General features: G+C 43.6%; 2 protein-coding genes across 4 annotated transcripts in view; one reads left to right on the plus strand and one right to left on the minus strand.

Annotated features, from left to right (window-relative positions):
• Nucleotides 1-5,359, minus strand: part of LOC115474671 — a 10,384-nt gene extending 5,025 nt beyond the window's left edge. The window contains exon 1 of the mRNA XM_030210269.1: nucleotides 5,047-5,359. The gene's annotated coding sequence lies outside the window, so the exon portion shown is untranslated. The remainder of the gene's footprint in view (nucleotides 1-5,046) is intronic.
• A 15,710-nt stretch (nucleotides 5,360-21,069) lies between these two features.
• On the plus strand, nucleotides 21,070-117,265 carry LOC115474730 (complement C2-like). 3 transcript variants are annotated; one of them, XM_030210357.1, is made up of 18 exons: nucleotides 21,070-21,181; nucleotides 23,163-23,366; nucleotides 27,623-27,808; nucleotides 32,594-32,767; nucleotides 35,347-35,427; nucleotides 36,376-36,470; nucleotides 52,040-52,166; nucleotides 58,199-58,357; nucleotides 73,911-73,991; nucleotides 75,406-75,543; nucleotides 78,693-78,808; nucleotides 81,716-81,851; nucleotides 87,432-87,573; nucleotides 101,849-101,934; nucleotides 103,295-103,425; nucleotides 105,838-105,931; nucleotides 108,405-108,454; nucleotides 116,986-117,265. In XM_030210357.1, the coding sequence occupies exons 1-18, from the start codon at nucleotides 21,124-21,126 to the stop codon at nucleotides 117,106-117,108; spliced, it is 2,181 nt and encodes a 726-aa protein (XP_030066217.1). In that variant the 5' UTR covers nucleotides 21,070-21,123; the 3' UTR covers nucleotides 117,109-117,265. The 3 variants fall into 3 exon arrangements, with proteins under 3 accessions (XP_030066217.1, XP_030066218.1, XP_030066219.1); XM_030210358.1 differs by having other exon boundaries at nucleotides 78,696-78,808; XM_030210359.1 differs by lacking the exons at nucleotides 87,432-87,573; nucleotides 101,849-101,934.
• The last annotated feature ends 26,914 nt before the right edge of the window (nucleotides 117,266-144,179 follow it).

Raw genomic sequence — 144,179 nt, forward strand, 5'->3', positions numbered from 1 at the left:
GGTGAATGCTGGAGGCCTGAAGGATAGGGGTAGGACCCAAACCCGTGGTAAAATCCTGACCTGCCTAATTGTAAGGGGTGAACTTGGGAACAAAAACTACAGAGACCTTGAGTAGAGTCCTAGTAAAGAAGAGAGGGACCACTCTAGAAGATTGTGTTGCAGAGCCTGAGGAGTGACACAGTATGAGGAGGCACGGTGTCAAAGGAGCACAGGAGTGAGTTATATCCCACTGTAAGAGGACTGTATTCCTGTCAATGGAGAAATAGGAAATGGAAACTACTAGAAGTCCTTACAGTTGGAGGCACTACCTTAGAAACAGAGAGGGTTCAATACCCGTACATCTAAGAAAGGAACCAAGGAAATGCAAGGAACAGCAAAGAAAGCACACCACAGAGGAGGCCAAGGACTGTAAATATTATAAGCACATTTGATTCTGTTTGCCACTACTTTATTTTTTATGGACTCTGTTCCACCTTGTTTTCACAGTACAACTTTTGTACATTTTTGTGCATTTGGGGAGGGCCCAATAAATGGGTATGATTTGTTTCTTTCAATTATTTTCCTGTGTGGGTTCAATGTGCCTGTCCAGAGACTATATACATATGGTAATATAGTAACATAGTAACATAGTAGATGACGGCAGAAAAAGACCTGCACGGTCCATCCAGTCTGCCCAACAAGATAACTCATATGTGTTACTTTTTGTGTATACCTTACCTTGATTTGTATCTGTCTTTTTCAGGGCACAGACCATATAAGTCTGCCCAGCACTATCCCCGCCTCCCAACCACCAGCCCCTTGATTTGTATCTGTCATTTTCAGGGCACAGACTGTGCAAGTCTGCCCAGCACTATCCCTGCCTCCCAACCACCAGCCCCTTGATTTGTATCTGTCATTTTCAGGGCACAGACCGTATAAGTCTGCCCAGCACTAGCCCCGCCTCCCAACCACCAGCCCCTTGATTTGTATCTGTCTTTTTCAGGGCACAGACCGTATAAGTCTGCCCAGCACTAATCCCGCCTCCCAACCACCAGCCCCGCCTCTGCCATCCAATCTCCGCTAAGCTCCTGAGGATCCCTTCCTTCCGAACAGGATTCCTTTATGTTTATCCCACGCATGTTTGAACTCCGTTACCGTTTTCATCTCCACCACCTCCCGTGGGAGGGCATTCCAAGCATCCACCACTCTCTCCGTGAAAAAATACTTCCTGACATTTTTCTTGAATCTGCCCCCTTTCAATCTCATTTCATGTCCTCTAGTTCTACCGCCTTCCCATCTCCGGAAAAGGTTCGTTTGCGGATTAATACTATGTAGAAATAAAACATAAAGGGGCCAATATTCAGACTGTGGGAGGTAGACAGGCTGTCTCCCACAGTTGGTGCTGAGCCTTGATATTCAATGCTGGATTTTGAAGGTTCTTGTTGCTTTCTTTTGTATTTTGACCAACATTGAATATCCAAGTGTTTTTTTGGCTGGTTTCAAAACTGGCCAATTCGATATTCAGCACTGGTCAGTTAAGTTGAAGCCAATCAAAGCTAGGCCTTCTATTTCCAGTGATGTGCTACATATCGGCAGATAACTGGTTATATTGCATGATATAACTGGCTACCCGCAAAGTACTAACTGGCGATATTCAGTGGGAGATATCTGGCTTCCCAGTGATATTCAGCAGGAGATAGCTGGCTAAGTACCATTTAACCGGCCAAGAGCCATTTCAGGACAGTTAAATGGTTTTAAATATTGAGCAGAGAGAAAATAAGATAATACCTTTTTTATTGGACTAACAATACATTTTCTGATTAGCTTAAAGAAGAATGGGTTATCTTCAAAAGCTAATAAAAAATATAAATTGTTTGTCCAATATAAAAATTCTCATCTTATTATTTTTATGTTTTGTTTTATTTCTATATATTACCTTTGAAAGCGGACTAACACGGCTACCACACCATTTTACTCTAGATTACATACAAAACCAGCAGAGGACCATTATTATTTATTTGTGTGCCTAGGGAGAGGAATTATGAAGTGAACTTACATACATAAGTACATAAGTATTGCCATACTGGGAAAGACCGAAGGTCCATCAAGCCCAGCATCCTGTTTCCAATAGTGGCCAATCCAGATCACAAATACCTAGCAAGATCCCAAAAAAGTACAAAACATTTTATACTGCTTATCCCAAAAATAGTGGATTTCCCCAAGTCCATTTAATAATGGTCTATGGACTTTTCATTTAGGAAGCTGTCCAAACCTTTTTTAAACTCTGCTAAGCTAACCACCTTTACCACATTCTCTGGCAACGAATTCCAGAGTTTAATTACACGTTGAGTGAAGAAAACGTTTCTCTGATTCATTTTAAATTTACTACATTGTAGCTTCATCGCATGTCCCCTAGTCCTAGTATTTTTGGAAAGCGTAAACAGACGCTTCACATCTACCCGTTCAACTCCACTCATTATTTTATGGACCTCTATCATATCTCCCCTCAGCCACCCTTTCCCCAAGCTGAAGAGCCCTAGCCGCTTTAGCCTTTCCTCATAGGGAAATCATCCCATCCCCTTTATCATTTTCGTCGCCCTTCTCTGCACCTTTTCTAATTCCACTATATCGTTTTTGAGATGCGGCAACCAGAATTGAACACAATATTCGAGGTGCAGTCGCACCATTGAGCGATACAAAGGCATTATAACATCCTCCTTTTTGTTTTCCATTCCTTTCCTAATAATACCTAGTTTTCTATTTGCTTTCTTAGCCGCAGCAGCACACTGACACCTAGATCCCTTTCTTGGTCCGTGACTCCTAACGTGGAACTTTGCATGACGTAGCTATAATTCGGGTTCCTCTTTCCTACATGCATCACTTTGCACTTGCTCACATTAAACGCCATCTGCCATTTAGACGCCCAGTCTCCCAGTCTCGTAAGGTCCTCTTGTAATTTTTTCACAATCCTCCCGCGATTTAATTACTTTGAATAACTTTGTGTCATTTATAAATATGTTAAAAAGCAGCGGTCCCAGCACAGACCCCTGGGGAACCCCACTAACTACCTTTCTCCATTGAGAATAATGACCATTTAACCCTACTCTCTGTTTTCTATCTTTTAACCAGTTTTTAATCCACAATAGAACACTACCTCCTATCCTAACCCATCCGAAAAACTTGGGGTATTTTAGCCACAGACACCCTCAGTCCCAACATAATGGGAGTCCATTATATACCTTTACATTTTTATTTTGTCTTGTGATACTAACATCTTGAGAAACAGCTAATCTAGAATTGACAGTTTGAAAATGAAGGATGGGGCTGATCCAGGTCTGTAAGCATATCCAGCTTTCACCAAAACTTTCCCAACAGAAGGTACAGAGCAATAGAAACTGAAAACACTAGGAAAATCCCTCACCACAATCACACATGCAAAATGCAGACAGACCCTCACCAAATACAGATTAAAGGAACCACGGATTAGGAACACAAACATGCGAACACTAAACTGCAAACCCCCAAGAAACCAGACTTCATGCAGTGAAAGACTGCAGAAAAGAAAGTACCAGGAGCCTTCACAAGCAGGACAAACCTTTAACTGCACATCATATGTCTTGTACATAAATCTTGTACCATTGACCCAAAACGGGCCGTGTTTTGGGGCAAAGCACCTGCCCAATAAGATAACAGTTGCATGTCTTGCTCTTTTTCTTATTGTTGTTTTTTGATAACTTTCCTTTCTTCCGACTCCATCTCAACTTCTTTCATGTTTTCTTTGTGCTTTAATTTATACTTCATATTTTCACTTTTTTAGTCTTTTCTTATTCATTTTCCAATTTTCTGCATTTCCTACTTTGTGGTCATTTACCAGGCTTCTCTTCTGCCCTCCTTCTTCACAAACACTTCATTCCCCTCCTTCTCTCACATATACATTTCTCTTCTTCACATACACATTTCCCTCTAACACACATCTCTCTCTAGGTCTCATTTACCCACAGCTACCTACCCCTCTCTTGTACTTAAATGCATCCCTTCACCTTCCCCCATCTCTCTTCTCCATACTTCCCTTGTTCGCACTCTCATGTCTTTCTCATCCCTCCATTCTTCAATTTTTCCTCTTCTCCTACTCTCCCTCTATTACTATCTTCCCTGACTCCACCATCTTTCCTCCACACGTTCCTGTCTTGTCTCTCTTTTGCCTCTCCCTTCTTTTCCTCCATCCTTCTACCTCTTTGACCCTTTTCTTTTCTTTGCTGATGCTCAGCAGTAGGTGAGGCATGGGGGTCTATGACCACATGCAGCATTACCCATCCTTGGTTATGGCAGCAGTGCTGCCCACTTCCTCCCTTAATCTTGGCACTTCCTGTTCAGAGGTGGCTGTGGGGTCTCTGATCATGTGCAGCTTTACTGCGTATCTCTATGGCTCACCTATGAACAGGAAGCATTGGGATCAAGAGAAAGCAGGTCGTAGAGAGAGGCAATGCTATGCATGGTCAGGGGCAACACTGCCCAAGTTTTCCTTGCTACTCCTTAGTATCAACACCAAGTATGTAGAGTACAGTGAATCAGGACAAGAATTATGACCCCCGCCACCTGTGCACACCAGCTGGCTACACACAGTTTCAACTGGAGAGTCAGGACTAGTGGCCAATGAGAGCAAACAGCCTGGAAAAAAGTTATTCTTTTAATATGGGTCACCTGTTATGTAAGGCACAGGGCAGCTACCCATAGTTCCCATAGGTAAAAGCAGGCCTGGCATGTACTATAATATATCAGTTGGGGTTGTCAGGATGAGCACAAAAATTCCTTTGTAGAACTGGGAGTCACTTGGCATCCCTTAATAAATGCTTGAGGTATGGCAAAGAGAGGAGTGGAGCAATTCCTGTACCTTAACTGCTGAGCAAAGAGAGATATGCAGGGGAAATACAGAGCAATAAAGAAATTACAGTTACTGCTAAGAAAAGGAAGGGTAGGAAGGGAAGAAGCAGTGGCAACAAACAGTGACAAAAGAGCTAGTGGAGGGGTGGGGGGAGCGCAGGGGAGTCAGGTTGTGCTGTCTCTTACCTTTGTTGCCTATATCCAAAGGTCTGTAATGCAGCTTCAGGTACCTAATTCACACTCAGGGTCCCGCAGTAACTGGAAAGGGATGTGATCTCACTCAGAGTACAGCTCTCCTTGTATTATCTGAGTCTCTAGTATCTATGCACAGGTGGCTACCCCGCTTTCTCCAGCAGAAAATAACATCTATTTTCTCTCTCAAGTCTGCTGCAGCCAGTTCTCTCTGCCTCCCTCTCTTCCTCTCTTTTCAGCTTTGTGGCTGCACAGACAGACAGCAAAAGTTTTCAAGGCTGGCTAGAGGAAGATACACTATCAGTGCTATGGGATTTCCTGCTAAAGTCTTTGGCCAAAGTTTGACGGGAGATTCGTCTCACTTCTGTTTTCAGTTCACAAAAATCTCCTCCGCCCCACAGCTGCTGCAGAAAATATGCATTAGATCATCACTATTAACAGCACTTTTTGGAAGGCTGCCTTTTCAAAAGCTGGTTAACCCATGAATGATCAGACCTCACTTCCCCCAAATGTATCCCTTGCATTCATGGGGGCGTAGTCTGCCTCTCTCCTTGGCTACCTTCATTGTGCTGGGGCAAGAGGCGTGCACAAAGATATTTCTCACACAAAGGGAAATGAGGAAAACCCCTATTCTGCCTATCATTCTATTTTTCTGTCAAAATTTCAGAATGCACAAGCTCAATCCTTCAGGGTTGCAACCCAGGCCTCAGGACACACCACACCAGTCTGGTTTTCAAGATACTTACAAAAAATATGCATGAGATACATTTGCATGCATTGCCTCATTTGTATGCCAACCCATCTCACACATATTGTAGATATCCTGAAAATCTGGCTGGCTGGGTGTGTCCTGAGGACTGGGTTGAGAACCCCTGGGATATCAGGATATGCATGAAAGAAATTTGCATGCATAGTATCTCCATATTCATTACTGCAGGCAGGGGTAGGCAACTCCAGTCCTCAAGAGCCCCAGGCAAGTCAGATTTTCAGGATATCAACAATGAGTATACATGAGATAGATTTGCATACACTGTCTCCTCACTTATTTATTTATTAGGATTTATTTACCACTTTTTTTGAAGGCATTCACTCAAGGCGGTGTACAGTAAGAATAAATCAAACATGAGCAATAGGCAATTACAGCAGTAAAAATATTCAAATAACAATACAAAGTCTGGCATAGTATACTACTTACAAGGTCAACACAATATGTAATAGAATCATTTTAATTGAAAGTGAAGGGTATAAGCAAAGATGGAACATATAGATAGGGGAGAGAGTAAGAGGAGTTAGAAAATAAGGTGATTAATTTAAAGAACAGTGTACATGAGGTCAGAGAGATGGTTAAATATTATTCAACCTAGGGTAGGAGTGGATAAACATGTCCTGCTTCAGTATGTGCAGGCCCTGCCCCTGTCACTCCTTGTATGTGTCTGTGAGTGAGACTAATTAGTTATTTCTTCCATTAAAGGCCTGGTTGAAGAGCCAAGCTTTCACCTGCCTCCTGAAGTAGAGGTAGTCTTATGTTAAGTGGAGCTTTTCAGGCACTGCATTTCAGAATGTAGGGGTTACTCCGGAAAACGCTTGCTTGAGGGTATCACATCGTTATATTTGGACCCATGCCAACTTGGGCCATGTTTTGCCACCCTGTATCAGAGCTATAGATCCTTATGTAAGATGGGTATAACTAGGAAGATGCTGAAGTTTTATGGGGTCTTAGATAAGGACCTATAGCCCTGATGCAGCATGGCAAAACATGGCCCATGTTGACATGGGTCCAAATATAATTTCTTATAGTTAAGAATAAGAGCAAGATGGTTTTAAAGAATTTTCTATGTGAAATTGTCATCAGAAGATATTTGAATAAAAGTTTCAAGCTACGAGGCTAAGTGCTTGTTATTGAAAATTAATGTTGTTGTGAATTGGATTATCCACCCCTTATATAAGAGTTTTGAGGACTATTGCAGTGCAAGGTTGTCTTCATCATTGGATTGAATTACTGCCACTGATTTCTAAAGATTCTTTGGGACTGGGTTAATATGAAAGCAGCATTTCAAGATGAGGTCTGGATAGGTTGTGCAGGTCATAATCTCAATCTCATTCTCTCTCATGGACTCCAGCTATCAAAAATTGAAGTTGATCCTCAACAATACCACTTACAAAATTGTTAAAAAGAAGGGTGGAACAGTGCCATAAACAGACTGTGAATACAGACAGCAGATCAAACTGTGGTCAAGGTGTAGCCAAAACCACCAACAAAACGTCCAAAACTAGAAGACTCAGGCAGATTTTTTTTTTTTTTTTGAAACCTAGTCAAGAGCCAGAAAACAGCTTCTGTGATCGAAGCGGATACATACATATTGAACTTGGACAAGGAATTCTGCTCATCTCTTACTACCTACTGGCAACAGAGTCATGTGTTTGCTCAAACGGACATGTTGCCTGCCCCCTGCTTGGAATTCCTGTCACCAGCACATCATCAGAACAATCTTTTCAGTATCAGGACAAACAATCTAATGGAACTGAACTCTGGCTCTGTAGATGGTTTATCATTTTTACATAGTTTGAAATTATTTGTTTTCTCACAATCCATATTAATAAACAATATGGCTCATTTTCAAAGCAAGTAGACTTACAAAAATAGATATGTTTCTTTATATTTTGAAAATGAGCACCCATATGTTTTTCTTGCATATCTAACAAAGTTATATCTATTGTTTTGTGTTAAATTTTAACAAATTATAGGATACATTTTATGTTTTGCTTGAATTTACAAGATATTTTAAATGCAGGTTGGGTATGGAATGGAAAAGAAAATTGTGGGAATGGTGAGGGGATGGTATCAATATGATGGGGATGGTGTGGGGATGGAATAGAATTCACTGGGGACAGGTAGGGATGGGGACCAGATTATGTTCATGTGCACACATCTAACAAGAAGTCAGTTAAGGCCAGAATTTGGTGTTCTGAACCAGGTGGTTTACTTAACGTCTTTAGGCAAGATGGGACAACTCTCAACAATTATATTACTTGCAGAGGTAAAGCAAAAACAGTTTCCAACAATTACAGTCTATTATCAGGTTCTTTAGGGCTCTCTGCTTTCTGGAGGCTCCTAATAACATAGACAAACTGCATACACTCTCACACCTGGCCCACATATGGAAGACACACAAGGATTGTACAAGAGGCAGATATATGGGAATAAATGGCCACAGCTTTATTAATGCACAATTATATGACCTCCTAGAAAGAACCCAAGCCTTAAGTTCTGTGTTCTTGATAGCTTCTAGCCACCTCGCCTTTCCAGCTAGGGAGCGTGACTCACTAGTCCATACAGTAGCCCGCCATACCTCCTTCTCCAGCTTGGCCACAGTGTATGTCTGCTTTTGACCAAGCCCTAGTCTAGCAGGTCCACCTGCAGTTAGTGCCAGCTAGGTGACCAGGCTGTCTCCAGTGAGTGTACAGATTCTCGCCTCATGTGACCAAACTCTCTTCTGCTGTTCCTGCACCTTTAGCAGGTTCTAGGCTTGGGTGCCTCTGCCACAACCTGGGGCTGCAAAGCATGTCTCTGTTCCCCCCCCCCCCCCCCCCCTCCCCACATTAGATTCCCATTAGTGTCTCTCCAAGGCTTCTTGAAAATCATTGATAAGCAGGTCCTCCACAACATCTGGAAGTAGTTTCCTGGAATGAGAGGGGTAACCCAGTTGTGCCAGATCTTATCTCCGCCAAGTTTTGTGATTCACCTTTTTTATGCCTCAGAACTACAGCCTGTCAGCCGCTTGCAATCAAGGAATGATATCAGACCAGAGAGGCATGGTTCCATTTAATAGAATGAACAACTTGAAAAGGTCACATCTTGCTGCCAAGATGAGATGCCCACAGGGCGTCTTGCTGATGTCACTGCCCCCTAAGTGAATAAGCAGCACATCCAGAGGGGGTACAATAACCAGCAAGGTCTTGATGTAAGGGAGGATCTGGTGCTATCTCATACCTGGAACCCCCAGCCAAGTGATGGATGTATTTCTGATGTCCAGTCTCAGGCGGGTGCCAGGGGTTGGGCAGGTGTCTGTCTCTATCCTCTGGGTCCGAGCAGAGGATAGAGACAGACACCTTGAAACCCTGACTGCATCCTTCAAACAGAAAGGCTACAACCCCAAAATAATCTCCAAGAATATTGCCTCCTCCCTCAAAACACCCAGGGAAAATCTGCTACAGTACAAAGAAAAAAAAGCCACAGACAGAATTCCCCTTGTAGTGACATACAACCCAGAGCTGGAAAAACTGAGGAAAATCATAAGAGAACTACAGCCACTACTCCAGAAAGATGAATTACTGAAAGAGATATTCCCATCCCCACCAGTGCTGGCCTTCCGACAGCCACCAAATTTAAAACACAAGCTGATCAGAAGTAAACTTCCAACACAGACGGAAAAAGAAAAGGGCACGTTTCCGTGTAACACAGCCAGCTGCAAACTATGCCAAAACATTTTACAAGACCCCACAGTCATTCACAAAGGAAAAATATTCAACATAAAGGACTATTTTACATGCTCATCTTCCAATATGGTATACAAGTAAAAAAGGCCCGTTTCTGACACAAATGAAACGGGCGCTAGCAAGGTTTTCCTCGGAGTGTGTATGTTTGGGAGAGTGTATGTGAGAGTGACTGTTTGAGAGTCAGAGTGAAAGTGTGAGTGTGTGAGAGAGAGAGTGAGTGTGGGTGTGAGTGTGTTTGTGACAGAGTGTGTGTGTGAGAATGAGAGTGTGTGCAAGTGTGTATGTGAGACACAGTGTGAGAGAGAGTGTGTGTGTGTGGGCGAGAGAGAGAGTGTGTGTGAGACACAGATTCTCTGTGAGAGTGAGTGTATGAGACCAAGCGAGTGTGTGAGTGAGTGTGTGGCACATAGAGAGTGAATGTGATACAGTGTGAGATAGAGTGTGTGAGAGTGAGAGTCAGAAAGACATTGTATATGAGAGAGAGAGTGTGAGCCCTGCCCTCCCAATCCATGCCCATCTGTGCCCTGCCCCCTCCATTCATCCTTTTCCAGCAATTCCCCTCTCTCCCTGAGCCCTGCCCTCCCAATCCATGGCCATCCATGTTCCTCTGTCACCTGCCCCCTCCATTCATCCCTATCCAGCAATTACCATCTGTCCCTGAGGCCTGCCCTGCAATCCATATCCATCCATGCCCATCTGTCCCCTCCATTCATCCCTATCCAGCAATTCCCCTCTCCCTGAGTCCTGCCCTTCTAATCCATGCTCCTCTGTCACCTGGCCCCTCCATTCATCCCTATCCAGCAATTCCCCTCTCTGCCTGAGGCCTGCCCTGCAATCCATATGCATCCATGCCCATCTGTGCCCTCCATTCATCCCTATCCAGCAATTCCCCTCTTCCTGAGTCCTGCCCTTCCAATCCATGCTCCTTTGTCACCTGGCCCCTCCATTCATCCCTATCCAGCAATTCCCCTCTCTGCCTGAGGCCTGCCCTGCAATCCATATGCATCCATGCCCATCTGCGCCCTCCATTCATCCCTTTCCAGCAATTCCCCTCTTCCTGAGTCCTGCCCTTCCAATCCATGCCCATCCATGCTCCTCTGTCACCTGGCCCCTCCATTCATCCCTATCCAGCAATTCCCCTCTCTCCTTGAGGCCTGCCCTGCAATCCATATCCATCCATGCCCATCTGTCCCCTCCATTTATCCCTTTCCAGCAATTCCCCTCTCTCCCTGAGCCCTGCCCTCCCAATCCATGCCCATCCATGCTCCTCTGTCCCCTGCCGCCTGCATTCATCCTTTTCGAGCAAGTCCCCTCTCTCCCTTCCATGACCCCCCCTCGCATCCATGCTCCTCTCTCTGCCATGTCCCAGCCTGGCCTGCCCTCTTCTCCCCCCCCCCCCCCTTCGCATCCATGCTGTCGTTTCTCCCCTGCCCTCCCGCTCCCATTGTTGTACTTTAGTGGCCACCCTCTTCTCTCCCCCCAACATGTGTTTTTTTTTTTTTCTTGTTTTTAAATTTACCTCCGTGGCGGTTCCGGCAGCGAAGCGTCAGGGAAGGAGGCGGTGCTCCCGACGTCTAGGTTTCCCTTCGCTGTGTTCCGCCTTCTTTTGACGTCATCCTTGACGTCAGAAGAAGGTGGAACACAGCGAAGGGAAGGCTAGACGTCGAGAGCGCCGCCTCCTTCCCTGACGCTTCGCTGCCGAGCGATGCGATTGGTTGAGTGTCATTGCTCCGCCCTCAACGTCATCACGTTTGACGCGTGGGCGGGGCAGACACAATGCGATCTCACCCCCTTCACTTAGAATGTTGGCTAACAGAGGCTTCATTAGAACGTTGGAGGTGCGTTTTATATAGAGAGATATCATTCAGTGTAAAAAATGTAACGAAGGATGCTATATTGGAGAAACAGGCCAGATGCTTAAGACAAGATTCAATCTGCACAGACATCACATGAAAATAGCCGGTGCCAGTCAAGCCCCCACCCCTGTGGGCCAACACTTCACAAGACCAGAACACTGCACCAGTGATTTCACAGTAAGAATACTGAAAGGTAATTTTAAAACAATACAGGAACATAAGACCTTTGAAATAAGAATGATTGAATATTTTGACACACAACAAACAGGACTTAATAAGGATCTGGGTTTTCTAACCCATTATAAACCATAAGCTGTGTTTCTCTGTTTATTACCCTTCTCTCACCTACCAACACCCATTCTGTTAGAATATCAATGAAATGCTTTGATGTCCCCATGCATACCCCCACCCTCCCAGTCAGACTGTCAAAGTAATGCTTTGATGTTTCTCTTATATATACTATCTGCTACCACATTTGCTTATTTCCGATCTGACGAAGAAGGGCAACCTTCGAAAGCTAATCAAGAAATGTATTAAGTTATGTCCAATAAAAAAGGTACCATCTTATTTTCTTTGCCATGTTTTATTTTGTTTGATTTCTATTGATAACAAAGAGGAACAGATACCTCTGTTGTATTGCCAGCACACCACTCAAGATAGCATGTTAGGCATCCCGTGTCTAGGCCCTGGCTGCAATATTCTTTGAAAGGAGGGACGAGTGGGGGCACATCCACTCTGTGTGAAGACGTTCTGAAGCCAAAGACCTCCGTCATCCATGTCCCAGGCCATGTTCAGGTTGGATTCCATCTTTTCCTTGAAGTGTTCGTCGTATGGAAGCCAGACGTGGTCCTCGTGCTCACGATATATGCCTATGATGGTCTCCAGGTAGCAGAGCATTGAATCGAACTGATCAAGCCTTTTCCTACATATGATACTCAACATGTGTGCATATGACATCACCCAGCAAGCAAGGTTTCGGAGGATTTTCTTGCTACGATCTGCTGGTAAGTCTCTCTTTTTAGCATGTTTCTTGGCATTCTGCCTGCACCTTCCCTCTGTCAGTTTAAAGATGTCATAGTGGTTTTGTCATATTACGTACTTTTTCAGGGATTTTGGAAACTTCTTCTGCCACAAACATTCTGGTGGGAGTCGTGGGACACTGTATGAACATGTCAGAGCAGGTGTCGAGGGTTGTGCCTGTGGCTCCCAGGTGGGGGAAGGGGAGGAAGAAGAGGAAGAGTCAAAGGAAGATGTGGAACTAGCTCATTCCAAATGTTTTCACTTCTTACCCTTTTTCTTCTTTTGCACTGATCGGGTGTTGGTGGAATTGTGCACTGGGGGCCCACCAGAGGGCTGAGGTGTAGCAGTGTCAGTAGGCTGACCGATGGATGTTTTGACTGGGGTGGTAATAGCATGTCCTACAGAGTTGCTATCACCTGGCGCAAAGGTTATGTTGTCTCCAGAGGCTCCAACAAGTGCTCTATGCGTGGCTGTCCTCAGCACGGTGGCCACTTGGAGGTTCGAGTGGGGCGATTCCTGTCATATGCTCTGTAGCTCAGGCCATCCATGTTGGAGTCCAGCTCTGGTAGGGTCGTCGTCATAGTGCCATTTCTGTAGCCTACTGAAAGAGCCTGGTTTTAAGCTGCACTTAAATCTGGCTTGAAAGGTCTCAGAGATAAAGGTAGCTGTTTCCAGACTGTCAGGGCCAAGTAGGCAAACACAGGGGCCCTTTTAATAAAGCTTAATGTGTGCTATTAAGCCCTTAACATTTAGCATGCACTAAGCTTTAGTAAAAGGGCATCACAGTCTGATGTTAAATTGTACAGCGCTGCGTAACCCTAGCAGCGCTTTAGAAATGTCAAGTAGTAGTAGTAGTAGTGGTGGTGTGTTCATTCTAACAAATTGAATCGAAGGGACCAATAGGAGATGCTGTTGGGATGACTGAGGGAAACACCGTGGGCATGGGGAATGAGTAACTCAACTCAATAATTGTGCTTGAAAGGTAAGATGCTGAATTTGTAGTCTGAAAACCACTGGAAGCCAATGGGCCTTGACCATTTGCCTCCTTTCTGCCAAACTGCTAACAAGAGTATGGCGTTCAGAGATAGCTCTGTCCTGGGTGCTGGTCTAAGCACAGTCAAAGGAAAAGTAGAGGGGTGGTGCCTTTTGTCTCCTTTTTACTCTGAAGAAAAATTGAGGGGGTCTGCTGGATTCCTATGACAAGTAGTGTTTGGAGTCCATGGGGGGGAGGGGGGGGGTAGAGGACTTTTACTGCCTGTTGCTTCTGCTGTTGTTCCTCTGCTGAAGCCGCTGGTGAAGCCGAATGTGGTGACCCTGGGCACTCTGTGGATGGCCTTGGAGAGTCTTCGCCAGTTTTGCCCCTCTTTTGTTTCAATCTCTGCTACTTCTATCCCTAAACTGCAGAACTTGGAGGCTAAAGCTAACTCCTGCACTTCTAAGGTTGATAGTTGGATTAATCTGTTGGTGAATTAAACTCCTCTCAATCATTATTAGTACAACATAAGTCTTTAATGTTGAAGAAAATTGAAAACCTGAAGAACTCTCAAAGAATCTTGAATCTAAGATTTTTAAATTTTCCACAATCTAGGCTACATCTGGTGAGAGACCTTTTTCACAGTTTTTTGCAAATTGTGCTGAAATTTCCAGAAGCAGCTTTTCCACCTCTTCAAAAATTTTTTTATGTGATTTCAACAAAAAAACAGTGACTGAGTTCCCAGTGGATTTAAATATTTCTGATATTTTGGAATCTTTAGAGTATAAAATAGTAGCTCGAGCTACTTTATTGGTCTCTTTTGTTTTCGATCAAGATGGGGATTTGGTTTTGAGATTGTATTATAACAAGTAGAAGTGAATCAATTTTTTACTCTATCAAAAAGTACAAAGACTAGGGGACACTCAATGAACTTACATGGTAAATAATTGTAAAACAAATAAGAGGAAATATTTTTTCACTCAACAAATAGTTAAGCTGTGGGACTCATTGCTGGAGGATATGGTAACAGCAGTTAGTGTATCTGGGTTTAAAGAAAGGTTTGGACAAGTTCCTGGAGGAAAAACATTCATAGTCTGCTATTGAGACAGACATGGGGAAGCAACTGTTTGCCCTGGGATTGGTAGCACGGAATGTTGCTACTATTTTGGTTTCTGCCAGGTAGTTATTATCTGGATTGGCCACTGTTGGACCCAGTATGGCTATTCTTATGTTCTTATCTGCAGCAAGACCCATAGGAATAAAATGCGTCCTATGGCAGATAACATGTGCTAAAGGTCAGTAGGTCAGCATCATGTTAGCTTTGAATTTCAATCCTACTTGTCAATTTCCTCCCTGCCTCCTCACCTTCAGCTAAACCCAACAGAAAGAAAATCAGACAGCAAGGAATGGGACAAAGTTGACATATGATGGAAGACTGCTACTTTTGACATTGCTTGCAGTGTGAAACTGATTTCAATGTTCACTTCTAGAGGAAGCAAATAATCTTGAACTTCACTCTAAAGAAGGACTAAAACAAGATATTAATAAGTAAATAAAGTTCTATGAGACTCTCTTAGATAAATTAATTGTTGATGGAGCTGCAGCAGCAGTGAGCAATAAATTAACATCTAAGCACCCACAGATATTAGATTTGAAAATGATCTGCAAGAAATAGCAGTTTTAAAATATTAGCAAGTCTAACAGGTTAAGTAAGGGTAGAAAGAAATCTACATACAAGGTCTTACCAATATGACCATCAACGTTGTTTGGTTGATCTCTTGTCACTAACTTGCCTTGTCATGAAAAATGGTTGAAAAGAGGGGCATTTCTGCAGAGAGGCTCAATGATGTAAAAATGCTTCATCCCAATAAAACTTGGTTGAAGGGACCAAAAGGCTGGATTCTGCCCCCTCAAGCCTGACAAAAGATGGTCTGTTTCTTCCTAGTAGCAATAAAATCAGAGGCTGAGATTCCAGCCCCAAAGGGCTGGAAATTAAGAGAGGGAAACTCAGGGACACGGGATGTTAAAAATGTCCTCCAGATAAATAAATAAATGAGCCTGCAAAAAGGTGGGAAAATGTGGGATACAAATGCAACAAACAAACAAACAAATAAATAAATAAATAAAAAGCACTTGAAACCGGATAAAAATATACAGGCTTCTCGCTCACAAAATGCTTCAAGAAGCTCCCAGAGGCTGCTGCTCTCAGCAATACCAAACTCCTACAGAGCCTGTAGCAGTTCAAACAGAAGGAAACCTCCCACGGAACCATGACATCACAGAGGCAGTGACACATGATTTTAGATCCAAAGAAAATTCCTCTCACAGATGGTGTTTTCTTGAACAAGGTCTTTATTGAAATCAATAAGAAACAACCCGACACGAGTTGTGTTTCGGCCGTAATGGCCTGCGTCAGGGGCCTATGGGTAAATAATAAGTAAAAACACATATATATCATAAATACATATGAAAAAATGTTTTGATTTTAAAAGAATAATCATATGTAAACATTTATAAAAACAAAATATGAATATAATCAACACAATATCATTAACATGTATATAAAGGAACAAACCTATTGATTTTGGATACACAAATAATCTGACAAAACAAATGTCTCTCAATTGTTTGTCTACTATCTGAGGTATCTATGACAAACAATAATAACGAATTAAAAAACATGTTATGCAGCATATACATAAGATCATGATTAAATAAATGTTACGCATATATTTTAACATAAAATGGTATATATAAAAAAAGTAAATATGAAGTAGAAGGATATCACATTTAAAATCTGTATATACATTAAAACCATAAATAGAAACAAAGAAAACTGCTAAGACGAGGAGTACCCAAAACAGATTGCTTATGTATATATACCTCGACTGTTTATGACACTACCACACATTGGAACTAAATAGTTTTGATAGGGATTTTAAGAAAAAAACACTTTGAAATGCTAAAGATAATAAAAAAAATAATAAAAATAGAAAATAAAAAAAAATAATAAATACATAAAATAATGAATATAAAAATAAAAATGAAAAAACTATATATAGAAAAAAATATATATATGAAAAATATATATATGAACCAAATATATTAATAGAAAATATATATTAAACAAATATATTTAAAATATATAATGAAAAAAATGTAAATAAAAATGAAACTTGAAGAAATTAAACTTGAAAGAAAAATGTATATGTACATATAGAAAAAAGGTGAAAAAATAAGAGATGGCTGATATAAAAAACCAAGATGATAACAAAATAGGGATAACAAGGGGGAATGCACACTGATGTACCACAACGCGTTGACTGAATGGTCAAATACATACTAACCAAAAAAAGGTAATTAAACAATGCGGTCTCATTTGGTATAAAAGTATAAATAACTCAAATATAACCATAAAAATATAGACACTATTTCAATATATATTTCTTTAAAAGGTGGTACAGATTGGGAATAAGGTATCGCAACAATAAAACCTCATGCCTCATGCAATGTTCAGCTAAATTTAGCATTTCGGTCTAACGTGGTTAGACAAATAAATAACCGAAAAAAAGGAAAAGGAAAAAATGAGAAAAAGACACCGACGTGGTACATATAATGATGGAACTGGAAATGACGTTACATATTTTGCATCAAAAAACATATGAAAATAGGTGCTAAAATAATATGTACGATATAAGTACATCTTAAAAGTAAAAATGAAAGTAGAAATAAAAATGATCTCGGGATCCTCAAAATATAAAAGAAAAAAGGAAGTATTCACGTGAGCTAATGATGTGATTACGTACATATAAATGATAGCCAGATCAATAAGAATGGTGAGTCCATAAAAAATGTATATATCCATATGCCACTGCACAAAAACGTAGTGGTAAAACTACGGTCATAAAGAAAAAAAATACTTTTGAATGCAACTATGTATTAAGATGTATCCCAAAACAAATGCTTTCAGATCTAATCCATGTCTTCAATAATAAAATAATGCAATGTATATTGATGTATCCCAAACCATTACACTGTTTTACCCACACATCCTATATAATAATTCTCACCTCCAACGTTCTATACGTCTTGCCATCTTTGTGGGATTTATGTTTGGACTAAGTTCCTGTGATTATGCTCTTTATGGATATTTGAAGTTGTAAAAGCGTCCTTCCTGAAGCAGCTAAAGAACTGGCGAAACAAGGCGCACTTGTTGAAGGGCAAAAGGCGTCATCTTGTAAATTGTGGCCAATAAGTGGAGCCAAGGAGGACTGCTGTTCCCTATTTCATGTATACATATGTATGAGAGGAACAACCTGTTGAGAATATTCTTAAGTTGTCACGGACTCAAGTTTTCAGCTAAGTACCCGGTGGACTTCCTTGTGCTGTGGGGGACCCCGGGGGCTATTTACATTTAGGTTGGCCTATACTTTTGAAAGTAGGGAATTGTGGCAGAGTTTCAGGTATTAGTGTGTGTGTGCATTCTTCAGTTTGGAGTGTGTGTTTGTAATTGGGGGATTATCAGGTGGAAAAGGGTTTTTCATATTCATCCGGTTTTCTCATCTATGATGAGTTTTTACGGTTGATGTTTTTTTCCCTTTTCCTCCTGATTGGAACCTATGATAATAATGGACTCCATATAATATAGGGATTGATCTTAATACATAATTATTTCCCTATTTGGAGATTTGAGGTTCCAACTTGAGTAATTTAGATATACTGATTCCCGTGTTGGAATCTTTAAATATACTCCCCCAAAAAACACCCGCAAACTGATTTTGATATTTTCAAACTTCTCAGAGGGGTCTTATAATTATCTAGTAAGTTTGAATTTCCCTGAATTATATAGAAATTTCTTGATTTGTATCTGCCAATTTTCAGGGCACAGACCGTAGAAGTCTGCCCAGCACTACACTAGCCCCGCCTCCCACCACCGGTGCTGCCACCCAATCTCCGCTAAGCTTCTGAGGATCCATTCCTTTTGAACAGGATTCCTTTATGTTTATCCCACTCATTTTTGAATTCCGTTACCGTTTTCATCTTCACCACCTCCCGCGGGAGGGCATTCCAAGTATCCACCACTCTCTCCGTGAAAAAATACTTCCAGACATTTTTCTTGAGTCTGCCCCCCTTCAATCTCATTTCATGTCCTCTAGTTCTACCACCTTCCCATCTCCGGAAAAGGTTCGTTTGAGGATTAATACCTTTCAAATATTTGAACGTCTGTATCATATCACCCCTGTTTCTCCTTTCCTCCAGGGTATACATGTTCAGGTTCAGAAGACAAGAAGAGAGAAATGGAGAAAAAAGATGAAAAAGAAGATCAGTGATATACAGATGTTGAGAAAGAAAGAAAGATGAGGGGGAGAAACAATAAATGGACAGGAGATGCTGAAAAAAGAATTTAGGAGAAGTATAACACAAGGAACATGGAAGAAAGACTAGAACCAACTTGGTCAGCAAAATTAAATTGAAGTTCAAAAGAAAATAATAATAATTTTTTTTTTTTTATTTATATGCTTTTTACATTTATATCCACCAACATAAATGTATTGGAAATATCAGAAATTATAATAGCAATATAATACATTATATCAAACTGATATAATCTTGACATAAACATTATAATTTGTCCACAATAAGAAGAAATAGATCAAGATACTAAGAAATTTCTACTAAGTAATACAATAACATAGTATAAGTATTACGAACGGAAGGGAAAAAACGGATGATCACAGCCAGCTTATACAGCCTTAACTATGGGAGTTTCTACAGGTGAAACATCTTATTCTTTTAATTCAATTAACTCCAATAATTTCTTGGGTGTAAAAAACACAAAATTCACTTTTGTAAAGGAGACATAGCATTTACAAGGAAATTTTAAAATAAAAGTTCCACCTAGTTTAAGAACCCTTGATTTATACATCAAGAATTCTTTTCACCTTTTTTGTGTAGTTCGCGCCATATCAGGAAAAACCTGTATCTTTTGTCCCAAGAAAGAGTCATTAATATGGCGAAAGTAAGAGCGAAGAATATTGTTTCTATCAGGTTCAAGAACGAAGGTTACTAGTAATGTTGTTCTTTCGGTTATTAATTCAAGAGAGCTCTCCAAGAATTCTGTCAAATTTAAATCAGAATTAGGAGCAGGCTGAAGTTGTTCTTTAGGCACCTTCATTATCCCAGTTATGTACTGGGCCCTCGTTATGGGGAGATATCCCTCAACGGGTATTCCCAGTACATCAGAAAAATATTTCTTGAGCATATCCAGAGAGGAAATAAGAGGTGATTTAGGGAAATTCAGGAACCTTAAATTATTCCTGCGTCCATTATTTTCCAAATGTTCCAATTTTCTTTCTTGGATTTCTCTATCTTTAATCAAAGTCGTGGTTAAATTTTTTAGTTCTTCAATTTCTCCTGACATTTTAATAATTTTCACATTCTGTTCTTGAGTTTGTTCAGCTAAATCCTTATTAGACTTTTTTTATCTCAAGTATTTCACCTTTAACTGAGGCATTCATTAATAATAAAGTACTATTCACCCCTTGTATGGCGTCCCATAGTGTGTCTAGCGACACCACTGAAGGTCTTATAATTCCTCCGGTGCTCACTGCCACGATCTCCCAGGTTGGTGGAACAATATCCAACATAGATGTTTCTTTTCCCGGGGTCGAAGTGCCCATAGGTCCTCCTTCCACAGCCAACACCGGTTTTTCATTCTCGGGTAGCTGTGACCCCATGGTCAGCGAATCGTCTCCGGGTCGCGGAGAAGCAGTGTGGGAAGGAGGGCTCAACGACACTCCTTCTATGCTGGACTCAAGGCCCAAAATGGCCGAGTCTGCCGAAGTGGGCACCCGCTCTCCAAGGGCTCGAACACCAAAGTTCTCCATAGTCGTCTGACGAGAGGTGGGTAACGGAGGCGGAACCGCGGAGGAGGGAACCGCCGTCTTCCCCTTTCTCTTACCCATCGCAAGTCGGGTAAGTGATCCTCTCACAGAAACAATGTTGATTCTCGGGAGCTACTAAGCCTCACAACCGTTCAAGTCGCCATCTTGACCTCCAGAAAATAATTATTTTAAATTGTTGGGAACTGGAATGCAGCAGCTTTGGAAAAAGTATATTTTTCCACTTTTGTGTAGTACAGAAGGAAAGACATTTCTGTTTTTCTTTTAGTGATTCTGCAATGCTTACAGAATCTGGCTTCCTTAGAGGTTTTGACTTCAGATGTCATTTGCCTGTTTATTTCTAATTTGGGGCGCCCTATAGTAGCCTAGTGGTTAGTGCAGTGGACTTTGATCCTGGGGAACTGAGTTCAATTCCCACTACAGCTCCTTGTGATTCTGGGCAAGTCACTTAACCCTCCAGTGCCCCTGGTACAAAATAAGTGCCTAAATATATGTAAACCGCTTTGAATGTAGCTGTAAAAAACTCAGAAAGGCGGTATATCAAGTCCCATTCCGTTTCTCTTATTCTGTACTGTGTGAGAGTGTATCTGTGTTCTGAATGTGTCACTGAGGTGGAGGATTCTGTTAGTGTATAGTCAGGGCAAGTCTTAGGCATGGGTGGCAGGAGAATGAGTAACAAAGAATGTTAATAATAGGAAAAAAAGGAGAGGATTCTGGGAAAACTTATACTAAAGGAGAAAACGAAACTGTTCTACAGTTCTGAAAAGACAGCATGAAAAGCAGAAGCAAGAACAAGTATTAACAGACCTTTCTTGGAACCAAGATGAACACACTACTTCAACTACTCTGGATCTTATTCCTGTGCAGGATTAGCAAAGGCGGTATGTATGTATGTATAGAATGGCAAGCACTGCTTTGTCTAAGGACTGAAGAGCATTTGCAGTGCTGGGAGGGGCCCACTGTACTTGAATAGCAGGAGATATTGCCTGGCAGGACTGAAGAGCATTGGCAAAGTTAGGTTGGAGGAGGTAACATCTGTATTAACAGACGGAGACTTTGCCATTCTTTGTGTGAGCTAGGTCATCAAGATCTATGAAACCCCAATTAAAATTACCGCTTTTCTTAAATGGTCATCATTCTGTTTTAATTCCTTCTGAGATGTGTTGGAGTTGAATTGTCTCTGTAGCAGGAGACTTTATTATTTCAGTGAAATGTGTTTTGGGCAAAGTTCCATGGCCTTGGTGTTCAGTGCAGTGATTAATTTGCTGAGCTATGTAGGAGGGACACTGAGTGCTATCCCTGCCAGAGCTGAGAAAAAAAGACAGAAACACACAGCTCTCATCATAGGAGCTGAGAGGGGAAAAGCTTGGCTGGACTGTCCAACTGAATGGATGCCGATATAGTGTGAGATTAGGTATCCCAGAGTTACTAAGGGTATATGTGAAGGGGATACCACTCTTCTTACTTTCCAGGTCCTTGAAGGGAAGGGGGAAGAAAGACTCACCTCAAGGCCCTACATTTGCTGGAAACTCCATATGGAAGCATCTCTGTCTCTCTCCTCCCCCACCCCCTTACTTCCCTCCTCACCCATGTAAATAAGATTTGATGCAGTCCAGATCTTAGCTGTATAGTACAAGTAAAGTCTTAATTGAATGATTAAGAAAATCAGGATAGATAGATAGATAGATAGATAGATAGATAGATAGATAGATAGATAGATAGATAGATAGATAGATAGATAGATAGGAACTCTTCTTTCTTTCATCCTCAAAATGGGACTCCTATTTCTATCTTTCAGTCTAGATTGAATTTTGCTGCTCCAGATGCAAAACCTCATCTTACTCCATGCTCACAGTCATAACTCGCTCATCCAACCTGCAAGACACATTAACATACTCTTCTTTTCCCCATCTGATTTCTAATAACTAGCACATCTGGAATGCAAGACATATCTCAGAGATCTCAACTCCCAACTATTCTTTCCTCCCCCCCCCCCCTCCCCCAGGACTCCTTGAATCCAAGGGTAATAAATAGAAATAAAACAAAACAGAAAGAAAGAAAAATGATACCTTTTTTGTTGGACTAATAACACATTTATGACTGACTTTTGAAGTGGACTAATATGACAGCCACACTACTGAATTCAAGGGGAAACCCATAACAGACACTCACCCAGCCTCTCCCAGTCACATCTCTCCAGGCTCCTTGAGCTCCTAGGGGTAAATGAGAACTATTATCCTGCCTCTTCATTCTCACAAGACAATCCACTGCCAGGACCCTAAATTGGGAGGTCGTTACACTGACTCTTGAGCGTTGATGCTACCCAGACAGGTCCCCAGAAACAAAAATTCACACCTCCCACCCTGGGGATCCCTTCTGTCTGGATACTGAATAAAGGAATACCTCTCCTTCCAATCCCAGAGTGCCTTCCCTCTCACCTCTTCACCACTGATGAAGGAATACCTCTACTTTCCTTTTACTCGACAGAGATGGCATACAGGGTCTAATCCCCTTAGGCCTGGAGCACCAGCAGTAACAGGAGATACCTAAATAAAACATCACCTCCTCCTGCTGCGGGACCAGTCCTACAGCTCTTATCATGAGACTGGTCCTGCAGCAGCGGGAGATGACATTTTATTAAGGCGTCTCCTCCTGCCGCTGTAAGAGAAAGATTGCCAGCAGGATATCCCAGCTCACCAGTGTGAGTGCAGGAGAGTTGGCAGGTCTGAAATATGGTAACCCTAGGCTGCAGTCTTTTACAACAGTGCTCAGCACTGCCACTCAGGCTGTATCTGTCCTGTGGTAGGGCTGTATATGAGGGAGAATTTGAACACTGATCCTGTGTTGGGGAATTCTTTGCAGATATAAACTGCACAGAGGAGGTCACTATCACAGGGGGGAATGTGGAATACCCTAAATCCCCGACCCCTGGTGGAGTTCTGAAGTATGTCTGCCCTGAAAATACTCGTCCACACCCTGTGGCCTGGAGGGTCTGCATGAGCAATGGCATGTGGTCTCTGCTGAGGAACACTTACTTTGAAAAGGCAAGAACTGCATCCTGTGTGCGTAAGTATTATGTAGTGATCTGGGAGAGGTGCCTTCACCTTCTGAGCCTGAACTGTTGGCTTCAACTTTGAAACATATTAGGTTGCAGGAAATTCTCAGCGAAAAAATTCAAAAGTTTGCAAAAGTAAATATTTTTATTTTTCACGCATTAAATTAAATAATGTGTGGGTAGGGTGGGTAGGTGAGGGGCTAGTGGATGCAATACATTTGAGTGTATGGAGTGAGTGGGTAGGATGTGTTTGTCAGAATGTTTGAGTGGGTGGAGGCCTTTCTTCAAATTTGTAGACGGACACAGTACACTTGTCTGTCCATGGCTTAGTGGGAATGGATGGAATGTGTGAGTAGAGGATAGGTTGCAGGTGGGAACTATGAACAGGGAGTGTCTACAAATGCATAATTTGGGTCTGTATATGCAAGTGTGCATTTGTGCATGGTGTTTGCAAATGACTGAGGATGGGTGTGCCTGTGTATTTTGGTATGGATTTTGGTGTGTGTGTGTGTGTGTGTGTGTGTGTGTGTGTGTGTGTGTGTGTGTGTGTGTGTGTGTGTGTGTGTATGTGTTTGAAAAAAAGAGTACACATGGCGTTTTTCTTTATTTCTTTGCAATTACCTTCTCTCTTTCCCTCTCACCCTGCTGTCTCTCCTCTTCCGCTCAACCTTGTGTGATTGCTTCCCACCTTCTATAACTTTGTCATCCCAATACCATTCTTCCCAACCTCCTCCCATCAGCCACCCTTCTACTCCTCGTTCCCATCATGCCCCTGTTCCCTCATCAAGTGCTCCCTTTCCCCCTCAAGGAACCCTCTTCTCTCCCATCAGATTCCCTCTTTCTCTCCCTCCTTCTCTTTTCCCTATTAACCATCTCCACTCTTTCCCCCGTCCTCATCAGGCAACCCTCCCTCCCTTTCCCATTACTCTTATTCACCCATCAGGCATCACTCCTCCTCCCCCATCAGATGCTCCTTTTCTCCATCAAGATCCCTCCCCATTCTCTGCCTCCACCTTTCTCTTAAAGCATCTTCCCCCTCATCAAATCCCCCTTCCCTCCTGATGAGGCGTTCTTCCTCCTCTTCCCCCATTAAGCATACCTTTGTCCCACCTTCCCCCTTTAGGAATCCCTGACTTTTCAAATCCCTTTCCCTCTTGAGGATCCCTATTGTTCAACATGTCCTCCTCCTCTCCTTCCATCTCATGCATCTTCAGATTTCTCTATCTATTCCCCATCAGAATACCCTCAACCACCACCACCATCTCTGCATTCATCAGGCATCCTTGCAGAATATAGCAGGACACTTTTTGTGCAAGGCAAAAAAGAGAGATCACGTTACCCCTTTGTTTTTGAAATTACATTGCTCCCAGTAAAGTTTTGGATTCAGTTTAAAATTGTTATTTTGACCTTTATGGCTGTACATAATGGCACTCTTGACCTTTTAGCTGTTTTAACAATACCCTATGAGCCATCATGTCTTTTACCTTCTCTTAATGACCACAGATTAGTCCTACCAGGTCCCTCATAGGCACGGTGGGAGTCCACCCGTCATAAGTGCTTTTTTTTTTCTGGCACCAAGTATATGCAATAGTCTGCCATTTGAGATTTGACAGGAAGTATCCTATGCGCAATTTAAATCTAAATTAAAGACCCATCTTTTTTTGGTAAGCTTTTAGGGTCTTGGGAGATGAACAGCATAAACATACCCTGTTTAATGTTATTGTGCATATTGGATGAATGGTCTAAGCAATGAATGCTCTTTTCTATACATTACTGGAGTTCCTTTTCTTCTTTTATATTTATTATAATTGTAAATCCCCTATATTTGGCTGTGACCTATATTGGCGATCGATTAAATTTTAAAATAAACATAAACATCCTTCCTCCTAGCACATTTTGTGTAGGCCAGGCCCTACTGCTTTTCTTCCTGCTCCAGAGCTGTCCTCTGAGACTTCAGGTAGTCAGTCAGGACCAGTGTAACAGACTTCAAGTGCATGTCTATCCTTCCTCCACTGACCTCAGTCGGTGAGGACCTAATCATGAAGCCCAGTCCAGACTCAGCTGCTTAAGTTTTGAGTTCCCCATACTTAGCGGATCTCTGGCAGGCAAGTATACATACAACCACCACACTCACTGAGTCCTCCTCTGTCAACCTCAGTGGGAGCACACAACAGGCTAATTGGCTCTGAATGACAGCTCATCATGTCTGCTACTTTCCACTGTGTTTCATTCTAATGACACCTGTATTGATGCAACTCTTCAAGTTCTGCTGCCTGCCACAAATTATGCAGTTTTATATGATTATGTGGATGTTCATAATCATATGTGAAAGTGGAAAGGCAGTGTCTCACTAAGGAGTGCAGAGACCTCTAGTGGCTTATTAGAAAAATGGACTTTGACTTTTGCATACCCCCCAACAGTTTCTGGAATAAGGGGCTCATTCTCCTAACCAGTGATTAACAGTGGTGAGGAAGGAGACACCTCTTGGAGAGAAATTGTGCTGGTATAAATACCTAGCCTAGTGGGAGTTTCTTTGTTTTTGGCTCCTGCTTCCATGGCCACTGCACCATTACATTAAAGGGAAGAGGATTCCCAGTTAGCCCAGCCAGTGTACTTGGAAAAAGAAAGAGTAGAGACTAGTACCAGAGCCAATTAAGCACTGCACCAGCTTTAGGTGGTCTTTAGAACAGGGAACCTTCTAAGCAGCCTTCTATGTAGTAGCGTAGCTAGACCTCTCATTTTAGGTGGGCCTATAGTTAAGATGGGTGGGACTTCCAAAACTCATCTCCCCCTTGCCTGCATCTCTCTCACTCTCCTCTGTACCCTGATCTGGCATTGGCCCCCTGCCCATGGCCCGGCAACCTCCAGTGGTCTACCTCAGCATCCTTGCTGGCGCAACAGTGATGCACGTCCGCTGTCTGCACCAGCCTTGCAGGCTGCCACATACTACCAGAAAGGAAACAGGAAGTGTCATCAGCTAGGGCAGGACGTGGCAGAAGGAAGAGAAGAGGCAGCATTTGTGCATCGCTGCTCCACCAGCATAGATGCTGAGGTAGACTGGAGGAAGTTGCCGAGGGGCAAATGCCAGATTCAAGGGCAGGAGAGAGGACAGCAAAGTGGCTGCTACTGAACTTTTTTGGTGGGCCAGACAGGGTGGGCCTGTACCAAGAATGGGTGGGCCTGTGCCCACCAGCCATAGCTATGCCACTGCTTCTAAGGAGAAGAAGGAGAGAAAGTGAGAAGATTCAGCCCTAGGAACAGGAGGGAACAGAGAGAAGTTCCTGAGATCTACAGCCACAAAGACTTGTACCAGAGCTCCCAAATAAGGACACTATACTCAAGCCAAGCTTAGGAACCTCCAGAATGTAGAGAGACGATAAAGAGACTGTGAGTGATTGAAACTATCTTTTCTTGGCTCTGCCTGTACATAATTGATGTTGAGAACTTTCACATTTTTGCCTAAAGAAGCCAATGTAAGTAAATCTTTTGGTTCAGAACATAAATTCTGGCCTGCACTGAATATTGAATGAAAGATGAATCTCGTCCCAATCCATTTTTGGAGCCAGCTACTCATGTGCGTCTTCACATGTTATGGTCTATATTGGTCATCCCCTCCTCACAATTCCCTCTTATTGTTTGATCTCTTTCTCCCGATTCCTGCTCCCTCTCCATGCTTACCTGTTTGTTTCCATCCTTATTCTCCCCTCTTGCTGACCCCCACATTCTTGGTCTCTCCTGTCTCTCTCACATGATACTCTTGCCCTGTCTTCTCAATGCCTTTTCCCCTCCCCCAAGTGATTGCAGCTGTATTCAAGTCTACCTCTGCTATGGAGGTCTCCGGGTTTGTGATTTTGTTAACAACATTTTGAGCATTTGCATACACAAGCAACATAAAATTGAACATTTTGGGGGTCTTGCCAGGTATTTGTGACCTGGATTGGCCACTGTTGGAAACAGAATGCTGGGCTTGATGGACCTTTGGTCCATCCCAGTGTGGCAATACTTATGTACTTATGTAACTCTTCAAGTCGATGCTTTGCTATTCTCTCTATTTTTTGTTTTTTTCTTGTTTTTGTATTAACTATTTTATGGCTTTCTGTTGTCAACCTCTTGATCACTGTCTTCTATATAAACTAACATCCCAAAGCTCCAAGTCAAGGATTATCTAGCTGAGATAATAAAAGGCTCATATTAGTGAAATTGTTGAGAATGGCAACTGCATTTTTATTTGTTAAGCTTTTTATTTCTCACCTATGTACTATGACAGCATACATGTGTGTTGGGTCCATCAACCTGGAGAATGGTCATGTCTACCCTCGCAAGAAAATGTATCGTGTTGGTGATACAATTCAGTTTGAATGTGAGGAGGGCTATGGAATGTTTGGTTCACCCAACCGAACTTGCCTTCCCAATGGCGAGTGGAGTGGGAGTATCACTATTTGTGACAAGGGAGGTGAGTAACCTTTCAAAATTATATTTAGTGCCATATGTATCATAACCTGTTTCCTATAGTCTCTACTGGAATTTGTTGATACACAGTTGACACCCGGAAAAAATGCAAGGCATTTGGGCATGGGAGGAGCCAGCATTTATAGTGCACTGGCCCCCCTCACATGCCAGGACACCAACCGGGCACCCTAGGGGGCACTTCTAAAAAATTTAAAAAATTACACAATTAGCCTCCAGGTGCATAGCACCCTTCCCTTGGGTGCTGAGCCCCCCAAATCCACCCCAAAACCCACTGGCCACAACTCTACAGCATTACCATAGCCCTAAGGGGTGAAGGGGGGCACCTACATGTGGGTACAGTGGGTTTTGAGGGGTTTTGGAGGGCTCACATTTACCACCACAAGTGGAACAGGTAGGGGGGGATGGGCCTGGGTCCACCTGCCTGAAGTGCACTGCACCTACTACAAACTGCTCCAGGGACCTGCATACTGCTGTCAGGGTATGACATTTGAGGCTGGCATACAGGCTGACAAAAAATGTTTTAATTTTTTTTTTTCTGTGTGTGTGGGAGGGGGTTGGTGACCACTGGGGGAGTAAGGGGAGGTGATCCCTGCTTCCCTCCGGTGGTCATCTGGTTAGTTGGGGCACTTTTTTGGGACCTGCTCCTAAAAATAAATGGACTAAGTCCAGCTGGCGAAATGCTCGTTCGAGCCGGCCTTTTTTTTTCCATTATAAGGGGAAGCCAGCCATCTCGTAACCACACCCGCCCCGCCCCGCCCCTTCCCACCTTCGCTACCCTACTAATACGCCCCCTTGAAGGTTTGGCCAGCGCCGCAATGAAAAAACAATTGGGGCCGGCCAAAATCGGCGTTCGATAATACCGATTTGGCCAGGATCAAGAGATCGCCGGTGATCTCCCGATTTGTGTCGGAAGACCGCCGGCGATCCCTTTCAAAAATAAGCCTGATAGTTAACAGTCTATTCTCTCTTTTTATAGTCCCTAATATAACTTCACTCATATTTATTTATAAAACATATACCCCGCTTAAACCTAAGCAGATAACAGTTACAGTTATTTTTCTTATATCCCGCTAATTCCATGTGCATAGTTCAAAGTGGATTACAGAAAGACACTATATCACAAACAGGCTCATCTTCGAAAGAGAAGGACTCCCATCTTTCAACACCAATCGGAAGATGGACGTCCTTCTCACAGGGTCGTCCAAATCGGTATAATCGAAAGCCGATTTTGGACGTCCCCAACTGCTTTCTGTCGCAGGGACAGCCAAAGTTCCCAGGGGCGTGTCGGAGGCGTAGCGAAGGTGGGACTTGGGTGTGCCTAACACTTGGACGTCCCTGACCCATAATCGAAAAAAAAGGGCGTCCCTGACGAGCACTTGGGCGACTTTACCTGGTCGTATTTTTCTTACGACCAAGCCACAAAAAGGTGCCCGAAATGACCAGATGACCACCGGAGGGAATCAGGGATGATCTCCCCTTAGTCCCCCAGTGGTCACTAACCCCCTCCCACCCTCAAAAAAATATTTAAAAATATTTTGTGCCAGCCTCTATGCCAGCTTCAAATGTCATACTCAGGTCCATCACAGCAGTATGCAGGTCCCTGGAGCAGTTTTAGTGGGTGCAGTGCACTTCAAGCAGGCAGACCCAGGCCCATCCCTCCCCCTACCTTACACTTGTGGTGGTAAATGTGAGCCCTCCAAAACCCACCAGAAACCCACAGTACCCACATCTAGGTGCCCCCCTTCACCCATAAGGGCTATGGTAGTGGTGTACAGTTGTGGGTAGTGGGGTTTGGGGGGCTCAGCACACAAAGTAAGGGAGCTATGTAACTGGGAGCAATTTATGAAGTCCACTGCAGTGCCCCTTAGGATGCCCGGTTGGTGTCCTGGCATGTCAGGGGGACCAGTGCACTACAAATGCTGGCTTCTTCCACGACCAAAGGGCTTGCATTTGGTCATTTCTGAGATGGGCGTCCTTGGTTTCCATTATCGCCGAAAATCAGAAATGACCAAGTCTAGGGATGACCATCTCTAAGGACGACCTAAATTTTAAGATTTCAATGTCCCCGACCGTATTATCGAAATGAAAGATGGGCATCCATCTTGTTTCGATAATACGGGTTTCCCTGCCCCTCCATCAGGACGTTTTGTGAGGAAGTCCTCAGCAAAACTTGGGCGTCTCTTTCGATTATGCCCCTCAAAGTGTCTAGGATGTAACATTTTCAAAAAGTATAACAGAATCCGAACACACTATTTCCTTTCCATATATTGAGAAAACAGCAACGTCTTTAAGCCTTTCTTAAATATATCATAACATAATAAAAACTGTAGTTTTATAGGCAGAAACTTCCAAAACTTAGCAGCCTGATATGCGAACAAGCATGTAAAATATTTCTTCCCAAAGATGTCATTAGGGTTCTGAAAATCAAACAGAAGAAAATGTTGAGTATTATATAGTGTTCTTCCTAACGTATAATGTACAATAGAAATTAAATATTGTGGAGCTAATCCATGAGCAATTTTCCATAACATACATCCTAATTTAAATAATATCTGGGCCTCAACCAGGAGCCAATGCAATTTGCCATAATAAATTGTAATTCTGTCTGATTTTCTAAGAGGATAAATCAAGCGAACTGCTACGACCTGAATGGTTTGTAATTTTTTCAATAAATATTTTGGCAAATCCAAATAAATGATCTTACAGTAATACAGTCTACTAAGAATTAGTGACTGAACTACAAGTCTGAACTGATCAACTGATAAAAATTTATGAATGGCCTTTAATTTTCTCGTAATGTAAAAAGAATTCTTCACAATAGAATTTATCTGGGACTCCAAGGTCAAATTATTATCTAAATTAATACCCAGAATCTTTATAGATTGTCCGAGGGTAAATCTTTCTCCATCAATGATCAAATTAGATTTAAATTCCTGAGTTACTTTAGTTTTAATTAACAGAAACTTAGTTTTATCTTTATTTAGTTTGAAATAATGGGAAGTCATCCATTTGGAAATAAGAGAAAGGCAGTGAGATATTGCAACATAGACATCATATAAATCAGCATAATGGGAAATACCCATTTAGTAATATTGTCCGCATATATATAACTTTCATATGCTTCTTTCTCTAAAAGTCTTCCTAATGATGACATCAGAACGTTAAATACAATCGGTGACAGGGATGAACCCTGGGGTTAACCCAACAGTGAGGACCAGTTGGCAGATAAGTTACCCAGAAATTTAACACAATAAGCTCTAGCAGTCAAAAAGCCCTCAAACCATGACAAGACATTGCCCATTATTCCAAATCTACTCAAGATTCCTAACAGGACTACATGGTCTGCCAAATCAAAAGCACAAGACAGATCTAATTACATAATAAGGGCTCCTAGTTTCTTACCTTGAAGCATTCTTATGTAATCTAATAATGAAATTAAAAACGTCTCTGTACTATAATTAGTACGAAAGCCTGTTTATCATGTAATAAATCAAATTAGTCCAAATATGATACCACTTGTTTAGTCACCAGTGCTTCCATTATTTTAATGATGTATGGAATAGACGCCACTGGTCTATAATAATAATAAAAACAAACATACAAACAAAAAATACTTCATTATCCCACAGAAACCCCCAACAGTTAGCTGCTGAACTCTGACTACCTCGTCTTATAGTTCGTACTCTAGCCACTCTTCCAATAAAGCTAATATAATTTGTAGACTTACACTCTTTCTAGGGTTGCTGCTGTGACTTCTTGATTTGCACAGTTGACACTAGCTTCTCTCTATATAGTCACTGTAGTACCCTGAGGATACAAATGAATCACACAGTAGCTCCTCTTCCTAAAATAATTGTTTTGACATGTCGACTCCTGTTATGCTCTAATGCTCTTCCTGCAGTCTCTAGTGTATCTTATTGCCCTCAACAGCTGACATAGGCAAAGAGAAAGGCAGAGAGAGATGGGTCATAAGGGCCATCATGTGTTGGGCTCTTTGGTTTTACTTATGAAGCTGTCCTAGCATAAGTCCAAACAATTTAATGATAGGTCCTAGTCCTAAGCAATCAATATTTGAAAAAAAATCTTTGTACATGAAAACATTTCATGTCAATTATTTTATACTGAGTTCAATGAATTCCATATCCAGCTCCTTATAACATTACTGATGTCCCCAGATCACACATGGAAAGGAAGAGGTAACACACTGGATGAGGGGGAAAGAGTGAAGGAAGACGGTAGGGGGAGAGGAAGACACTGGGGGAATGGGGAAGGAATAGAGGAAACACTGGGAACAGGTGTAAAAAAGAGGGGAGAAATTGCAACGGGCAATTCCTCTTAATTCTTTATTGGAAGAGTAGGAGGGGAGCAGGAGATTGGGGGGGGGGGGGCGTTGTGAAGGAAGATGCTAGGTGGAAGAAGCAAAAAAAGAAAGGAAATGTTAAGGAGAGAGGGAGATGCTGAAGGAAGAAATTCAAATTTTTACCTAGTCCTATCAATGCTTTTGAAAATGTATGTGGCCCTTTACATAAAAAGTTTGAGAACCTGGTGCTTTCGGATCCTAATCTGTTTAATATACAATAGGCATACCAGATGGTCCATGCCATCTTGATCAGCTTCATAATTTGTATTTCTGTGATTCTGTAGTCTCTCATTCTTCCTAATGGTCCTGCTCTAATGTCTTCATAACTTCTCCTCCTGCTGTGCTATAACTTTTAGATTCACGTGATTGACATTCTAGTGTCTTTACAAACTTAGTCTTTCTCCACAGAGACCTTTTGCCCCAATCCTGGGATTCCCCTAGGAGGTTATCGCCAAGGAAGGTTCTTTAAGGAAGGGAAAGTGGTCCAGTACAGCTGCTTTCAGAGTCTGGTTCTGCGAGGGTCCTCTTCTCGCACTTGCAAGACAGATGGGCAGTGGTCAGGCAAAGAGCCCAGGTGTGAGGGTGAGTATCCCTCCTCCCTTCCCCTCTAAGTCTCACCCCTCCTCCCTTCCCCTCTAAGTCTCACAGGCAGCTCCTTGTGACTCTGGGCAAGTCACTTAACCCTCCATTGCCCCATGTAAGCCGCATTGAGCCTGCCATGAGTGGGAAAGCGCGGGGTACAAATGTAACAACAACAACCCCAAACCAAACCAAAACATCTTCATGAGGAGATTTATTACTGAAATGTAAAGATGCATCTTTATATTGATTTAGAGGAGAAATGAAAAATGTTTGGGAAGCAGTCTTCCATAGCATTTATACGGTTAAGTAATGATTGAAACACACAAATTGATGGTCTGAAAACTGCCCTCTTTCAGGATAGCTAGAAGAATAAGTACATAAGTAATGCCACACTGGGAAAAGACCAAGGGTCCATCGAGCCCAGGATCCTGTCCACGACAGCGGCCAGTTCAGGCCAAGGGCACCTCGCAAGCTTCCCAAACGTACAAACATTCTATACATGTTATTCCTGGAATTGTGGATTTTTCCCAAGTCCATTTAGTAGTGGTTTATGGAGGGTGTTCCTCAAGATATATACTTTAAGATGCATTTACTGGAAGTGTTCCTAGGGATGTGCTTTGGGCATGTAAACTGTTTTTTTTCTATAAGTCTGCACCTTGGAGTGGGCAATGGGGAAGCCCAGGATGCTGAAGACGATTTCTACACATACAAGGGGGAATTCTATAATGGCACCCAAATTAGGTGCCGGGAAGATCCATGCTAAACCAGTATTCTGCAGAGGGCGATCTGCGCGGAGCACCCTTTACAGAATACTAGCTTAGCACAGATCTCGTGCCTAATTTTGGATGCAACACGCCTGCTGAAATATGGTGTAGATGCTGATATGCAAATGACCCTATTCTATAACATTGTGCCTAATTTCTGTGAATGCCCCTGACTCACCCATGCTTCTCTTATGGTCACGTCCCCTTTTGAGTTGCATGTTATTAACATGTAGGCGTCCGTTTTATAGACTAGGATGCAGGACACATTCATGTGTAAACCTCAATGAGTGCCAAGTAACACCAATTACTGATTATTAAAGGCTCATAAAGGCTCGTTTGTGCACGAATCTGGGATCCATGCCTAAATATGGGCAATCTATATACAATCTGGCGGACAATGTGTGCCATGCAAACTCGGCTCCACTGATCCCTTAAGCACAAGCACTGCTATTAATGAATTTGACCATTTCACATCATCTTGCACTGTTTAAAAAAAAACCAAAAACCTAGTTTAAACCAGGTGTTGAGTGGATACTGCTTCAAGCAGCACATTTGGGATTACTCCTTTACAGCCAAGCATTGATAGACCAAGCAGGGTGGTGGCTTTGCTATCTTGTTTGATAAAAATCTTCCTTTAAAGGAAGTTCATGCTACTGATCTCAGATACCCCAGATGGACCTGAATGGCTATATTTTTTTTTCTTTACTTTCCTCTTCTTTAATGGCTGACTCTTGGAACAAAAGGGGTCAATATTCAAAGCAATGTAAATGGCCAAAAACAGCTTCTGACCATTTAAATTGCTTGTCCTGTGCTAATCTGACATATTCACAGAGATGCCAAGTTACTCAGTTCCAGATTGGAGATTTGGCGCCAGTCCTGGTTTGGAACTTACATTCAAAAGCAGTGTGGGATTTGTAGTGCCTGATCCTGGTCATTGAAATCAGTGCTGCAAGTTCCATAACCAAGCAGGATGGGGTGGTTAGAATAGGGTTACCATATTTTGTCCCCCAAAAAGGAGGACACATGACCCGCCCCACCACACACCCCGCCCTGCCCCATTTCACACCCACCCCGCCCCCTGTCACACCCTCACTCCACCCCCTGTCATACCCTCGCTCCGCCCCTGTCACATTTTCCCCTCCCCCCTGTCACATACCCCGTCGCCCCCCTCCCCTTACCTTACTGCTGCCCTGGTGGTCTAGTGACCTCTTCGGGGCAGGAAAGAGCCCCCTCTTTCCTGCCCGGAGCGCTGCCCTGCATGCATCCTTCCTGTTGCTGATCCTCGGCACCAAGTCAAAATGGCCGCCGAGAGTTGAAGTTTCACGAGGTCACTTCAACTCTCGGTGGCCATTTTGAATTGGCTCCGAGGATCAGCAACAGGAAGAATACATGCAGCAGCACTCTGGGCAGGAAAGAGGGGGCTCTTTCCTGCCCCGAAGGCGGAAGAGGTCACTAGACCACCAGGGCACTAGTAAGTAAGGGGAGGGAAGGCTAGCAATCTGCCCATTTGTCCGGATTTCTGGACAAATGGGCAGGACAGCCCGCCCACCAGCCTGCCTGTTTGTCCAGAAATCCGGACAAACGGGCAGATTGGCAAAACCCGTCCGGTTGCCCGGACATGCCCTCAAAAAAAGGACATGTCGGGGTAAATCCGGACATATGGTAACCCTAGGTTAGAAATCCAGGACTGGCCCAAAATCTTCAGCCTGGAACTGGATAACATGGCATCTCTGTATTCAGCGGCATTTAGCCGGATAGTGTAAGGCATCTTTTCATTTGCTATATACATGTCAGTGGTTTATACTACTCTTTCAGGGCGACATTCATATGATGACCCAAAATTCGTTGCTGAGCAGCTGGTCTTGTACGAGGAGCTGATGGCACATGCTGGCACAAGTAAGACTTTATTTATCATATTTCTTAATTGTCTCCCTTAACAAAATTTGAAGTGCTATTTAATCGGTCCCCACCTGCCACTCAATCTCAATCAACTGACCATCTTTACTATTCATGTACTTCTTTGATACTTCTGCAGATGGATCTTTGGTAGAGACAGAAATCGTGCTGATACATTTGAATTTCCTTTTCATCCTGCCTGATACAATCTTAACCTCTCATTGTGTACTTCTTCAAACTGACAAAATTGTATGACCAAATACTACCTTAGATTCAGTGTTGCCAGTTACCCAAACCCGCCCAAAAAGTTCACCCCCCCACCCCCGCTGTCATCAGCCCCGCCCCCACTGTCATCAACCCCACCTCTGCCGACATCAACCCCGCTTCTGCCGTCATCAACCCCGCCTCTGCCGTCATCAGCTCAACCCCTGTCGTCATCAACCCCACCTCCGCTGTCATCAACCCCGCCTCCTCCGTCATCAGCCCCACCCAAAATGTCATCAACCCCGCCCAAAATGTCAACAAACCCCGCCCAAAACATCATTAGCCCCGCCCCGCAGCCCGAAAAACCGCACAAAAAACAGCGGAAAAACCCAAAAAATAGCCCAAAAAACTGCGACCCGCAGCAGACAAAAATTTCCCGCAGCGGGTCGCAGAAAACCGCCCACCTGGCAACCGTGCTTAGATTCTCCTCTCTGGCTCTGCTACTGATTATTTGACCTTTTGGTCTCCCTGTGCTTCATTATACCCCACCTCAATTGATAGCAACTACATGGCTCCTCCTCCCTTTCTCCACCTGGGAAATTTTGATAGATTTGCAAAATGTTCTATTAGGCCATGTCCTCTTGAAATGGCTGTGCGTTTGTTTCTGAGAATTCTGATTGCACCACTGGGATCAATAGAAAAAGGCTGGTTACTGATTTTGTATTTTAACTGTGAATCCAACAGACATCCATATCTATTTTCTTCTCTGTACCTCAAGAAGTGTTGGGACCGAGAACTTCCAAAAAGCGAAAGAATTTGTAAAAGGATTTATTGACAAGGTAAAAAAGACTCCTCTCCTTTCTTGCAGTGTACCTTGGTAGAGCCCTTCAGCCCTACCCGCCTCCCCTTGCTATTCCACCACTGACACCCACACATACAGCTCAATCCTGCGTTATATCAACTAATTAATGATCATGTATAGATAGATACACACATCAATACAGACATAAAAAGAAATACAACATTGTACACAAAGATACCTGTTTTCCCTTCTAGGATTATTATTTCTGCAGTTTCTTACATGTCTCTCATCACTGGGGGAGGGGCACTTTTCAAAGCAATTTGTGCAGGTAAAACTCATCTTATCTGCCTTATCAGCTGTCTGAAAACTGCCCTCTATCACTGTGGATAAATGTCAGTGTGTTAATTCTTCAATGTGCAGAACTTTAGCTGCACTGAGATGCATTTGGGGCAGGGGGAGGGGCATAATTAGGGAAGGAAAGATCACGCTTCCAAATCCTCATGTGTATGTTTTCCATTCAAAAAATACCCACTAACAGAGATGCCAAGTTACCCAGGTCCAGGCTAGAGATTTGGGGACAGTCCTGGTTTTCATCTTACATCCCAAAGCAGGATGAGGTGGTCAGAAATTCCATGACTGTCCCCAAATCTCCAGCCTGGAACTGCGCTTAAAATGCAGTTATAAATGTCACTGAGTTGGTTCCCACGGCAACTGTTTGTAGCACTTAGGGGCCCGTTTACTAAGCCACGTAAGCGTCTATGCGCGCCCAACACGTGCCAGTATGGAGTTACCACACAGCTACCGCGTGGCCCTTGCAGTAATTTCATTTTAAGCATGTGTCTACTACGCGCCCAAAAAATATTTTTTATTTTCTGGCGCGCGTCAGCTACGTGTGCCAAGTGGCATTTGGCGCACATGGAGGGGCATAATCGAACGCGAACGCCTATCTCCATGGCGTCTATGTCCAAAAACGGATACGTGAAGAGGTGGGACAGACCGTATTTTCGAAAAAATGGATGTTTTTCAGCTAGGCGTTTGTTTTTTTTAGCGATAATGGAAACTAAAAACGCCCAGCTCAAAAACATCCTAATCCGAGCCATTTGGTCATGGGAGGGGCCACGATTCATAGTACACTCACCCCCCTGACATGCCAGGACACCAACTGGGCACCCTAGAGGTCAGTGCGGTGGACTTCAGACAACGCTCCCACATGCATAGCTCCCTTACCACGGGTGCTGAGCACCCAACCCCCCCTCCCCCAAAGCCTACTACCCACAAATGTACAATACTACCATAGCTCTTAGGGGTGAAGGGGGCACCTACATGTGGGTACAGTGGGTTTTGGAGGCCTCCCATTTACCAGTACAAGTGTTACAGGTAGGGGGGGATGGGCCTGGGTCCACCTGGCTGAAGTGCACTGCGGTACCCACTAAAAGTGCTCCAGGGACCTGCATACATGCAGGCCTCTAGGACTTGTTGCTGCTATATAACATTGGCACATCAGTTGACACCTGAAGACTAATCTCTCCGAAAACGTCCTTTATTGGAATAAGCACGCTTACTCACAGTTAACTGCAGATCAGAGGTTGTGCCCCACTGGCAACGAGTCTCCCTGGTACTGAGATGAGCAGTAGGTCAGAGCTGGCAGAATGCTGTACAATGCCCTCTTTCAGCCACATTCAAGGTAAGAACTAAGTTCTGTAACGTGGCTAACACGTGAAAGGGATCTAAAACTGGCTTACAAAAATGGCCACTACCTCATGGACTACCGGAAACAAAACAGGGCACACTCTGACCCAGCAGAGGGAAAAGCACCATGGGAGTAGAGCCTACCAACTACCAACATCGTGAGCATGTGGCACAAGCTAGTGGATTCACGGAGCCCAATACCCTACACCCACCACAATGCATTGCTGATGTGACTCTGCAGTGCCCTTAACAGAAAAGGTGTCACACTCACCCGAGAGCCACATCAGAACAAGGGAAAGGCTGTCAGAGGATAGAACACATTCTGCTATCATGGAGGTGGGTACGGCATTTGAGGCTGGCATACAGGCTGGAAAAAAAGTTTGTAAAGTGGGGTTTTTTTGGTGGGAGGGGGTTAGTGACCACTAGGGGAGTCCAGGGAGGTCATCCCTGATTCCCTCCAGTGGTCATCTGGTCAGTTGGGGCACTTTTTTGGGACTTGTTCGTCAAAAAAAAAGGGTCCAAAAAAGTGACCCAAAATTGCGATAAAAACGTCTTTTTTTTTTTTTTCGATTATCAGCTAAAGACACCCATCTCTCCTCAGCCGATAACCATGCCCCAGTTCCGCCTTCATCATGCCTCCGACATGCCCCGTCAACTTTACCCGTTTCTGCGACGGATTGCAGTTGGAAACGCCCAAAATCGGCTTTCGATTATACCGATTTGGGCGCCCACGGGAGAAAGACGCCCATCTCCCGATTTGGGTCGCAATATAGGCGTTTTTCTCTTTCGATTATAAGCAGGACAGGTTATTACCGCCTGGTTACCATGTGAGATTTTACTGCTGGGTCAGTGGCTGGAAGTAAGGTCTCAGACCCAAAATGGAACATAACGGTCCATCCAGTCTGCCCAACAAGATAAACTCATTTTACATGGTATGTGATACTTTATATGTATACCCGAGTTTGATGTACAAAGGAGTCGGCAGAGGACTTGGAGCAGACAAGTTACTGTTAAGCTCGGCAATTTTCATTTTGCCGCACGTCCATTTTGGCAAAAATTTTAAAAAGGCATTTTTTGCTGGTGCGCTGAAAAATGATTCTGCGCACACCCAAAAGACACGTCTACACTACTGCAGGCCATTTTTCAGCACACCTTAGTAAAAGGACCCCTGCTGTTGTAGATCCTAACCTCACTTGGTTGGTTGGTTGTTATTTATTGGTGCTCCATCAATCCACTAGGAAAGAAAAGGGCCTAAACATCTATTAAAGAGCAAGGACCGATTTTTCACTTTGTTTTTCTAGGATACCCAAGCAAAATAACATTTAAAAAAAGCACTAGGTTGACCGTGTACTTTCCTTGGGCAATTATTTAATTGGATTTAGCTCATGTTTTTTTGATTGTATCTCAAGGTGAGTTACATTCAGGTATAGTAGTTATTATAGTAGTTATTTGTCTGTCCCTGGAGGGCTCACAATCTAAAGTTGGTACCTGAAGCAGTGGAGGGCTAAGGTTTTCTTTTATAAAGCTGCGCTAGCGATTCCCACATGGCAAATGAGAGGAAGCCCATAGGAACTGATTGGGCTTTCTCTCATTTGCTGCACTGAGAACTGGTATTGCGGCTTTGTACAAGAAGCCCTAAGTGACTTGCAAAAGGTCACAAGGAGCCACAGTATGATTTCCCTGGTTCTCAGCCTGCTGCTCTAATCATTAGGCTACTCCTTTAGGTCACTGCTCGGTTAAGCAGATTTCATTGATTACCCCATAATATCTGGAAAAGGAGACTAAATAAACATTTTGAGCCTGATGTTCAACTGGCAACAATCAGCATTTTGCTGACCACTGCTGGCGTTATCCCCAGAAATTCAGTGTTAGGCCATATTCTGGCTCTCACACTGAACTTCCAGGTTTGTGGAGCCGACTAAAGTATAGCTGGTTAAGTCTGATATTCAGCACTTTGGTTACCACATCAAGATAGGACTGACTTTTATGCGGTTACCATGGCCAGTTAAGCGCTAAATATTGGCACTTAACCAGTCAAGTGCTGACTCTGCCCCTAGAATACCTTTTAAAATAGCCAGTGGCGGTAAGTGCTCCCTCTGAAATGGTTGACTACAAGTGCAAACTTACAGTGCGGTCATTTCTTTTTTGGGGCTTTTTACCCGCTGTGGTAAAAGGTAGTGTTACCATATGTCTGGATTTACCTGGACATGTCCTCTTTTTGATGGTGCTCATTTTACTGGTGGGTATGTGAATAGGTGGAACATGGGCAAAGCATGCAAAAACTCATGTAAATTATAGAATGCTAGAATGTATGTGCATTCCGGCTAACATTTAGGTGTGGGCATTTATACCAGCTATTGGGCTGCTATAAGCGATCATGCCTTAAATTTGTGCTTTCTGCCACTTGCACTAGTATTCTATAAAGAAAGGTAGGCACAGGGAATGTTCACTCCTACTGTTACATCATGGGGCTCATTTTCGAAACTGAAAAATGTTCAAAATTTGCCACAAATCGACATTTGAATGTTTTGTTTGCCAAAATGTTCAAATCGCTAGTTTTGAAACCCATTTGTTTTTTTTTACGTTTTGCTATGCAGCTCATCTGCAGTGTGTCCAAATCATAAGGGGGCATGTCGGACGTAGGATTGGGTGTTTCCAACACTTGGATGTTTTTCTGCCATAATGAGACAAAACAAAACCGTCCAGGGCTACAATTTAGATGTTCAGGTCCAGATCTTTTTTTATCACAACTAAGTCAGAAAATGGTGCCCTAAATGACCAGGTGACCACTGGAGGGATTAAAGCATGACCCCCTTAATCCCCCAGTGGTCACTGACCCCCCCCCCCCCCACCAGCCCCCAAAGATGTGAAAGAAACAGTTCATACCAGCCTCTATGTCAGCTTCAGATGTTATAGCCAGTTCGATTATAGCAGCAGGCAGGTCCCTGGAGTAGCCTGCAGTGCACTGTAGAGAGGGGAATCCAGGCCCATATCCCACTCTACCTGTAACACTTCTGGTGGAAAATGTAAGCCCTCCAGAACTCACCAAAAACCTACTATACTCAACTGTACACCACTATAATAGTCCTTATGGCTGCAGGGATCACCTATATGTGGGTACAGTAGGTTTTTGGTGGGTTTTAGAGGGCTCACCATACAGTATAAGGGGGTAACGGTGAGATGTGTACCTGGTACCTTTTCTGTGAAGTCCACTGCAGCGCCCCCTAGGGTGCCCCACTTCTCTGCTGGGATGTCTTTGTGGCCAGTCTATTAAGAATGCTGACCTTCATATATTCTAATGGCTTGATTTTCTGAGTTTTTCACTTGAACTTTTTTTTTTTTTTTTTAATGGACCAAAAAGATAGATGCACTGAGCACAAAATCTTCTAGCAAATGGCCATTTTCAAAACAAAAAGTTAGACGTTTTTCTGTTTTGAAAATTGCTATATTCGCCACTTGAATTTAGGACATTTTCAGCAAAACGCCCAAAGTCGGATTTAAATGTCATATCGAAATGCTCCTCTATCAGGCTTAATTTCGAAAGAGATGGGCGTCCTTCTCACAGGGTTGTCCAAATCGGCATAATTGAAAGACAATTTTGGGCATCCTCAACTGCTTTCCGTCGCAGGGACGACCAAAGTCCATGGGGGCATGTCGGAGGCGTAGCGAAGGCGGGACTGTGGTGTGCCTAACACATGGGCGTCCTCGACCGATAATGGATAAAAGAAGGGCGTCCCTGACGAACACTTGGACAACTTTACTGTTAAAAGAATTTTAATTAATATACTCACGAATCCCAAGACACCAAACAGGCTTAAAAGACAAACAGCTTTATTTTCTTGCAAGGAGACAAAAATCCAACATTAGTCAGGAGGTTGTCTGACTCAAACCCCCCCCCCCCCCCCCCCCCCCCCCCCGCTCTTATAAACCTTTTCCCTACACTGTCTACGTTCAGTTCCACAAGGGAGACATGGTGTCTGTGTTTCTGTCATCACAAATACATTTTCAAACATGTTACAGTTCTAGGCTGTTAGTAAGCTAGCTGGCAAAAAAGCATATCTAAGAACATTCAGTTCTACTTGTAATGCACAAGGTCAGAGCTGAACTGTTCCTCTTCTTAGAATATTTAGAAATTGTAAGAATGATTAACCCTTTATTAACAGAATATTTTCTCTACATTTACCTGGTCCTTTTTTTTCTTAGGACCAAGCCACAAAAATGTGCCCTAAATGACCAGATGACCACCGGAGGGAATCGGGGATGACCTCCCCTTACTTCCCCAGTGGTCACTAACCCTCTCCCACCCTCAAAAAATCTTTAAAAATATTTTTCCAGCCTCTATGCCAGCCTCAAATATCATACCCAGCTCCATGATAGCAGTATGCAGGTCCCTGGAGCAGTTTTAGTGGGTGCAGTGCCCTTCAGGCAGGTGGACCCAGGCCCATCCCCCCACCTGTTACACTTGTGGTGGTAAATGTGAGCCCTTCAAAACCCACCACAAACCCACTGTACCCACAGTGCCCCCCTTCACCCATAAGGGCTATGGTAGTGGTGTACAGTTGTGGGTAGTGGGGTTTTTTTTGGGGGGGGTTGGGGGGCTCAGCACCCAAGGTAAGGGAGCTAGGCACCTGGCTGGGAGCAATTTCTGAAGTCCACTGCAGTGCCCCCTAGGGTGCCCGGTTGGTGTCTTGGCATGTCAGGGGGACCAGTGCACTACGAATGCTGGCTCCTCCCATGACCAAAGGACTTGCATTTGGTCGTTTCTGAGATGGGCGTCCTCGGTTTCCATTATCGCCGAAAATCAGGGACGACCATCTCTAAGGACGACCATCTCTAAGGTCTACCTAAATTTCACGATTTGGGCGTCCCCGACCGTATTATCGAAACGAAAGATGGACACCCATCTTGTTTCAATAATACGGGTTTCCCTGCCCCTTCGCCGGGATGTCCTGTGAGGACGTCCTCAGGAAATCTTGAGTGCCCCCTTCGATTATGCTCCTCCATGTGACTTAACTTTTGGCATTTTTTAGAGGAGGAGTTTGGGCATAGCATGAATGGAATAGAGTGTATATACACATTTTATAAAATCTGCAATTAAATGAAGATGATCTCCCAAGCAGGAATAAACTTACGCAAATGCATTTACCTGCAATTGTTATGGGTTTTGTACACCTATGTTATAAAGCCGCATAGATGCCCCATATAAAAGACTTGGAAAGGCTAAGCCTCCCCTGCCCCAACTGCAAATCTCCCGCTGCCTTCCCAGGTCTGCAGCAACGGTGACAGTGGTAAAACTACAGGAAGATACACAAGATCTCGTCCCTGCACATACCCTACTAGCTTTGCCAGTCCCGTCCCCTCTTCTATTAACTTCCTGTGTTGGAGGGCAGGACCGACAGAGCTAGAGGAGCATACGCAGCAAAATGGTCCCACACATTTTCTTGTTGGTTTTTCTGCTGCTACCACTGACAGTGCTCTCAACCCAGGAGGGCAGCAAGAGGTTGAGCAAGAGGGAGGGTGAAGAAACAAAGAGAGAAAGGGGATGTTGCTGGGGGGGAACTAGAAGAGAGATAAAAAGAGAGAGACAGGGCCATGCTGTAATTTGAAGGAGGAGAGAGAAAAAGAGAGAGGGCCATTCTGGATGGGGGAGAAGAGAGAGAGAGTGATGGGGCCATGTGTGATGGAGGGGGGACAGAGAGACACATGAGTGGGGAGAGAGAGAGAGAGTTTGATGTTGAATGGGGAAAGAGAGACAAAGAGAGAGATGGGGCAATGTTGGATAGGGGAAGAGAGAGAGAGAGAGGACGGAGTGATGCTGAATGGGGGAAAGAGAGACAGAGAGAGATGAGGCAATGCAGGATGAGGGTGGAGAAAGGTACGGAAAGAGAGAGGACCATGATGGATTGGGGGAGGGAATAGACAGAAAGAAAGATGAAGCAATCCTGGATGGGAGAGGGAAGAGAAAGAAATAGGGCTATTATTGGATGGAGGAAGAGATGGTGAGCAAAAAATGGGGCAATGCTGGATGGGGGAAGAGAGATTGTAAGAGAGAAGGGGCAATGTATCGGGAGAAGAGAGGTAGAGAAATGGGGCAATGCTAGATGGGTAGAAGAGAGGAGGGTGATACTGGAAGGGAAGAGAGAGAGGGATGGGCTGGATGTGGAAAAGAGATAGAGAGAGGCAGGGCAGTGCTGGTTGGCCGGGGGAGAGAGACAGAGAGAAAGAAAGGAGTTGCTGTATGGCTAGAGGATAGAGAGAGAGAGGGAGAGAGAACATGTTGCATGGTAGGGATGACAGAAAGACAGAGGAGATGCTGGACAGCAGAGGGAAGAGTGGGAAGAGTTTAAGAAAAACTGGTGAATAAGTGAAAGAGCTTGGAGAAGAGACGGTTGAGGGGAGATATGATAGAGGTTTATAAAATAACTAGTAAAAAAGGCCCGTTTCTGACACAAATGAAACGGGCGCTAGCAAGGTTTTCCTCGGAGTGTGTATGTTTGGGAGAGTGTATGTGAGAGTGACTGTTTGACAGTCAGAGTGAAAGTGTGATTGTGTGAGAGAGAGCGTGAGTCTGGGTGTGAGTGTGTTTGTGAGAGAGTGTGTGTGTGAGAATGAGAGTGTGTGCAAGTGTGTATGTGAGACACAGTGTGAGTGAGAGTGTGTGTGTGTGGGCGAGAGAGAGAGTGTGTGTGAGACACAGATTCTCTGTTTGAGTGAGTGTATGAGACCAAGCGAGTGTGTGAGTGACTGTGTGGCACATAGAGAGTGAATGTGATACAGTGTGAGACAGAGTGTGTGAGAGTGAGAGTCAGAAAGACATTGTATATGAGAGAGAGAGTGTGAGCCGTGCCCTCCCAATCCATGGCCATCTGTCCCCTGCCCCCTCCATTCATCCTTTTCCAGCAATTCCCCTCTGTCCCTGAGCCCTGCCCTCCCAATCCATGGCCATCCATGTTTGTCTGTCACCTGCCCCCTCCATTCATCCCTATCCAGCATTTCCCCTCTCTGCCTGAGGCCTGCCCTGCAATCCATATCCATCCATGCCCATCTGTCCCCTCCATTCATCCCTATCCAGCAATTCCCCTCTCCCTGAGTCCTGCCCTTCCAATCCATGCCCATCCATGCTCCTCTGTCACCTGGCCCCTCCATTTTTCCCTATCCAGCATTTCCCCTCTCTGCCTGAGGCCTGCTCTGCAATCCATATCCATCCATGCCCATCTGTCCCCTCCATTCATCCCTATCCAGCAATTCCCCTCTCCCTGAGTCCTGCCCTTCCAATCCATGCCCATCCATGCTCATCTGTCACCTGGCCCCTCCATTTTTCCCTATCCAGCATTTCCCCTCTCTGCCTGAGGCCTGCTCTGCAATCCATATCCATCCATGCCCATCTGTCCCCTCCATTCTTCCTTATCCAGCAATTCCCCTCTCCCTGAGTCCTGCCCTTCCAATCCATGCCCATCCATGCTCCTCTGTCACCTGGCCCCTCCATTTTTCCCTATCCAGCATTTCCCCTCTCTGCCTGAGGCCTGCTCTGCAATCCATATCCATCCATGCCCATCTGTCCCCTCCATTCATCCCTATCCAGCAATTCCCCTCTCCCTGAGTCCTGCCCTTCCAATCCATGCCCATCCATGCTCATCTGTCACCTGGCCCCTCCATTTTTCCCTATCCAGCATTTCCCCTCTCTGCCTGAGGCCTGCTCTGCAATCCATATCCATCCATGCCCATCTGTCCCCTCCATTCATCCCTATCCAGCAATTCCCCTCTCCCTGAGTCCTGCCCTTCCAATCCATGCCCATCCATGCTCCTCTGTCACCTGGCCCCTCCATTTTTCCCTATCCAGCATTTCCCCTCTCTGCCTGAGGCCTGCTCTGCAATCCATATCCATCCATGCCCATCTGTCCCCTCCATTCATCCCTATCCAGCAATTCCCCTCTCCCTGAGTCCTGCCCTTCCAATCCATGCCCATCTGTCACCTGGCCCCTCCATTTTTCCCTATCCAGCATTTCCCCTCTCTGCCTGAGGCCTGCTCTGCAATCCATATCCATCCATGCCCATCTGTCCCCTCCATTCATCCCTATCCAGCAATTCCCCTCTCCCTGAGTCCTGCCCTTCCAATCCATGCCCATCCATGCTCCTCTGTCACCTGGCCCCTCCATTTTTCCCTATCCAGCATTTCCCCTCTCTGCCTGAGGCCTGCTCTGCAATCCATATCCATCCATGCCCATCTGTCCCCTCCATTCATCCCTATCCAGCAATTCCCCTCTCCCTGAGTCCTGCCCTTCCAATCCATGCCCATCCATGCTCATCTGTCACCTGGCCCCTCCATTTTTCCCTATCCAGCAATTTCCCTCTCTCCCTGAGTCCTGCCCTCCCAATCCATGCCCATCCATGCTCCTCTGTCCCCTGCCCCCTCCATTCATCCATTTCCAGTAATTCCCCTCTCTCCCTGTGCCCTGCCCTCCTAATCCATACCCATCCATGCTCCTCTGTCCCCTGCCGCCTCCATTCATCCTTTTCCAGCAAGTCCCCTCTCGCCCTTCCATGACCCCCCCCCCTCGCATCCATGCTACGCTCTCTCCCATGTCCCAGCCTGGCCCGCCCTCTTCTCCCCCCCCTTCGCATCCATGCCCCCCCTTCGCATCCATGCCTCGCATCCATGCCCCCCCCTTCGCATCCATGCCCCCCCACCCCTTCACATCCATGCATCCCTTTTTTTTTTTTTTATTCTTTTTAACTTTACCTCCGTGGCGGTTCGTGCAGCGAAGCGTCAGGGAAGGAGGCGGCGCTCCCGACGTCTAGCTTTCCCTTCGCTGTGTTCCGCCTTGTTTTGAAGGCGGAACACAGCGAAGGGAAGGCTAGACGTCGGGAGCGCCGCCTCCTTCCCTGACGTTTCGCTTCCGGATTTGTTTGTTTTGTCGCGAGGGCGGGGCAGAGACGGCTGGCTGGCTTGAAGGCTTCACACCACGAATCCACGAACCCTTCAGCCTCAGCCTGGGAGTGACGTCAGATGGCTTCAAGGCTTCACGGCTTCACGGCTTCAGGGCTTCAAGGCTTCATGGCTTCAGGGCTTCAGGCTTCAAGGCTTCATAGAACGTTGTCCTCAGAACGTTGAGGGTGCGTTTTATTATATTAGATGAGTGGAATGGAATGGGTAGACACGAATTGCTTGTTTACTCTTTCCAAAAATACTAGGACTAGGGGGCATGCAATGAAGCTACAAAGTAGTAAATTTAAAATGAATCAGAGAAAATATTTCCTCACTCAATGTGTAATTAAACTCTGGAATTTGTTGCCAGAGAATGTAGTAAAAGCAGTTAGCTTAGCTAGGTTTAAAAAAGGTTTGGATATCTTCCTAAAAGAAAAGTCCATAAGCCATTATTAACTACCACTAATCATTTTTATGATGCTACTAGACATATGCAGTGCTATACACATTATATACGGTACTTTCTCTGTCTCTAGGGGGCTCACAATCTGTTTTTTTGTATGTGGGGCAATGGAGTATTAAGTGATTTGCCTATGGTCACAAGGAGCTGCAGGGGGATTCAAACCCCGGTTGTCAGGATCAAAGCCTGCTGCACTAACCATTAGGCTACTCCTTCAATAGGCTTGGGAAAATCCACTGCTTATTTCTAGGATAAGCAGTTTAAAATGTATTGTTCTGTTTTGGTATCTTGCCAGGTACTTGTGACCTGGATTGGCCACTGTTGGAAACAGGATGCTGGGCTTGATGGACCTTCAGTCTGTCCCAGTACGGCAGTGCTTATGTACTTATGTACTAAGGGGAATGGGAGGGCCTGGGTGAGGGAAAGAGATGGAAAACTATAAGTAGACAGTAAAAAAAAGGAGATTAAATACAGAATAGTAAGAATCAGGGGCGTAGCCAGGGGTGGGCCTGGGCGGGCCTGAGCCTACCCAATTTGGGCTCAGGCCCACCCAGCAATGGAGCACCCAATGGGCCTTCTTTCCCTTCCCTCCGTCGGGCAGCGCGCGCCAGCCTAACTGTACAACAAAGCTGCACGGCACCGGGTCCGTCAGCATGCTGCCGCTAGCTCCTACCTTGTCATCTTTCGGCAGAGGTGTTAGTTCTGCTGCTAAATCTGCAGCGGATCCACGCGGTGCCAGGGCTGTCTCTCTGTACGCTGCTGCAACTGCTTCCTCTGCGCTAGCCCCGCCTCACCTCCGATACTCTTTCTGAAGAGGCGGGGCTAGCGCAGAGGAAGCAGTCGCAGCAGCGTACAGAGAGACAGCCCTGGCACCGCGTGGATCCGCTGCAGATTTAGCATCAGAACTAACACCTCTGCCGAAAGATGATAAGGTAGGAGCTAGTGGCAGCATGCTGATGGACCCGGTGCCGTGCAGCTTTGTTGTACAGTTAGGCTGGCGCTGCCCGACGGACGGAGGGAAAAGATTAAGAAGGCCCATTGGGTGCCGGAGAAACCTGCAGCGGTGGCTTGGGGGGGGGGGGGTTCGGGGCAGTGGGTAGCCAGACAGCCAAATTTGGGGAGAGGGGGGAGAGAGAAACTTTTGTGCCCACCCACTTTGTGCTCAGGCCCACCCATAATTGGCTGTCTGGCTACGCCACTGGTAAGAATGAATGAAATCTGAATGGACAGAGAGGCAGAAAAATAGAAAGCTGAAAAAAAGCCAGAGATGGATGTAGTGAATGAAGAAGACAGGACGAGAGAGAAGAATAACTCTCTTTTCAGGGTCTCCTGTCTATTTAAGAGAAGGGAAGAAAACAACAACCACAGAATGGGACCTACACAATCAGAAAAATTAAATGGCCAGACAACAAAGATAGAAAAGGAATTGTATTTTTAATTTAGGATGACACATTAGTTCACTTTAAAGGTTAATAAATAAAGGTAAAACAAAATAAGGAAAATACAGTGATAATCATTTTACTGGACTAAATGCATTTTTTGTTCAACTATTTTTTATTGACTTTTTCATTAAAAAAAAACATCAACATAAAACTAAAATTAAACTAGCTTTCAGAGGTCAAAGCCTCCTTCCTCAGGTCAGGATACTTGCAAATCATGGTCTTTGTTTCCCATTTTCTGGTTGATGGGCATATGGTTTGGTAAAACTCAAGAAACTAAATTAGTAGGTTAAGACCAGATTTTACATTTGCACATGTAAGTGGCCATTTAATGCACATAAATGACTATACTACTAACATTTATGCATATTCATGCTATCTAAATCCAGGTGACTCCTTATAGAATTACCTCCATTATGTTATTTCTTCCTTCCCCTTGCTCTTTTAATTATTTGGTTTAATTGTATTTTATTATGTTCCAATTTCACAAAACATACACAATCCTTGCTCTTCAAGCAGCTAAATCAGCACCAACTTCAATAAGGATGACTCACTGTGTAAAATCCCAACCGTTTATTGCAACAAGAAGATAGACTAACTATTGCATGCAGTCTGAAAGGGACTTGGATGATTCAAACAAACCCAGAGCTCTGGGTCAGCTGCTGCCATTGATGCTGAAATTGTGCTAGAGAGCTGGTAATTTGATGTAAAGTAGGCATGAGAGGAGGAGAGGGCAGAGCTGTAGCTGCTCACAAGACTCAAAATAGAGACATCTGCTTTCCCTTTTTTTCTGCACACGAAGAGAAGGGGAGCAGGAATTCCCAGAAGGCAGCAAAGCACAAGCCAGTGCCAATTTTCTAAAAAAGGGGCATGTGACAGGAGACTGAGGCAGACCATGGCAGATCTCTCCAGAGAGGGGGAAAGAGGTCGCATGCAAATGGATGACCAATAAAACTCAGAGATGTACCTAGCAAGGAGTAAAGCAACTGTAGTTCAGAGTACACAGGGGCTACAAATACAACAATATAATGTGCACACAGAAAGTGGGGGCAGAACATTGTGTCTGTATGGAATTTATACGCCACTTTGGTGTATCATTTGACTTATAGGGCAGTTAATGAAATCTTTTAACAAATATACTTTTAAAAACTTAAAATACTTTATCAAACTCTGTAGCTGATGCAAAAAGCCTCACGGGAGTGTCAGGGCTCTACCGCAAAATTACTGATCTTAAAATAATGTGGCATCCTCCTGTAAGCAATGAGCATTCAAATTATTGTGACAGTAATCCACAGCTCATTGATAAAGGTTGGCCTTCCTGTCAGTGCCTGAGCAGTAATTGGCTCATGCACTGACAGGAAGGGTGGCATTAAAAAAACAAAAACATTGGCACCTGTACCAGCCCCCTTCTCTCTGTCACTGAAATGAAATTTCAATCCCTAGTGGTCTAGTGACTCCCCTCCCTCCCCTCTCTGACAAACCAACCCCACCCCCCCCCCCCCCCACCCCCATCCACAGTTCAAAAACATTTTCCCTGGTAATCTAACAGCTCCCCCCCTCCCTCCTCTCACTAGACTACAATGGAAAATGTTTTGAAGTGTGGGTAAAGGGAGGGGGGGGTTAGGTCATCAGGTTGTGTCATCGGAGAAGGAGAGGAAGAGGGGCCACTAGACCACCAAGGGGCCGATGCAAAGTATCCAAGGCAGGGTGGTTGGGTTGGAAGGAGAGATAGGGTGCCAGTAGACACAAATCTTTCTACATTGCCCCAGACCTGGCGAAAACTTTTCTGCCCATCAGAAAACCATTTGTTGTTGTTTTTTATGCTGCAGAACAACAAATCTCATTTGCATTCATCAATGCAATTAAGGTTTCTGCACAAGTTAACACTTACGCTGAAACCCTTTCTGCATTGCTATCCCACAGTTTTACTGTGTTAAACCCATGGTAACCTGGCTCTTCTTGGCTTTGTGACTCAGTGCTCCTGGCCTAGTTGCTTCTTTCTCCTTCCTGGATCTACCAAGAACATGATGAAAGCCTAATCAAATCTATCTCTTCATAAACATCACCAAAATGTAAATTGTAAACCACTTTGAACTGAAACTTGTTTTTAGATAATAGTGGGATAAAGAATGCATAAATAAAAATTATATATATTCTTGTACCACTGCCTGATCTTACAGTAATGTAAACTACGCCCCCTCTCTCCAGTGCTCCAGTTCTACCAATGGACCATCACATATATACTGTTGTAAGTTTCATTTCTCCTAAACTAACTTGCGATCATATATGGATTTTCCTGTTTCCTTCCATTACACAATATAGTAATATACAAAATGGCAATTTCCTCTATTGTATCATTTTCTCCTACTTGTGTTCACATGCACACTTTGTGGCAATTGGCTAATTCCTTATCAGTAATGCGTGCTCCCAGCGTGCAAAACCATGTAGCAAACAAGTAAGAAATACCTAATGTCCTTCCTCTCTGAACACACATTTCTGTTGGAACATCATGAACTTTGCAGGGTCCTCAGTCTCTCATCACCATCAAAGTTATATCCATGTGTATCTGCCATATATGGGCTGCATAGCCTCAGTTCCTCCTATCACCTTGACATGTAACATGTACTTTCCATTTACTGAGAACATAGGAGCCAACTTTTCAAAATTACTGGGGGTGCTATACCCAGTGAAAATAACCCCTCCCTGAACACATACAAGGAATTTTCTCAATATTGGGGGTACTCAAGCACCCACAGCACCCACAGAGTCAGCTCCTATGACTGAGAAAGCACTGTAGCTTACATGTAACTGCAGGAAGAAACTAAAAATGTGCTGACGACAGCAAAGCAAGGAAAACTGAGGGCCAGCAGAGCCATATTACAGGCCTAATATAGGAAGGAATATACAGCAGCATAAAATGTTTTGTACTTTTTTGGGGATCTTGCCAGGTATTTGTGACCTGGATTGGCCACTGTTGGAAACAGGATGCTGGGCTTGATGGACCTTTGGTCTGTCCCAGTGTGGCAATACTTATGTACTTATGTACTTATATATATGACCTCATTTCTGCCATTCCCTCTGTCTACTCACAGACTACAGAAATCTCCAATGGTGTGACATATAGTGTTGTGACCTTTGATTCCTTACCACATATCCTATTCCAACAAACCCATGGGCACGATGACCTGACACAGAAGCTGTGGGACTTTGAAATCTCAGGTTAGTGGCCGAGAAGGAAAATGTGTAGTCTCAACCGAAGATGTGAAAATGTTATTTGCATTATGTTTTACGACTTTTTCTGCATGAGGTGATTTTTATATTTAGCTGGGTATGATAAAGGGCCCTAGATAGAGGGAGGTGGAGGAAACAGCAGCAAAGGGTGCAGATTTGAAAGGGGCATAGGCTGAGCCGTCAGAGATGCAAGCCTGCCAAGTGTCCCACACTGGATGGAGAATTCCCACTTCTAGACATTTTCTACACATGCACCAGCAGAAGGCAAATCCCTGCAGAGCCTTGGAGGAGGATGAGGAGCTGCATATGGTGGGATAGCCTTTGAGGACAGTATGGAGCTCTATGCTACATTATGGCTGGAGGGCAGGCAGAAAAAATGTGCCTTTGGTGCTACTGTGCTTAGAGCTGGCCTAACCATTAGGCAAGAGTAGGTGGTCGTCTAGTGTAACCTGATGGGAGGTTCCGTATCCTGGGTAACGGAGTCACTGGCAGTTGGCAGAGAGGGTCTGACAGCTGAAGCGGTTGGAGTGCTATAGTGAGTGGATTTGTGTGGCAGTGGCTCCTGAGAATCAGAGCTCTATTTAAAAGGATTCAAATCTAGTACAAAGGTTGTTGAAAGTGGAAGAGAGACTGCTGTCTGGGGCTAATGACTGGTGATTGGGAGAGAGAGGGGGTTTAAGTGGGAAATTAGTAACTGAGTCTGGTTTTAAAAGTGAATGTGTGAGGAGAGAGGAATGGAATACTGAGAGAGCAAAATTATCAAGAGAAAAGATGTTAAGTATGACAGAATGAACGTGCTACCAACCAGCTTCTGAGAGCATAGGGTGCTTAAGTAAAGATAGTGTTTGTATGGTAGGGGAATTTTGTTAAATTTATTTCAAATAGTTAGAGTGCCCCAGTGTTTGTTAAAGTCCTTGCCACAGAAAGGTGAAAGTTAACAGAGAGTGAGCAGAGAGGGTTTTGCCTTCAATTATTTTTATTAAGAGAAAGGTGTAGGGAGAAGAAGAGGAGAGAAGGAGCATCTGTACAGCGGCTGAGAGAGCGGCATTGGAGTGCACTTACAGCTGCGGAGACACTGGGCCCCCACGCAAGAAAGAGAATGTCAACCAGAAACAAAAGACTGAACTAAGTGGGTGACCCAAATAAATAAATAAAAATACTTACCTGAGATCCAGCGAGAAAGGAACATCCGTAGTTCTGCATACTGCAATCTGCAAAATAAAAATTGAACACAAAGAATCAAATTCTTTGGAAAAGAAAAGAACTGTTTTATCTTAATAGGAAAGGGGTTGTATTACCGTAATAAGTATTAAAACAGAAGAATACATATCTGATACAGGGGAGAAGTTTCTGTTGCGGGTGGATTATTCTGTCTGTAAACAAGGGAAGAAAAAGTACAAGGGTTTGCCATTGATAACAAAGTAATATCTGCAAAATAGAAACATGATTACTAAGTTTGTATCACACTTAAATGTTTTATAATTTAATGTTCTAGAAAAGGATGTAATGGAGAATGCATAGGGGTCTAATTGGAAGTATTATTGATTGTCTTAAATAAAAATTTATGTGTTAAATTTTTATTGGGGGTTTTTTGTATCCTTCCCTTTCTCTTGAGTTAGGCATTTATGGTACTCGGCCCTGACCATTTAAGAAAGGAATTTTAGAACATTAGTGAGGTTTGTGAATTTACTCAGAAGAGAGGTAGGGTGACACTAGGGCAGCAGCTTCTGGGGGGGAGGGGCAGCAAAGTGCAGCTGCAGTAAAAGCAAAACAATAGATCCTGACAGCCACATAAACTTAAAGAACCAGCAATGCATACTTTTACCTGCAAGAAGGATGGGCAATTTTCAAATACCCCATTAACTCATTTATCTGGCTCCTCCCACAGCCTATTGAATTGCAGAAGAAAGTATGACCAATGGGCTGTGTAGGGAGGAGGGAGCATGGAGATTTGATTGATAGGAGACGGCATGACATCACAAGGCTGAAGCCGTCTCCGCCCAATGGGTTTTAATTCTTCCCAATACAACTGCTGCCATCTTGGTACACTCAAAACAATTGGATTTATATGGTGGCAAGCTTCACCTACTGGCTTCAGGCCAGATAATGGACCAAGCACGCTCCCGCTGTCTCCAGTTAATCAAACCTCCTTGGTCCTGACTACTTGAGCTCTTCATTCGGATCTGGTTTCCTGATCATGGAGGAGATCTATGAAGAGGATACTGGCTGTGAGGGGCAGGAAGAGGACATAGGTTTGTGAGGGAGGGAATAGGGCTGAGAGAGGAGAACAGGCTGAGAGTTCAGCTGTGAAGAAGAAGGGGCTGTGAGAAAAGATAATGTCTGAGAGGATGGAGTGTTCAGAGAGATGCCACTGACTGTGAGAAGGAAAGGAGCTGTGAAGGGGAGATAGTCTAGCAATGGAAAAAGAGATGAGTGATATGGGGATAGTCCAGAAGAGGAGGGAAAAAAGGGCTAAGAGTAAAAGGAGGAGATGGACTGTGAGGAATAGAGGGTTTGGAAGGGAGAAGAGGTAAAAGGGACAGAGAGTGAAACAAGAAAGAATAGATGAACTGAGGAAGTTAAGGTTAAAGGAGAACAGGAGAGAAGGGGAGAAGGGCTAGTGGAATCATAGAGGATGCATGAAAGCTAAGGAGGGGGGAAAGAGGCATGAATGGATGAGGAGAGAGACAAGAGGGAGTGAGGCTAGAAAGAGGTAAGAGGAAATAAGTTATGGAGAGGCAGGCTGCAAATAGGGGCCTATTTACTAAGCTGCGGTAAAGTAGCACATTTCTGCACTATTTTAAGAACATAAGAATAGTCATACAGGGTCAGACCAGTGGTCCATCTAGCCCAGTATCTAGTTTCCAACAGTGGCCAATCCAGGTTACAAGTACCCGGTAGAAACCCAAATAGTAGCAATATTCTATGCTACCAATCCCAGGGCAAGCAGTGGCTTCCCCTATGTGCATCTCAATAACAGACTATGGACTTTTCCTCCAGGAACTTGTCCAAACCTTTTTTAAACCCAGATATGCTAATTGCTGTTACCACATCCTCTGGCAGCGAGTTCGAGAGCTTAACTATCCTTTGAGTGAAAAAATATTCCCTCCTATTTGTTTTAGTATTTCCATGTAATTGCATCGAGTGTCCCCTGGTCTTTCTACTTTTTGAAAGACTGAAAAATTGATTCACTTTTATCTGTTCTACACCACTCAGGATTTTAGAAACCTCAATCATGTCCCCCCTCAGCTGTGTCTTTTCCAAGCTGAAGAGCTCTAACCTCTTTAGCCTTTCTTCATACAGGAGGAGTTTCATCCCCTTTATCATTTCAGTCGCTCTTCTTTAAACCTTTTTTAATTCCACTATATCTTTTTTGAGATACAGAACTGAATGCAATATGAATTTTACCTTGAGAAAATTCCCACAGAATTTACTGTGCTGTCATACGTATCTGAGAACAGCAGCTTAGTAAATACCATGGTAATTTTCCTTGCATTGGCACAACCCAGAAAATTGCAGGCTCCTGAGAACAACAATTTGAAATAACAAGTCCTGATTCCTATTCAACTGTTGATAAGAGTTCCCCCTGCAACACACACATTCCCTGTGAAAATTCCTTGGTGACCCTCATGGTGCCATGTTTTCTATGCTTCCATCTATTACAAATTTTAAAATAATAACCCATGATTCAACCCTGCTGCTGTCCAGCAAACCCCACTCCATTTTTAAAGATGTCCAAAAACCGAGGTTGCCCTTTCACCCTCAACCATCCCATGAGTGATCCTCACTACTGCCCTTCCAGTGCCTTATAGTAAATTAGCACTCTTGACTGAGCCGGTACCATTTTGTGACATCCTTGAGATGAGGAAAGAGTTTGCAGGGCAGAGTAAAATTGCTTATTTATGGTTTCTATTCTTCATTTTGGATAGATGAATAGCCATGAAGGGTGGGGGGGGGGGGGGGGGGGGGTGATGTGGAACCATATGCCACTAGGAGATTTTTTTTTATAAAGGATGTACAGGAAGAACTCTTATAGGGCCAGCAGACATGGGAGCATTGACAGGCATCTTAATCTATTGATACTCCTGGACAAAATTAGCTATATGCACTATGACAGTGGTTGGCATGGTAAGGAGCTGATTTGCATGCTGTTTAGTGCATTACTTTACCTTGCACAGCATCTGAAATTTTTGGTCCTAACCTATAAACTTGCAGCATCAGCCAATAATGCAAATTAATTGGGAAATAACTTGTGTTATTGCTGACACCAAGAATTATTTACATGGTACAGCTCAGTAAACAGGTCCCAGATATGGCTGCACACCTGCAGGAAAGAGAACAGAAATATTAAAGAATGGAGGGAAAGGGGAATTATACATTTTAAAAGAGAAGTAATGAGAAGAAAAAGGAAACGAAATGTAAGCAGAGTGAGAGGACCAAGACAGACTTATTCATTAAACACAATAGCACAGAGCCTAGGGCCCACGAAAATGTTTTCATTTTTTTTAATCAATAGAAGTTATTTATTTTCATGCCTTGCCTTTTTACCTTGAAAATATACACAATAAATTGAATACAAATAAAATATACACCCAATTCAAATTAAAAGCTGAGTCATATATTAAATGCCACCGAGGGAGGGGGACCACGAAGACAAAAGTGCCTAGGGCACAAAGGTTGGAAAAGTGATGCATGTAAAATTTGGTCAGGTTTCTAGGCTGGATGGGGAGTTGGAGGAGGGAAGAACATCCCAGCACTGGAGTCCAGGGAAACAAATCTAGAGGGGGGGGGGGGGGATAGAGGTGTGCAATGCCCTGCATTTAAAAACGTCTCTTGATTCTCTTCAGCAGTAGAGAATGACATGGGGACCTGCAGTAACTGCGGGGATGGGGATGGGAACAGAGCTTGTGGGGACGGGGCGGGAACAGGTCCCACAGGGATGGGGACAGGGGACAAACTTTGTCCCTGTGTCATTTTCTACTTTGAAGCCTGTTAATGAAGTGGACTGTTATTTATGTTTGAGTGATGCAGACAATGATATTTTGATTTTTTGGAAAAACAAGCAAACATTCTGGCCACAACTAGCAAAATGTGCATGGGGGATCCTGTACATCCTGCTACCAGCACATCTTCTATTGCAGGAAGGACTGTGGAAGATGGGAGAGCTAGACTGAATCCTGAGATTGTTGATGACTTCTTACTCATCCACAGATTAAAAAATCTTAACAGTGCTTCATGGGGCATACAGAATGGATTGTATTTTGTACCCTTGGACATTTTAATAGGGTGGATTAGGATTCCTTGGGGTAGTAGAAATCAGCTGTTGTTGGGGTTGGAAGGATAGAACGTGGTGGTGAGAAGGGTTATTATAGCTGCTCACTGTTATTATTGTTTTCTATTTGTAATTTATACACAGTAGTTGCACAGCATATTGTTCCTTTTTATACTTTAATAAAAAGATTTAAATATACAATCATAATTGTTTGAGGCTTCTGCAGATGAGGACAGAGCCCTTGGGGATGGAGCGGGAAAGGGGACAGAATCTGCAGAGACAGGGTGGGGATGGAGACAGGGCCTGCGGGGATGGGGATAAACTTTGTCCCCATGTCATTCTCTATTGCAGCTCCAGAGATATATACTGTAAAGTAAAACACTGTTGTTGCCACCTACTCAGATAGGAGTGGGGTATTTTCTGCTGTTACCGCACAACCAGACTGCTGAATTCTATAGTCATCATTCTGATGTGAATCATGGGAGCCAACTTTTCAAAATTATTGGGGGTGCTAAGCCCAATGGAAATGACCCCTCCCTGGACACATACAAGGAATTTTCTCAATATTTGGGGTGCTCAAGCACCCACAGCACCCACAGAGTCAGCTCCAATTTGTGAAGTAATCCATTTCCTGATTGATACCAATGGTACCTCCACATTTTGGGCTTGCTCTGCAAGCTGCTGTAGTTCAAAGAACTTTGATACCCAGGATTTATTTTATGCAGTTATTTTCCTCTTCTTCCTGTAGATGCAACTGCAGGAAGAAATATTGGAGGAGCTCTGGAAATGGTTCTAAAGGATATCAAGAAGCAGAAAAGTGAGAAACCCCCCCAGCACAAAAGTGAGAAACCCCACAAGCAGAAAAATGAGATACCCCCCAAGCAGATCATCCTGATTGTGACTGATGGTAAGTGCACCTTTCCCCCCTAGCTTTCTCTGAGCCAACTCTGGAGACACAGAATGGCTAAAATTGTTCAGAATCTGATCTGAATGTATTAGAGAAAAGGACTTTGATAGGGCAGATAGCAGAAGACCCTAGGGGGGAAGTCATTAAACAGCTTTATGGCCATAGCACACATTAACACGCTTTTAACGCGCTTTAAGTGAATTAATGCGTGCTATATACTGAAAGCCCATTGGTATAGAATGGACTTTTAGCATTTAGCACGCACTAATTTCTTGAATACTTGTTAAGACCACACCGCTGCTTGATGAATTCCACCCTAAGGGGCCCTTTTACTAAGCAATAATAGGGCTAATGCATGTGTAGCATGCAGTAAATTGACCGTAGCGCAGGGGTAGCGCAGGCGTCCTGCGGTAGTTTCGAAGTTGGTGTGTGCTGTTTCCCTTGGTAGAAAATATTTTTCTATTTTCTACCATGGGGGGGGGGCATGCCCGGTGATAAACAGTAGTGCAGCCACATTGGCGTGATTACCGCATGAGTAGCGCATGAGCTCTTACTGCTAGGTCAATAGGTGGCGGTAAGTGTTCAGGCAGTAAATAGTCATGCGCTAATTTTAATTGTAGCGCACGGCCATTTACGGCCCCCATTTTAAAAACCAATTTTTCCCAGCAGCGGTAAAAGGTGGCCCAGCGCACGCCAATTTGACACGTCCAAACTACCACAGGCCACTTTTTACCGCTGCTTAGTAAAAAGACCCCTAAGTGGTTTCCTGTAGTTTTGATCTCTCACCACTGGAGGGAGTTACTGCACTTTCCACTGTGCCACTCTGCCCTCAACACTTCTGTAAAATAAAACTGTGCTTATCCTGCCCTGATGATGTCTCCAGCACCTCAGAGCATTATTACTTTTGTGTTGTTTTAAACCACTTCTGCACTCAAACCAAACAGGTTTTTCTGGGTGCTGGTCAGACTACTCCTGCACAAATTCTGATGGGAAGCAAGCTTCTGCTCAAACAGAAAGAACTAACAAGGGCAGGATCCAGCCATCCACAAAATATACAAACTGAATTTAAAGTAGAACGGCTGTACTTACAGGCTGCAGCTCAAATGTTTTCAAAAGTGAGGACTATTTCTAGTTGAGAATTCTAGATAACTGTGGTTTCAAACAATTCTGCAGTCAGTGTTGGGTAAAATCGTTTTGACAAAGATTTCAAATCAAAATCACTAAGTACAAAATGAATTTGAAATCAAGCTCAAACTCAGTAAGCCAGTTGTGATTTCAAATGAAAATCAGACAACAAATGATTTCAAATTGAAAATCAGCAGAGCAAGGTACTACTGTTAAATGTAATTGTCACGGAACAGGATTATAGACTAATCTATCAATATTGATTAGCAAGGACATGCAAATTACTTTTGACCTTGCTTGGCCACTGTTGGAAGCAGGATACTGGGCTAGATGGACCATTGGTCTGACCCAGTATGGCTGTTCTTATGTTCTCATGTACTACCTGCAGCGCCCACTCCCATATTAAAATGAATCCTACTTACGGAAAAATCGCTTCATATTTTATGCTATCCTCACCAAGCAAATTAATTTTTAAAATTACCACTGATATTTTCTGTATATTTTTATATTTTATTTCTTAGTTTTAAGAATTAAACATAAATTCCAGCTAACATGCATGAAATGAGCCCAGGAAGACCCATCCTACCAGCTGCTAAAGAGATGTAGTTACTGGGAAGCCTCACCTCTCTTACTCAAATTGGGTTATAGCAGGTCAGCTGCTAGTGTAGGGGGTGCAACAAGAGGTTGTATCTGGTCCTCTTGTCAATTTAAGTAGTACCTTATTGATAAGCAGAGATTTGAAAGGGCTTGGTGAAAAGACCCCTCTGACAATAACAACATTCAATAAGCCAGACTTCAGACATTCAGTGGCAGGGCTGTCCTTTAACCTTATCAGAGATGTTATCTGTTAAAGTTACATATGTATCTTTGGTGGCAGTATCCATCTAAGGCTCAGCACTGAGAATTCACATGCAACCTGTTTAAAATTTTACCTACTATTTAGGCATCTGCAATCAGCAACTGAACTTCACCGCTGACCATATAATTTTTTTTCACCACCCTCACCCCATGCTAGATCACATCCTCTTTTAAACATATAACTGGCAGTCGTGTGATTAAAATGTCCAAAATTATAGGTTTACTCCACAAATTTCTATGCAGGCAGCACCTCTGCAGACCACATAAGTGCTTATAAATGTCAGCCTGTTCATGTCTGTTTGCTTTAAACAAACCTAAAGAATTATTTTGGGTTTCTGAAAGCTTTCTTTGCCCTAAAACTATATCATCAGAACAATGATTGCAATTCTCCTGAAAAATAGAAACATGATGGCAGATAAAGGCCAAATGGACCATCCAGTCTGCCCATCCACACCATCCACTATCTCCTCCTCTCCCTCAGAGATCCCCTGTAACCAGTTTGCTCAATATTTTTCGACAAAATTTTCTCCATTAGGCAGTCTGTAGATTCTCCTAAGGCAGTCTTTAGACCAGTGTTTCTCAATGAATATGCATGAAAGAGATTTGCATATAATAGAGGCAGTGTATGCAAATTACATATTCATTGTGGATATCCTGAAAACCTGACTGGCAAGGGGTATTCCAGGACTGGACTTGGCAAACACTGCTTTAGACAATGAGACACTGTTATTACTCATGACTCTAAAGATGTGTCTCAGCCTTTGCCCTTTTGCCCTTTATTTGCAGAACTATTGTTCTTTATACAGACTTTCAATTAGACAAATTATGACTTACTCTGAAACCAACAGCTTTTCCTTCAGATTCACTATAGGTGATTAAGGCCTCTAGAGATGGCCTTACTGATGGAGAGAATATTACCCAAAGCCCTTAAGGCTGCTATGGTCTACGCTTTATTAAAGAAGAGCAATATGGATATTTCAGACTAAAATAAACTGTATAATCTCCTAAAAATATTTCCCCAAGCACAGAAATTGGTTTAAGGGTTCCCCAATAGCTAGGAGTGACTTGTGACTTTGGAGGAAGAAAGGGCAGGCCAGTCCTGGCCGGGTGGGGGGGGCCAAGCTCACTGTGTTTTTTAAAAATATTTCTTTATTAATTTTTTTAACAAACATAATATTCATTTATGATTGATAATACACAAATCATGCAAATGTATGAAAGGAAAAAGAAAAAAATTACATTAGATCAGGTCTTTACTAACGTCAACAAATCTATATAAATAAAATCCCCCCTCAGACGTTCTGAAGCTCACTCCATCTGTCCTGAACTTCTGTCCTCCTGGTAGGCTAGGCTATTCGGACTACTTACCCTCAGTCTCAGCCACGCCCATCTGGGCCGTAGGCCACGCCCCATCTGCACATAAAAAGCACCCTCAACGTTCTAAAGCACACTCTGAGGCTTCAACAGTTCGTATGTTCGAAGCTCTGTAACCATTTTTAAGCACACTATATCTCTGCCCCGCCCTGACCTATCAGAGAAGGGAGGAGTGTCACAGCTGCACCGCTCTGACCTATCAAAGGGAACTGAAAAAGGAAAAGGGAGGAGCGTCACACCAAATGACGGACCTATCAGAGGGAAGTCAAATAGAAGAAGGGAGGAGCATCAGAGGCCAAGGGGACGGCCGTATCTATGTCTCATAGGTTTCCTTGCTTTCTTTTCAGTGTATTACAGCTGCAGCCACTTAGGTAAGTCTAGCAAGCCTGTCAGCTACTGAATACAGAAAGCAAAAGATAGCATGTGGGAACTTGCTCCATTTTGTTCTCTGGAATGCAGTGATTATTATACAAATGGTCTTGCTTTCATTATTTTGGTAGGGGCTGCCTTCATGACTGTCCACAGTCCCCCCAGTCCTGACACCTGACAGGGGGGACAGGGAAGGACACTCACTGTCTCACATACGCACTCGCACACACTCATTCTCACATACACACATGCTCTCTCACAGACACACTCACACCCACTCTCTGTCACACACACACACTTGCACATTCTCACTCTCACAGACACTCTCTCAAACATACACACTCCGCGCAAAACCTTGCTAGCGCCCGTTTCATTTCAGCCAGAAACGGGCCTTTTTTACTAGTTGTATATAAAAAAAATCTTACACGTGTAAACAACAATTATATTCAGAATACAACCGTGGAAACATTAATGGCAGGAACTCATTACATTGCTAGCGCCCGTTTCATTGCGTTAAGAAACGGGCCTTTTTTACTAGTTTTAGATAAATGATCCAAGAAAAAGAAATTACTTTGCTTAATCATTAAGCATTTATACATAATCATTCAATCAAAAATAGCATCATTCCCAAGCGGTTCACTCTAATCTGCCAAACAGTGTTACATATGTGACTAAACTGTTACATTAACCTCCTCTCTACGTATTAGGAAATCTTCCAACTGTTTTGGGTCAAAAAACTGATATTGTTTAGCTTGAAATATTACTCTACAGATACAGGGAAATTTCAAAAGGAAATCAGCTCCAATTGCAACCACCCTGGGTCGCAACGACAGAAATACTTTACATCTCTTTTGTGTTTCCCTGGATAGATCTGGAAAAACTCTTATTTTTGAACCCAAAAATAAGGAATCTAAATGTCTCAAGGAAATTTTTAATACTGCATCTCTATTCATTTCCAATGCAAAGGTTACTAACAATGTAGTTCTTTGTGTTATAACCTCTAATGATGATTCCAGAAATGCTGTTAAATTCATTGCACCCTGAGTTTATAAATTATCTGGTTTCTTACCATCAATTTGCAGGTAAAAAGCTCGGGTAATTGGTGGCAATGAATTTTCTGACATTCCTAGAATTTCAACTAGATATTGCTTAACCATTTGTATTGGAGAAAGAGGGTAAAGTAATGAAACCTGCCTTAGTGACCTTAGAGTCACTTTGGGACTTAACTTCTACCACCCACTCTGCCTTACAATCTTTAATTTTTAAGAATACGGAGACAATTAAAGTTTTGTCAGAGACTGCACTGCAGCAGTTACAAATTAATGAACTCCAAGCCTCTGAGATAAAACGTCTGACTGAAAAATCAGAAAAAATTGTAGAACAAACCCTAATTAAAGAGAAGAATTTTACTTCAAGACGCCTGGAATACCTAGAAAATCAAAGAGACATAATTTACGTTTTACAAATTTTCCTAGATGGAGATCTAGGAAAATTTGTAAAACGTAAATTATGTCTCTTTGATTTTCTAGGTATTCCAGGCGTCTTGAAGTAAAATTCTTCTCTTTAATTAGGGTTTGTTCTACAATTTTTTTCTGATTTTTCAGTCAGACGTTTTATCTCAGAGGCTTGGAGTTCATTAATTTGTAACTGCTGCAGTGCAGTCTCTGACAAAACTTTAATTGTCTCCGTATTCTTAAAAATTAAAGATTGTAAGGCAGAGTGGGTGGTAGAAGTTAAGTCCCAAAGTGACTCTAAGGTCACTAAGGCAGGTTTCATTACTTTACCCTCTTAAATATCCGGGAGAGGGGTCTTTATAGCTCGTTTCAGGATACTCACAGTTTTGAGTAAAACTATGTGAGTAGATATCATCTCTGGTTCCTTTAAGCTTTCGGCGTTCGTTCCCGTTGCCAACAAGTTCCCTCCCTGAACGCACTGCTCTCCACTTTGGATTGAGGCGGCAGGACTTGTTTGGAGACTAACTCTTCCGGGTTGAGGGTGCACCGTACGTGCGACAGGGCTTAGTGAAACCCCATCTACGCTGTTGGCTAGCATCGATATGCTAGCTCCGGCAGTAGGAGTGGACACCATCTCAGGACCGGGTGCAATTCCAAACTGCTCCAGCGTTGTCTGTTGGAGCTGAGGTGTCCCGCCAGGGGTAGAGGGAACTTCCCTGACTTTGCCTCTCCTTTTTCCCATCACACTGATAGGTGGGACGCTCACTACAGATAGAGCTGCTGCAAAATCTGGAACGCATCCATCGACGCTATTCACTCCGTCGCCATCTTGGATCCCCCCACTGTGTTTTTTTGTGACTGTGGGGAGGGGGGAGGGAACCAGGGGCCACCAGATCATCAGGGCATTTTTTAATGTTTGGGGGTGGGGTTGGTTCGTTAGACCACCAGGCCATTGGGGAAGACCCATCCAGGGCAGAGTGGTTAGGTTGGGGGTAGGGAAGGAGTGCTGCCAGACACCTCTTTTCTCAACCAGCCATCTAACGCAGCACTAACCCCTTTTTATCACTGATGTTAGTTTTGAGCATCGGCTCCCAGATGCTTGGGTTTATGCTCTTCCACCAGAAGGAAGAGACTGAATTAACAATCTGTAGAATCATCACTTAAGTATCTTGCATAGCCAGTGGCCAGTCAGTATTTCTCACTCCAGCAGGTGGCAGGACGAGCTGTCATGTGCAGCCTAGGCTTGGTGTGGTAGAATTTGATTCTGTTTCTGTGAAGAACTTATTTAAACAAAAAAAAGAAGCATTATTTAATTTACCCTGCTCTAGGGTTGTGGCTGAGGGCGTTACTACTGCTGGGGTGTCCCAGCTCCCTGTCCCCTCTCCCCCTTCCTCACCCCAATAAAATAGTATTTGGGGGTTTTGGGATTGTTCTGTGCCTTGGTCATTTTAACTCACGTAGGGAAGTGTCCTTGAGAACTCGTACTAAGGAGGCTGCAACAGACAACTTAAAGTAAAAAAAAAAACAAAAACAAAAAAACAAAGACCTTCTTTGATTCAGCAGTCTGTGGTTTTTACTGGGTAGCTGGTACAGAAAACATTGCCTTAGCGGGGGTGAAGAGAGACTTAAGTTTCATTTCAGTTCCAGTCACCTTGAGCGTGTCTGTCTGCTCAGGATTTCTGCCTGTTAGTGTGATGGATAAGCAAAAGCACTGTACTGTATGTGGGGAGTGCCATTCAGTCATGGCAGTGTCTGGGTATTGTCATTCCTGTAAGGAAAGTCTTGTCAGTGCTTTTCCAATTAATTCAGTTGAAAGGACTGCTGGAGATTTGGGCCATACCACATTAAGTTTTCACTTGGCAGCAAAGCAGAGAGGTCCCATTTTGGCAGAAAATGCCACCATTTTGAATACTGCAGTGGCAGTTCTGAGTTGAGACGTGCTTCCAGGGCCGCCGAGAGGGGGGGCAGGGGGGACAAAATTCCCCGGGCCCGGACCTCCAAGGGGGGCCCGGCACCGCAGTCCCCTCCACCCACCCCCCTCTGTCCACCACCAGGCCGGGCCCCCCTGAATTCAAATCATAGCGCCTCACCTCAACCTCGCGCTGTGTGAAAGAAGTGCAGCAGCAGCAGTCTGCAGATCATCTCCCTTCGGGCCTTCCCTCCCTGTGTCCCGCCCTCGTGCAAGCTATGTCAGACGAGAGCGGTACACAGGGAGGGAAGGCCCGAAGGGAGGCGATCTGCAGACTGCCGCTGCTGCACTTCTTTCACATGGAGTGAGGTTGAGGTGAGGCGCTATGATTTGAATTCAGGGGGGCCCAGCCCGGTGGTGGACGGAGGGGGGCGGCGGCGACGACGACGACGACCTTGGGGGGGGGGGGGCGGCAGCGGCCGGGCCTGGCCCAGTCTCTCAGCAGCCCTGTGTGCTTCCTGCCTTAGCTGCCTGGTATATGGAAACTTCCATTCAGAGTACTATTCAGTACAACTCCAATTCTCTTGATGGATTTTCTCCTGAAATTGTGCTGCATTTTTACCATGTCTACTGTATGAGAAAGGGCTTCGGTTAAGGGAGCTATATGGAGGAGATCTGGGTCTAATGTGATGCTTTTAAATGCCCAAGAATTTAAGGGAAGGAATTAGAAGATGCAACTTCCTTATGTTCATGTTAAAGATTGTTTATCCCTCTTTAACTAGTGCTATGGTAGATAATCCTCTATTGATAGGAGTTAGGAAGCCCTCAGGAACATTTGTGGTACGCCAGGCCATAAAAGACTTAGGGCTTCTTTTACAAAGCCACACTAGTGATTCCCGCATGGCAAATGAGAGGAAGCCCATAGGAATTGAGGGGTCATTTTACAAAGGCACGGTAAAAAGTGTCCTGCGGTAGTTTGGGCATGTGCTTTGGATGCACTCTGGGACGTTTCTTTACTTTGTCTGGAAAAAAGGGTTTTTTTATGGTTCGGGAAATAGACAGACGGCAAAATTAAAACTAGCGTGCACCTATTTACTACTACTACTACTACTACTATTAAACATTTCTATAGCGCTACTAGACTTACGCAGCGCTGTACACATTAACATGAAAAGACAGTCGCTGCTCAACAGAGCTTACAATCTAAATTGGACAGACGAACAGACAGCTAGGGGTGGGGAAATTGCAGTGGTAGGGGTGATAAGTGAGGGTGTTGAGTAAGAGAGTCATGGTTAGGAGTCAAAAGCAGTAGCAAAGAGGTGGGCTTTAAGCCTAGACTTGAAGACAGCCAGAGACTGAGCCTGACGTACTGGCTCAGGGAGTCTATTCCAGGCATAGGGAGCAGCGAGATAGAAGGACCGGAGCCGGGAGTTAGCAGTGGGGGAGAAGGGGGACGACAGGAGACATTTACCCAGCGAACGGAGTTCACGGGGAGGAGTGTAGGGAGAGATGAGAGCGGAAAGGTACTGAGGAGCTGCGGAGTGGATGCACTTGTAGGTCAAAAGGAGAAGTTTGAACTGTATGCGGAAGCGGATAGGGAGCCAGTGAAGCAACTTGAGGAGAGGGCTAACGTGAGTATAGCGACTCTGGCGGAATATAAGACGCGCAGCAGAGTTTTGGACAGATTGAAGAGGAGATAGATGGCTGAGCGGGAGACCAGCGAGAAGCAAATTGCAGTAGTCTAGGCGAGAGGTGATAAGGGTGTGGGTAAGGGTGTTTGGTAGCGTCCTCGGAGAGGAAAGGGCGAATTTTGTTAATATTATAGAGAAAGAAACGACAGGTTTTGGCAATCTGCTGAATATGAGCAGAGAAGGAGAGAGCAGAGTCAAAGATGACTCCAAGGTTGCGTGCAGACGGGACAGGGAGGATGAGAGTGTTATCTACTGAAATAGATTTACGGCCTGAGCTCTTAATGCCTCCCATTGGCTTAGTGGTAAGGGCTCACATGCTGCCCGCACGGCAACAGTACAGTGTGTGCCAACTGCCGATTACCACTGGGAATGCTCCCCACAGTAGAAAATAGAAAATTATTTTCTGCCGCAGGATTCAGCGCACGCCAAACTCGGAGTTACCACCAGGTGCCCGCGCTAGCCCGGCGGTAGTGCCAATTTGGTGCACGCAGCACGCAACCCACGCATTAGCCCTCCCGCGCCTTTGTAAAAGGGCCCCTGAATGGGCTTCCTCTCATTTGCCGCACTGAGAATCGGTAGCGCGGCTTTGTAAAAGAGGTCCTTAATATTTTAGGTCCTAATTTGGGCTGGTACTACTGGGCAGCTCGATGAAGTCAGTTGCTGGATTGAGAGAGTGCCCAAGACCAGAGCCGTAGCGAGGGGAGCTGACACCCGGGGCGGGTCGCCGCTGCGCACCCCCCCCCCGGGTGCAGCACGGCGCACCCTCCTCCCGCTGGAGCGCACCCCCCCGGAGCGCATACCCTCCCCCCCGGAGCGCATACCTCCCCCCCCCCCCCCCCGGAGCGCATACCTGCGACGAGGGACGGGCGGGAGGGCCGATCCGCCCCAACTGCACGTTGCTCGGGTGTGTCTGCTCCGCGCTGGTTCATTGCTCTCTCTGTCCCGGAACAGGAAGTAACCTGTTCCGGGGCAGAGAGGGCAGTGCACCAGTGCGGAGCCGACACCCCCCAGAGGCGTGCACCCAGGGCGGACCGCCCCCCCTGCCCCCCCCCCCTTCCTACGCCACTGCCCAAGATGAAGCGGATGTAGATTTGGAGCAAAAGCATTTTCCTTGTTTTGCATTGAAACACTTGTTATAGCTATTGGATGTCCCTCAATATATTAGGAATGTTATTGCTAATCCTTTTATGATAAACCAGACACTCAATACAAATAATCCAAACAACTCACTGGTAGACTAACTTAAGCTCAAAACATAACCAAAGGAAGCACAAATTAAAGGAGTAATGCCCTCAGATATTTAGAAAACCTATGTGGCAGTCATCATAAACAACCGTTAAAGGGTGGAATGTCCACTTCTTTCATTGGGCAACTTACTCCAAGTAGAGAAAAGTGCAATCATATGCTACAAAACCAAAATGTGCACTCAAATATTTTAAAAGTTTTTTTTAAGTTTTTCAAATTTTCATAAACCACTTTTATCATATTTATCATATACTCAAACATGTGTATCTAAAAAGTCAGCTTTAAAATAAATCATCATCCAGCAACTTATCATGTATAAACAAATAAATAAATAAATAGTACTTATCTTATCAGGCCAGGGTCAATAACAATGATCAATGTCATGGGCACTACAACACTATAAGATGCTACATACGCAGAGTCATGACAGAGACCACGCCAGATTCCCCTGCTCTGAAATCACCCAGCACTGTGAGTTTGTTTGTTTGTTTGTTTGTTTGTTTGTTTATTTATTTATTTATTTATTTATTGCATTTGTATTCCACATTTTCCCACCAAAGGTTTAAGGTGGCTTACATATTGCTAAAAAGGTGGTTCCAAAATTTAGATTTCACTCTAATTGTTTCATCAGGGACTTGGGTGAGGGCTGGCACATTTTTGTAGCACATGATTGCACTTTTCTCTACTTGGACTTCGCCCGAAGAAGTGTAGATTCCATTTCCACCCTTTAGCGGTTGTTTACGATGACCGCCATGTGGGTGTCTAAATATCTGAGGGCAATACTCCTTTAATTTGTGCTTTCTCCTGGTTATGTTTTGAGCTTAATCCTTTTATGAACTACCTTTTGCTTCTTTGGGGCAAGTATGGAGTGTGTTCTTGGGTCTTCACATTGGCTCCTATTTGTCAAGAGCCACACTTTTGGATGGGGCGGGAGTGTGGAGTGTTGTCCTGATGGGACAACAAGGGGCTAGTCAGATTTTGGCAATTGCTGGAAGTGGGGAAAATGTGGTTCTTTGAGAATTTAAAAGGACAATATACTCTTCCTGGTAAAGATCTCCTCCCCCCTCTCAGGTTAAACATTTTCTTACGACTCAATGTTGATTGTGGGATGATCCAGAGAACAGTGAGCACCTGGAAAATTTATGGGTGGCCCTGGAAAAATGGAAGGGATCAGTTTCCATTTTATATAAATTCTTTCGAGGAAATAAGTTTATATGGTATAATTTTATGCAACAATGGGAGGTAGATCTTGGGAGGGAATTTACTCCAGGGGAATGGAAACATATATTTTGTGAGGTAAAGAAATCATTTTTTCTGTACCTTGATTAAAGAAAATGCATATAAAGTAGTAACTCATTGGTACCATATCCCAGTAAGATTAGTAGCTATGTATCCCCAGGGCACTACTGATGTTTGTTGGTGATGTTTGGAGAATAGGGGGGCATTTTTACATATTTGGTGGTCTTGTTGGAAGATCCAAGCATTTTGGACTTTAGTGGTATCTTATTTGGGACGTTGCTTAGGCGTTCGATTCTCTCTTTTTTTGTTGTTTTTTAATATTTTGCCACGTCAATACAGTTAGAACATATCTGAAAGGTGTACAAACAGCCAACTTATGTCCCTATACAGTTTCTTAAAATAGATACACCAATGAGGTATACATATAGCTTTCTCGTATTGACTTTTATATATCAAACATTAAAACTTGGTGTTCGATTCTCATTTGATCCTGCAGCTTGCTTACTGGGACTTCACAATAAAAAAGGACTCAAATGACAAGTGAGGATTAAATGTATCTGCCTGGCAAGAACTAAATGTGTGATTACTTTTAAAGGGAAACATTTTGAAGGTCTGACACTATTGGATTGGACTTTATGAGCAAAAGTGATTTGGAGCAACTGACTGATAAACGCCATGGGAATTTCAAACTATCACATGATGAATGGACTCATTTGGCCGAGTTACTTGCTTGGGGGGAGGGAGGGTAAGTTTGAGGGGTGCTTGCTGAAGAACCAACAGCAAGCACCTCAATGGACTGGAGTTCAGGTTCTTTCGGGGGGGGGGGGGGGGAGGAAGAGAGAGACTTTGTTAATTGTATGGTTGGTTATTTCTTGTGGGATGATATTGAGTTTTTGCTTATTCTTTTTCTTAAATTGATTGATACAAAAAAATAAAAAGACAATATTTACAGAGTGGGAGACACCAGATGCAGGGTTCTGACTAGAGCAGTCTATGACCAAGCTCTATCCCAGTGGCGTATCCAATCAAGGTGCATGTGTTGTGTACACATCCTGTAGGTCCCTCCCTTCTCTCTACCGCCGCATCTCTCTCTCTCTCTCTCTCTCTCTCTCTCTCTCTCTCTCTCTCTTTCTCCCTTCCCTTACCAACCTGGCCCCAACAAGATCTGTAATTCCTCCATCCCTCGTGCCTTAAAATCACTTCCAGTCTTTGCCCGGGCAGCGCCAGTGGCAGTGACACTCACCAGGGCTTTCTCTCTGAACCTTCCCTCCCCTTCTGACGCAACTTCCTGTTTTCTGAAGGGTGGGACAGTTCAAAGAGAAAGCCATAGTGCATTAGAAACATATCACTGAGATTCCGACTCTAAAAAAATTAAAGAGAGTGGAGGTTGTGATCACCTGGGATATTCTTATTCTAACTGATAGAAGCTCCATGTGAAAAAATACAAGAACAGCATTGATCATGGAGTAGCCTAATGGTTAGTACAGTGGGCTGAAAATCTGGGGAACTGAGTTCAATTCTCACTGTAGCTCCTTATGACTCTGGGCAAACTACATAACCCTCACATTAAGGCAGTACATCAAATCCATGATCCTGATCATCTTTTTCAAGTAGAGGTCACTTCAGAGATTCTAGAAGATATAGGCTAGTATGCAACATAGTTGTTTTCTATTCAGAGGTCAGTCCTTTCAAGAAGGTTGTAGAAGGAGTAAGATGCCACCCCAGGTACTTTCAGAACTTCCAAATATCTGTAGTGAAGGTTTACAGGCCCAGACTTTAGGGCTTCCTATGTGAGGTCGATTAAAGTTGTTTAACTGGAGGTGGGCCCAGATAACTAAGGATCAGTGGGGTTTTGAGATTATTCAAGACAGTTGCATTTTAGAATTTGCCTGCACTCTATTCAATGCATTTCTGTAATCCTCATGCCATTCTCTTCTAAATATGAGAGCTTTTGAAGAAACGCTAGTCACATCACTACAATTAGAAACATTAGTCTCTGTTCCTCCGGAGAGGAACAGGCAGCTACTCCATCTACTTTGTTGTTCTGAAAAAGGAAAGGACTTTTCATCTGATTTTTGATCTAAAAGAGACTATGATAAAATGAGATGAACAGTGAAAAAAAAACTTAGAGGAGCAGCTGAGAAGGTCAAAAATTTACATCAGGCGTGGATGCTGTTCAAAAATACCATCCTGGAAGCCCAGGCCAAATATATTCCGTGTATTAAAAAAGGAGGAAGGAAGACCAAACGACAGCCAGCATGGTTAAAAAGTGAGGTGAAGGAAGCTATTAAAGGTAAAAGAAAATCCTTCAGAAATTGGAAGAAGGAACTGACTGAAAATAATAAGAAACAGCATAAGGAATGGGATTAGTTCTCTTTCTATTGTATTTTCTGTTCTTTGTTGTGTCTTGTTTTGCTGTTTGGTATTTGTCTCATTGCTCTTTGGTCTTTCCTGTACTGCAGACTATTTTATCACATTATACTGTATTTGACTTGACGTATCCTCAGACAAAGGGACATGTGTCATACATAATAACTAAATTAAGGGATCCTTTTACTAAGCCATGCTAAAAAGTGGCCGGCACTGCTGTCAGCACATGGGTTTCCCATGCGCTGCGGCCACTTTTAGTGCAGCAGTAAAATGGCCACGCACTAATTTTCCCATTAGCTTGTGAAAAACCAATTTGGATAGTAATCACTTCAATGTACACATACCACACCAAAAAGAAGTGAAAGGAAATAAAGAAAAATGTTTCTTCGCCAGAGAGCAATATGAAGGAGGAGCAAAAAAATGGAGAAAAAGAAGACCTCAGCTGGCTGTGATATTCTGAAAAAAGTGTTTACTATTCACACCAACGGACATAGCATACTTCTTCACACAGCTCACAGGATCTATCATAGGCCAAAAACCTCCAAAAACACCAGCGCGGAAACTTCGGTCGTTGACAGACAATAGATTGGTAATTCCATCTCCATCCAAAACTAGATGGAAATCAACGCGAACATCTGCATTTTTCTTCTTAACCCCTACCCTTTGGAACTGCCTTCCTATAGAACTTAGGCTTGAAGACTCCTACACTCATTTCCGCAAAATTTTAAAAACGCATTTTTTCAAGACGTATTTGAAGATATTGTTTAATACAAAACTAAATATAAAATAACGGAAAGGGATAGGAGAAGAGAAGAAAGAAGAAGGGGGAGGGAGAGAATAGGAGAAAAGGAGAAAGAAAGGTTGGAAAAAAAAAGAGAATATACTTTTCTTTTCTTGTTTATATTTCTCCAGATTTTATTAAATGTTTTTATGATTATAGCTTAAGTAATTCATATGAATTGTTTTTAATTGACTGTCTGGTTTGCAGTGCTTTCCTATCATAAATGGATTTCAGAGTATGTTTTATAATATTTTAACGTTATATTTTAATGTTATATTACATTGTAAACCATTCTGACTTACTTTTGTAATAAGTGATGGTCTAGTAAATGAATAAACGATAAACGATTTTCCTTTTGAACATTCTTAACAATTTTCAAATTCAATGCTCTCTCATGCAAAAATAATGTTGATACAATCCATCCATGTATTTTAGTAATTGCGCGTCTTATACTTTTTCTTAATTTTCTTGTATATTTAACTTGCATAAAAACATCACTTAGCTTCTTCAGAAGGAGTGATCCCAATGGGGACCCATTCACCTTCAGGCTTCTTCAGGGGAACATATGCCCTGCTGATGGTTATTGCATATTGTAGCTGTGTGACTTACACCCACTATAGTGATGTAGTTTGTGGCCATTAGCACCAGGAGCCCTTACCACCATCTATTTAGGAGGTGATAAGGGCTCCCACCCTACTCCTGTGCTAATCGGGTAGTGTGCAGTAATTTGCCTGCGCTACCCTATTAGCCCAGGCGCGCCTACTGTCTGCCCCCAGACATGCCTCCCACAGCAAAAAGGCAAAAAATAAAAACTATATATTTTTTACTGTTGGAGTAGCACGTGATGATAATCAAACTACCACGGGTTGCCTCAGTGTGTCCCATGATAGTGTCCTTTTACCGTGTGTCAGGCCCGCGTTTGGCCTACCCCGCCTTAGTAAAAGGGCCCCTAAATAAATATGTTTGATATAAGACTCACCCAACATTATTCAACCCAACTATAAAAGTTAGCCAAAGACTTACAAGTGCTTCAACAGTGGACCATCATATATAGAAAAACATGGCACATCTTGTTTTTTCTTATGAAACAGAAAATGAATACAAATTAATAAAGATTCAATATTTTTTTCAATTCTAGGGAAACATACAACTGGAGCCAGCCCACATAAAATGGCAAGAAACATTGCAGATATTGTGCCAGATGCAGAGAAGAATTTAGGTTTGTAGTATTGACACCAAAACAAACAAGGAGGCAAAAGCTAACCTACCAATATTGGAAGCAACAGACAACACCAGGAAACAAAGTAATCCAAAATAGAAGTTCCAGACTAGTTTATTAACAAAAACATGACTGATGTGTGGCCATGTTTCACCTAAGAAGGCTGCATCAGGGGTCAGTAGATGTTTATAAGTCACAAGAACAGTATGGCAAAAGACTTCCAACAAAAAAATAAATTAACTAACTACTCTATGAATGTCTTTCTGTCATACAACAGGGGAGGAAATTGTCACCGCTGTAACTTTTTGTTTCCTGGTGCTAACTATTGCTTCCGGTTGGTAGCATTAATAAAAGTGACATCTGGGGGGGGGGGGGGGGGGGGGGGGGGGGATTGACTATTTGCACAGTGTTTTGGAAACTGTTTCAGAAAGAGTATTTTGGCATCCTAAACCTGTCATGTGGCTGGATGACCTCCTGAAGTTCCTTCCAACCCTAACTTTCCATGATTCTAGGCAGAGCTTGAAGGGGGGCAGCATGCACTAGTACCTTGTGTGGGCACATCTCTGTGCCCCCATTTTGTTCTAGCTAGAGCAGAAGAGGCTAGAATGAATATGGGCCAACAGAGCCCATTCTGGCAACCAATGAAAAGAATTACCAGCTGACCTGGAATCAATACTTCTGTTTCCCTCACTGGGCTGCAGCAAGCCAGCTACCAGCACAGGGATGCAATGTGAACATTCTCCTGCTCTCCTCAGCTGTTCCGAATCCTTTTCATACATTCTTCTAGTTTAGAATGGAAGTGGACACCATGGGCAAAGGAAGGGAGAGGTGACCAGGGAACAGGTGGTTTCTCTGCTGCCCAGAACAGCCAGTCTATTACTGCTGTGTGTGCTGCACCCTCTTTCCCTTCTCTCCTGGATTTGGAGAAGCTGCATCAGCCCACCACAACCCCAGAGCTGGGACAAAAACTGGAATGTGTGAATGAGTGGAGGAAATGGGAAGAACCTACAGGAGTAAGATAATGAACTGGATGAGATCTAGAAATTAGATACATAGAAGGGGCTGAAAGAGGGAAAGGATGGTCTGGAAAGGTTAAGAGAGGAAGACAGGACCTGGTTTGGGGGTATGATAAAAGGGGAAGAAATCAAGGATTGGAGAGAGAGACATAAAAGCAGATAAAAGACTGAGAAAAGGCCATAAGTAGAAAAGTAGAAAGGTGGGAAAGGTCTTCAGTATAGCAATATGTAACACTGCCACTGGGCCCACTAGTCTTGCATGGATTCTTATTGATTGTGAGTGAAGAGATTACATAAATTGCAGCTCTGTTCTCTTGTAAGCAAACTAAACCTCTATCCAATAGAACTGCCGCTATGAAATCTGTACATAGTAACTTTGTACTCTGTTTTGATGATAGATATCTTTACCCTTGGTATTGGAGATGCCCACAAGGGGGAGCTTGAGGAAATAGCCTCAAAAAAAGAGGAGCAAAGGGCTTTCTACCTTCGCAACTTTGATGACTTGAAGATGGTTACCATGGAAATGTATAATCAGGGTAAGTCTTTAATAGGCCCAGCCATTATGCTCTTGCTCTTCATTGCTCCCTCCCTCCCATCCAGTGTTCTTAATTTAATGTTCATTCTGCTTTGCTGGAAAAAACAGCTTGAGGTGGATAACAAGGGCCCAGTATTCATATTATAATTCCAGTAAAACAAATATCTCTTGTGCTGCTGTTCTACTGGTCCCCACCCAAATGCCCACTGCTGTTCTTCTACTCAACCACATCTTCTCTTGATGCTCTCCTATTGCTCCAAGCCACCATAATATGATGCTTAAAATGTATTTCTAAAAACTCACCAAATACTTCAAATACTCTCCACCTGAAATGTTCACCTACATCACCTCCTTCCAGGAAACTGTGGAAATATTAAAAGATGTGTGTGTTCCTATACCATGTTACTGTATGATGGGGAGTCAAACCAGACCTGAACTGATCCAAAACTTGTGTATATTCCTTCCTATATTACGCCTCTTGCTAAGGGCCAGGCCTACTACTGGGGCCTGTCAGTTTGGTTCTCACAAGATGGCCTAACAAGTTATCTTTGCAACATACATTGCTTTTCTCAGGAGCTGGGAGCTGAGATCATGCCTTTCATATAAGGTAACCTTGGCAGTTGCTGACAGGCTGAGGACACAGTATGAGCCTAACATGTCCAGATTGTTGCATTTGTGGAGAGAGACAGAGAGAGGACACAAGGGTATTGTTCTGACTGTGCACGTAGAACAGATAACCGGCTAGCCAATGGCTACCGACTTTGCACGTGAACTCCCATCAGGAGAGACTGATAGAATACAGGAACAATCCATATATGGTATAAGGCAACCTAATGGTGCTAGTTTATGGGAAATCACATGATTTATGAGAAATGGAATTTGCAACAATTTATATATATATATATATGATGTCTGGGAGGTGTTAGCAGAGCAGTCCTTGTCTTTCAGGATGCGCATTTGCTGACTGACAACCTGCTTCAGGGAGAGAACTATTGTTTGTATTTTTTTTGGCTCTGTGATGATAAAGGTAATTTACTGGCTGCGACTAATGGAGTCTAAGTTCTCTTCTTTATCTGTGTTTTCCCTCCCTGGGGGGGGGGGGGGGGGCGGCTAAGGGATGGAAATACACACTTGGATGGAATGTTTTAATTTTTTCCTGAATTAGAACAGAAATTGAATGATTATTTGAACATCTCTGCTGAACCTGAGCTGGAATGGGCCTGTAAATAAAGGAATTCAAGTTCAGAATAAAGATTTGACTTAAAAAGAAAAAAGAAAACATAAAAAAAACAGGATGTGATGCAGTCACTAGTTCCAGACCCAAAAAGAATTAGAATGAACACTGCTCCAAACCTAGTGTCAGCTGTGACTGTACCGTAATCCCAGAGATGCCAAGGCTCACTCATTAGGAGTATGTCATACTCATTTGAAATCTCACTCTCTCATGCTTTGAGCCCTATTTCTCACTCATCAGAGCTTCAGAACCACTGATCTTGACCACTGCTTTCATGAGAGAAGCTTAAGAGAAGTAAACGGAGTGGCCCAATCAGTAGAAAGAAATCTGAGCACACCTTCCTGCCTACTGCTTCCCCTTGTCCTGTCCCTTTTCCCTTTTCCCTTTTCTGCAAGTAAATGTGCTCTGAAACCAATATACTTTTTACTGGGTGGAAGATCATTTTTAGCTCAAAAACTTTACCCAAATTGCTTCCCACTTTGTCTGTATTCTTTCAGAGGCTTCGCCCCCAAAAAAGCCACTATAGTTTAATGCTGTTTTGATTCATTTGCAAAGCAGTACTAAAATTACATTATTCTAGATTTATACTCTGGATATACCGTCTGGAAAATCTCACTCTTTGGCCTTCAATCTCACTCTTTGGGATGGTTCACCCTTGGCATCTCTGTAATCCCCTACATCCCAGGGATTCTGAGCAGACCAAATTATAGCAAACTAGAATCGGCTTGCTGCAATGCTCACAATTTCAAATGTGTTTTTTGTGACCTACAGTTTGGAAAGCACTTAGACCAAAGGTTTGGATCTGCTCTAGCAACAAAAAATGTATGCATTCAAATGAATCTGACACTGTAGCAATAAAACCCCGTAGTTCTCTCCACTATCCACTAGATGTCAGCAGCAATATGGCAGTCAAGGAGGTTTGAGACTGAGGTTGCCAAGCTGAAGCCTGTCGACCCAAGGAGGTTTTCATTCTCCCCAATGCAGCCACCCCCACCATCTTGGTACACACAAAAACCAATGTAATTGATAAGCTCTGCCTACTGGCTTCAGGAGTGGAGGAGTGGCCTAGTGGTTAGAGTGGTGGACTTTGATCCTGGGGAACTGGGTTCGATTCCCACTGCCAGGCACAGGCAGCTCTTTGTGACTCTGGGCAAGTCACTTAACCCTCCATTACCCCAGGTACAAATAAGTACCTGTATATAATAAGTAAGCTGCATTGAGCCTGCCATGAGTGGGAAAGCGTGGGGTACAAATGAAATAAAAATAAAATAATGGGCCAAGCACACTCCTGTTAATCAAATCTCCTTGATAGTACTGGTGACAGAGCTAGAGTCCTCTCTGAGTTGCTCCCCTGCCACCTATACTGATTGGTTCATTCTCTCAGTGATAGACATCTGAATGGATTAAAGAGAGCCATTCAAACTGTGTCTCTCAGAGAGGGGGCGGGAACAGCTGTTTTCAGCACAGCCCTAGCAGACTATTTAATTGAATTTGGTGACTGATACCTGCTGCAGCTTATTTATTCTGAGTTACATGATAACTATTTAGACTCGGGTGCAAAATCTTAGAAGAGTGGTAGGGGTACCTGGGATGTACAACTTTCAATCTATGTGCATGCGTAAACCAGCTGTCTGAAAATTACTCGCCCTCCATATTACTAAAGGTACACAGGATGTTCCACAGCGCTTGCCCTTTTACTTGCATTAAGAGGTGTTCTGAGGCGTGGGATCAGACAACAACACACGTAGGCTGTACTTTCAAGAAAATGTACTTCCACAAAGTCAGGTGCAAATGTCCTTCCAAACTGAATGTATGTGCACACTTCCTCATTGAAATTTAGTGTCGAGTCTGTCTTTCTTCCACATTAGATAGTTTGAAATTTTCTCCTCTAATTTATATATTTGGCTGTGTTTCAGAAGGTGCCTCTGGCTGCGGGGGGAGAGGGATGGTCTCTAGAACTTATGCGCGAATATCCAGGGGAGAGATGGCCAAAGAGAAGCAGTGGCCATGGCAAGTTTACATCAAAATCAAGGTGAATAGTGTTGTCACGTACAGACAGAAGTACCCATACTGAGGGCATATGGCAAGGGTTGGCAACTTGTGGCATGTACTGGGGCCGATATTCAGACTGCAGAAGGTAGCCCGGCTAACTCCTGCAGTCGGCAGTGAACCAAGAAATTCAGTGCCAAGTCATATCCAGCGACTGGCATTGAAATTCTGGAGGGTTTTTATGACTGCTATGAACATACCTGGTTAAGCCAATATTCATCAGCTGACCAGCTGTTATAGCAGCCAAAGATAGATGTGCAATGTTTGTGGGTCTATCTGGACACTAAACTTAGCCAGTCAGCCGCTGAATATTGATGCTAACCAGCTATGTCGCAAGACATAGCCGGTGACCAGCCTAGCCACTAAACACTAATATGCAGCCGAGATAGCTAGCTATCCCACACTGAATATTTGCAATTAGCCTGCTTAAGACTATTTAACCAGCCAGGAGATGTTCCTGGCTGGTTAAATAGCGCTGAATATTGGGGGGGACTGTCTCTTGCATACTGATCCCAACTGCTATAGATTCAGACACTGAGGGACAGATATTCAAAAAAGTTTAAACAGACAAGAGAGACTCCGGCCCGGTTAACCTCACTGAGCTAGCCAGCCGCCGATATTCAGCAGCTCTTAACTGGTTAGTACCACTGAATATCACTGCTAACCATGCCTTAACTGGCAGGTTAAGGGCAGAATAAAGGTGTAGCATCAACTTAGCCAGTTAGCAGTGATATTCAGTCCTCTAACTGGCTAAAGGACCTGTTGCTGCGCACCAATCAGGAGCCCAGCAGTAGTTCCCACCCCCAGTGCCCCCCATTTCCGGTTCTGCAAAAATATTTTCTATTTTTGACGTGCCAGTGCTTACCTAGCGGTAATTGGGTAGCATGCAGGTTAGCATGGGAGCCCTTACCGCCACTTCAGTGGGTGGCAGTAAGTGCACCCCCTCAAAAAAAATGGCCGCATGGTAAGTGGTTCACTTACCACACAGCCATTTCTTTTCCAGAAAAAAAGACAGCCTTTTACCCGCTAAGGTAAAAAGGGGCCTCAGCGCATGCCAAAAACACGCTCTGACATTAGCGCTGGTCCCCTTTTACCGCAGCTTAATAAAAGGACCCCTAAGTAAACACATAAAGTTAAAACAACAAAACAGCAGTCCTAACTTTATGTGCCAAGTTATCTTGGCACTGGTCTGAATATCAGCTGGCGACCTGTTAACTTTCAATTTTTAAAATGTGGGTCCCAGCTGATATACAGCTGGGACCCACATAAGAGTCTTATGCAGGTTCTGGCTGAATATCACCGGGACCTGCATAAGCTTTGGTGGCCAGGCTAATTTAAAATAGCCCTGAATATTCAGTACCAGTTCCTGGACATGGTCCAACACTGAATATCTGGGGCTAATTCTGCCTCCAGGAATCAACATTTAAAGAAATACTGACTGCCGCAAAATCTACCAGTTATATTTTGATAAGACACTCAAAGGAGTTGAATGAGCCAGTCATTAAGGATTCAGCCCTCGCTAATATTTATTCACATATCCTTCACAAAAATTTATAATTCAGTCACCTTGGAAAAAAAATCCATTTAAATTGGAAAATGTATCTCAAATTTGCCATGCTGGGGTTTACTAAGCCGCTAGTGTGGCTGGCTGTGCACTAGTGCTGACACAGCCTATTCACTTTGAATGGGCTGTGTCGGAAACACAGGGAACTAACGTGGCTTAGTAAATAGACCCCCTTATCTCATACTTGATTTAAAAATGGCTGAGCATTCAAGTTACAGAATTTAAATATCACCAGGGAAGCAGGTTGATTGTTCATGGAGAGGGATAAAAAAGGGCTGATAGAGGAAGCTTTAAAAAAAAGGTATATGAGATGTTCTCCTGATGTTAAAGTCACAAAAATATAGCAAGAACCGTACATTTCCACTGATTCTCATCCTCTTCCTATATATATTTCAATGCATGTGTGATTCTTTCTAGGCTTTTAGACAATCCAGTTTTTAATAAAAGTACATTCTGTACATTCTCACAGCCAAAGTCTGTAATGAAAGCATCCAGGATTGGCTCCACAATGAAGCAGACTAGGCAGTTACCTAGGGCAGTGTTTCCCAGTTCCAGTCCTGGAGTACCCCTTGCCTGTCAGGTTTTCAGGATATCCACTATGAATATGCATGAAAGAGATTTGCATATGATGGAGGCAGTGTTTGTAAATTAAGTTCAAGCCTATTCATTGTGGATATCCTGAAAACCTGACAGGCAAGGGGTACTCCAGGACTGGACTTGAGAAACACTGACATAGGGCACAGCATCCAGGAGGCAAAAAAAATTGCTGCAATTAAAGCAAAACAATAGATCCTGAGAGTCCCAACAAAACTCAAACAGCCATCAGTGTGTGTTTTAACTGGCAGTGAGGGTGGGTAGTTTTCAAACAGTTCATATGCAAAAATAAGTAACCACTTTCCTGGATAAATGGCTTTTGGAAATTTCCCTCATTAGTTATAGATAGAGAGAGAGCAAAATTTAATATTTACAAATATGATGTCCAATTATGCATTTTAACAGGAGTTTTCTAGGATGGGTGGAGTTGGAGGTCAGATAATTTCAGGGAGGAGTGATAGGGGTCTGAAAGTTAATTGAGGAGGGGACATAAGGTTAACATTTGCCTGGGGTTCCTACCACCCTTGCAATGGCCCTGAGAGTATCCATACTCCATATATAGATCTAAGGGGAAGGACTGTGTATCATGTTGTTACTATTGGCGGCAGAGGAAGAAAGAAGGAAGGTCAGATATAAAGGGATATAGCAGGGGGGAATGAAGATTTAAAAAAAAAAAAAAAGAAAGTATAATTTTCCAGTAAAATAACCAATAACGTGTTCTTGATCATTCAGGATGAGGACGGTCCTGACAGAGTATACACTGGAGGGGGCTCGATCATCTCAAAGCGCTGGATCCTCACAGCTGCACACAATGTAATTTCTGATGATGGTGTTAAGGTCTCACCCAACCAGGTCACAGTGGTAGTAGGTGAGTCTTCTCTGACCCTTTCTCAAGAGATTGCATTTGCTTCTACCTCATATATACACATAGCACTCCTTCTCTGTCACTGCTAGGACCTTGAGTCTTTTTCATCCCTATAAAGAGAATTGTATGGCTTAGGAAAATGGTCACCTTTTACCTCTAAGCCATTGGTTCCAATTGTAGCTCAGGTGGCCTATGTGAAATGCGCCAGTGTTCTCTTTCCACTTCCAGGAGCCATAGCAGAAACAAATATTCACATTTCAGCAATTGTGACAGGATGGGTAGAGGTTGTGCTGATAGCCTGTCTGTTTTTGCTTTTTCTGCCTCCCTGTTGCTCTCCTATCAATGTGTGAATTCAGCATTTAGAAATAAAGCCAAGGTATCTTTCCATAGTTTAACAAATTGATACGCCCAAGAGTATTCTAACAGCTTCAATCTCTTTTTATCGTTAAAGAATGGAATGGACATCAAATTAGAATTTTGAAGCCTGCAATTCTGAATTGAAATAGCAAAGACCATATGTTGATATAAGTAAGATGGAGCAGAGCCATATAGCCCCAGAGAAACTCCCTTATATGGTGTTAAGCCCCGCCCAGCGCATCCCAGGATGCACTGGGCAGGACTGAGTGCCACCATTTTCCAGGCGGCACCAATGGAAGAGGAGGGAGGCCACCTCCCTCCTCCAAGTGCAGGTAGGAGGGTGGGGAAGGGCCACTAGACCACCTGGGGGGGGACTTACCTGTGGCCCACTGGGCCACCAGGGACATCAGATGGATGCTGAGGGGATTGGGGGGGGGCTGGAGACCCACGCCCCCCTGAACTTGTGTCGGGGGGACCGGAGTTCCACAAGACCTCCAGCCCATGTTTCACTGGGCTCACGCAGGGGCAGTTGGGGTCTGGTGGTCCCATGGACCTCCAGCCCCTGTGTTTGACAGGTCTGGACTTTTGACACCTCAGACCTGTCAACAAGTGTGAGAGGATTGTCCTCCTCCCGCACTTCTACACCATGATCAGAGAGAATTGCATGCTTAAATTTGCACGCAATTATCTCTGATCATAAGTCTGGTAAAGCCCTGCGTTGTTCCAGCGCTATTTTTGGAGCGCTGTTTGGAACAGCACGGGGCTTTTGATCATCTGCCTATTAATGAGGCAGGAGGTTGTCCTGCTCAGTTAAATCACTTTGAATGTTGACCCCAACAGAAACATGATCTTCCAGAGAGAGAGAGAGAGAGAGAGAGCAGAATCAATAATGACACCTAAACTCCTGATTTTAGATTGCATTACAATGGAAAAAAACCCACCAACTTCTAACTTAAACTTAGGAAAATCCTTAATCTGATTCCAAGCCCAAAGCACATTAGTCTTTTCAGAGTTAAGTTTCAAAAGATTATCACACATCCAGTTCCTAATAGAATCTAAACAAGTGGTCAATTAACATTCCACTTCAATGAAAGTTTTAACTATAGGAAGAAATCATTGAAAGTCATCAGTGTAAGAGAGGCAAGATATACCATTTTTCCTATAACTGCTCCAAAGTCAGATACAAAAGCATTAAAATCATAGGAGATAATGGAGACCCTTATGGAACTCCCCAAAGTGATATGCTGTTGACTCCTTTCTCTTACATATGGCTCTACAAAACAGGAAAGCATCATACCAAGCTAACACATGGCTTCCCAATTCCAATTTTTGTGATTTTTGCAAAAGGAGTTTAAAATAAACTAAATCAAAAGCTGCAGAGAGGTCTAACTGCATAACTAAATTCTGTTGCCCTTTATCTTGGTACAACCATAGTAATGTGGAGGGGTATAATGGAACGTGGCGCCCAAGTTTTCATGAGGGTGTCCTCGCAGGATGGCCCCGTAAAGGAGCAGTGCAACCCGTATTATCAAAACAAGATGGGTGTCCATCTTTCGTTTCGATAATACGGTCAGGGACGCCCAAATCATGAAATTTAGGTCGACCTTAGAGATGGTCATCCTTAGGTCGTTTTTGAGATGGTCATCCCCGGTTTTTAGTGATAATGGAAACCAAGGACGCCCATCTCAAAAATGACCAAATCCAAGCCGTTTGGTCGTGGGAGGAGCCAGCATTCGTAGTGCACTGGTCCCCTGACATGCCAGGACACCAACCGGGCACCCTAGGGGGCACAGCAATGGACTTCAGAAAAAGGTCCCAGGTGCATAGCTCCTTTACCTTGGGTGCTGAGCCCCCCAACCCCCCACCAACCCCACAACTGTACACTACTACCATAGCCCTTAGGGATGAAGGGGAGCACCTACATGTGGGTACAGTGGGTTTCTGGTGGGTTTGGAGGGCTCACATTTACCACCACAAGTGTAACAGGTAGGGGGGATGGGCCTGGGTCCACCTGCCTGAAGTACACTGCACCCACTACAACTGCTCCAGGTACCTGCATACTGCTGCGATGGACCTGAATATGGCATTTGAGGCTGGCATAGAGGCTGGCAAAAAAGTATTTTTAAAGATTTGTTTTGAGGGTGGGAGGGGGTTAGTGACCACTAGGGGAGTAAGGGGAGGTGATCCCCGATTCCCTTCAGTGGTCATTTGGTCAGTTCGGGCACCTTTTTGATGCTTGGTCGTGAAAAACAATGGACCAAGTAAAGTCACCCAAGTGTTCATCAGGGACGCCCTTTTTTCCATTATCGGCCAAGGACACCCATCTCCTAAGCCGGCCCCAGTCCCGCCTTCGCTACACTGCCAACACGCCCCTTGTGATCTTTGGTCGTCCCCGCGACGGAAAGCAGTTAAGGGCGCCCAAAATCGGCTTTCGATTATGCCGATTTGGGTGACCTTGTGAGAAGGACGCCCATCTCCCGATTTATGGCGGAAGATGGATGCCCTTCTCTTTCGAAGAGTCACCTGATTGTAAAATAGTAGATGACGGCACAGAAAGACCTGTACAGTCCATCCAGTCTGCCCAACAAGATAAACTCATATGTTCTACTTTATGCGTATACATGATCTTGATTTGTATCTGCCATTTTCAGGGCACAGACCATAGAAGTCTGCCCAGCACTAGCCCCGCCTCCCAACCACTAGCCCTGCCTCCCACCACCAGTGCTGCCACCCAATCTCCGCTAAGCTTCTGAGGATCCATTCCTTCTGAACAGGATTCCTTTATGTTTATCCCATGCATTTTTGAATTCTGTTACCGTTTTCATCTCCACCACCTCCCGCGGGAGGGCATTCCAAGTATCCACCACTCTCTCAGTGAAAAAATACTTCTTGACATTTCTCTTGAGTCTGCCCCCCTTCAATCTCATTTCATGTCTGCTAGTTCTACCGCCTTCAAGCAAAGCCACTATAGCCACTATAGCTGTTTTTGTACTAAAGGATTTCCTATAACCTGATTATGATTCATCAAGAAAACTGCTCGAAGACAAAAACTAACAATTGACTAGCTACTGCCACTTTTAACAACATTGCTAAAGACTGTAGTTTGGCTATTGGCCCATAGGTGTTAACATTCTCTAGCATCTAAAATGTTACTCTTTAATAAAGGCTTCAACACAGTAGACCAGCCAGATAACAGCCCTGGCTTAAACAATCATTCACAAAATCTGCTGGCCAATTTTCACTTCCTCTGAAGCATTTGTCCACAGTTGGCCTGAACATGACATGAACCCTTGTTAAATCCATTGGATAATATCTATATATCATCTACAGATAAACAAAATCCACACTATTGCAGGACCAACTATCAAACCTACAATGCTGAAATCTTGACAAAACCCTTCCCCCACCAATATTGGTCATAAGCGGCACCAATTTATTTCCTACTTCTGGGTTACAAACTCTTCCCAAAAGTGAACAACCTTATCCTGAAAATGCTAAGCTAATTTTTGAGCAATAGGGATATTCTTCAAGTCAGGCTCAGAGAGTTGTCAATAACTTATGATATAACTCTCTAGTACTATTTTGACTTTTCCAACATTTGCTTGGTATAATAAGGTATTTTTGTGTCGACTATCACATTGCTATACAGTGTTATGCAGGACTTCCACTTCGCTTTAGAAGTGTCTGCCCTTTCCCTGCACTATGCTCTTGTCACCAAGCCTCCAAAATCCAGGGTTGCCTGACTTGATTAGAATAAACTGTATCTGCTTCAATGGAGCAACCTTATCTAGAGCTGAAATAACCACTTCTCACTATTGCTATATGTTATGATCTGGAGTTACTGTACCAGTGTCTGACTTCTTAAATACAATTTCCTTCATGCATAATTCTAATCAGTTTTTCCTCTTCCTGTTTTAGTAGTCACAATACACTTTTGTGTAGAAATGATGGTTCCCTTTGCCAACTCAGACTGTAGTAAATTGGTCTGACCAATGAGATAACAATGGTTAAAGTTTTAGAACACTATCACAGATACTCTACAATCAATACAGATAATCTCAATGTGTATAAAGCAGAGTTGTTTGTCTATGAGGGAAAAGTCTCAACCGCTACAGCTATATTGTATACACCTAAGTGTTCATTTTATAGCCTGTAGAAAAAGTCATCATAGACTTGAAAAAACCCTCAATTTTTTACTTATATAGAACTTCCATGAATTGGACATGTTAACAATCTGAATCCCAATTGTCTAAATATACAACACTATCACAGATACTCTACAATCAATACAGATAATCTCAATGTGTATAAAGCACTATGATGACTTTTTCTACAGGCTATAAAATGAACACTTAGGTGTATACAATATAGCTGTAGCGGTTGAGACTTTTCCCTCATAGACAAACAACTCTGCTTTATACACATTAAAGTTTTAGAACACCAGTTAAATGAAACATTATCATTTACATACGCATCATTTCCCCAAATGATATTAAGCATTTCACCCAACATTGTAACCAACCTGTATTTACTGTACTGAATTTCATACCAATATTTCTGAACTCTAAACATTTCCCCCTACTACTAGAATAAATTCACCACTTTCATCAAATGTCATAAAAAATGTCAGTGGGGAATGCAATGCAGGTTATACAGGAGTGGGAAGAAGGAGATGTCATAATTTACATTGGACCTAATTATTAAAAGGCGTTTTTCTGGATAACAGCAGCCATTATCTGGATAAATGTCTTACCCACCATTATTTGATATGCACAGACCACCTCAGCACTATCCAAATAGAGCCAGAGCAGTGCAAGGTAGAGCAGGAAGTTATCCATAAAGCGGCAATATTAAGATCACTATCCAGATGAACTTAAGCTGAAAAACTTCTGTCCTACTTTATCCAGAGAGCTAGCCAGATAGCGGTTTGACTTTGAATATTGTCGTGATCCTGATAACTTTGGTTATCAAGACCACTGTTCCCAGATATTCAGCGCTGCTCATTTTCCAGAAAGTGACATTGAATATCCAAGTTTTCTGTAGCCACTGCAGATGGCATTTAAAAACAATACTGACTGTAGTAGCTGAATATTGACCTATCTGAATTTAGCGCCCCCCAATCATTTTGAAAAGCTGACGCCAATGGATACATACATGTGTTTGTTCAAGTAGCTTCTGTTAACTATCAGTTGTTAATTTCTGCTTCCTGGTTTGTTTTTCTTTAAGGTAACATAAACAAAAACAAAGGGAAGGAAATGGAGGTGGAGATGATTGAAGTGCATAATAACTATAGGGAGAAAAACGGTTTTGACTCTGACATCGCCCTGCTGAAGCTGAAGCAGGATTTGGAGCTGTCCAACAAGATCTGGTGATCTCTTCCTCTCCCCCCCCCCCCCCCCCCCCCCCCCCATCTTTTGCACATTTTTCTACACTTGGGTCACTTAGAGGCATATTTTCAAAGCACTTTGGGAGGCTAAGTTCCATAGGTTTCTATGGAACTTTGGGAGGCTAAGTGCTTTGAAAATGAGCCTCTTAGGGGTCCTTTTACAAAGGTTTGCTAGCGTTTTTAGCGTGTGCTAAAAATAAGTACGAGCTAACCATTAGAGTCGCCTATATATTTCTATTGGCATCGCTAGTGTTTAGTACGTGCTAATGATTAGCATGCCCTAAAACCGCTAGCACACCTTTGTAAAATGACCCCTCAATCTACTTCTCTTTCCTCCCTTCCCAGTACCCAGGAGTCCCTACTTTTATTTTATTTATTTATTTATTTATCATACAGTTTTTAAACCGCGCTCTCCTAGGTTCTAGGTGGTTATCAGTATAAAAACATTCACAAAAGAAAAACATAAATAATACAAGAACATTATAAAAATCTATACAAACATATAATTCCCAGTATCCAGCTTAATAAGTTATACCTTATTCCAAAAACAACACATTACAGTAATCAAATAATGGAGTTATCAATTATTGCAAAACCGTTCTAAAATTAGCATTAGATAATAAATCTTTAAGTCTTCACAAGATCTTCAATTTTTAAAAAATCTTTTTCACCAGTCCCTTCACGTGTGGTGGAAATAATAAAGCACGATCATACCTAAGGACCCTGTTTACTAAGATGCGCTAGCATTTTTAGCACATGCTAAAATTTAGCACACACTAATGCTAGAGACACCTATATATTCCTATGGATGTCTCTAGCATTAACGCACACTAATTTTTAGCACGTGCTAAAAATGCTAGCGCAGCTTAGTAAACAGGGCCCTCAATATTTCACTTCTCGTTCAATAGGTGTAATATCATTCCCAATATCAAAATTGAAAGGAAATTCCACTGTGGATGAAAAAGAAAGTGCCAAAACTTGAGTTTTGGACATTCAACTTCAGTCTATTAGCCGACATCCAAGAATTGATGGACTGTAAACAAATTCTCAATAAATCTAAAGCCTTATCCAATGAGTCAGCAATAGGCAGAAAAAATTGAATGTCATCTGCATAAATCTTATTATTCAACCCCAGTCCTGCTAATAGCCTACACAATGTTAATATATATATATATGTTAAACAGGACGGGGGATAAAGATGAGCCTTGAGGGACCCCTGCATTCACCTTAATCCAAGATGATACATCCCATTCACTTTCATCCCTATACACTCTATTACTCAAAAATGAGGAAAACCATTCTAATACCTTTCCCTGAATCCCCAACCCTCTAATCTCTAACAACAATCCATGATGAATCGTATCAAATGCTGAGATGTCAAGGGTAACAAAAACAATAAGGCACCCCTTTATCAAAGCCTGCTCTTATGCTATCATACACAGAAATCATCAATGTTTCAGTTGAATATTTAGGACGAAAGCCATATTGTCAATGATCTAAAATTTGATTCATGTCCAAAAACTCTTGCAGTTGGTAAAGAACCAACTTCTCAATAATTTTTGCTAGAAAAAGAAGTGATGACACCTGCTGATAGTTTTCAGGCTTGGACTTATCTTGCTGTTCATTCTTCAATAAAGGATGTACCACAGCCTTCTTCAAACAGTCCAGCATTTTACTTTCCAACAGAGAACTGTTCACCAGGAAAGTGATAAAGTCTGCAATTTCCATTTTCAATGATTTAACTAAACTAACAGAGCAAACATCCAAAGAACTGGAAGATTTATTCAAACTACACTTGCTCAATTTGCTTCTTGGATACAGGAACAAATTTTCCCCATTTTTCACTATCAGTTCCCTGAAGAACAGATTCCGTTGGGAGGGATTTATTATCAAACAATTTCAGAATGGTATCAGTTTTCTCCTTAACCTTATCAGCAAACAATTGACTAGATAAGTTCTTATCAACCAAATCCTCTCTTTGATATACCCTAGTCATACTATGGACTATAGAAAAAAATTCCTTCTAATAGGATCAATTGATCATAAAACAACTTTTGTGCTTCTTTACTTGCAGACCGATACAATGCCAAACATTCCCTATAATTCTTTTGGGTATAACAATCAGGATACTTCCTCCACTCTCTCTCTTTTCTATGCAATAATTGTTTTATCTCTATCAATTCACCTGTAAACCATGGGGCCACAGATGATCTCCTCAAAGTCTTCTTTTCTAATGGAGCAATTTCTTCCTAAACAGCTTCTCATGGAATCAAACCATTTATCTGTAATCAAATCCACATTCGTGCTGTCTGGTAAACCCTTTAACATCGGTAACAAACAATTGTTCAATTTAGGAAGATCAACTTCTGGGCGAGAATAAACTACCTTATTCAGGGGTCTTTTTACTAAGTCGCGGTAAAAAGTGGCCTGCTGTAGTGTAGGCACGTGTTTTGGCAACACGCCGGGCCAGATTTTACCACATTTGCAAAAAAGGGCTTTTTTTAATGGGACGGAAAGAGGGCATGCGGTAAAACTGAAACCAGCGCATACCTAAAACTGGCCTGAGCCCTTACTGCCTCCATTGATCTAGCGGTGAGGGCTCAAGCGCTACACGTGTGGTGACCGATCGGCATGTGTCAACTGCCAATTATTGCTGGAAACGCTATGCGTGGGAGGAAATAAATAAATAAATCATCCAGGCATTATGGGCGTACGGCAAATCTGAAATTACCATCATGGGACACGGTAGCCTGGCAGTAGTTTCATTGTGGCATGCGCTGCATGCATGTAGAGCCAAATGCACCTTTCTGAAAGGGCCCCTCAATTTTTTTTATCATAAACCTCCTTACCAATAGGAAACCAACAAGATATCAATGTATGATCGGACCAGGGGATCATATCCATTTTATAATCTACAACATTCTCACTTAAAAATGTTTTTAAAAATGCCAAATCCAATGTATGACCTGCTCTGTGCGTTGGACCAGAAACCGCTTGACTCCAACCTAAAGAATCAAAAATATCCAAAAAAGCTGAAATTCTAAAAATGAACTTAGATTGATTTATATGCATATTAAAATCTCCTAGAATAATAATATTCTGATTTAAAAAAATTTGACATTAGTAAAAATTCAAACAGTGAAGAGGTGGAATTGTAAAGTACCCCAGGACTACTATAAATAAATAGTCAGATTCAACTCAGAGGAGCATCTAAGAAGAGACTCAGCGCCCTGTTTACAAAGGTGTGCTAGCTTTTTTAACGTGTGCTAAAAATTAGCGCGTGCTAACCGTGTAGATGCCCATAATATTCCTATGGGTGTCTACACAGCTAGCACACGCTAAAAATGCTAGCATGCCATTGTAAACAGGGCCCTCAATCTCTTCTGAAATAAAACATTCCTGTTTAATAAAATCTAAGCCTTTCTACATAGAATCAGTAAACCACCCCCTCTTTTTAACATCCTGAAAAATGAAAATACTGAATAAGTATTCCAATTTAGCTGATTTAGCAAACCTACGTCACTATCTCTCTGTAATACAAACCACATCTGACTTCTGAGAGGTGACTAAAATAAATCCCGAATTTAATCAATCTAATTCCTAACTGAACGAGCATTAATCAAAGTCAGCTTCCAATGGCATCCGCAGGAATTCCTCTGATATATAAGTGGAACCCTAAATGCAGACTGAAGGTCTCTGAATAAAGGAACCCCAGTGTAGTACAAGGGGATACCTTAGGATTAGCTTTAAACATTGAGCAAAAGAAATTATGATGATGATGATGAAATATGAGAAGTATTTAAAAGATATTTGCTGAGAAATATGCAGTAAACTTCATTGAAAATGTACACTGCAAAATATTCATGAATCAAATACCCTAGGCTCTTATACTTAAGTTGCAGAACAGTTTTATTTACAAATAATTGCAGGCCACACATTCATTATAGCACTTATTTCTATACATATATTTTCTTTTGGGATCTTATACAAGGAGAATATACATGGAGAGAAATTATTTAATCCTAAACTGGTTATGCACTCACTTGCTCTGTTTCACTTTGTAATGAATATCATCTCTATTACCTTCTGGTCAGCAAGCTATCCTAACTCTTTGTGACTCTGGGCAAGTCACTTAACTCTCCGTTGCCACAGGTACAAATAAGTACCGGTATATACTATGTAAACCGCTTTGAATGTAGTTGCAAAAACCACAGAAAGGCAGTATATTGTCCCATTCCCTTTCCCTTTCCTTTTCTTTTGTGTTTCTGGAGAAGTTTGTGTCTTGGTTGTCTTTCTGTTGTTGTTTTTCTGGAGATGGTTCTTTCTTTCTGCTTCCCTAAGAAAATGGAGAAGTTTCCCTTTTCTTAGTTTCCCTGGTCCTGCTTTTTATATCCTCTTATAGAATTATAGGGATGCAGTATGATGACCTCATTCCTCAGCAAGCCATTGATTGTGATAGTCTGTAGGATAAGGTTCTACCAGTGTTTTGGAAGGTTAACAGTAAGGTTGTGGGTGAGACTGGGTTTTGATTGGTTTTCAGTTGTATATTCAGTTAAAGTTGTATATTTAATTTAATCCACAAATAGGTGACTGGTTCTATTCATACTAACATACATAGTAAATGACGGCAGATAAAGACCTGAACGGTCGATCCAGTCTGCCCAACTTTCGTCAGCATTTCTTTTGTGTAAGCTGACCTTCCTTTTTAGATGGAGGATAAGTACAGTGTCTAGTTCTCAGGGTTTGGTATAACTGATATGTTTCTGCAGGCAATTTTTATATTTCAGAACATGTAATATTACTAATTCTGGCATAATCAGTAATTCGGTGTATCACTCTACACATCAGTAGAGAATCCACCGAAGTCCCACAGATAGTCATAATACAACAAAGCAGTGGGTAAAAAACCCGGAGTCCCACAGTGAAGATGAACCAAACTTTATTAATCAATATATTGACTCTACACATCAAAATTTGCAGCAACAATGCTAACAGAATTATGATTTTTTTTCTCTAATTCAATTGAAATAATGAAACTAGAAAAATCATAAAGGGTTACGTTATGAGCAAAACAACACACCAGGCCCCTGAGTCACACTGCTGGCAGTTTGGAAATAGCAAAGATTTGCCATCGTACAACTGCAGGAAGAGTTGAAACTTCACAGTGATCAGTCAAATGCATCTGCAAAAATTTCTGGGGGAATATTTGCCAGCATCAAGTACACATTCCTGGGGTGTTTGCCACAGCGTGGTGGAGAGGCTAGGCCCAGGGCAGGATGGTCCAGAGAATCAGGAGCAAGAGACAGAAACATTTCCAGGCCAGGGTGGAGTGGCAGGCAGAGAGAGAACAGGAGCTAGGACAGCAAACAGATGATAAATGGGTAAACAGCAGGAACCAGGAACTGAAGGCTGATTGGATAGTAGATAAGTTGCAACAAAAAAAAGGGGGGGGGGGGGACACAAACCTTCCACAATAAAAAACAAGGAAACAAAAAGGGTGGAAGAAGGATGTTCCAAGAGAATCAGACCAAAAATGAAGTCCAAGCTTCTAAAAACTCTTTATTCTCCAACAGTTCATCAAAACATATACAGTCTTGACCACAGCAGATAAGTAAGCAGATATAACGTAAGTAGCAACAGTGAAAAGATAGAGCTGGATACAAACCAGACACAGGACAGACTCATCAGATGACTCATTAGACCAGCAAGGGTATGCTGAGCTGGCTTCCTTATATATGGTGGCAGAGGTGTAGCTACCATCGAGAGAACCCAGGAAAAAGCCCAGGACCACCAATTGTACGGGCCGCCTCCTGTTGACCTAAAGTGCTCTCTGCTCTCTGTCCTCATTGTCCTGAATCTCTCTCTCTCTCGCTCGCTCTCTGCCTTCCTTCCTATTCCTCCTGCAACAAGTCCAGTATCGTTCTCTAGCCCCAGCCCCACGGTCCTCCAAAATCATGCCAGCAGCCAGAGCAACAGCAAAGAAAATAGGGAACCATTGTCCAGCCCCACCAAGGCTTTTCCTGTGCCGCATTCTGCCTCTACAGAAAGTTACACAGAATTTCCCATCCTCACAAGAACAACTAAAGGAGCTCAGCTGCTGCAACATAACACCTTCCACCCCCACAGAAACAACAAAAGTGTCTTGTTGACCTCAACATAATACCTTCCATCCCACAGAAATAACAGGAGGAGATATGTAGCACCAACATAACACTTTCCAACCCCAGAGATACAACAAGAAGGGCTCAGGAGTACCAACATCATACCTTCCACTCCAAGAAAAAACAAAAAGAGGAGCTTGGTGGTTATAGCATAAGAGTTCCCACCTCCCTCCATCACCACCACCACCACAAAGACTAGAGGGTTCAATTGCCCCACAATAACAGCTTCCATCCCCACAAAAATAGCATCCATATCCTTTCTCAATTCTCTTTCTCACTGCACAGTGCCCCCATCCCTTCATGCATCCCTCCTTATGCCCCAAACTTCCCTAATTCTGCATACCACCCCCCTTCCCTTTTCACCCTCCTTTAATATGATACTCCCCTCTCTTTCCTCCTGCTCAACCCTGACCCTTTCTCTCTTGCCATCCCAAACTCTTTCTTCTGTACTCTCACCCCTTCCTGTCTACACCATCACCTTTCTTTCCCCTTTTGCCACTCAAATCCTTCTCTTATCTTTCCAAGATCCAACCCCACACCTGAAGCTTCTATGCCCCGCTGACTTCATCTGTTCTCTTTTTAATATATTTTTTATTGATAAGTCTGAGTAAACAGATTTACAAAATATTTTCCATAACTCAATAGAATCTGTCATAACAATCAAACTCATTTGCATATTATCTCCATTTCCACTTTCATACCCCTGAGCATTTTTCCCTTGCTTCCCCTTTTTCCTCCCAGCATAGCATTCATACTTCACTCATCACCACCAACCCCCCCCCCCCAAATATGCTCTCAATGTTTCCCTGACTTCTGTCCCCCTTATTTCTCCATATACTTTTGCCAAAATCCATAATACATTCACTTTTCTGGCTTCCAAACATTCTGTGCAGTCTTTGGTTCCATTCCCTCATCTTGCTGATACAATGCTCCCACTGTCCTTCCAAAGACTGTGGTATCAGCATAAGCAGTCCTTTCAGACTGACAAATGGGCCTCCTCTCAGCCTTCCACGTCCTCCCCTGCCTCCAGAGCTTCAAAATGACCCCTTCCAGTCCACTTTTCTCTCCCACAGGTCAGGGGCCAATTTTCAGCCTTTCAAGAAGAATGGGTCAAGTTCACGTCAGATCAATGGATGCTGGACATTATCAGAGATGGGAACAAATTAGAGTTTTCCTCTCCCATTGCAAATGTTTTTTCTTGGAATCCCCATGAAAGTCTGCAATAAAGTGACAGGTAGTTCTGGACACGCGCACCTTTCTAAGACCGGAGGCAGTGATTCCAGTGCCCACTCTTGACCGGGGCCATGGTCACTACTCCATCTATTTCTTGGTTCCCAAGAAGGGTGGCTCCTTCTGACCAGTTCTTAACCTCAAGCACGTCAGCGGGTCTTTGCAGGTCAATCATTTCCACATGGAGAGCATCATAGCTTCAGTCCGGCTGGGCAAGTTCCTCACTTCTCTAGATCTGAAGGAACCTTACTTTCATATCCCCATTTGGTCCCTAAGATTTCTTCAGTTTGTGATTCTGGGCTGGCACTTCCAGTTTCAGGCCTTTCCACAGCACCTTGGACCTTTTCCAAGGTCATGGTTGTGGTGACAGCTTTCTTCAGGTGGGAGGGGATCAAGGTGCATCCCACCTGGATGACTGGTTAATCTGGGCAGATTTGTATCAGGAGAGTTCCAGGGTGATCGCCCTCCTGCATTCCCTTGGATGGGTCATCAGCTGTGCCAAGAATCAGTTGGTGCCTTCCCAGACTCTGAAGTATCTGGGAGGTCACTTTGATACTTTTCTGGGCAATGTTTTTCTGCCAGACCACAGGAAAGACAAGCTCCAGCTCCAGATTCATCAACTCCTTCAGAGTCCCAGTCCTCGGGTATGGTACTATGTTCAGGTCCTGGGCTCGATCGCGGCCACCTTGTAGGTGGTGCCAAGGGCCAGGGTTCAAACACAGCCTCTTTAGCACTCTCTTCTTTATCTCTAGTCTCCAGTATTGCAGGAATATCACTGTCACCTTCTTTGGCTTCGTGGACAAGGACCAGTATGCAGTGGTGGCTGTAGTCCAGCCACCTATTCTGGGGGATGCTTTTAGCATTCCCTCAGTGGTTGGTGGTAGTGATGTGAGTTTCAAGGACTGGGGAGCTCACCTGCAGCATCATTATGCTCAGGATCTCTGGTCCCCGCAGGAAGCTTTGTGTCCAATCAATCGGTTGGAGCTTAGGGCAGTTCGGCTATTCTCTCAGCCTTTTAGTCACATCTCGAGAGCAACCCAGTTCAGGTGCTCTTGGGCAACATGACAGCAGTGGCCTACACCAACAGACAGGGAGGGAAGCACAGTGCACAGCTGACCATGAAAGCACACTTTTTGCTAGATTGGGCAGAGCCACATGTCCTGGCTCTTTCAGTGGCACACATTGCCAGAGAGTTAAAAGTGCAGGTGGATTATCTCTGGATCCAGGAAAGTAGGATTTGTCATCCCATACTTTGCAGATGATCATGGAATGCTGAGGGATACCGGTTTTGGACCTTATGACATCGCACAGTAATGGTTCCCTAGTTCATCAGCAGAAGACTGTCTCTTCATGTTCAAGTGTACAGCGCTGCGTACATCTAGTAGCGCTATAGAAATGATAAGTAGTAGTAGTAGTAGTAGAAGATAAGATTTCAGTTCAGAGGGGATTGACATGCTTCTCCAGCATTGGCCAGAGATGGATCTGCATATGTGCTCCCTCCATGGCCCACGATCGGGAGAGTGTTCTACAAAATCTTCAGTTATCCGGGGCAGGTAATTCTGGTTATTCCTGATTGGCTGCACAGGCCGTGGTATGTGGATCTGGTTCAGCTTCAGGTGGCCAAACCATTTCAATTGTCTTTTCTTCTAGATCTCCTCTCCCAGGGATCAGTCCTAATGGAGGATCCATCCTAGTTTGGTCCTACAGCTTGTCTCTTCAGCGGTCACAATTGAGGAGGAAGGGTTATCCAGAAGATGTGATTTCCACCTTGCTCCAAGCCCAGAAGTGCACCACATTCTTGGCTTATGCTCGAATCTGGAGGGTTTTTGAGATGTGGTGTGTGGAACAGCTATTTCTCCTTTGCAGTCATCATTCCCTCAAATTCTCACCTTCCTTCAGGAGGTGTTCATAAGGGACTCACCTACAGCTTCTTGTGGTTTCAGGTAATGGCATGCTATCGTGGGTGATTAGCTCACTCCTCCTCGACAGCGCATCCAGATGTTTGTTTTCTTAAAGGTGTTAGCCACCTGAAGGCCCCCATTTGTATTTTCTGTCCTCCTTGGCATCTCTACCTAATCCTTCGAGCATTACAGAAGCCTTCCTTTGAGTCCCTGAGGAAGTCTACAGTTAAGGATCTCACTTTGAAAACGGTGTTCCTTGTAGCTGTCTCTTCCACCTGGTGCATTTCCCAGTTGCAGGCCTTGTCTTATAGAGATCTGCTCCTTTTATTCATGGAAGCGGGGGTGACTGTTTGTACCATCCCATCCTTTTTACCAAAGGTTGTCTTGGCCTTCTATCTCAATCAGCTGTTCTTCCTTCCTTCCTTCCTTCCTTCCTTCCTTCCTTCCTTCCTTCCTTCCTTCCTTCCTTCAAGAAGGAAGAGTTACAGCTGGATTTTGCCAAGTTGCACCTCTTGGACCTGCAGCAAGCGCTAGTGTGGTATTTGGAGGTTTCTAATGAGTTTCACTACTTGGAGCATCTCTTTGTTCTTTTGGGGGGCCCCAGAAAGGATGAAGCAGCCTTCAAGTCATCCATTGCGAGATGGATTAAGGAAGCTATTTCGACTGCCTATATTCTTTTAGGCAAGCCACCTCTGTTGGTCTTACAGACTCACTCCAGCAGAGCATTCTTGACTTCCTAGGCAGAGTCTCGGATCTTTTCATCAGTTGACATTTGTCATGCAGCTATGTGGTCTTCTCTGCATACCTTTACCAGGCATTATCAGCTGGATATTGGAGCCAGGTCTCAGGTGTCCTATAGAACTGCAGTCCTCTCAGCTGATATGTCCAGGACCCACCCTACTTAAGATTGGTTTGCTACAACACAGTTGTCTCTGGATTCAAAAATTATGTTCATACCTTTTAATTTTCTTTCCTTGAGTCCAGAGGCCCACCCTCAGTGAGCGCCTTCCTTCTGTTTTAGCTATTTTCTCTGTTCAGGTTAATTGCTGTTTGTTCCTGCAGGGTTGTTCTTCCATTAGCCTGTTATTAGTGTGGTTATTGTGAGGAAGGAGAGCACCATGGTTCAGTTTCTCCTCTTGCTTTGGTATTGACACTACTGACTAACCAGGCTGCTCACCGTTTTATATTAGAGTTCAGTATTGTCCTCTATCTCCACCTGCTTGTAGATGGTCATAACCCAGTTGTTTCTGGAGTCATCTGCTATGACTCAAGGAAAGAAAATTATCAGGTAAGAACATAATTTTTCCTTTTCCTTAATCAGTCTGAAAGTCGGGGAAACCCCCTTTCCTAACTCTACAAGCTTCCCTGTGTATGTACAATCCTTGGCTCTCCACTAATGATAATATAACCCACCCATGTCTGCTGGGAAATCTGGGTTATCTGCCAGCTGAAAAAACAGGGATGCCTCTTTTGCACCCTTCAGCGCTCATCTCCACCACTCCTGAGCCTTACCCTGGCTTTTCCTCACTTGTAGCAGATTAAAGAATCCATATGGAGGAGTGGCCTAGTGGTTAGGGTGGTGGACTTTGGTCCTGGGGAACTGAGGAACTGAGTTCGATTCCCGGCACAGACAGCTCCTTGTGACTCTGGGCAAGTCACTTAACCCTCCATTGCCTGCTGCATTGAGCCTGCCATGAGTGGGAAAGCGCGGGGTACAAATGTAGCAAAAATAAAAATAATAACCCACAGAAGGAAAATCTATGCTTGTTCAAATGTAGCTCATATATCCATCACAGGTGTAAAAATAAATCCGGTAAGCCTACGCCTCCCTGGCTCCTATCCAAAGGTAACTTATCCTGGTGGTATGACAGCAGAAGAGAAATGTTTGGAGGATCTTCTTATAAATGTTCTCATCACACCCATAATGGCACCATCTGCAAAGAGTAAAGCAGTTTTGGAAGTAAAACTATTTTGAACAATGCAACTCCCCACATCAGGAATATTAGCAAATCCTTGCATTTTATACATAGACCTTTGACTTGTTCCAGCTTATCCACCATGTCTTCTGGTACACAGTTGTAAATTAGCCCCCAGGTACCCCCCCCCCCCCCCCCCCCCCCCCCCCCCCCCCCCCCAGGTATTCTAGCCTTCTTCTCTTCCAGGTCAATGGGAAATCAGCTTGTCCCTTACACTCACACATTAAAGTTGTTTCTAGGGCCTCCAACTTCCCAAAATTAATGACAGGCCCAAGAATGATCCAAACTACTGGATCAGTTGTATTAATTCCTCAGTTTTGTTGCTGGCATTCTCAACAAATAGCAACATATCATCTGTGAACAAATTGATTTTGCATCCCTGTTTCCAACCCAAATATCCTCTAAATCCTGGGCCTGCTTAATGTTTTCAACCAAGGGTTCTAGGGTTAGACTGAACAGTGGTGGGGATCATGGACACCATTGTCTTGTGGCTCTCTGCAGTCTGAAAGCTTCTGTGAGTGTACAATTGACTCTTTATACAATACTCACACCCACTCCTGAAAAGCCCCTCAATACCTTACTTTTGCAATACCCAAAACATGTCCCATAAGAACGCCTTTTTTGCATCCAGACTGGCCAGTAGGGCATCCCCTTCTGTCTGCTTCCCTTCCTGCAGTGCCATCATGGTTTTTATAATATTTGCTGAAGCACACCTGCCTAGGATAAACCTTACCTGGTCCTTGTGTACTAAATCTGGAACAATACTGTCCAGTCTCTGAGCAGGCAAGGACGCTATAATTTTTATATCTTCATTTAATAGTTAATGGGCCTGTAGGGTCCCAGCAATTCTCTGCCTTCCCTAACTTGGACAATACCACCATGTGGATGTGGTTTCGTATCCCCCCCTCCCCCCATTCTTTACTGCATCTTTACCACTTCATCCATCAATGCAATAAGTTTCACTACCTCAGAACTTTGTAAAACTTCTGCCCCTAAGCCATCTAGCCCTGGGATCTTATCAGACCTCAACTTTTTGATGACCTGAGTGGACCAACTCAAATATTGCAGCTGTTCAGGGCCAACTTGCAGCAGCTCCAGCCTCCTAGCTCTGTATAATAATTTACAAATTCTTTCATTATTTCCTCCTTCTTGATATATACCCCACACAAGTTCCCTTTAATGCTGGTGATATGCCACTTTGATATGGGCAGCTGCACCAGATGTGCCAACAGCTTCCCTGTTTTGTTGCATCATCTGTGTGGCTGATATTTATAGGGGTCAATATTTAGCTGTCGGTGGTGAGCATTTTGCTCACCACTGACAGCATTATTCCCACTTTGAATATCCAGTTATTTTAAAGCCGGCTTAAGTTGATATTCATCACTTAAGCAATCATGGGTTACTATATAAAGATAGGACAGACGTTTATGCAATCCCATTTATGCACCAAACCTGGAACGCTCTCAAGATAGCCAACTTTGTGTTCGGCACTAACTGTGATATTCAGTAGCACTTAGCCGGTTAAGTGCCACTGAATATTAGCAGCTAGCTCTGACCAAGGCATTTAAGCAGTCAAAGGCCGGCTAAACCATTTTGAATATTGGGCCCATAGGGGCGGATAGTCAAGGAGATTTAAGAAGCCCGCTTAAATCGCTTTCCACCACCTACATGGGGATATTCAGCAGCACTTAACCAGAGAGTGCCACTGAATATCCCCACAGACTGCCCATCTAAAAAGTGGACAGCTCAGAGGTGGCACTGGGGGCGGCACTGGGGAGGAACCCGAGGGTATGTGGGTGCCAGCCTGATATTCAGTGCTGGCACCCGCAAAGCTAAGCGTCCTAATTTAGGACAGCTCAAAAGCTATCGTAAATTAGGCCACTTAGCTATGCAGGTGCCGGCACTGAATATTGCGCCGGCACCCACATAATTTTCATTATTTAAAAGAGCTCTCAACCCACCCACCCCCCAGCTGTCCAGGTAGGCCCCCCACTCAACCCTACCTGTATCCAAAATGGCTGCCGTGACCTCTCGCAGCAGCTCATGGTACCGTGAGCTGCCGTGAGAGGTTACAGCAGCCATTTTGGACATACACCACAAGGGACAGGAGAGAGGGGGCTGCACCTATGCCCCCAGTGAACCCCACTGGATCACCAGGGATACAGGTAGACTCAGGAGACGGGGGGGGGGGGGGGGGTCTTCCAGAGGGGTTCTTGCCACTTGCTGGGGGCCCCTTCCCCCAGCAAGAGGGGGCATTGCCGGGGGCTTGGGGGCTCTTTAAAAAAAATTATGCAGACCCTGGCCTGATACTCAGCTGTGTCCTCATGCAGGCCCCACCTGAATATTGGCCAGGCCTGCATAAGCTCCAGCGCCCAGCCCACCTGAAATTAGCCCACTGCCAGCTGAATATCAGGGGATAGAGTTTAATTTTGCTCAGGGCTCTGCTTCAAACGCTTATCAGTCTGCTTGCACTTCTCGAGATACTCCACCCTAGAATCATTATTTGATTCCTAGAGTGCTGTACTCTGAGCAGCATTAAATGAAATGTATATATCAACTCAATATATAGTCTTCTTTTTCTGTCATTATATTGGACCGCAGCGGTGTCCAATCCAGGGCTCAAACATTTATTGCCCTTAAATTTTACACACCCATCTCTTCACAGGTCCCCTACTTTATTAATCATATCAATACTTGTCATCTCCACTAAACGTTTCTCATAATAACTGTAACCTTCAGTTTTATATTTTTATAAAACTACAAACAATACTTAAAAAGTACTCATCTTATAATGCAAGTTTGTAGGACCTGCTCAGTCAGTCAGGAGAATACATGCAACATGTTTTGCCAACCAGGCTGCATCAAGGATATCCCCTTTAAATGCCAGCTTAACCCTTCCAACTGGATCCTTCAATCTCTCTCATTCTTTGTCAGCTGGGGTCACCGTCCCACTATTCCACAACTAGACTAACTCTCTTCTTTCCCATAGGCCTGTCTGCCTGCCCTGTACATCAGAAATGGACACGGTATTAAATCTTCCAGCAATCTCAGAGGTGGAAAAATGCATTTACCAAGGTACAGACTTTGATGCAACAGGATACCTATTCTGGGGTTCTCACAGACATAGCGGCATGAAAGACTAGATAAGAGTTCTATTCTTCTTACATAAGCCATTTTCTTACTGCACATTTGCAAGAAACATTTGCTGACCAATAATCAAAACTATTTATCCAGCTAGGAATGGCTCCTTGTCAGTTAAATAGCGTTTTAGCGTCTAACTGCAGATATCCAGCAGGAGATAACTGGTTATTTCCTGCTGAATATCTGCGGTTAGAGGTTAACCGACTGTGTCGTTCGACATAGCTCTTTAGGCATGGATATTCAGCGCCAAACCACCTATGTTTAGCGGTTAAAATAGGCCGCATAAATAGTAGGCCTATCTTTAACTGCTAAGCACTTAACTAGTTAGCGCTGATTATTGGCTGAACCAGTTAAGTTGCCATGATCAAAAATGAAACCTGATATTCAATGCTGGTCGCCGGAAACAGCCCAACATTGAATATCCAGGTTTAGCGTCAGCAGAACAGCAAAAGCACTGCTCACCGCCAGCTGAATATCAAGGGGTTGGTTACTGTGGAATGGCAATGCTATAGGAAGCACAGGATGTAGTTTGTCTTTTTCCTTTTCCTGCGTGGATGATGTCATACAGTGAATTTTATTTGTTCTTACCAGCTCAGGACAGAAGAACACCTGCTGCAGTTCCTATACCATTGTCACTCTGCTGCAGTAATTTAGTGTGTAAGGAATAAACTGAATAGGTGTAAACTGAGAGCTAGAGCAGTCCCACATATCAAATGGATCCAGGTCTTTTATCACTATATGGTAAACAGAATGACAGATTTCGTAGGTGTTATGGGGGCAAATCCAGGACTGATTCAGCCTGTACTCAATGACCTGGGCCTGGTAGATATCACTCTTATTAAAGATTCAAAGGCCAGTCTTATATATGTGACTTCTACAGATCTCACAAAAATATAAAACTAGGTGATCAACCAAAGCATGAATTGTGTAGAAAGGGTATTTGAAGCCACTAGGGAGAAAAATGGAGCTAGTTTGAAGCTCATAGCAGAGAGCTTAAACCCTAGGTTTGGAATACTTTTTTTTTTTCACCTCTGTGTTACGTGCTATGCAGCACTTTAGACATTCTTTATTAAAGCTTGGGAAGGCAGTCCAGCAAATGACTGGATTTGTCTGTTGTTTATTTTTTTTTCTTTTGGTTTAAAAGTGATTGGCTACAACATCTTTGCTTTGATTATTTTTAACTTAGTAAAAACAGACTGGTATTCCAGAGAGTTTAATTGGCTTATAAAGCTCATCAACACTCTTAGACCAATCACACTACTTCCATAATGATTCAGATTTCCTGTCCTTACAGACAAGATCCTGACAGGACATGGAGGGAAGGAGGACAAAAAGATTTATGGGTTTATCAGTGGCTGGGGGAAGAGATCTCACTTGGGATACAGATCTCCAAATGAATTGTACTATGCTGAAATCGCTATCCAGGTGAGAAGCCATATACCTGTGAAAACAGAACTGCACATCAGTACTGGCACTTGTGGGAGAAATTCAAATAACACTTCTGTGTATATAAGTATGGCCTAAGCTCATTACAGCCCCCTATCTGCTGATAATGAATACTGACTATCAGAGTATCCATAACAATAATGGTTGATTTAGCACAGCAAGATAAATAAAATAGTAAGCAGCAGTAAAATCCTATTAACAACAGTTTCTGAAAATTCCTGTTCCTAATATTGATGTCTAACACAGGTGAGCACAGTATTACTTGGTACAACACACCCTCCCTACTGGCAAATACCCTCACTGCCAAGCCCTTGAGTGATCATAGAACCAAAAACATCCAAGGGGTCGTCAATGGTAGCTGGAACATCATTCCTTCTGTCTCCTCCTTCTCCTCATTGTCTTGTCCCTTGGTTCCTTACAGCTATAAATACTCTCTGTTATCAGGATTGCCTATCAAAACAGGGCAGAGAGTAGATGGTGATTGGCTGATTGATGATTATTGATGATATTGGACCAATCATGTCTATACCTGCCCAGTAACTTTCAGATGTTCCAAAATGAATTGAGAGACTCCAAAGTGTTGGGAGCAATATAAACAAGGTCCTCCTTCAAGGATTTCTGGAATCTTCTAAACTGGATCCAGCTGGTCACAAAGGGCCCGATAATGAGACCATGGGAGGCAGCCCACATAAAGGCCATGATTGATGCTGAACCCTGATATTCAATGCTGGGTCATTTCCAGTGACCAGCATTGAATATCCGGGGTTTTTTGGCCGGCTCAAACATAACCGACTAAGTGAATATTCACTGCTGGCCAATTAAATTTCTAGCGAGCAAAGATAGGACTTCTATTTAGGCGGTCCAATATGCCTGTTAAACTTAACCAGCCAGCGATTGAATATTCATGGATAGCCAGCTATATCGCATGATATAGCTGGTTACCCGTTATGCACTAAGCGCTACCATTCAGCGAAGATAACCGGCTATGTCATGCTGAATATTACCTCTTAGCCAGCTAAGCACTGTTCCTGGCTGGTTAAATAGTGCTGAATATCAGGGGAAGCAGGGTTGGACTGACCATTCAGGCAGCTGTGCAGTGCCCGGGGGCCCAGAGGGTCATCGCACACTACAGCCCTCCCCGGTCCTACCTTTTATAGTGCGACGCTGGAGATCTAGTGGGCTCTACGGGGGGAGCATGTTCTTTCCTGCCCGTTGTGCTGCTGCTTTTCCCCCTACCCGGCACCACCGTACTTTAAAAATGGTGGCTGAGACCTCCTGCAGAAGTCTACCGAGACTGTCGAGACCTGAGAGACTACCACTGGAAGTCTCAGTCACTGTTTTGAAAACACTGTGGTGCCTGCAGGCAGGGGAATAGTGGCAGTGCAGCGGGAAGGAAAGAACATGCTCCCACTCCCACCCTGCAGAGACCACTAGATCACCAGGGCCCTTCAAGTAGGACTGGGGCAGCGGGGGTGTTGGCTGTGACGGTAGGGGGCAGCAGCTTAGCGGTAGGGGCGGTGTTGGGCAGCAGCCGGGCGAGGGGCCCAGATCACCCTCAGTGCCCAGGGGCCCAGACCACTCTCAGTCCGCCCCTGGGGGGGAGAGTCCTTGGGCTGATGCAGCCACAGTGTAACATCTTCTGCCACAAAGATTCCATTTCATGTCATAGGCCTACAGCTCAGTCTTGAGTTAGGTTTCTGTAATACACATAAAATGGTGGCAGGGCTGTGCCCCACACAATGAATATCCAGCACACGGTGGCCATCAGGATTTACGCAGGTGCTGCTGATATTCAACAGCAGTGCCCAGATAGTTATCCAGTTTACATAGGACATCATTTTTGTTGTCCTATGTTAACCAGTTATCTAGTTACTGCTACTGATTACTGGCGAGGCTCAGGTAATCCCCAGCACTAGCCTGACTTTGTCCCTGGACAGCCCTGTCACTAACCAATGAATGCCGCAGCTATCAGAGCAGATATTCAGAGGCAGGATCTGGTTGAATGCCACTGTAGGGCCAGTCAGCTTAATTTAACCAGGCAGAAACCCCTTCTGCCCAGTTAATTCACTTTCAGTATTGACCCCAAAGGTTTTACAGTATTCATTCATTTTCATGTTGTCATGTTTGCTTACCCTTAATCTTAGTCTGAGATGTTTCCTAGAATGCATTAATAAGTAGAGATGTTAGCAAGAAAGGCATCTCAGCCAGTAGTAGATGATTCTCAGTCATTGTGCTCTGCAGTGTAGCCCTCCTAGGCAATAAAAGGTGTCATGTCCCTACACCTCATAAGGAACAAGGGGAATGATGCAATTAGGCAGGGAGAGGGGCACTGAGCTGGCAGCCCAGTCATAATACTGGATTTCTCAAGGCTGTTGCATTTTCTCTTTACAGAACCGTGTGGCATGCAGTGACGCTACAGGGAATCTGAATTTCACAGAGAACATGTTCTGTGCAATTGGAGATGATGGAGCTGACGCCTGCCACGGTAGTGCCACAGCCCCAGACCTTTCAGCTTTTTGCTTTGTGTCCCCTGCTCAGGATAGAATATAGCTCAATATTCTTTTGCCAGGCCGCAGCAACAGATTGTAAAATAAGGATCCTGTCAATATTCAGCCAGTGGCGGTCAGCATTTTTATAAACGCTGACCTTCACTGGCTAAATTAGGTCTCAATATTAAATGCTAGGCCTTGTTCAGGCACCAGAACTAAATAAATGACCAGTTTGTGTCAGGCGGCCAGGCCTCATGAGGGTCCCAACTGAATATCAGCTGGGACCCACAAAAATCCTGTGTCCATGTCCTGAGCCCCGCCCCCGAGCAGACAAGACCCCCTCTCACCCCTTGGCAAGGTCCAGATCCCCTCCCACAACCCCCCGACAAGGCGATCCCTAATCAGAATAGACCCCTTGAACTTCTTGATGGTCAAGTAGGGTGATAGGGAGAGGAGCGAGGGAGTGGTCAAAATGGCTACTGTGACCTCTAGCTATAGTCTGAATCTTGCCAGAAGGGGTGGGAGGGGTGTCTTGCCTTGTTGGGGGGGGAAGAGGTCTGGAACTTGCAGTGGAGGAGGTGAGAGGGAGGGAAGGACACTCGAAACATGCCAACCAGTACCAGAAATTATGCAGGTGCCAGACGATATTCAGTGCCAGCTCTTACATGGCTAACCGGGCAAATTCAGGATGGTTAGCCATGTGGGTGTCAGTACTGAATATTGCCGGAACCTGCATAACTCCTGGCTTCTCCTCGACTCTACCCCTGTAATGCCTCTGTGCAGTCCTGCTTCAAATTGGCCGGTCATTGACGATGTCAACAGCACTGCCCTGTTAATTTCCACTGAATATCGTCGGTTAAGCAGTTCCAAGCCTCTCCTGCCTGCTTAAATTATTATTATTAACATTTGTATAGCGCTACCAGATGCACGCAGTGCTGAACACCTGACATAGAGAGACAGTCCCTGCTCAATAGAGCTTACAATCTAAAAATCACTTTGAATATCAGGCAGTATATTTTATATAACTGGCACAGACACATCCAAACATCATCCAAATGAAAAATCATTTATACACATCATGAAGAAATTTATTTCACCTGAGAAACAAGTGACTTCTAGTTGATGTTGCCCAAATTACTTCCTGGTCAGTATTCAGCCAGCAGCAGTCAGTGTGTTTTTTAAGTGCTGATCATTGCCAGCTAAATCAGACCCAGATATTCAATGTTGAGCCATGTCTGGACATCAGCACTGAATATCCAGGTGAATGGTGATGATACCCAGACGTTATGCATGTATGGCTGATATTCAGTACGAAACCCCATAGCTAATCAGGCAAAGTTAGGACTGCTAATTTTGTGGTCCTATTAGCCTGATTAGCTATGCAAGCACCAGCACTGAATATCGCTATAACTTCTGGGACTGCTCAGTCTCCGCCCTAGACCTCCTCTAATTGGCCAGTTTCAACATGGCTGGTTAAGGCTAATATTCAGAGGCACTGCCCAGTTAAGTGTTACTGAATATCAGCAGCTGGTCAGCATATGATTTAGCCCTTCCTTCTTCTCCTCCCCTTCCACCTCCCATCCTAGGTCATGCAAATCTCTATTGGGCCTCCCAGTGTCGTCCTCCCTCCCAAGCGAATGATCACTAACCTTGGCCGAGCACATGATCTTAAACTTTTCAAGTTGGTTTTATTGATAGGAGACTCAACATAGTACTGTGTTTTGGCCACAGGCCTGCTTCAAGAGTCTTCTGAGTTTGGTTTGAAGTCAACATAGTGTTGTAGCACCAAAAGTAGCAAAATGCAACAATGACACTATGTTGACTCATGAGCTCATAACAAAAGGTCTTTTTTCAAGACCAGGCTTCCCAATTATCACTTAAGCACAAGTCTTTGTATGATATGTTTGTACTTCAAACCAAGCTCAGAATACTCCTGAAGCAGGCCTGTGGCCGAAACACAGTACTGTGTCGAGTCTCCGATCAATAAAAACAACTTGAGAAGTTTAAGATAATGTCCCTGTCTCTTGCGTTCATGGTCGTTTTCCCACTGTCCTTTCTCCTTGGGTACCTCTCGTGGGAATTCAGCGTTCTTCCACCTTGGTGGATTTTTTTCCTCTCTTTCAATGCTGCCACTGTGGGAAGTAGCTGATACCAGTGCATTCCACTCCTCCTATGGCACATCACTCTTATGTCTCTATGCTCCAAACAAAAGTTCTGTGCATATGCTCCTATTTGTGCTCACCGCCTGGCCCATGGTGCATAGGAGTAACACACAATCCACACTTCCTTCCCCATCGCTGCACCTTCATGGGAGGCATATGTTTTCTATTATTTATTTTTTACTTTCTGTTTCCTGCAGTACAATTTTATTGAAACAATACAGTGATTACTAATCTTTGAACGGCTGCTTTATCCACCTTCCTTTGATTGAATATCCTGTATCACACGCCTGCCTTGTCTTTTCTACAGGTGATTCTGGGGGTCCTTTTGTGGTTAAGATGAATCGACGATGGATTCAGGTAAATCGTTTGTATTTATCATTAATTTTAAAAATCTCTGTTTTCTGTTTCTCAGCTCTGTTACTGTAATACAATGTCAGTGGGGTCAATATTCACAGCTCTTTAAAGGGCCCGGAGAGGCTCCTGACCATTTAAATCACTAGTCGGGTATATGCAACAGGACTTTACCGGATAGAACCACTGAATATACCTGGTTAGTACCTAAGCCAAAACCAACTATTTCATGGGCAGTCCAGAGGTAGAGTCAATACTTATCTGGTTGCGCGCCAATATTCATCACTCAATCGGATAAGTTAACTGGATGAAAAGGACCGCATAAAACACAGACCTGCCTTTATCTGATTTATCTTACCCAGTTAAGTTCTGAATATCGCACTTAACTGGATAAGTGTTACCCAGCTATGTATAACAAGATATTCAATGCTGGTGCCTGGACAAGGCCCAGTTTTGAATATTTGGGCATACTGCTGATGTTGGCCAAAAACACATTGACCGCCGCCAGCTGAGGATCATTTTTCAATATGACATCTAAATCCAACTTTGGACGTTTGCTGAAAGCGTCCAAAACTCAGAGGGGTCAAAATGGTGTCGGGAACAGACACATGAACGCATTGCTTTTTCCTTACCTTTTAAGCTGATGGGCACTTGCATTGGACCCAACTGATTTTCAGTATGGAAAAGCAGAAAGGAGCTCCAAGGGCTCTCCCTCCAGTCTGGGTAGCTCCGCAGCATCTAATCCAGACTACTTTGGCTAGAACAGTGATGCGTCATGCTGACTCAGCGGCTCCTGCAATGGGATCGGGTCTCACTAAGCCTGGAACAGAAGCCGACCCCCCATACACACACACACAACTTGGAAGTGAGCTCACAGTATCTTTGGGAATGAGTTCCTTTTCCCAAGTGGTTTTTCGGAAAGTTTCCCAAGGAGGAACTGCCGTGTTGGAGTCTGATGGAGCCTGTTTGGCAGTGGAGAGACCTGGTCTGCGAGAAGTTGGAGTGGAGAAGGTTCCTTCTGGTGGTAACATACTGGAGCTAGGGGAGATTAAGAAACCGGCTGTAGTGACTTTGGACACTCTTTGGCAGGCTATCAAAGTCATGGACACCAACCTGAAACAGGCAATGTCAGTGATTATGTTGGATTGTGGGGCTATTGTTTCCAAGGTGGAGAAAACAGGAGATTTGTTAACCTCACATGGAGAACAACTGAAAAAGCAGGCGGAACAATTGGCAGAAGTGAAACAACTTGAGCTATCGTTATTAAAGGAAAGATCTTTGATGGCCCAGAAGTTAGAACATATGGAAAATCAATCAAGGAAAAATAACGAGGTTTTTAAATGTTCCTAGATCTCCGGTTATCTCACCCATGGAAATGGTGCAGAGATACTTTCGAGAGGTTCTGCTAATACCATCTGAAAATATATCTCCACTAGTAAGAACTCAATGTTTGACTTTGGGAGGAAACTGGTAGTTCGACTCCAGTTGGGGCAAGGGGCGAGAGGCCAGAAGAATTACATTTAACAGCTTTTCTGGAAAGTTCCATGGAGATTATAACAGAACGAATCTCCTAGTGACGTTTGCCTAGGAACATGATAGGGGTTATGTTTTGAAGATGTATTTTCAATATTTAAATGAACAGTTTTTGGGTTCAAATATTCGTATATTCCCTGATTTGTCACAAGCTATGCAGAGGCATAGGAAAGAATTTTTGGCCCTTAGACCATGAGCATTGGCCTTGGGAGCCAAGTTTATTTTGAAACTTCCTGTTAGGTGTTGTATCTTTTTTCAATCCCAAGAATTTCCTTTTTTTCAACTCAACCAATTGAATGATTTTATAGTGGCCTGAAAGAAATAGGTGTAGTAGTAAGACTGATTGGCCCGCCTTAGAGTTAATGCGAAACAGTTGCAGGAGTTTGTTTGTTTGCTTAAGCTGCTTCCTTGTGGAGAGGTTTTCTTTCTTTTTTTCTTCTATTATTTTTCTTATTTAAACCCTAAATATTGTGGACTATATAATAGATCATTTTCTTTGTTTTTCTTATTTCTCTCTTTTTTGAGGGTTGTATTTTTCTGATTCCTTTCAGCTTTATGGATTATTGTACACCTGATTAATAAATGTAAATATATAAATAAATAAAAATCCAAAAATCAAGTATTGAAAATGACCATTTTTAAACTAGAAAAATGTCTATCTTTTTTCTTTGAAAATGACCATTTCCTAGATGTTGTTGTGCTTAGTACATTTATCTTTTTGTGGACTTCACATAAAAGGTCCTAGGTACATATCTCGCCATTACCCACTTATATTGTATGGTGAGCCCTTCAAAACCCACGCAAAAACCTACTGTACCCAACTATACACCACTACAATAGCCCTTATGGCTGCAGGTGTCACCTATATGTGTCACCTATATGTAGGTTTTGAGAATTTTTTTCGGGGGGGGGGGCTGACATTTTCCACCACAAGTGTAATAGTTAGAGTGGATTATGGGCCTTGGTCACCTTGCTCTGGCCATAAAATCTGAAGCTGTCATAGAGGCTGGTATGTCTGTTTCATTTACATCTTTGCGGGGTGGGAGGGGGTCAGTGACCACTGAAGGAGTAAGTGGGTTTCATTCCTTTATTCCTGCAGTGGTCATATGGTCATTTTGGATACTTTTTTATGGCTTATTCGTTAATAAAACAGGTCTAGACCAAAACGTCCAACTTATAGCCCTTGATGTTTTTGTTTTGTTCCATTATGGCAGAAAAACATCCAAGTGTTAGGAACGACCGGATCCCACTCTTAACACACCCCTGGCATGCCCTCTTGTGATTTGAATGCACTTCTGACGGACTTCATAGAAAAACTTCTAAAAATTGGTTTTGAAAATACCAATTTGGACATTTTTTTGAGAAAAATGTCCAAATGCAGATTTATGCCACTTTATGGACGTTTTTCTCTTTTGAAAATGAGCTCCAGTGTGTCTTTATATAGGTAGCTAGAGGGCACCTATGTGCCAACTGTTACTTGGTGCTTACTTTCCTTCATAGTATTTGAGTCTAACAGGTTAGATATATGCTGTAATGTAGGTGCAATCACTTACGCCAGATTCAGATAGAGCTGGTATAAATGCTCACACCTAAATGCCATAGCTATGAGAATAGAACAAACAAGCAGAAGTGCCCCCTTAACAATAAAGCATGACCAACAAAAACAGGGCCAGTCTTAGCAATTGTGGGGCCCTGTGCATACCAGTTCAGTGTTGCCTAGCTCCGCCCCTGGCTCCTTGTCTAGCCTGCCTCTGGCTAGCCTTACCTCCTTCTGACAAGATGTTCTTTTTTTTTTTAATTTATGTGTAGAGGGGAGGACCCCAAGCCTCAGAGGACTCTGCCCTTTCTCCCTCCCGAGCCTGAGGGTGCTATGGCATGCCCTCTCTTCCCCTCCCCACACCACCCCACCCCCCCGAGCCTCAGGGTGCATGTCCCGAACCTACCTTAATGCGCCTTGATGGCCTAGTGGCTTCTTCAGGGCAGGAAAGAACCCCACTGTTTCCTGCCCACTGCTGCTGCCACTTTCTTCAAAATGACTGCTGAGACTTCAAGCAGTGGTCTCACAAGTCCGCAGCATGAAGTCTCAGCAGCCATTTTGAAGAATGCAGCAGCAGCAGTGGCAGCGGGCAGAAAAGAATAGGGTTCTTTCCTGTCCTGAAGAGGCCACTAGACCACCAGTGTGCCTTGCATTAAGGAAGGTTCAGGGAGGACCACGGGGTCCCTGGGAGTGCGAGGCCCTGTGTGGCCACCCCTATCGCCCCTGCATAAGACTGGTCCTGAATAAAAAGAGAAGAAGAAAGAGGTAGACCAATGTGGTTCCTAAACAGCTGATTTATTAAAAAAGACGCAGATCTGTGTTTCGGCACCACATGCACCTGCCTCAGGAGACGAACAAATTATCTGAGCCACAGATGATAATTATAAATGTAAGGGCTAGAGAATCCAATAATGCAGCATCCAAACTGCTTTGAATTTGGCACTTTTATCGTCACCACCAGGGTCTTTTTATTATTTGGGGGGGGGGGGGGCAGGTCTGGGAGAAACAAACAAGTTCTGCAGGAGGACTGTGCCTTGGGCGTATGCCCAAGCACAATCCTCCCATAGAAGTACCCCCATGATCGAAGCTAATAGCATGCTTACATTTGCATGCTGTTAGCTTTGATCATAGCAGTGTTGTTTTCCCACACTGTTCCAGCACTAATTTTAAAACGCCATTTGGAACAGCGTGGGGGTTTTGATCATCTGCCCTTTATTGCACAACTGCAAGTAGGTCCTACCTGTGAGCAGAGTAGGGATCATGGGCATTCAGCCTAGCAATGTGCGCAACTTATAGAATAATATGAGATACGTGTGCTGTGAGGTGCACTTAAGCATGGCAACTTATGCCTGCCATTGACATGACATATGCAGTTGTGCATAAATATCGGCGTGTCAAGGCAGCTTTACGCTAGTATTCTATTACAAGTTCTGTGCTCCCTAATGCTGTTACAGAATTAGCGCTCTATATAGTAAAGAACTTTTCTGTGCAGTAACTATAGGGGACATGTTTGACATGCTCTGAACAGTTAGGGGAATTCTATATATGGTGCAGAGGGGCAGAGGGAGCAGGGAACCAGCGGAGCCGACAGGCACGCAGCTGCTCTCTGCACCACCCCAGCGGTGTGCACCCAGAGCAGACCGCCCCCACCGCCCGCCCTTGGTACGCCACTGCATATAAGAGTGCATTTTTCAATGACAGGAGGTTATTATTACATTCCAAGAAGAGGAATAATGTGATCTGTGTTTATGGTACACTTCGTTGTCATCAAAATGATGTCAGGAGCTCACACACATATAACATAGAATACCGTAAGCTACGTACACATCTATAGCATTTGACACTATTACACTACCTCTGTGGCTGGTGTAAATGATCATGTATAATGTTAAGCGCATATATACCCAGTTAGGCTAATATTTAACCATTTCTCTGACCTCATGTGCAACTTTCTTTAAATCAGTGACCTTACTTTCTACTCTTCCTACTTTCTTACCTATCTATATGTTACATCTTTGCTTTACCCTTCACTATCAATTATAATGTTCTATTACGTATTGTGTTGACATTGTAAGTAGTATACCATGCCACAGTGGCGTAGCAAGGGGGGGGGGGCGGGAGGGGCGGTCCGCCCCGGGTGTCAGCTCAGGGGGCTGGGGGTGCTCCCTGCCAGCTCCCCCCCCCCCTCGGCGCATCGACACCCCTCGACCAGCTCCCGCACCCTACTTTTAAAAAGAATATTGGAATCCGAGGTTAAGTGCAGCACCTGGCGCCTGCCCTGCATGTAAAAGGAATGTGGACCGTCGGGCCTTCCCTCGCTCTATCTGTCCCGCCATCCGCTGACGCAACTTCCTATTTCCGCAAGGGCGGGACAGACAGAGCGAGAGAAGGCCCGACGGTCCACATTTCTTTTACATGCAGGGCAGGCGCGAGGGGCTGCGCCTCGCCTCAGATTCTGACATTCTTTTTAAAGGTAGGGTGCGGGAGCTGGTCGGGGGGAGGGGGTGTTGATGCACCGAGGGGGGGGATGTCATCGTGCTGCACCCGGGGGGGTGCAATGGCGAACCGCCCCGCCGCGGGTGGCAGCCCCCCCTGCTATGCCACTGCCATGCCATACTTTCAGGCTCATTTTCAAAGAGAAGGACGTCCATCTTTCGACATAAATCATAACATGGATGTCCATCTCCCAGAGACGTCCAAATCGGTATAATCGAAACCCGATTTTGGACGTCTCCAACTGCAGTCCGTCGCAAGGACATCCAAATTTCAAGGGGGTGTGTCAGAGGCATGATGAAGGTGGGACTTGGGCGTGCCTAACACTTGCACGTCTTTGAGCCATAATTGAAAAAAGCAGGCACGTAACTTGGATGTTTTCACCTGGATATGTTTTTATTACAAATAAGGCACAAATAGGTGCCCGAAATGACCAGATGACCACCTGAGGGAATCGGGGATGACCTCCCCTTCCTCCCCAGAGGTCACTAACGCCCCCCACCCTAAAAAAACATCTTTAAAAATATTACGTGCCAGCCTCAGATGCCATGCTCAGGTCCATGACAGCGCATGCAGGTCCCTGGAGCAGTTTTAGTGGGTGCAGTGCACTTCAGACAGGCGGACCCAGGCCCATACCCCCCTACCTGTTATGTTTGTGGAGGAAACAGCGAGCCCTCCAAAACCCACCAGAAACCCACTGTACCCACATCTAGGTACCCCCCTTCACCCGTAAGGGCTATGGTAGTGGTGTACAGTTGTTGGTAGTGGGTTTTGGGGGGGGTTGGGGGGGCTCAGCACACACGGTAAGGGAGCTATGTACCTGGGAGCAATTTATGAAGTCCACTGCAGTGCCCCCTAGGGTGCCCGGTTGGTGTCCTGGCATGTCAGGGGGACCAATGCACTACAAATGCTGGCTCCTTCCGCGTCTAAATGGCTTGCATTTGGACGTTTTTGACATGGACGTCTTTGGTTTCGAAAATCGCCAAATATGAAAGACTTCCATCTGTAGGGAAGTCCAAATCCAAGGACGTCCTTGATATTTTCAAAACAAAAGACGGACGTCCGTCTTGTTTTGAAAATATGGTTTTCCCCGCCCCCGGATTTGGACGTTTTACAAAGACACCCAAATCGCAACTTGGACGTTTCTTTCGAAAATGCCCCTCTTTTTATTGTTTTTGAATATTTTTACTGCTGTAATTGCCTAATGCTCATGTTTGATCTATTCTTACTGTATACCGCCTTGAATGAATTCCTTCAAAAAAGGCAGTAAATAAATCCTAATAAATAAATAATTTTCTTGTAGAGCTGCCTTCTATATGTACCTAATTTTATGCACATATACCCCCAAGCAATATCAATATGACTTGCATTTGCTTCTGAGCATCAGGGCATTTGGGATTCTGGAATGTTGCTACTATTTGGGTTTCTGCCAGGTACTTGTGACCTGGATTGGACACTGTTGGAAACAGGACACTGGGCTAGATGGACCATTGGTCTGACCCAGTATGGCTATTTTTATGTTCTTATGAATCTTGTTTACCGCTATAGGGGTCCAAGGCGGTTTACAGAAAATAAATAAGCAAAAATAACAGTATAAGTTCATATGTATATAAGTGTTGCCATACTGGGGCAGATCGAAGGTCCATCAAGCCCAGCATCCTTTTTCCAACAGTGGCCAATCCAGGTCACATGTACCCAGCATGATCCCAAAACAGTACAATACATTTTATGCTGTTTATTCTAGAAATAAGCAGTGGATTTTCCCAAAGTCCATTTTAATAATGGTCTATGTACTTTTCCTCTAGGAAGCCATCCAAACCTTTTTCAAACCCTGCTAAGCTAACTGCTTTTACTACATTCTCTGGCAACAAATTCCAGAGTTTAATTACACATTGAGTGAAGAAATATTTTCTCTGATTCATTTAAAATTTACTACTTTCTAGCTTCATTGTGTGCCCCCTAGTCCTAGTATTTTTGGAAAGAGTAAACAAGTGATTCATGTCTACCTTTTCCACTCCACTCATTATTTTATAGACCTCTATCATATCTCCCCTTAGCCGTCTTTTCTCCAAGCTGAAGAGCCCTAGCCATTTTAGTCTTTCCTCATAGGGAAGTCTTCCCATCCCCTTTATCATTTTTGTTGCCCTTCTCTGTACCTTTTCTAATTCAACCGTATCTAACCCTTGCCAAATAAAAAGGTCTACAATTTCTTCTGAAATGTCAAGCAATAAGAGCCTAGTTTTGTACATAAAACACCTACATGCTCGTCTCATAAAATGTCCCCCCCCCCCCCCCCAACACAGTAGCATAGTAACATAGTAGATGTCGGCAGATAAAAACCTGTACAATCCTTCCAGTCTGCCCAACAAGAGAAACTCATTACATATGGTATGTATACCTGTTCCTGATTTATCCTTGCCATTTTTAGAGCATAGACCATAGAAGTCTGCTCGGCATTGGCCTTGTTCTAAAATTTCTGAAGTTGGTGTCAAAGCGCCTGAAAAGCTCCACTCTGACCCATCCAAATCTAATTCAGCCTCCATCAGGCACAGACTGTACAAGCCAGCCGAGCACTGGCTTTCCTACCTAATCGCCCCTTATTTTCTTTAGATCCGATCTTTCTAAACAGGATTCCTTTGTGTTTGTCCCACACATTTTTGAATTCTGTTACTGTTTTCATCTTCACCACCTCCCACGGCAGGGCAAATGACCAGATCATTTTTACCTCTGTTTCTCTGTTTTCCTCACTTGTACAATTCTTTTACACTCTCTTTCTCATCTTTCTCACATCTCCCCCTTTCTTTATGACACCTGCCTTTTTTTATGTCTTCCTTCTCTTCTGCCTCAGTGTCTCTCTCTCTGTTGCTTATTCCTCCATCTCTCTCTCCAGTCTGTGCCTTTTGTCCCCCATCTTATGAATCTTCTTTCTCTCCTGATCTCACACTTTCATTTCTTTTCTTTGTTTCACACACAGGTTGGCATCATCAGCTTTGGAAATGGAACTAGATGTGGCAAGAATAGCCTGGGCTTCTACACCAGTGTGCCCAAGATGATGGGGTGGATCCTCCATACTGTAAAAGAGAGCGATTTCATGTAACCCGGCACCTCCTTTGGAATCCAAGATGGACATACATAGAAGGGGGAGAGAAATACAATATGAAAGTCATAATGCCCTTGCTGGTAGAGGCTAGAATTGCTAAGAACTGGTTTGTGTTTTATTTTTTTTTGTTACATTTGTACCCTGTGCTTTCCCACTCATGGCAGGCTCAATGTGGCTTACATATTGTATACAGGTACTTATTTGTACCTGGGGCAATGGAGGGTTAAGTGACTTGCCCAGAGTCACAAGGAGCTGCCTGTGGCTGAAGTGGGAATTGAACTCAGTTCCTCAAGACCAAAGTCCACCACCCTAACCACTAGACCACTCCTCCACTCCTTACTCAGGTGTGCCTGTCTACTAAATATCCTAGTATCTGGATACAGCCTAGTTCCTGATTATCTGACTTGTACATTAGAGGCCAACCAAATTTCAATTTCAATTTCAGATTCGGCACTGAAACCAGCCTGAAATTTGGGTTTGGATTTCGGCCAAAAATGCCAGTGCATTTTCTGCTGAAGCGTCCCTCCCTAATCATCATTGTCACATCCCCCTCCCCCCCAGCAGAAGACAGGCCCACTGGAGGCAGCTCCCCCCTCCCGAGCCCCACCCCTGGTGGCAGCTCTCCCCTCCTGAGCCCTCCCTCAGTGGCAGCCCTTCCTTTTCAATTCCAACTCCCCCTTCCCAGCGGCAGCCACTTCCTGGGCCTACCTTTTTATTGGTGAATAGTGGGCACAGGAATGCCCCCACTTGCTCCTGCACACACCTGGCCTACAAAATGGCTTTCAAAACTTCCAGCAGCAGTCTCACAAGACTGCCACAGGAGGTCCCAGCAGCCATCTTGACAATGGAGCCGGCAAGGCCACGAGCGTATGATCACTCTTGCCCATGCAGATTCCATTCTCAAGATGGCTGCCGGGACCTCCCGTGACAGTCTCATGAGACTGCCATTGAAAGTTCCAGAAACCATTTTCTGGGCCAGGCAGAAGCAGGAGAAGGAGTGAATGGAGATGCTCCTGCACTTGCTTTCTACCAACAAAAAGGTAGGCCCAGGAGAGGGCTGCAACGAGGGGGAGGGGGGTCTCAGGAGTAGGGAGCTGCCTCCAGGTCTGAGGAGGGGGCGCAGTTTTGTTTTCGGCTTCGGTTTCTGCTGAAACTGAGTGGCAAATTCTGGTCACAGATTTAGTTTTGGCAGAAACCAAATATCCTGGTTTCAGTTGGGCTCAATTGTACACATTTATATTTTATAATTTTTCTTAAGTTGGGGTAGTAGCATAGCTGGGACTGAATAGGCCCCAGGTGGAAAAAATAAGATGGGTCCCCTATAACACCATCTCTTCCAAGGTAGTGGGGATGGGAGTGGGGGGGGGGGGGGAAGAAAGAGAAACTTCTTCAGAGCTCCGGTAAACAAAACCCTGCAAAAAGCAAACACATTCCATACCTATATAGAAAGCTGTCATAGTAACAGAAATAGAAACTGAAAAACAAGATATCAGAGATGCACATTTCCCAAAGCTGACATATTGCAATTAATAATTCAGAAAAAAAAATACCTTTTCTACCTTTGTTGTTTGAGCTTTACTTTGGTCCCAGTGTCTCTTCTCTGCTTTTTTTTTTTGTTTGTTTGATTTTTTTTGTTTTTTCTTAGCTTTCTTTCCAAGGTCTCCTTTTCTTTTGACATTTCTTTTCTCTCTATGCCCACCATCCATCTTTCCTCTGCATCCATATCAGTCCTGTCAAGTGTCTCCCCTCTATGTACTTGTCCCTATCCTTCCCTAATGTTCAGCATTTGCGCTATCAGTGTCCCTATTCTCCCTCCATATTCAGCATCTCTTCTCTATGTCCCTATCTTACTCTGTCCAGCATCCCCCCTCCAAGTCCCTATCCCTTCACTTTCTTTGGATTTTACTTACACCATTTTCAATAGTACCTTGTGTCCAGCTTCACCCCAGTGTGTCCCTGTGCCTATGCATCCTCCATCTCTTCTCTTATCCCTGTCCCTCCCTAAGTCCAGGTTCCCCGCTTTCTCTTCTCTTCCTTCACCCTCTGTGGTGCAACATCTCTCTCTTTCTTCCCCCATTGGTCCAGTGTCTCCTCCCCTTTCTCCCCCCCTGGACCAGTATCTATCTATCTATCTTTCTTCCCTCTGCTTCCCCCTCTCCTAGGTCTAGCATCGCTCCACCCCTCTTCTCCCTCACTTTGCGCCAGGTCTCTCTCTCCCCTCTGCTTCCTCCCCCCCCAACCCCAATTCAATATCTCTCCCTCCCACTCTCTCTTCCCCCTACCTTTTGTACCATGTTCATTTCTTTCTGTCTTCCCTGCTTCTCCCTCAGGTCCAGCATCTCCCCCCCTCCAGTATGTCCGGCACCGCTCTCTCCTTCTCCTCTCCCTTCGCTTTGCTCCAAATCTCTCTCTCTCTCTCTCTCTCTTGTCTCTTCCTTCTGCTCCTCCCCAATCTAGTATCTCTTCCCCTCTTCCTCCCCCACAAAGGTCCAACCATTTCTATATCACCCTCCTACCCCACATAGGTTTAGCATCTCTCTAGCCTCCCCCTCCCCCCAGTCTCCAAACACACTGTGGATTGCCAGAAGAGGCAGTGAAGAGAAATTAAAACAAGCTGCCTCCAGCTGGTCACACCAGGGTCTTTCCTCTGTAGCATCCCACCCTCAGGAAATTGAATCAGAGAGGCAGGATCAGGGCATGGAGGAGGGGTGGCTAAAAGATGCCGGACCCATGGTGTGTGTGGGGGGGGGGAAGCGATAGATGCCAGTCTTGCTGGTGGGGGAGAGTTTTCAACTGCAAGCAGCCCCTACCACTCTGCAGCCTGAACATTTTGCCAGGCTTAATGGTAGCTATGTCCCTGAGTTGGAGAAAATCCAGCAACTTTTCCCAGTTGGCAGCTAAAGTAAGGCATAAAAAATGATTCTTTTAGGGGGGGATTTTCAAACTACCCATAGTGGGACAAACAGCCAACACCATGGTCAACATTTTTGTAAAGGCTAGCCACAGCATTTAAATAACATAGTAACATAGTAAATGACGGCAGATAAAGACCTGTACAGTCCTTCCAGTCTGGCCAACAAGATAAACTCATTCTACATGATATGTGATATTTTATACCCGAGTTTGATTTGGCCTTGCCATTCTCAGGGCACAGACCATAGAAGTCTGCCCAGCACTGTTCTTGTACTATGTTCTGAAGCTAACGTCGAAACCCCTTAAAATTTACACTCCAGCCCATCCATATGTATTCAGTCATGATCAGGGCGCAGTCCGTAGAAGTCTGCCCAGCACCGGTTTTGCTTTCCAATTACCAGCTAAAATAGTTTACTTTTATTGAGCACCACTATACAGATAACCAGTGAAAGTCAACTAATATCCATATAGCTATACATATTAGTTTAGGACAGCCTTTTTGCTTTCCTAAATGTTATCTTTGTAGCTCTGTAGATAGTGACTGCATGTTACCAGCAATCTGTACAATCTTCCTCTGCCTGGCACTATTCAAATAATGCTGATGCAGTCTGTAAAAATTTCATCTAGTATTATCTGTTTGCTGGATGGGGAATTTGCCCTTATAGTGGTAGCTACTATACAGATAGGTCCTTTTGAATATTGGCCCCTTACTTTTTAATTTATTTATTGCATTTGTATCCCACATTTTCCCACCTCTTTGCAGGCTCAATGTGGCTAGCAGGCTTTGCACTAGTTTTCAAAATATGGTACAAATATACTTTTATTTTGAATATTGTCCATGATAGAGTCTGCAAGATCACTGCCACTGCTTCATGTGCAGGTAGAATTGATTTACATGAATACTTTTCTTCCCCTATCCTAAACCCAAGTCCTGGAACACCAACTTTCAATGCAGCTAAAAGAGTAATGTGAACTGAGGGTGAACAATTTTCAGAAAATCGATTTGCAGGTTAAGATTCTTTGTACATGCAGAAATCACTTTAAAAATTGCCCTGTGTAATTGTAGAGCCAGACATTTGTCAATTATGTTTGAAAAGCAATAAAGATTTATACAGAAAATACAATAATTTAATACCGTAAAGTGTAACAAATTCCTATGTCTACCAAAAATAACAGATGTTTTGTGGCCTCTGTTGTGTGCAGGATTTTTTCATCATAAGCTTTGTAATCTTTCCTCTTGGCTATTATTGTCATCCTTTTCCTGGGGGGTTTTCCCCCAGTTTTACTTTTCCTTTTGTTCTACCTGTCTTGGCATTTATTATTTATTTATATCTTATTAATTGCAGTTATCAGCAAACCCCAAGTGATTTACATACATGGAGGCGTATTTTCTAAACACTTAGATTTACAAAGTTCCAATAGTAACCTATGTAACTTTGTAAGTCTAAGTGGCCCCTTTACTAAGCCATGTAAGTGTCTACGCGCACCCAACGCGTGCCAAAATGGAGTTACCGCCCAGCTACTGCATGGCTCTTACAGTAATTTCAATTTTGGCACACATCCGATACACACATCCAAAAAATAATATTTATTTTCAGACGCGCGCCAAGTGGCATTTGACGCGCGTAGGTAATTACCACCCGGTTACCACATGAGTCTTTACCGCTAGGTCAATGGCTGGAGGTAAGGTCGCAGACCCAAAATGGATGGGTGGCAATTTTGATTTTGCCGCACATCTATTTTTGGCAAAATTTTTAAAAAGATTAGTAGAAATAACGGACCACTTATGCATGGTCCATCTGTAAAAAGTCTAAAGCTGTTCCAGTTGGATAAGTATGTACCTTAAAAGATGGAGGATAAAAGATTTTTTTACTTATTTGACAGCTTTTTAAAATTTATTTGAAAGCTTTCCATATCTAGAAGTATATCATGACATAAAATTGAATATCACTGGAACTGCTTAAAAATTATTGTAGCTGGTAGAAATAGCAGTAATAAACTCTATTTGCGTTCATTTTTCTACACTGTTCTAGACAATACAGCAAATTTAAATAAGGATATCCTGTTTCCTTATAGGTTCGTCTTAACTCTTGTTGTAATCTGCCTTGGGAAGCATCATTGTAATTAAATGAAAGTAAAATTAAATTCTCCTTTCACTGGGGCACATGGAATCACATCTTCACCTCATCTGTTTTGTAGAAGTTTACATTTTAGATATACAAATGGATTCAGTTTTGAGCATGTTTCAGGGACAAGTGGTTTTATAAGTCAAAATAATAAAAATAAATATTTTGTTTCATGCAAATCTCTCATTTGTTTAAACATAAGGCTATTAGCTCATAATGAAGTCCATTGTTTTTCTTATATTTTGTTCTTGTGATGACTTATACTGTGCCAACACTGAAAACTATTTTTTTCTATCTGGTCGATAATAAAAGGAGCTCATTGTGAGCACTATCTGCCCTAAAAGGTTGTTTCATAACTGTACATAAGGAGTTGTGATATTGAATAAATAAGTGTATATTTGTGTTCCTACTTATGCAGCCAAAGATTATATAATCCTTTCAAGAAAGCCAGTTAATTGTTTAACTAATTAGTGGAACATAATCACAAAGGCACAGTTTGGTTGCATTTTCAATATGGTAATACTGGGGCCCAACTAAAGGAACAGGTTATTTTGAGTTAGTCTTCACTGGACCAAACTTGATTTCCTTGTACCACCACCATCCAGCTGGATAGGCCAGTGTCTTAAAAGGTGGAGGATAAAGGATTTTATTTTTTGACATTTATATCCTACATTATCCCAAGCAAACTCAGGTACAATGTGGCTTACACTTGAAAATACAGTGAGATAGAATAATAGAATTCAGTTATATCATGGGAGCAAGTAGATAGATATGTCTGAAATATTTAACAGAGTTGAGATTAGCATTAGCAACTGGGCATTTAAAAGTCTGTCCTGTAATGATGCCGCATGTTCAGAAATCATAGCCATAAGTATAGACAGTTATTCAAACCTTATCACATGCACAAGCATCCATATACACATTGCAAAACTAAACAACTTCTACAGAATACATCCAAAACTTAATTTTTATTTCCACATTTCCATCTACCAAAATTCTAGACAGCAGATGTACAGATCAGTAGGGCCAAAAGCAGTGCAAAATAAGTAAAGTCAGAAACAACACAGTTTATACCTAATTGTTCAACCACCCTTAAGATTAGCCTTTGGGTTTAAAAAGCAATGCCATATGCGTGTAAGGTCTGGACAAATTAATTAAAACAATCATATTATTTAATAATTGGTAGCAATAAACAGTGATAGAATATTCACCTAGCAGGCAGCCAACAGATTTATTTTCCGCTGAACATAATTAACTTTGTATGAACTTGGCAGCCAATAGTGTGCTGAATTGGACACATTTAGACTGACTCTTGGCAGAACTTCCCTCATTATTCAATATCTCTCTGTGAAATAGTAGTAATAAAAAAAGCAAGTACATTTTTATAATATACCGCAAAACAAAAAGGAGCACGTTTCCACATACCATCTATTTCTTTTGATGTACACACAGGAAAAAAAGATGTTAAATGCTCCCAGGTTTCAACCTAATTAATGTAAAAAAAACAAACTTTGTACTTATAAATAGTAACTCTAATTGTTGAGCACCTGATTCTTATAACATGTCTGTTTTGGTGACTCTTTATAAGTGAAAACATTTCTGCATGAATACTGGGAGTCCCTATAAACCAACCCCTCCAAATAACACAATGATTACAATTTAGAACTAATTACTACTCTAACTGATAAAACCGATACTTCCTCTATGTGCATCTATATGGTGCACAAGCCGGCATCTTTGAAAATATACGTGAGATCAAATAAAAATGCTGCCAATAATAAAGAGCAACAACATGAATGCAGCAGATCATGTTTATTGGCATGGCAATTTTACCTATGCTGCCAATATTATATAGCAGTTAAAGTAAACAAAGACATAATGGGAGAGGAATAAAGAGGGCAAGGAAGGGTTGAAGGGATTGAAAGGGTTTACTGCCTGGGAGAGACAATGCTGCTCTGAAATACTGGAAGAGGCAGAAAGTAGCTGTAAAAGGAAGAGAGGCTGGGTGATGGGGACAGGGATTGACAGAACTGTGGTAGAGGAGTAGAAACAGGCTACGAGAGTCAGAGGAGCTCAGATGGGGCATGAGCTGTGTGGGGAAGCTTGCTGGAAGAAGGAGACATGATTTGGGATAGAAGAAGAAGAACAGCAGAGGGGACACAAGCTGCAGACAGAAGAGGAGCTGAAAGAAATGGAGAGTGGTTGTGCGGGACTGGAGAAAGAGTAATGAGGGAAAGGGGGTCATGGTGAAGAGAAGAGACATTAAGATGGTGAAGAGAAGAGACATGAAGGTGAGAAAAGGGTACAAAGTGGAGGAGGGAGTAAGACTAGAAGAAAGTGAGATGATAGAAGAGGTAGAGAGGTGCCATGGAGAGAGAAATATACATGGAAGAAAGAGAAATTATAATGACATGGGGAGGAAGACTGGAAGAGATTCCTTAAAAGAAGAAGCATGAGGACAGAGAGAAAACCAAGAACAGAGGACTGAAGTTAAACTATAGACACAAAGGTTGGAAAATTGTTTAAGTTCTTTGTAAACATTTTTAGGTGAGGCTGCCACCAGTGTTCCCTATAAGGAGCAACCTGCTGTGTGCAAAGTTTTTTTGAGTGAGTGCCGAAAATAGCCCAACAGCCAAAAAAACAGCAGGAAAATTACCCCCGAGATATTTGTGGAGTGGGGGGTCCCCTTGAGCTATCTACGGAGCAAATTTAGTGTTACATGCACCACTTACAGAATCCTGTAAGTTATGCACATCTTTGCTGCATTTAGGAGCCCACAGTTATGTCAGGTCTATGGCTGATGTATCTGTGGGTGCCTAGATTTTAGGCATCCCAATAACAGATTGCACTAGAATTCTATAATGGAATCCAGGTGCCCAGATGTCATTATAGAATCGGCTTTCACCAGGATGCATAAGAATGCCTAAAAGGTGAATTACCCCCTAAGTGTTGAACATGGCAATTAATGCACCAACAATACATGTACTTGGTGTCACATTGTTAGCAAAAGAACTATAACAGAGGGAATCCAAAGCACAAAAAAAAGAGCACCAGACACAAAACTACAAAGAGCGTGGTGGATGCTTGGAATGCCCTCCCGCGGGAGGTGGTGGAGAGGAAAACGGTAACAGAATTTAAACATGTGTGGGATAAACATAAAGGAATCCTCCTCATAAGGAAGGGATCCCCAGAAGCTTAGCCGGCGGTGGGAGGCAGGGCTGGTGGTTGGGAGGTGGGGATAGTGCTGGGCAGACTTATACGGTCTGTGCCAGAGCCGGTGGTGGGAGGCGGGGCTGGTGGTTGGGGGGCGGGCATAGTGCTGGGCAGACTTATATGGTCTGTGCCCTGAAAAAGACAGGTACAAATCAAGGTAAGGTATACACAAAAAATGACACATGAGTTTATCTTGTTGGGCAGACTGGGTGGACCGTGCAGGTCTTTTTCTGCCGTCATCTACTATGTTACTATGTTACAAAGGGCCTTCAAGATTAGGGTGTTAACTGATGCAGGCGATTTGTCTGAAACACGGACTGTGTTGGGTCTTATTAATAAAGCTTCTAAGTTGACGCCCTAATCTTGAAGGCCCTTTGTACTTTTGTATCTGGTCTCACATTGTTAACACAAATTAAAAGCCATGTTAAACACCTCAGCTCCTTTGGGAAGAAATTGGCACAGCTAGGAGTCATTTGTTTTTAATTACCCTGATAACATTACCTCACTAATTCCAGTGATCACAAAGATGGGTAATACAATTTCATCATCCAAGAGTTCCTTACTCAAGTAGACCAATGGGCCACCCCTCAATATTTGAATAAAGATAAGATGAACTTCTTGTGGCTAGGTCCTTCTACTCAATTTCTAGCTGATAAACAGCTATTAATAAGTTCTAAAAAACTACAACGCAGAACCGTCTCTAAAAGTGTTAGGTATGACCCTTGATTCCACCTTAATTCTGGAAACACAAATTAATTTATTAACATATAAAGAGGCCCTTTTACTAAAGCTTAGTGCTTGCTAATGGACATTAACATATGGTCCATGGATATAAAATAGGACATGTAGCATTTAAGTATAGATTATATATATGGCGCCTGGAAAATCCGTGTGGAAAACATTTCCACCTAAGCGTATTCTATACAATTTCTGCACGGTTTATAGAAAATGCTCACGTTGATCCTATTTAGTCATGAGGAATTACACCCAGTAAAACCCGGTATAAATATTGATGGCAAAGCAACTGGAGGACTCCCACCCAGCCCAGAGGGAACAGTAATCTCTGGCTTACCAGCCCTTTTGCCTACATATGCCAGGTTGTCCTGCTAGTTGAGAATCATGGCGTGCCTAATGTATGTTGGCAATACAGTTTATCTCCCTTTTCGAGGCAACTTTTTTGCCACCCTCCTTGAATAAATTTATCCCTGGTCAGTGCCTCCTTGATTTGTTTCTGGATACTGCATTCCTGTCTGTGCCTCAGAGACAGGAGTTGCCTTCTGGCAAGAAAAACTCTGGCTACTAAATAAGTATTAGACAATCAGTAATTATTGAAATAGTAACAAATAAACTCCCAATACAGTATAATATGTAGCGAATAAAAACAGAGTTTTCCCTGGGAGCTGTCAATATGTCCACCTGCTATCGTAGGCACATTGAGGCTCGCCATCTTCAGTTCTGTTTCCTCTTAAATACTTTTTCTTCCTTTCTTCATTATCTTAATTATAATTACCCTTCCTACCTAATGAATAAGAATCTTTCCAGAATATTCTGTTTCCTGTTATGAATCATATTCCATCAAATTCTATCATTTATTCCCTTATTATATTGGCAGTTAGGGCCTGTCATGCATATAAGCATAAGTTTTCATTTGATATGGGTTGACCTATGTCCTTGGTATGCGCAGTCATCATACTAGCCCCCTCCACCCTCTTGCTTAGCCTACAGTTTTTATCCACATCCACGTACTTCTCCTTCTGATTGTTTATCTGGATACAGCAGGCGTCCTTAGTCATAGGCGTCTCTGGCTCTTAGTTGCTGACCAGCAACTTATCACAAGTTAGCATAGGTCAAATGTCAAACCACAAATTTCTACAGCCTTAGAAAGGTAGTTACCAGAAAAAAATGCTGTCTTGCAATTCCAGATCTGCTCCCAGCTCAAGAAAAGCAAAATAGCAATATTAAAATAAAAAATATAAATATAGAGGGTTTGCACCTTGATATGGCCTTTATGATATACAATACTCTGTTTTGTTATCATGCACATGACAAAACAGAGTATACAGAAACAAATCAAGGAGACACTGACCAGGGATAAATTTATACAAGGCCAGAATCAGAGAGTAGCAGAGTCTTGACAAGAGACGGAGATAAGTTTGCAAAGAAGTGCCTCGAAAGGGGAAATAAACTGTATGAACCAACATACATTAGGCATGCCATGATTCTCAACTAGCAGAACAACCTGGCATATGTAGGCAAAAGGGCTGGTAAGCCGGAGATCAATGTTCCCTCTAGCTGAGCGGGAATCCTCCAGCTGCACTGCTGTCAGTGGGGGAGGGGGTACTTCGATATTCCCTGGAGTCCTGCAGAACTTGCCTGACCCTCACTGTTGAAAAATGTGATAGTGAAACAGCACCCCCTACTGGCAGGGCTGTAGGTGGAGGACTCCTAATCAACTTGGAACAGAGCTGGAGACCAGGCTGGGGTATGGATATAAGGGAATATGTAATATCCTGTGTAATAAGATTGGAGGGTGGCCAATGTGACACCAATTTCTAAAAAGAGTTCCAGGGGTGATCTGGGAAATTACAGCAGTGGTGTAGCCACAGGTGGGCCTGGATGGGCCAGGGCCCACCTAATTAGGGCTCAGGCCCACCCAAGAGTAGCACACATTTAGCGGTAGCTGGTGGGGATCCCAAGCTCTACCAGCTGAAGACTTCCACCTGATGGAAATGGAAATGCTACTCTCCATGATACCAGCACTTGCACATGCCTAGTTTTCAGCGCATGCGTGCTGCAGACTGCCAAGGTGGAAAGAAGCGTTTTCCTGCCAGCTGAGAGGTTTTTTTCGTGGTGGTTTGGGGGGGGGGGGGGGGAGAGAACACTTGGTGCCCACCCAGTTCTTGCCTAGGCCCACCCAAAATCTGTTTTCTGGCTACGACCCTGAATTACAGACCAAAAGCCTGACATTGGTGCCAGGCAAAATAGTGGAAACTATTATAAAGAATAAAATTACAGAACACATAGACAAACATGGTTTAATGAGACAGAGTCAGCATGGGTTCAGCCAAGGGAAGTCTTGCCTCACCAGTTTGCTTCATTTCTTTGAAGGCATTAATAAACATGTGGATAACGGTGATCTGGTTGATGTAGTGCATCTAGATTTTCAGAAAGTTTTTGATAAAGTTCCTGAGAGACTCCTGAGAAAATTAAAGTCATGAGATAGAAGGCAAGGTTCTGGTGTGGATTAGGAATTGGTTATTGGACAGAAAACAGAGGATAGTGTTAAATGGTCATTCCTCTCAATGGAGGACGGTGAACAGTTGAGTGCTGCAGGGATTTGTATTGGGACTAGTGCTATATAACATATCTATAAATGATATAGAAATCAGAATGACAAGTGAAGTGATTAAATTTGCACATGATACAAAACTATTCAAGGTTGTTAAAACACATGTGGACTGTGAAATGGGAAGACCTTAGGAAATTGGAAGACTGGGCATCCAAATGGCAGATTAAATTTAATGTGGACAAATGCAAGGTGATACACACTGAAAGAATAATCCAACAGTGGCGTTCCTAGGGGGGGCGGTGGGTGTGGTCCTCCCCGGGTGCCCGCCGCCGGGGGGGGGGTGCCGCGCGCACCTGTCCTCCGTTGTTCCATGCTTCTTCTCTGCCCCGGAACAGTTCCTGTTCCGGGGCAGAGAAGAAGCATGGAACAACGGAGGACAGGCGCGTGCGGCCCCCCCCCCCCGGCGGCGTGCACCCAGGGGGCGGAGGGCATCGGCGATCCGCCCCGGGTGCCAGCCCCCCTAGGAACGCCACTGTAATCCAAATCATAGTTACCTGAAGCTAGAGTAATGATTGGGGGTCAGCACTCAAGAAAAAGATCTAGGTGCCGTTGTAGATAATATGCTGAAATCTTCTGCTCATGCATACAGTTCTGGTCATTGTATATAAAAAAAGATATAGCAGAATTAGAAAAGGTTCAAAGAAAAGCGACTAAAATGATAAAGAGGAAGGACCTCCTCTCATATGAGGAAAGGCTAAAGAGGTTAGGGCTCTTCAGCTTGGAAAAGAGATGGATGAGGGGAAATATGATTGAGGGCTACAAAATCCTGAGTGGTGTAGATCGAGTAGAAGTAGATTAATTTTTTACTCATTCCGAAAAGTACAAAGACTAGGGGACACTCGGGGAAGTTACATAGAAATACTTTTAAAACAAATAGGAGGAAATATTTTTTCACTCAACAAATAGTTAAGCTCTGGAACCTATTGCCGGAGGATGTAGTAACAGTGGTTAGCGTATCTGTGTTTAAAAAAAGGTTTGGACAAATTCCTGGAGGAAAATCCATAGTCTGCTATTGAGATAGACATGGGGAAGCTACTGCTTCACCTGGGATTGGTAGCATGGAATATTATTGGTAATTGGGTTTCTGCCAGGTACTTGTGACCTGGATTAGCTACTGTTTGGAAAACAGGATACTGGGCTAGATGGACTATTGGTCTGACCCAGTATGGCTATTCTTAAATTCTTAAGTTAGGCACACATAACTTTTTGTAATGCCCACAACCCGCCCATTCCATGACCATAGCCATTCCCCCTTTTTGACAACGCGCATTAGAATTTATGCACACCATGTTATAGAATGCCCTTAACGAATTCTGCATGTGAGTTCTAATCAATGCCAATCAGTGCTGATAATTGCTCATTAACAGATTGGCTGATTAGCTGGTTAACCAATTAGGCTATGCAGATTGTTATGAAATATGCTTAGATTTCCATGCGGAAATCTATGCACGATATATAGAATCTGGGGATTAGTGCTCACTAATTTCCATTAGTGAATGGTATGACCCCAAAGTTTTTTATAAACTTAGACAATTGCATCAGATTTGGAAAATATTTACCAATGGAACACTTTGGAATGATTGTTCAAGCTTACATATTGACTCAGCTGGAATACTGTAATGTCTTATTTTTATGTAGTTCGGAAAAATTACAAACGCACCGACAGACTCAACAAAATACAACGGCTTAGCTGGTCTGCAATGCTAAGAAACTTGACTAAGCTACTCCTTTCTTGGTTAATTTATACTGGCTTCCAATATAGGCTTGCATAATGTTTCAATTATGCCCTTTAGTATTTAGGATAATGCACGGTCTGGTTCTAGCTTACATGAGTCATCTTCTGACCTTCTCATGCTTGAATAGGAACACACAAATTCATCAGCATTTCATCTTGCAGTTCCCTTCAGTGAAAGGAATGCACCTGAAAAGAACGCTCACACAGACTTAATTTCCAAGCCCCTACTTGTTGGAATAACCTTCCTTTGGATGTTAGGTTGGAAACCAACTTTTTGTGGTTTGGAAAGAAGTTGGAAACTTTCCTTTTTCAGCAATTTCTGAAGGGTTAGACATTTTTGACAATGTAATTCTATTTTAAAGTTTAAATTCCTTGAAATGTTCTAGCGCTTCTTACCACTGTAATCCGCATTGAACCATACAGTTGAGTAATTGCAGAATATTTTTATTGTCTGGTATTGTATAGTAAGTAGGCCCCATAATGCTGTACTGTAAGTGTAATACAATATGAAATAGTATAATTTATGTTACAAAGAAAATGCTATCATATTAAAACTAAGATATCCGGAGGTCACATGACGCCATGGTGCAGGGCTGACGCTAGTGAGCGGAGCTCCGTGCACATTCACCCTATAATCAGCTAATTTGCCGACTCCATAAAGAAAAGCGGTGCAGCTGCGATCGTAAAGATCCGGGGAATTGACCGGCGATTGAAGGAAACGTGATTGAACAAAGAATGGCGGCGAAAACGGTCAGGAGAGAGCAAGATAAAACGAAGCTGGCTGATAACAAGATGGCCGACCATCGTGAGCTCGGAGAGCATAACGTGGGATCGGCCTGGCTGACAGAGATCACCGCAGAGGTAACAGCAGCGGTTGAGGCAGCGCTGGAGAAGAAACTTCAACAATTATATGATCGGACGGAAGAAGCTCATGAGCGGTTAGACAGCATGAGTCTAGAGCTGGATGAGGGCCTGCAACGCATATCGGACCTGGAGGAGACCGTAGAGGCAGAGAAAGAGAATTCAGTGCAACTGAAACGACACGTGCAGGATCTGGAAGCAAAGGTAGACGATTTAGAGAATCGTAGTAGGCGAAACAATTTGAGACTAGTTGGACTCCCTGAATCACTGCTGGATAAGGACATGCCTACCTTTTTGGAGGAATGGCTCCCACAGACACTACAACTAGCAGATAAACTACAACATTTCTGCGTGGAGAGGGCCTATAGAGTGGGGCCTGCGCGGCAGACAGTGGCTAGACCGAGAGTGGTAATATTCAAGAGTCTCAACTTTCACCATAAACAGCATATTTTGGATGCGATTCGCAGTGGCAATTCTCTTACCTATCAGGGAAGGCAGATTTTATGCTTTCAGGATTATTCACAGCAGGTACAGATATTACGGAAGACCTTCGCTCCTTTGTGTACAGACCTGTTTCATAAGAAGATAAAGTTTGCACTCTTGTATCCAGCTAAATTGCGTGTTACCATAAATGGAGTTACAAAAATTTTTGATAAGGTGGAAGCAGCTAAAGACTATATACAACAAAAGGAAGCAGACCCAGCTAATTGAGGAGAGAGAGAAAGAACAATGGCTTCTGTGGAGTGCTGTTTGGGGACCTCCGGTTTACATGAAATGGTTTTGAGTTAAGTGTTTGGTTCAACCATGGATAAGAGAGACTCAGGATTGGCAGTTCAGGGGATCGTATAGATGAGGATTATTATGCTGCAGGTACTGGATTTTGGATTCTGAACTTAGCTATGTGAGAGTACTGGCAGCGAGGTTTTTGGCAAGATAATTGACTGCTTCCTGGAGGGCCCTCGAGTTGGAGAGCGGACTTCGAGAACATGCAGACGGCAGTTTGTGAGGGGAGGATGACATCAACTGAACAAAATATCAGAGGATCTCTCCTGTCACCTATAAGTGAGACTATAAAGACTGAATTAGTGGATATGTTGTATATGGATATATTTAGACAATATGTTGGGGAATAGAACGGGAAGGGGATGTTGAATAGTTTGTGTGAAAGGGTGAATGCAGGTGTTATATCGTGACTAGTTCTTGGAATGGGAAGGGAAGTTGAGGAAGGGGATGAGGGATCAGGGAAGGGGAGGAGGGAGGGATGGGGAGGGGGGAGGGGAAGTATAGGGGAAGGGATACAGGCTACCAATTGAAATACATCAGTAAGAGAGTGAAAGTGAGAGAGAGGAAGGATGACGGGGAGTGGAAAAGAACAGTGGGGGTGGTGCAGCTGGGACACCACTCCTGCTGGATATTAGTAGATGTATATCTGTTTAGTCAAGAGCGAGATGGGGTCACGTAATAGGACTTAAAGTATACTCCTGGAACGTGGGGGGCATATCGTCACCCATTAAAAGGAAGAAGATTCTCCATAGCCTTAAAAAGAAAAGTGCTGATATTGCGCTCCTCCAAGAAACACATCTAACAGCCCAGGAGCATAAGAAGCTCCAAACTTGGTGGGTGGGGACTATGCTAGAATCCCCGGCAGTGGGGAAAAAAGCGGGAGTGGTGATCCTATTTCATAAATCCCTCACAGTCGAAGTTGACCAGACTCATACAGATGCAGATGGGAGATATATTATAGCACAGGTAAAGGTGAATGGCAGGTCTTGTCTAATCTGCAATGTTTATGCCCCAAATGTGTACAATAAACAATTTTATCATAATTTCTTAAGCAAGGTACAAAAGTCCAACATTCAGCAGAAGATAATTGGGGGGGACTTCAATGTGGTGGCGGACCCAAGTATGGACAGATCACACACTAAATCGGGAGGGGCAGTAGGAGATAATAAGGGTATATCTCTGCTATGTGGAGCACTGGGAATGGTAGATGCGTGGAGAGTGTTACACCCAACCACTAAAGACTATACTCACTACTCTAGAGCACACCATACACAATCAAGGATTGATTATCTATTGATAGATGAAGAGAGTTTCTCTGGTATTATCGAGGCAGTTATTGACCCTACGATCATATCAGATCATGCGGTTATATATATAAAAATGAGGGATCAGACTCTACAAAGTAGACAGTTTAGATGGGCCTTCCCCATGGATTTGTATTATGATCAAGAATTCAGGACACATATTAGAGAGAAATGGAAAGAATATACCATGCATAACTCATCACATGTACATACCCCGATATTATATTGGGAAGCAGGAAAGGCTGTCTTACGGGGAGAGATAATAGCGTATAGCGCTAGGAAGAAGAAACGGAGAGATCAAGCGATCATTAGATTGGGGAAACTACTAGTACGTCTCAGGAGGTCTTATGGACAACATTCCACAAGTCATACTAGGGAGCAACAGTTGGCTGCACAAGCCTCACTTAATGAGCTATTGCACCAAAGAGCAAGTAAATCAGCTGAATATTATAGATATCGATTATTTCAGTATGGCAATAAACCAGGGAAAATGATGGCGGGATTAGTGAGGAGAGCGAGGGGCCAGAGAAGAGTGCTGGCAGTGCGGGAGTCATCAGGGGGCTTGGCACATACGGATGCAGGGATACAGGCGGTGTTCCAAGATTATTATGCTAGGTTGTATGCCAAGAATGACTCAGATGATTTAGATCCAGATATGTATCTTGAGAATGTTGCACTGCCTAAGATATCAGAGCAACAGCGACAGGAGCTCAACAAACCGATAGAAATAGAAGAGGTCCATAGAGGAATCAGAGATAGTGCACTGCATAAAGCAGCGGGTCCGGATGGATTCCGGGCTGAGCTATATAAAATCTTAGTACAGGACATTGGTGACACATTAGTCAATGCATTTAATGATTCTGTGGCATTGGGGGAACTCCCGTCATCCTTGAGATTGGCAGATATAATGGTCTTTTTGAAACCTGAGAAGGATCCGACTTTATCAGATTCTTACAGACCGATATCACTCATCAGTTACGAGGCAAAGCTGATGGCTAAGATCTTAGCTGTGAGATTGGCTGGGGTGCTGCCTGGGATAGTGGCCTCTCCTCAAGTTGGATTTATTCAAGGGAGACAGAGTGTGAAGAATATTAGGATGATATTAGCTACGATGGAGCGAGTGCGTAGGGAAGGAGGAGACTCGCTATTGATCAGTTTCGACGCCCAGAAGGCGTTCGACAGGGTTGAGTGGGAATTTCTTTTTGCAACGCTGTGGGCATATGGATTTGAGGGGTACTTTACACAAGCAATATCTATATTATACAAAAACCCAGCGGCCAGAGTGCTGGTTAATGGCTTGTACTCTGAAAGCTTCCCGGTAAATAGGGGTACTAGGCAGGGGTGCCCTTTGTCTCCACTGCTCTTCGCCATAACATTGGACCCTTTAGTGCGGGACATATTGGGGAATCCCGAGATTGAAGGGATAAAATTGGGAACCCGAGAATTTAAAATCTCAGCCTTTGCGGATGATATCCTGGTTCATCTGGATAGACCAGAGAGGTCGTTACCAGTACTGATGGAGGTATTTGCAGAATACGGTACATTCTCGGGATTTAAATTGAATATGCAAAAATCTGAGGGATTGCCTATGACTGATAAAGTAAGAGAGCAGTGGAAGGGTGAGTTTCCATTGCGATGGTCGGCAAGGGAGTTTAGATATCTAGGCATTGTGTTAACTGGGGACTTGAGTAGATTATATAGACGAAATGTAGATGAGCTCCTTCAGCATACGAGATATCAGTTGGCCAGATGGGAGGGATTGCCCTTGACGGTGAGCGGGAGAGTAGGTCTCTTCGCAATGGTACTTTTCCCTAGATGGCTTTATGTGCTAAGACAGTTGCCGATTCTTGTATAGACGAAAGATCTTAAGAAACTTAATGGAATGTTGTCCAGGTTTTGCTGGGGTGGGAAGAAGGCAAAACTCAAACTGGAATGTATGTATGGAAGAGGGGAGGAGGGAGGCTTAGGGATGCCTGATATAAGACAATATAATTGGGCATGTTTGACGAGACACCTAGCAGACTGGATATTGGAAACAGAAGAGTATACGGATTGGAAGACTGAGTATGAAATATTCAGGCCCTACCATCCATATTATTTGTTACATCTTAAGGGTAAAAACCTGCCTAAGAGTTGGAGGCAACATATTTTATTACACCCGATGCGTAGTATGTGGCAATATATATTAAAGACAAGAGAGAAGCAAGTGGAAACACAATTTCAAGAGATCAAGCCAGGATCAGGGGTGAGATGCTCCAAAAAACTTTATTGAGGACCCAACACGGTCCGTGTTTCGGTTTTTAAAAAACCTTCATCAGGGGTCAATCAGTAGTAGCACAGGGGATATACTGAAAGACAAAGGAGCTTGTAAAAATGTAGTCTCTTAAATGAAATAAAAAGTGTTGCCTCGTACCAACAGGTATAATTTAAAATGGTATACCCGGGGAAGGTTATATCAAGAGAGACTCTGGAGGGTATGGTGGGTGCAAAGAATGTGACATGGTATGAATATCATCAGTTACATAGCTACATTATGCAATTAATTAGAAGCAAGTGTGATAGAGGAATTTATGACTTATTGGTGAACTTATTTTTACCACAAGGTAGGGAACAGACTTCGGTTTCCATACTTTATAAACAGTTAAGAATGATTGCTCCACCCCGAAGTTATGAGGTAGTGGCTCAGAAATGGTCTACTGACATGCGAGTGGAGATAAGAAGTGGGGACATAGTTAAATACCTGAAGGAGATAACACATAAAGTAACCAGTGCTCGGCATCAGGAGATACAATTTAGAATCATATTGAGAGCATATTTTTCCCCAGTGCAGGCCTATTATGCTGGAAGAATTCAGGAGCCAAACTGTAGTAAATGCAACTTTCAGAGAGCGTCTGTATTTCACATGCTATGGGAATGCCCAGTAATTAGGCAGTTTTGGGGTAAAATCATGGAATATTGTGAAATATTGCTAAAAAAGAAGATACGTCTGCCACCTAAGAATATGGTGCTGGGACTGGATGAGAGTGGGCTAGTTATTCGGCAAGGGGAGCGACTCTTAATATATAAGGCTTTAATCATTGGGAAACAATGTATATTGCAATATTGGACTCAGGAAACAGGGCCATCTTATTGGCTGTGGAGGAATATGCTTCACTCATTGGTGATGATGGAGGCATATAGAGCGAGTCGTGGTCCTAGAAGTAGGCAACGATTCTGGGAGATATGGGAACCATATGTGCAGGCCCTGTCTAGCAGAGCTCGTAGTTTACTGATGAATACTCTCACGTTGTAGCCTGGGGATTTGGGAAGGGGGGAAGGGGGTATAAGATCATTATATGGGGGGGGATTATAAGGAATGGGAGGGGGGGAGGGGGGAAGGGAGCTCCAAGTTGGAACGATTTGTGTAAGGTGGCTAAATTTGTATGGGTGAGGCTAGCCTCATATTGAAGTGTTGATGTATACGTGCTAACTATACATGAGTGTCATTATCAGTGGGCCAAGAGGAAGGGAATTGTTAATACTCGGAGAGGGGTGGGAGGAAATTAAAAGGTATTGACGTTATGGAACTAGTTAAAGATTGTTATGGTATTATGATGACAATTTATATGTGCCTTCGTATTGGCTGTATTATTATGATCGTCAATAAAATAGATTTCAAATAAAACTAAGATATCCAGTTGCTCTGACTCGCCCTATGTGGAGTATATTAGGAGGCTCTAAGTCTGCCTAAGTAGGCAGTCACAATCGCTGCCCCAAAGATTCTATAATTGAGAGTTATCTTGTCTCTGATTTATTATGAACTGTCCTACAGAGTGGAAGAGTAGCCTAGTCGTTATAGCAGTGAACTGAGAACCAGAGAAGCCAAGGCTCAAATTCTGCTTTCCACCACTGATGCTCCTTATGACCTTCAGCAAATCATTTGTTCCTCCATTGCAGAAGGTTTCAGTGTATTATTGACGATGACACCCAGATCCCTTTCTTGGTCCGTAACTCCTAACGTGGAACCTTGCATGACGTAGCTATAATTCGGGTTCTTTTTTCCCATATGCATCACCTTGCACTTGCTCACATTAAACGTCATCTGCCATTTAGCCGCCCAGTCTCCCAGTCTCGTAAGGTCCTTCTGTAATTTTTCACAATCCTGTCGTAAGTTAACGACTTTGAATACATTTGTGTCATCAGCAAATTTAATTACCTCGCAAGTTACTCCCATCTCTAAATCATTTATAAATATATTAAAAAGCAGCGGTCCTACCACAGACCCCTGAGGAACCCCACTAACTACCCTTCTCCATTGTGTAGATGTGTGTTTTGTGTGCGTGCAGAATCATTTTTCAGTGCACCTGTAAAAAATGCCTTTTTAAAATTTTTTGCCGAAAACGGATGTGTGGAAAATTGCCGTGCGTCCATTTTGGGTCTGAGACCTTACCACCAGCCATTGACCTAGTGGTAAAGTCTCACACGGTAACCGGGCGATAATGACCTATGCACGTCAAATACCACTTGGCGCGCGCCCAATATGCGCGTCCGAAAATAAAAATTATTTTTGGGATGTGCATATCGGACATGCACCAAAAATGAAATTACTGCAAGAACTGGGCAGTAACTCCAATTTGCCGCATGTTGGGTGCGCGTAGACACGCAGCTTAGTGACAGGGCCCCATAGATTTTAGAAATGCCTATGCCCTGCCCATGGCCATGCCCCTTTTCAACTATCCAGCTTATAATCGAAAGTGATCGCCGGCCATCTTCCAACACAAATCGGGAGATGGCCGGCGATTTCTTAAAAGCGGCGAAATCGGTATAATCAAAAGCGGCATTTTTGACAGCATTGCTGCTTTCCTGTCGCTTCGCCGGCGAAAGTTCAAGGGGGCGTGTCGGTAGATTAGCGAAGGCGGGACATGGGTGGGCATGGGCGTGGCTACCAGATGACCGGCTTTCGCCGATAATGGAAAAAAAAAAAGCGGCGTTAAGCAGTATTTCGCCGGCTTTACTTGGTCCTTTTATTTTCACGACCAAGCCTCAAAAAGGTGCCCCAACTGACCAGATGACCACTGGAGGGAATGGGGTATGACCTCCCCATACTCCCCCAGTGGTCACCAATCCCCTTCCAAACTAAAAAAATAAAACTAAAAACCTTTTTTGCCAGCCTGTATGCCAGCCTCAAATGCCGTACCCACCTCCATGACAGCAGAATGTGTTGTATCCTCCAACAGCCTTTCACTGGTTGCGATGTGGCTCTTGGGTGAGTGTGACACCTTTTCTGTTAGGTGCCCTGCAGAGTCACATTAGCAATGCATTGTGGTGGGTGTAGGGTACTGGACTCTACTCCCATGGTGCTTTTCCCCCCTGCTAACTGGGTCAGTGTGCCCTGTTTTGTTTCCTGTTGTAGTCCATGCTGTAGTGGCCATTTTTGTAAGCCAGTTTTAGTTCCCTTTCCTGTGTTACCCACATTAGAGAACGTAGTTCTTACCTTGAATGGTGCTGAAAGAGGGCATTGTGCACCATTGTGCCAGCTCTGACCTACTGCTAATCTTAGTACCAGGGGACTCTTTGCCAGAGGGGCACAACCTCTGATCTGCAGTTAACTGTGAGTAAACGTGCTTATTTCAAGAAAGGACTTTTTCAGAGAGATTAGTCTTCAGGTGTGAACTGGTGTGCCAAAGTTATACAGCAGCAATAAGTCCTAGAGGCTGTATGCAGGTCCCTGGAGCAATTTTAGTGGTTGCAGTACATTTGTGGGTAGTGGGTTTTGGGGGGCTCAGCTCCCAAAGTAAGGGAGCTATGCACATGGGAGCTTTTCTGAAGTCCACCGCAGTGACCCCTAGGGTGGCTGGTTGGTGTCCTGGCATGTCAGGAGGGCGAGTGCACTAAAAATGCTGGCTCCTCCCATGGCCAAATGCCTTGAATTTGGCCAGGGTTTGAGATGGCCGACATAAATTTCCAATATCGCTGAAAAACAAACCCGGCCATCTCAAACCCGGCGAACTCCACGGCATTTGGCCGGGCTAAATCGTATTATTGAAAAAAAAGATGGCCGGCCATCTTTTTTGATAATATGGTTCCGGCCAGCTGTAGCGCCGCCACCAACATAGATCACCGGCGATCTATTTGGCCGGTGACGTTCGATTATGCCCCTCCACGTGACTTAGAATTTAGGTGCACCATGTTACAGAATACGCTTAGCGAGTTGTGTGTGTAAATCTTAATGCCAATTAGTGCTGGTAATTGCTTGTTAACATCCAATTAACAGTGCTGATTAGCTAGTTAACCAATTAAATTATGCACATTTTTATAGAGTACACTTTGATTTCTGCGCTGAAATTAAGGTGCCATATATAAAATCCCAGGGTAAATGTAAACTCATTTTCAATCACTTAGGTTAATATTTCTTTACAGAGTAGGTCTGAAATAGGTCTATAGTTTATATTTTATGTTATGTTATATCATGTCTTATAGCCCGACTCCACTTATACAGTTCAGGGCAGGTTACAATAAAAGAAATCAGAACCAAAGTATCTGGGAATTACAATAATCAAATAAAATTAACAGAAAAAAACTTCAAAACATATATTCCATGTATACACATAAAAGAAACTAAGGCCCACTCTGTGAAAAAAAAGAAAGGTTTTCAAATTTTTCCCAAACAGTAAATAATGTGGGCAGCATTGCAAACTTAAAGGTGAAGAATTCCAAATGTTAGCTATTACATATTGAAGTTTATAGTTTATTACATTTGATATACCACTTATTTTTATTTTATTTTATTTATTGCATTTGTATCCCACATTTTCCCACCTATTTGCAGGCTCAATGTGGCTTACATAGTTTTGTTATGACATTGTCATTTCAGAATATCAGATACAATTAGTAATGTGCAGGGATTAAGTAAGGGAAGAAAGAAGGAAGTGAATATGGTAAGTGTAGAAGGTGGACTTTTATAACTGGGTAGGTTGGTGAGGTGGATTATTGAGGCTATATGTTCTCTTTGTAGGCCTTGTTGAAGAAATATGTCTTCAGAGATTTGCGAAAGTTAGTTATTTCGTCGATTGTTTTCAGGTCTGTAGGTAATGCATTCCATAACTGCGTGCTCATGTAGGAGAAGGTAGTGGCATGCATCAGCTTGTATTTTAGACCTTTACAGCTGGGGAAGTGCAGATTGAGAAATTTACGGGATGAACTTGTGGTGTTTCTGGGAGGTAAGTCCACGAGGTTTAGCATGTAAGTTAGGGCGTCTGCGTGGATGATTTTGTGTACAATCATGCAGATCTTGAACGCAATGCGTTCCTTAAGTGGGAGCCAGTGAAGTTTCCCTCTTAGGGGTTTAGCACTTTCATATTTAGTTTTTCCAAATATGAGTCTGGCGGCAGTATTCTGGGCTGTTTGGAGTTTTTTGATAGTCTGTTCTTTGCAGCTCGCGTACAGAGCGTTACAGTAGTCCAGATGGCTTATTACCATTGACTGTACCAGGGTGCGGAAGATGTATCTCAAGAAGAAAGTTTTTACTCTTTTGAGTTTCCACATGGAATGGGACATCTTTTTCGTCGTGTTCTTCACATGGGCGTCGAGTGTGAGGTTACAATCAATAGTAACTCCAAGAATTCTCAGGTTTTGTGAGACAGGAGGAGAACAGTATGGTGTGATTATGGTGGAGAAGTTTATTGTGTTATGTTGTGAGATGAGTACAAGGCATTGTGTTTTTTCAGCATTAAGTTTTAGTTGGAATGCATCCGCCCAAGTGTGCATGATTTGGAGGCTTCGGTTGATTTCGTTGGTGATTTCATTTAGATCATGTTTGAACGGGATGTAAATTGTGACATCGTCTGTAGGGGTTGAGGTTTTGATTAGCTAGAAGTTTTGCTAAAGGAATCATCATTAGGTTAAATAAGGATGGTGAGAGGGGGGATCCTTGGGGGACTCCACATTCAGGTTTCCATGGGGGTGATCTGTCCGCAGTGGCGTACCAAGGGGGGGGGGCGGTGGGGGCGGTCCGCCCCGGGTGTCAGTGGGTGGGGGGTGCTCCATTGCTGACTGCAGTCAGCCCTCGTCTCCTCTCCATCCTGTGCCTTTAAAAAAAATCTGAAAAGCAGCATGGCAGGCAGCGCTTCGCGTCTGCCCTGCCTGCTTGTAAAAGAAAGCGCCGGCAAACCTCCTCGTCGACGTCACGACGTCGCGTCGGGTCTTCCTCACTGGGTCCCGCCCTCATGGGGGGGCAGGACCCAGTGAAGGAATACCCGACGCGACGTCGCAACGTCGACGAGGAGATTTGCCGCTTTCTTTTACAAGCAGGCAGGGCAGACACGAAGCGCTGCCTGCCATGCTGCTTTTCAGATTTTTTTTTAAAACCCCGGATGGAGGCAGGAGACAAGGGCTGTCGTCGAAGGTGGTAGGTGGGTCGAGTTGGGGGGGGGCTTAGATGGGCGAGGAGGACTGGGGAGGAGGGTTTCAGATGGGAGAAGGGGACTGGAGAGGGGGACCTCAGATGGGAGAAGGTGACGTGGGGAGGGGGGTCTCAGATGGGAGAAGAGGGGAGAAGGGGACTGGGCTGGGGAGAAGGGGGGTGGGGTTCTCAGATGGGAGAAGGGGACGTGGGGAGGGGGGTCTCAGATGGGAGGAGAGGGGAGAAGGGGACTGGGCTGGGGAGAAGGGGGTGGGGGTCTCAGATGGGAGAAGGGGACTGGAGAGGGGGGCCTCAGATGGGAGAAGGGAATGTGGGGAGGGGGGTCTCAGATGGGAGAAGAGGGGAGAAGGGGACTGGGCTGGGGAGAAGGGGGGTGGGGTTCTCAGATGGGAGAAGGGAATGTGGGGAGGGGGGTCTCAGATGGGAGAAGAGGGGAGAAGGGGACTGGGCTGGGGAGAAGGGGGTGGGGTCTCAGATGGGAGAAGGGGACGCGGGGAGGGGGGTCTCGATGGGAGAAGGGGACTGGGGTGGGGAGGGGGTCTCAGATGGGAGAAGAGGGGAGAAGGGGACTGGGGTGGGGAGGGGGATGTCAGATGGGAGAAGAGGGGAGAAGGGGACGGGTGGGGAGAAGGGGGGTGGGGAAGGGGCCATGCGAGAAAATGGGAGCCATGCCTGGGGCTGGTGGGAAAATGGGTCTGGGGCTGAAAAGGGGTCCCTAATGCAAGGCACGTGGATGAAGGGGGCTGGAACTGGGGGCTGAAAAGGAGGGTAGGTGGGATAAGGGGGCTAGTACTGGAACTGGGGGCTGAAGCTGGGGGGACTGGGGGCTGAAAAGGGGACAGGGAGAAGTGGCTGGGGCTGAAGCTCAGGACTGGTGAGAGAAAAGGGCTGGGGTTGAAACTGTGGACTGGTGGGATAGTGGGGCTGAAAAGGGGGAGCAAGTGGGAGGTGTGGGCTGGGGCTAGAACTAGGGACAGGTGGGATAAGAGGGCTGGAACTGGGGACTGAAAAAAGGGGCAGAGAGAGAGAGAGAGGGGACAGACAATGGATGGATGGATGGATGGATGGGGGGGAGAGGGAGGGCAGACCCTGGATGGATGGGGGGGAGAGGGGAGGGCAGACCCTTAATGGATGGGGGGGTGAGGGAGGGCAGACCTTGGATGGATGGGGGGGAGAGGGAGGGCAGAAAGTGAATGGAAGGGGGAGAGAGAGGGCAGACAGTGAATGGAAGGGGCAGGGAGAGAGGGCAGACATTGGATGGAGGGGACAGCAGAGAGGGCAGACACTGGATGGCAGAGAAAGAACGAAGACAGATGCTGGATGGAAGGAAGACAGTGAAAAGAAGATGAGGAAAGCAGAAACCAGAGACAACAAACTGTAAATAAAATATATATATTTTTGTTTTTTTTTTGCTTTAGGATAAAGTAGTATTGTAGCTGTGTTAATAAATGTTTATAATAGAACATGCAAATAAGGTAATCTTTTTATTGGACTAATTTTAATACATTTTGACTAACTTTCGGAGAACAAACCCCCCTCCTCAGGTCAGGTTAGGACACTGTAACACACTATACTGTATTGACCTGAGGAAGAAGGTTTTGGCCTCTGACAATTAAATGTATTAGTCCAATAAAATGGTATTTTATTTTCTATATTTGTTTTATTTCTATTTGTTAATTTGTAAAGTGGTGATTGGTATTTGTTAGTTTTTTTCCAAATTTACATCTGCTGTCTTTATATTTTGCACAGGACTAGGGGACATTTTCTGTTTGTGTGGTGTTGCATTGTATGCAGAGTCTGGCATCGGGGGTTCAGTTTAATTTTTGTCTTATTCTATAGTGGATTAGGGTGTATCTGTGTTTGTGAAAAAGACATGACTTTCAGTTGGCATTGACTGTGCAGGATTGACGATCTGTACTATCTGTCTGGTTTTGTTTTACAATAGGTGAAACGATGTTCTAGTGCTCACTGTAGTGTTTAAGATTTCTTTTTCCATGTGTGACTCATAGAAATGACTGCTTATGGTATGGTAGAATTGCTCTATAGGTCCTGAGTGTTTTGTATTCTCAGTATGCCTAGTACTGGATTTTGGAGGGGGGTGTTAAAAAATGACCGGCCCCGGGTGTCAACTACCCTAGGTACGCCACTGTCTGTCCGTGTTCGTTGTTACTTGGTATGATCTTGTGGTTAGGAATCCTTTGAACCATTTGAGAACTGTGCCTCCTACTCCGAAGTATTCTAGTATATGTAGTAGTATTCCATGATTAACCATGTCAAAGGCACTGGACATGTCAAATTGTAGGAGGAGTATGTTGTTGCCAGTTGCAATTGCTTGTTTGAATGAGTTCATTGTGGACACTTATGTGATCACAGCGGTTTACAA

The sequence above is a fragment of the Microcaecilia unicolor genome, chromosome 7, assembly GCF_901765095.1.
Source record: "Microcaecilia unicolor chromosome 7, aMicUni1.1, whole genome shotgun sequence".
Taxonomy (NCBI): Eukaryota; Metazoa; Chordata; class Amphibia; order Gymnophiona; family Siphonopidae; genus Microcaecilia; species Microcaecilia unicolor.

What these genes read in the sequence shown, in the direction of transcription:
- LOC115474730 (XM_030210357.1), top strand. Translation starts at nt 21,124, where the DNA reads ATGAACACACTACTTCAACTACTCTGGATCTTATTCCTGTGCAGGATT. An exon ending in CACTATTTGTGACAAGGGAG is followed by an intron (nt 27,809 to 32,593) that starts GTGAGTAACCTT and finishes CTTTCTCCACAG; the next exon opens with AGACCTTTTGCCCCAATCCT. An exon ending in CATCCTGATTGTGACTGATG is followed by an intron (nt 58,358 to 73,910) that starts GTAAGTGCACCT and finishes TTTCAATTCTAG; the next exon opens with GGAAACATACAACTGGAGCC.